Here is a 144,179-nt window from a genome sequence, read left to right on the forward strand (position 1 = left end):
AAAAATGATTAACACTTCTAGCTGAACACTTTAGATACTGCTTACTGCATAATCACTATGGAATTTTAATGTCTATAACATGCATTGGTATCCTTATTCTTCTTAGCTAATAGTTTTGGTTGTTTCCGAGTTGCTTAAATTAATTTCTAGATGTTTTTGACTTAGTTTAAACTCTGGGATGTAGAGAATTTGAATCCTTATTATTTTGGAATCATTACTCTTTCTAAGTTGTAATCGGTGGCGAGAAGATGAAATGATTTGCAACACTTAATATGTAGGATTTATATCCCAAAGAATATGTCTCACATGAATGATATGAGTCCCACATGAAGGGTATATGTCCCATATGATAAGGATATGAATGGTTGTATGAGTTAACTAAAGGGTTAGCTTATTTAATTTGAGAAATTAATGATGAAAGTTTGAAGAGATTCCTATACATAAATTAGTCACTTTTATGGGGAGTAGCTGAAAGGGGCATGCTAATATTAAGCTAAACTAAGAAAAGAGAGTTAAGAAAGAAAGAAGAAGCTAAGCCTATAAGCTGTAACTATATGGGGACTTCTCATAAGCTCTAGCTATATATGATGTTAGTTGCAAAGAAAGGTAGGAAGAAAGAATTGTCCTCTCTTTGTCTCTGCTTCTTTAATCATCAGGAGATCCCATAGATCTAGCGAAGGAAGGAAAGAGAAGAAGGAAAAGTAGGAGAAACAATTTCTTTGAATTTTTTGGGTGTTCTTTTCAAACAGTTTGATATGGCTAATTCCGGTATGTAAAGTTTATGATTTTATGATTTATTTATTTTCCACATAAGAGTAAATTGATGTGAAGTTAATGATAATTAAATATCCTAAAAATAATAGCATCTCAAACTTTTCTTATATGTGGTATCAAAGCCTGGTTAAAATTATTATGTTCTTCCTTTCATGTTTAAATTTGACAAGAGGGATCGATTGGTAATTTGAAATGAAATCTGAGATGAATGTGAAATATAGCATGGATAAGCTGGTTTGCTTTTGAAAAAAAAAAAAAAAAGTTGATTGCAGTTTTGGTTATGGAGTTTTTTCTTATTTTATTATTAAAATAAAATAAAATATTAAATAATACTTTATTTGAGAAAAAAATTCTCAATATTAAATAATACTTTATTAAAATATTAAATAATACTTTATTATCATGCGTCAGAAAACTGGAGGCTGCGAGATTTGAACGTAGAGGCCAAATCTCGCAGGATGGTCCTGCGAGATTTGCATGGGCGTGTTCAGCCAAGATGAGGGTTGCATGGGAGTACTGTGTGGACTCTAGAGTGTATTCCCATTCTTTGCGTTTTCCAGCATTCCTGGTGAATGGAAAATTGCATATTTGCAGACTGAACACAGAATTTTAATTCAACTAGCATTTGAAGGTTTAACTCATGAATCAGAAAGCAAAATGACCAAAACAATTTAAATCAGGTTTAGCTCTTCTCAGCAACTCCCATATTGATCTTAAATCAAACAAGGCATAGTAAATATTATTTTTGCTTTCTGAAAAGTTTAACAAAGTTTTCTGTAAAAAATTATTAAAAAAAATTAAAATTATTGATAAAATAAAAGTAGTTATGCATTCATAATCTTAGATTCAGTCACAAAAAAAAAAAAAAAAAAAACAAATTCTCAATTTTTTGGAGAAAATATTTCTTTTAAACGAAAAACTTGTAGTGTTCAAATAAAAACTTCTCCCCAAAAAATTAAGAAATCAATCCTCTAGTTTTTAGAGTTTCTGCTAGATTATGGGAAAAAAAATTTCAAAGTTTTTTATGTTTTCCAAATTTATTTCTCAAGTTTATTCCACCAAGAATTTTGTACCCCCACCAGCATCAATGCTAGTCGCTGCCTCCTCTGCCATCGTCACCAACCTTCACCACTGTCACCAACATCATCACAATCAGTACTGCTGCAACCACCACTCACTAGAAAACAGAGAGAGAAAGGGAGACTGTGGATGTACAAGACTGAAGGGGACAAAAAACAATTTATAAAATACTGTATTATGGGAGCCAGAGGGAGCCCGAAGACGCTGATGGAGGAGGAATAGAGAGCCATTGCAGAGAAAGGTTTCTACTTGTCATTGTTCCTCTGCATTCTCCGAGGCAGATCGACGATCAAAGCTCCTGAAATGTTTTTAATTCATGAAATTAATCCCAGACGAAGCTTGACAACGAGATCAATAGCTGTCAGACCATCATCGTCCTCGCCCTCAACAATGCCACCATGTCCGCCATTATCGGCCATCAATACTCCCTTGCCGTCATAAAAAACATGCTTAGCCTCCATGTCCTCCTCGACTACTTCGACGGCTCCAAACTCCACGCCATCAACAATAGCAGCACCCTTATCTCGGCTCTATAGAACACGCCCATGCAACCCTCATCTCGGCTCTATGGAACACGTGCAAATCTCGCAGGACCATCCTACGAGATTTGGCCTTTACATTTAATTGTTGCAGCCTCCAGTTTTGTGACACGTGTTAAATCTCGCAGCACCAAGCTGCGAGAGCATCAGATTGGAAATTTTTTTCCCAAATAGAGTATTATTTAATATTTTATTTTATTTTAATAATAAAACAGGAAAAAACTCTTTGGTTCTGTACCATGAAATTTTGATTTTGTGAATTCAAGGTTGATTAGTGAGGGTGCCAGTTTTTTTTTTCGAATGTATAGGCTGTCATATTTTTTTTGAATATACAGGCTGCTAGTTTTTTAATGTATAGGCTGCTAGTTTTTTTTTTTTAATATACGGGCTGCCATTTTTTTAATACATGGGCTGCCAGATTTTACATAAAATAAAATATTAATCCAAGTAAAATTATCATTGTGAGAAATTAATTATCTGCTTTAAACTTAGATTAATTTTGCTGAGTATGGAGTCAATCAATGTTTATATTATGGTTAGTTTGTTGTCATCAAAGTGATCTTGTTAAGAAAAATCATAAACATTGTATTGAGATATAATCTTGCAAAAATTATTAAAAAATAATTATTTGAATATTATGGCTGGCCCAAAGGTGCACTAACTTTCAAATAATCATTGATTTAATCAGGATAATTGAAGAATGATAGTGAGGTTGGGATGCTTGCCTAAAGGTGACAGACCAATCAAACTTTGTAAAGGTTATCAATTATGCTTGGATTAATGAAAATTACTAGTAAATATAAGGGTTAGTATATTGCATAAGTTGATCCAAAAATTGAACGTAATTTACCAATGAAAAGTTTAAATTCAAAGCATTGATGTAGTGAGCATTTTGTGTTATTGCAGTGTCTGTTCCTGTTTCATTGCATTCGCTGGTTTCTTTTGTTCTAATCTTCAACGAGACGAGTTTCTCTGACTGGAATGAGCAAATTCAGTTTCACCTTGGTGTTCTGGATCTAGACTTAGCTCTGCGAATGGATAAACCAGCTGCTATTACTGAAAACAGCAGTTCGGAACATCGAGCTTTGTATAGGTCATGGGAAAGGTCGAACAGATTAAGTATAATGTTTATGTGAATGTGTATTAGCAAATAATATTAAATCAAAACTCCCTCAACTAGACAACACAAAGGAATATCTCAAGGCAGTGGATGATAGATTTTGTTCAGTTGATAAGTCCCTTGCAGGAAGGTTGATGGCTGAACTAACCACAATGAAATTTGATGGTAGCAAAGGAATGAATGAATGTGTCCTAAAAATGACTAATCTGGCTATTAGACTTAATACTCTAGGAATGAATGTTAATGAAAGCTTCCTTGTTTAATTTATTTTGAACTCTTTGCCTCCTCAGTACGGGCCTTTTCAAATTCACTATAATACAATTAAAGAAAAATGAAATGTGAATGAATTGACTAGCATGCTAGTTCAAGAAGAGGCAAGACTCAAACAACAAGGACAACATTCAATAAATGTCATGACTCGCGTAGCTGGAAGTAAAGGAAAGAAAACAAAGGAAGGTTTAAAGAGAGATTCATTGAAGGTGGCAAGTACTTCTTATGGTGGTGAGGCTCGTAGGAAGGAACATTATGGTTCCAAGTGTTACTTTTGTCGTGGCTATGGGCATTTAAATAAAAGTTGTCTGAAACGTAAAGCATGGTTCGAAAGAAAAGGTAAGCTTTTAGCTTATGTATGTTTCGAATCAAATATGACACAAGTTCCTTCTAACACTTAGTGGATCGACTCTGATTCTACTATTTATGTTTCTAATTCGATGCAGGGATACCATACGATCCAGAGCGTAAAGGAAAATGAACACATGATAGTCTCGGGGAATGGAAATCAAGTGCCTGTTATGGATATTGGAACTGTTCGGTTGTATCTTGAATCAGGTCATTGTTTAGACCTGTTTGATACTTTGTATGTTCCAAATATTTTTAGGAACTTAATTTCCATGTCCAGATTAGATAATGATATTTATGGTTTGTATTTTGAACATAAAGGTTTCCGTCTTATGAAAGGTGACTTATGTGTTGGCTCTGATATTTTGTACGAGGGGTTGTATAAATTTAATCTTAATGAAAAATTTGCTGAAACACTCCTCATTCTGCATCATAATATTGGAACTAAGTGTAGTAGAATAAATGGAAAATTTTCTTTCTTATGGCATGAAAGACTGGGTCACATATCCAGAGAAAGGATAGAGAGATTAGTAAAGGATAGGGTTTTATCGAACCTTGATTTTACTGATTTTGATGTGTGTGTTGATTGTATTAAAAGAAAGCAAACTAAACATACAAAGAAAGGAGCCACAAAAAGTAAGAATCTACTGGAAGTTGTTCATACTGATGTATGTGGACCTTTTGACTCACCATCTTTAGGTAGAGAAAAGTATTTTATCACCTTTATTGATGATTTTTCATGGTATGGTTATATCTATTTGTTGCATGAAAAGTCTCAGGCAATAGATGATTTAAAGACATTTGTTGTTGAAGTGGAGCAACAATTAGATAGGAAAGTGAAAATCGTTAGATCTGACAGAGGTGGTGAGTATTATGATAGGTATGATGACATAAAACAATGTCCATGACCATTTGCAAAATTCCTAGAACAACATGGTATTTGTGCTCAATACACAATACCTGGTGCGACTCAACAGAATGGTGTGGCTGAAAGGCAGAATCGTACTCTTATAGAAATAGTTAGGAGTATGTTGAGTAATTCCTCAGTACCCATTTCATTATGGATGGAAGCCCTTAAAACAGTAGTGTATGTACTAAATCAAGTTCCTAGTAAGGCAGTTCAAAAAACTCCTTTTGAACTGTGGACGGGAAGGAAACCGAGTTTTAGGTATTTTCATGTTTGGGGTTGTCCAGCGGAGATTAAAGTCTATAATCCAAATGAAAGGAAATTGGATTCAAGGACTGTGAGTGGGTAGTTTATTGGATACCTAAAAAAATATAAAGGGTATAGGTTTTACTGTCCTAATCATAGTATGAAAATAGTTGAATCCGGTAATGTAAAGTTTCTTGAAAATTGTGAAATTAGTGGGAGTGATATATCATGAAATATGGTCAGTAAAGAAATTCAAATTCCTATACCGATATCTAGACCTTTAAGAAACATTGTTGTTCCTTTAGTTGTTGAAATGCATGATAACATTGAACAACAATATAATGATGTATCACTTCGTAATGAAAATGTCACCATCGAGCCAATTGCAGAACAATCACATGAAATAGTATTAAGGAGATCACAAAGAGTAAGGAAACTATTTATTTCTGATGATTATTTGGTATATTTGCAAGAGGCTGCCTATGATTTAGGAACTAGTAAGGATCCGGTTACGTTTTCACAAGCCATTGAAAGTGATGATTCTGAAAAGTGGATCAATGCCATAAATGATGAGTTGAAATCTATGGAATAGAATAAAGTATGGGACATCGTTGATTTGCCTGAAGGGTTTAAAACAGTTGGGTGTAAATGGGTCTTTAAGACCAAACACGACTGTAATGGCAACATTGAACGATATAAAGATAGACTTGTAGCAAAGGGTTTCACTTAAAGGGAAGGTATTGATTATAAAGAGACGTTCTCTCTTGTGTCTAAAAAGGATTCTCTAAGAATCAAAATGGCTTTGGTGGCTCATTTTGATTTAGAGTTGCACCAAATGGATGTGAAAACTGCTTTTCTAAATGGGAATTTAGATGAATAGGTATATATGGATCTTCCTGAATGACTAATGATTAAAGGAAATGAGCACATGGTTTGCAAATTAAAGAAATCAATATATGGACTTAAACAAGCTTTCAGACAATGGTATTTTAAGTTTCATGATACCATCACGACCTTTGGATTTAAGGAAAACACCGTTGATCAGTGTATATACCTAAAGGTCAGTGGAAGCAAGTTTATCTTTTTGATTCTATATGTTGATGATATTTTACTTGCCAGTAATGATCTTGGCTTATTGAATGATACCAAGGGATTTCTTTCTATGAACTTTGAAATGAAAGATATGGGTGAGGCAACTTATGTGATTGGAATTGAAATATTCCGGGACAGATCACTTGGACTGTTAGGGTTGTCTCAGAAATGATATATCAATAAAGTTCTAGAAAGATTTCATATGGCTGATTGTAAACCAACTCCTGCTCCTATTTGTAAAGGGGACAAGTTCAATGCAAAGGATTGTCCACAAAATGAATTAGAAAAGAAAAGTATGGAAAATATTCTTTTTGCATCTATTGTTGGGAGTTTGATGTATGTGTAGACTTGTACGAGACCAGATATAAGCTTTGCCGTTGGGATGCTCAGGAGATACCAAAGTAATCCCATATTGGAGCATTGGAAAGCTGCAAAGAAAGTTTTGAGATACTTGAAAAGAACCAGACAATGTGTGCTCACGTATAGGAGAACAAATCAGTTGGAGGAGGTTGGCTACTTTGACTCAAATTTTGCTGGATGCATTGATAGTCGAAAGTCAATGTATGATTATTTGTTCCTGTTAGATGGATGAGCAATATCATGGAAGAGCGCCAAACAGACTATCATAGAAACATCTACTATGGAAGCTGAATTTGTGGCGTGATTTGAGGCCACAATTCAGGCTTTGTGGTTGCGGAACTTTATTTCAGGACTTGGAATTATCGACGGTGTGACAACCCGAATAAAAATGGAATTTAAATAATAAAGAGGAAGAGAAATGGAAACAGTAACAGAACGAGGAAGTCGACTTCGTCGACGACATTGTACTTTGGAAGGAATAATCGAGGGGAAACATCAGGGCTTCGTCGACGAATGCAGGGGATTCGTCGACGAATACAGGGGAATCGTCGATGAAAAAATACCGAGAGAGGTTTGAGTCGATTGAATTTCATCGACGAGGACTGAATTTCGTCGACGAATTTATTGAAGGATTCGTTGACGAATGACGTGGCTCGTCGACGAATCCAGTTCTATAAATATGAAAAATCCGAATTTTTAACTTCATTGTTAAGTAAATTTTTTTTTCTCTCTCTCTCCTTCGGTTCTCTCTCTCTCTCTCTTCGATTTTGGGCCGGATTTACACCGGTTCGACGTTCTGAAGTCACCACGATGCTCTTGAGGAAGTTCTCTCAAAATCTGCCAGAGCGGATCGTTGGTGAAAGCAAGTTGGAAATCATCCCTAAGTTAAGGTAAGACTTTTTAAGTCAAATTTGGTCTTATGGTAGTTATAAGAAATGATGAACACGTAGAAATACTGAAGTTTAATACTGAGAGTTTTTAGTTTCAGGGTAGACTAGGATATTTTAGCGGCTTTCTAAGTAGTCAGGTAAAGGAATAAACCAAAACACTTATCTTTCACTCAAATTGCTATTATTTATGAGCAAACTGTTTTCCTGAAAATATGTACGATATTGAATATTATGGAATTAATGCACATTTGGGAAAAAATACCATTATTACGTTGAAACATGTATATATGTATGAGATGCCAGAAATCATGATTTTCATAATACAATGTATAGTTTTAGACAATAAATGTGTGACATGAATATTATTTTACGTGGAGAAATATTATGATACGAATGCAGTATGATATGAGAAATTATGAAAGTATACAGTACATTATAATTATGATAAATGCATGATAAAATGATTATTTTCAGAACAACGTATTTATTTATAACATGTTCGGCACGAGACCGTAATTATGTTATGTTTGGCACGAGGCCGTGATGATGATATGTTCGGCACGAGGCCATAATTATGTTATGTTCGGCACGAGGCCGTAATTACGATATGTTCGGCACGAGGCCGTAATGATGTTATATATATATGATCATGTATTATATGTTATCAGAATCCGGATGTTAGTTTAGTTCAGTTAAGGGGCTCAATACCGTAGCTAATAAACCAGATGTTCATGATCAGATTAGTGCTAACCACCCCACGAGGGGGTGGGAGAGAGATAGTCGATGTGGCTTTCAGTAGAGTGTGGACGTCCACCTGGCAGTCCAGACCAGGGTGTGGTGGGCCCATCGTACTTACAGACATATTTGACTCGGCAGTGGTCGGCCAGCTATTGTCGGGTCCCGCCTTCGGGCTGCACAACCCGTCATGGGGCATAATACATGACACCAGTTAGCTATTCATTCTGAGTATATTTTTCAGTATTATTAGTATAACAGATGTTTACATACGATATGATTTATCAGCAATTATGAAAGTATATGATTATTCAATATATTATGATAAATGTCTACAGATATATGAAATGTACTGTATATGTATAATTATGTTAAATATTCATGTTACCACGCAGCTATATTTAGTTTATTTTCCCGTACTGAGAAGTGTCTCACCTCCGAACATTAAATGATTTTCAAGAAATCCAGAGAGACCGACGGGTTAGTGCTGCCGTTGAGTAATTGGAGCTTGTCTACTAGAAGGGTAAGCGTTGAACTAGGATCAGGAGATTTTTGTTATATGATCCTAGTGCTATTTTGACTTTTTGGAGGTTATATATAGTAACAGTATTTTGATGATATAGTAAACTCTAGTATTATGTTTTATGGTTGGATTTTCGAGATTTTATGTTTGCTGCTGCTTAGGTTTCTGCTGTGATTGACAGGTGTCCCCGTTACCCACGGGTTCGGGTTGACTTTTTCATTTAATTTGTTACATTATATAATGAGAATTTGAGGTCGTTACAATTTGGTATTAGAGCCTAGGATACTAGGTTCTGTAGACTCTAGAGTGCAGTAGTAATAATACTAGAGTATAGGATAAAGGGATTTGAGGTCTTGTTTTGTAGTCTAGATGCAGGACTTCCGTGATGGTTTGTGTGATTTTCCTGGGGTGACGATTTCAGGAAAGTCATTGTAAACTATCGTCAGGTTGGGTATCTAGGTTGCAGGATTGAACCATAAATTAAGATCAGGAGAGACGAGTTAATTAGGAGAATGTACTATATGAGTTGAGTGATATGTATAGTGAAGGGGTTCTGAGTTAAGTTATTTGTTTTTAGGATGGACCTTGGTGGCAATAGTGCCCACGCTAGTGGGAGTGAGGGTGCTGGACCCCCAGACGCTGCAGGTAGTGATTCAGGTGCTGTCTTACGCAGCATGGCACAACAGGTTATGATAGAAATTGTCAGGAGTTCGAAGGAACGGGGTGGTCCATCGGCAGGCCATGGTAGCTCAATTGAGAAGTTTATTAAGATGAGTCTTTCGACTTTCTCAGGAGGGACAAATCTTGCAGTCCCTGAAAATTGGGTGCAGGAGATAGAGAAAGTGTTTGTGGTACTACAATGTTTAGAGGAGCAGAAGGTACTGTTTGCCATTTACAGACTGACTGGAGAGGCCGAGAGATGGTGGTTAGCAGTGAGACTTTTAGAGCAGCAGAGGACTATACCTATGGAGATGACGTGGGAGCGGTTTAAGGAAATATTCTTCGACAGGTATTTTCCAGCCTCTTCTAGGGAGACTAAGATTGAAGAGTTCCTGAATTTGAAGCAGCGACAGCTATCAGTGCAGCAGTACGTGGTGAGATTCATCGAGCTATCTCGCTTCGCCCCGTACATCATTTCAGATGAGGTGAAGAAGGTACGACAGTTTGAAAGAGGCCTGAGGAGAGAAATTCACAAGCAGGTATTGATATTAAAGTTACAGGATTTCGCCGAGCTGGTTGACCGAGCCACTATAGTAGAAATTGGCGATCGGTTGGAAGTTGAGGAACAAAGACAGAAGAAGAGATTCGCACCTTCTAGTTCCCAGTAGGGAGTTGGCCGTGCTACGTGGAAGAGAGGTGTCTATTACAGAGACCAGAGACAGGAGATCGAGAATCACGATTTCCAGTGTGTACAACCATCTCCAGCTTGCCCATCTTGCGGGAAGAGACACTTAGGGGAGTGTCGTGCTGGGCGAGGTGTCCGCTACAGGTGCGGGGAGCCAAGACATATGATGAGGGAGTGCCCGACACAGATAGGTGCTGCTCCTACTTCTAGACCTGCACGAGGAGGTTACCAGGCGCCATGAGGAGGCCAGCAGAGGAATATGGCCCCATCCAGGATTTTTGCTTTGACGCCGGGCAATGTTGAGGCGGCTGGTGATGTGGTGACAGGTACGGTTAATGTGTTTTCATTTAAAGTTATTGCACTTTTTGATTCTTGTGTCACACATTCGTTTGTGTCCTTGGGGTGTGCTAAATTATGTAGGGCGGAAACGCAATCATTTGATATTAGGTTATTAGTGGCGACACCGACTAGATCAGCAGTGAGATGTAGTAGGATGCTCCGTGATTGCCCAATTGATGTTCAGGGGAGAATTTTATCTGCTAATTTAGTGGTGCTGGATATGAACGAGTTGATATCATCTTTGGCATGGATTGGCTAGTAGTTAATTCTGCTATTATAGACTGTCGTGCAAGAGAAGGGATATTCAGACCTTCAGGGAAACCAGAATTCAGATTTACAGGGTCACAAGTGCAATCATTACCTCAGATGGTCTCAGCTGTTCAGGCGAGGAGACTGCTTCAAAATGGTTGTTTGGGATTCGTGGCCTTTGTGAAGGAAATGTCAGAAAATGAATTGAAACTTATCAATACACCTGTGGTGAAAGTATTTACAAATGTGTTCCCAGATGAATTACCAGGTTTGCCACCTGATCGTGAGGTAGATTTTCCTATTGATCTACTTCGAGGTACAACGCCAATTTCTAAAGCACCATACCGAATGGCGCCCGCAGAGTTGATAGAATTGAAAGATCAATTGTAGGATTTTCTTGATAAGGGCTTTATACGACCTAGTGCATCGCCGTGGGGAGCTCTAGTACTGTTTGTAAAGAAGAAGGACGGGTCTATGAGGACGTGCATAGATTATAGAGAGATTAATAAAGTGATAATCAAGAACAAGTATCCTCTACCCCATATCGACGACTTATTCGATCAGCTCCAGGGTACATGGGTGTATTCCAAGATCGATTTAAGGTCAGGCTACCATCAGGTAAAGGTGAGAGTAGAAGATGTATCGAAGACGGCTTTTAGGATCAAGTATGGGCATTACGAGTTTCTTGTTATGCCATTTGGTTTGAAAAATGCTCCTGCGATATTTATGGATTTGATGAATAGGATTTTTGATCCATACTTAGATCAGATGTAATGGTCTATTCGAGGAGCTATGAGGAGCACGAGATGCATCTGAGGGGGGTTTTGCAGATGCTTAGGGAGAAGAAGTTGTATGCAAAATTCAGTAAATGTGACTTCTGGCTTGAGAAAGTTGTGTTTCTGGGGCATGTTATCTCAGGAGACGGAATTTCTGTAGATCCCAATAAGATAGAGGCGGTGGTGAAATGGGCTAGACCGAGGAACGTCCAGGAGATTAGGAGTTTCTTGGGGTTAGCAAGATATTACCGTCGTTTTGTCGAGGGATTCTCAGCTTTATAAGGGCCTCTGACACGACTGACTAGGAAAAATGCTAGATTTGAATGGGACAACAGCTGTGAGCAGAGTTTTTAGGAGCTGGAGCAGAGGTTGGTCACAGCGCCTGTATTGATCATCCCGTCTTGGGGTGAGGGTTATACCATCTACAGTGATGCGTCCTTGAAGGGACTTGACTATGTGTTGATGCAGTATGGCAGGGTAGTGGCGTATTCGTCTAGACAGTTGAAAGAGTACGAAAAGAACTACCCTACCCACGATCTTGAGTTGGCTGCAGTGGTACACGCGTTGAAAATTTGGAGGCATTACCTGTACGGTGAGTAGTGCGAGATTTTCTTTGACCACAAGTGCTTAAAGTATTTCTTCACCTAGAAAGAATTGAATATGAGACAGAGGAGGTGGTTAGAGCTGATTAAGGATTTTGACTGTACTATCAGTTACCACCCAGGAAAAGCAAATGTGGTAGCTGATGCACTGAGTAGGAAGTCTGGGGTATCAGCGTTGGCAATTATGGAGATTCAGCGCCCGATCATGATGGATCTAGAAAGACTCGACATTGAATTGATAGAGAGTAATACTCTAGTATCGCCAGCCTAGTGGTACTGTAACGACCTCAAAAAAAATATAACATAATAAATAAAATGGTCAACCCGAACCCGTGGGTAACGGGGACACCTGTTAATTACAGCGGAAACCTAAGCAGCAGCAATCATAAAATTGAAACCATCCATTCATCAAGCATAATAACAGAGTTTACTACACATCATAAAACTGTATTTTTATACATCCCCATAAACATCAAAATAACTCTAGGGTCAAATACAAAATAATTCTGATCCTAGTACAAAATCTTACCCTCCTAATGGGGTAATATCCCTAACTTAACGACGGCCACGATCTGCCGGTCACTCAGGGTCTCCTGAAAAATATATTTAGTTTGGGGGTGAGACACTTCTCAGTAAGGGAAAATAAACTAAATACAATTGTGTGGTAATATGAATATTTAATATATTTATATATATATACAGTACATTTCATAAATCGAAAAACATTCATCATATCATACTGAATAATCATACATTTTCATATTTGCTAATAACTCACAACGTGCATAAAACATCTGCTATAACTGTAATATTAAAAATATACCCAGGATGAATAGCTAGTTAATGTCATGTATTATCCCTCATGACGGGTTGTGTAGCCTGAAAGCGGGACCCGACAATGGTTGGCCGACCACTGCAGAGTCAAATATGTCTGTAAGTACGATTGGCCCGCCGCACTCTGGTCCGGACTGCCAGGTGGATGTCTACAACTCTACACTAAAAGTCACACTGACTATCCATCACCCACCTTCTCATGGGGTGGTTAACACAAGTCTGAACATAAATATCTAATCTATAACTAGCTACGGTACCGAGCTCCTAAAACTGAACTAAACTAATATCCGAGTTCCGATAACATATAGTGTATGATAATATAGCATCTTTCATAATCACGGCCTTGTGCTGAACATTTCATAAATATGGCCTTGCGCTGAAATCATACGTACATACGGCCTTGCACCAATACGACCTTGCGCTGAAATCATACATACACATGGCCTTGCGCCGGTATCATACATATATACGTCATTCTGAAAATAATCATTTAATCATATATTTGTCAGAATCATAATGTACTGTATACTTTCATAACTTCTCAAATCATACTGTATGCATATCATTATCATATCATAATATTTTTCCACGTAAAATAATATTCATGCCACACATTTGCTGCATAAAACTCCTGCATTGTATTCTAAAATCATAGTTTTTGGCATCTCATACATATATATACATTTCACATAATAACAGTATTTTTCTCAAACGTACATTTCCTTCGTAATATACAGATAAAATATATGCTTTTCCTGAACATAATTTTTCTCATAAATAACAATAATTTGCAAGAAAGTAACTGTTTTAGTTTATTCTCTTACCTAACTACTAAGAAAAGCCCCTATAAACTCTAATCTCACACCCATCGGGTTTCCTGATCAATACCCTGAAATTGAAAACTTTTAGTATTAAATTTCAGTATTTCTACGTGTACATCACTTCCTATAACTGTCATAAGACCAAATTTGACTTAAAAAACCTTACCTCAACTTAGGTATGATTTCTAACTTGCTTTTACCAACGATCCGCTCCGGCAGATTTGGAGAGAACTTACCCAAGAGCGTTGTGGTGACTTCGGATTGTCGATCCGGCGTAAAACTGGCTCAAAATTGATGAGAGAGAGAGAGAACCGAAAAGGAGAGAGAGAGAGAGAGAGAGAGAGAGAGAGAGAGAGGTTTTCTTAGTTGTGAAGTAAAGAAAATCTGGATTTTTCTATTTATAGAACTGGATTCATTGACGAATCCTTCAATAATTTCGTCGACAAAATTCAGTCCTCATCGACGAAATTCAGTCGGTTCAAACTCTCCCGGTATTTCTTCGTCGACAAAATTCAATCTTCGTCAACGAATTCTCTTAAGCCTTCATCGACGAATCCTTGATGACTCCCTTTTGTTTTTCCTTCCAAAATGCGATGTCGTCGACGAAGTTGACTTCCTCCTTCTATTACCATTTCCATTTCCCCTCCTCTTATTATTTAAATTCCATTATTATTTGGGTTGTTACATTCTCCCCTCCTTTTAAAATTTCGTCCTTAAAATTTACTATTCACATAATTCATTATCCCTTAAGGCAAAATGGTGTACTTACTTTATTACTTACCCTCACTTATGGCGGAGGAATACCGTGGTTACAACTCAAGTTCTAGGAGATTACACATACCAAAATACCTCGTACTACTAAACATTACATGTACCTGTAAAACAAAACTACATATTTACTCACATTTTCTAATTACATCTAAATTTCCTGAAATAATTGTGGATATTTCTGTTTGATCTGCTCCTCGAGCTCCCAAGAAGTCTCTTCTATTGCATGATTCCTAAATTAAACTTTTACCAGAGGAATCTTCTTACTACGTAGTTCTTGTTCTCTCATATCCAGAATCTGCACTAGTATCTCCTCATAGATTAGTGAATCATTGAGTTCTAACTCATCATAGCTAATAATATGAGAAGGGTCTGAGACGTATTTCCTCAACATAGATATACGTGAAATACGTCATGTATTCTGGATAGTGTGGGTGGCAAAGCTATTATGTAGGCCACTGGCCCCACATTCTCTAAAATCTCAAATGGACCGATAAACCTAGAGTTAAGCTTACCCTTCCTACCAAACCTCATAACTCCTTTTAAAGGAGCTATCTTCAAAAATACGTGATCACCCACGTCAAACTCTAAATTCCTACTGCGATGGTCGGCATAACTCTTTTGTCGGCTTTGAGTTACACTGATTCTTTCCCTAATGAGTTGTACCTTATCGTACGCCTGCTGTACCAGCTCTGACCCCATAACTTTCCGTTCACCTATCTCGTCCCAATATAAAGGAGATCGACATCTCCTATCATACAGTGCCTCAAATGGTGCCATGCCAATACTGGACTGGTAACTGTTATTATACGCGAACTCTACCAGTGACATGAATTGAGTCCAGCTACCTCCAAGATCTAATATACAAGCACGGAGCATATCTTCTAGTGTCTGTATCGTCCTATCAGTCTGTCCATCTAACTGAGGGTGCAATGCCGTACTAAACGATAACTGAGACCCCAGAGCCTCCTGCAAGCTCCTCCAAAATCATGACGTGAATCGCGGATCTCGATATGATACAATATATACAGGCACCCCATGAGAACGAACTATCTCCTGAACGTAAATCTCTACTAATCGGCTGAGGGAATAGCTAATCTTGATAGGGAGAAAATTGGCAGACTTAGTTAAACGATCTACTATCACCCAAATAGCATTCTGACCATGCGATGTCGACGGAAGCCCTGAAACAAATTCCATGGATATATGATCCCACTTCCACTCTAGGATAAATAGTGGCTGCAACTGACCCGATGCTCTCTGGTGCTCAGCTTTTATCTGCTGGCACGTCAAGTACTGGGCTACATACTCAGCAATCTCCCTCTTCATTCCACTCCACCAGTAGAACTCTCGCGGATCCCTATACATTTTTGTACTGCCGGAACATATAATCTAGAACGGAATCGTAAAGCTCCATCATCTAAAATGTAGAATTCCTCTCCCTGACCACTCTGCACTCTGTCCATCACCTCTACCAATTCTGGATCTTCTTTCTGGGCAGCTTTAATTCTTTCCTATAGCGTAGGCTATACCACGAGACTGGCGATACATACTGGAGTATTACTCTCTATCAATTCAATGTCGAGTCTCTCCAAATCCATCATTATCGGATGCTGGATCTCCATAGCTGCCAATGAAGATACCCCAGACTTCCTACTTAAAGCATCAGCTACCACGTTTGCTTTCCCTGGGTGGTAACTAATAGTATAGTCAAAATCTTTAATCAACTCTAACCACTTTCTCTGTCTCATATTCAATTACTTCTGGGTGAAGAAATATTTTAAACTCTTGTGGTCGGAGAAAATCTCGCACTGCTCACCGTACAGATAATGCCTCCAAATTTTCAATGTGTGTACCACTGCAGCCAACTCAAGATCGTGGGTAGGGTAGTTCTTTTCATATTCTTTCAACTATCTAGACGCATATGCCACTACCTTGCCATGATGCATCAACACACAGTCAAGTCCCTTCAAGGTCACATCACTGTAGATAGTATAACCCTTACCCCCATACGGGATGATCAATACCGACGCTGTGACTAGCCTTTGCTTCAGCTCCTGAAAACTCTACTCACAACTGTCGTCCCATTCAAATATAGCATTCTTTTTCGTCAGTCGTGTCAAAGGTCCTGACAAAGCTGAGAACCCCTCGACAAAACGACGATAATAACCAGCTAACCCCAAGAAACTCCTAATCTCCTGGATGTTCCTCAGTCTAGCCCAGTTCACCACCGCCTCAATCTTACTGGGATCTACAAAAATTCCGTCTCCTGAGATAACGTGCCCCAAAGCACAACTTTCTCGAGTCAGAAGTCACATTTGCTGAACTTGGCATACAACTTCTTCTCTCTGAGCATTTGCAAACCTGCCTCAAATGTATCTCATGCTCCTCATAGCTCCTCGAATAGACCAGTACATCATCAATAAAAACAACCACGAACTGATCTAAATATGGATGAAAGATCCTATTCATCAAATCCATAAATATCGCAGGAGCATTCGTCAGTCCAAATGGCATAACGAGGAACTCGTAATGCCCATACCTGGTTCTGAAAGCCGTCATCGATACATCCTCTGCTTTCACCTTTACCTGATGGTAACCTGATCTGACATCGATCTTGGAATATACTCGTGTACCCTGGAGCTGATCGAACAAATCATCGATACGGGGTAAAGGATACTTGTTCTTGATGGTCACTTTATTAATCTCTCTATAATCTATGCACATCCTCATAGACTCGTCATTCTTCTTTACAAACAGCACTAGAGCTCCCCACAGCGATACACTAGGTCGTATGAAGCCCTTATCTAGCAAATCCTGCAACTGGTATTTCAGTTCTACCAATTCTGTTGGCGCTATTCGGTACAGTGCTTTAGAAATAGGCGTTGTACCTGGAAGTAGATCAATGGAAAAATCTACTTCACGATCAGGCAGCAAACCAAGTAATTCATCTGGAAACACATTTGTAAATTCTTTCACCACAGACGTATTAATAAGCTTTAATTCATTTTTTGACATTTCCTTAACAAAAGCCACGAATCCCAGACAGCAATTCTGGAGCAGTCTCCTTGCCTGAACAACTGAGATCATCTAAGGTAAAGATTGCACTCGTGACCCTGTAAATCTAAATTCTGGTTTTCCTAGAGGTCTGAATATCACCTCCCTTGCACGACAGTTTATAATAGGGCAATTAGCTGCTAGTCAATCCATGCCAAAGATAATGTCAAACCCGTGCATGTCCAGCACCACCAAATCAGTAGATAAAATTCTCCTCTGAACATTAACTGGACAACCACGAAGCATCCTACTACATCTCACTGCTGAACCGGTCGGTGTTGCTACTAACAGTTTAACATCTAATGATTGCGTTTTCACCCCATATAATTTAACACATCCCAATGATACAAACGAGTGTATGGCACTAGATTTAAAAAGTGTAGTAACTTTAAATGAAAATATACTAACAGTACCTGTCACCACGTCGCTGGCCTCCTTAGCATCGCCCAGCGTTAAAGCGAAAACCCTAGTTGGGGCCACATTCCTCTACTGGCCTCCACGTGGTGCCTGGTAACCTCCTCGTGCAGGTCTAGGAGCAAGAGCGGCTCCAATCTGTGTCGGACACTCCCTCATCATATGTCCTGGTTCCCCGCACCTGTAGTAGACACCTCGCCCGGCACGACACTCTCTTGGGTGCCTTTTCCCACAAGTCAGGCAAACTGGAGATGGTTGTACACCCTGGAAACCGCGATTCCCGGTCTCCTGTCTCTGGTCTCTATAATAGTCACCTCTTTTCCACGAGCCACATCCAACCCCCTACTGGGAACCAGAAGGTATGGATCTCTTCTTCTGCCTCTGCTCCTCAGCCTCCAATCGCTCACCAATTTCCGCTATAGTGGCTCAGTCCACTAGCTCAGCAAAATCTTGCAACTTCAATATCGATACCTGCTTGTAAATTTCCCTCCTCAGACCTCTCTCAAACTGTCGTACCTTCTTCACTTCATTTGGAATGATGTACGGGGCGAAGCGAGATAGCTCGATGAACCTCGCCGCGTACTGCTATACTGACAGTTGTCCCTGCTTCAAATTCAGGAACTCCTCAATCTTAGCCTCCCTGGAAGAAGCTGGAAAATACTGTCGAAGAATATTTCTTTAAATCGTTCCCATGTCATTTCCACAGGTATAGTCCTCTGCTGCTCTAAAAGTCTCACTGCTGACCACTATCTCTCGGCCTCCCCAGTCAGTCTATAGGTGGCAAACAACACCTTCTGCTCCTTTGAACACTGCAGTACTGCAAATATTTTCTCTATCTCCTGCACCCAGTTTTCAGCAACTGCAGGACCTGTCCCCTCTAAGAAAGCCGGAGGACTCATCTTAATAAACTTCTCGATAGAACTACTGTGGCCTGCCGAAGGACCACTCAATTCCTTCGAACTTCTGGAAATTTTTTCCATAACCTGTTGTGCCACGCTGCATAAAATGGCATCTGAATCACTACCCGTAGCGCCTGAGGGTCCAGCACCCTCACTCCCATTAGCGTGGGCACTATTGCCACCAAGGTCCATCCTGAAAAATATGTAACTCAACTCAAAACCCCTTCACTACACATATCACTCAACTCATATAGTACATTCTCCTAATTAACTCGTCACTCTTGATCTCAATTCAAGGTTCAATCCTGCAACCTAGATACCTAACCCGACGATAGTTTACAATGAATTTCCTGAAATCGTCACCTCAGGAAAATCACACAAACCACGACGAAAATCCTGCATCTAGACTACAAAACTAGACCTCAAATCCCCTTATCCTATACTCTGGTACTATTATTGCTGCACTCTAGAGTCTACAGAACCTAGTATCCTAGTCTCTGATACCAAATGTAACGAAATCAAATAAAATATAACATAATAAATAAAATGGTCAACCCAAACCCATGGGTAACGAGGACACCTGTCAATCACAGTGAAAACCTAAGCAGCAGCAATCATGAAATTGAAACCATCCATTCATCAAGCATAATACCAGAGTTTACTACACATAATAAAACTGTAGTTTTATACATTCCCATAAACATCAAAATAACTCTAGGGTCAAACATAAAATAATTCCGACCCTAGTACAAAATTTTACCCTCCTAACGGGGTAATATCCCTAACTTAACGGCGGCCACGATCCGCCGGTCACTCAGGGTCTCATGAAAAATATATTTAGTTCTGGGGTAAGACACTTCTCAGTAAGGGAAAATAAACTAAATACAGTTGTGTGACAACATGAACATTTAATGCATTTATACATATACAGTACATTTCATAAATCGGAAAACATTCATCATATCATACTGAATAATCATACATTTTCATATTTGCTAATAACTCATAACGTGCATAAAACATCTGCTATAACTGTAATACTAAAAATATACCCAGGATGAATAGCTAGCTAATGTCATGTATTACCCCCCATGACGGGTTGTGTAACTCGAAGGCGGGATCCGACAATGGCTGGCCGACCACTGCCGAGTCAAATATGTCTATAAGTACGATGGGCCCGCCACACTCTAGTTTGGACTGCCAAGTGGACGTCTATAACTCTACACTGAAAGTCACACCGACTATCCATCTCCCACCCCCTCATGGGGTGGTTAGCACAAGTCTGAACATAGATATCTGATCTATAACTAGCTACGGTACCGAGCTTCTGAAACTGAACTAAACTAACATCCAGATTCTGATAACATATAGTACATGATAATATAGCATCTTTCATAATCACGGCCGGGGTGGTTAGCACAAGTCTGAACATAGATATCTGATCTATAACTAGCTACGGTACCGAGCTCCTGAAACTGAACTAAACTAACATTCGGGTTCTGATAACATATAGTACATGATAATATAGCATCTTTTATAATCACGACCTTGTGCCGAACATTTCATAAATATGGCCTTGCGCCGAAATAATACATAAAAAATACGGCCTTGCGCCATAATCATACATACATACGACCTTGCGCCGAAATCATACATACACACGGCCTTGCGCCGGTATCATACATATATACGTCATTTTGAAAATAATCATTTAATCATATATTTGTCAGAATCATAATGTATTGTATACTTTCATAACTTCTCAAATCATACTGCATTCGTATCATTATCATATCATAATATTTTTTCACGTAAAATAATATTCATGCCACACATTTGTTGTATAAAACTCATGCATTGTATTCTAAAATCATAGTTTCTGGCATCTCATACATATATATATATTTCACATAATAACAGTATTTTTCTCAAATGTACATTTCCTTCGTAATATACAAATAAAATATATGTTTTTCCTGAACATAACTTTTCTCATAAATAACAATAATTTGCAAGAAAGTAATTGTTTTAGTTTATTCCCTTACCTGGCTACTAAGAAAAGTCCCTATAAACTCTAATCTCACCCCGTAGGGTTTCCTGATCAATACCCTGAAACTGAAAACTTTCAATATTAAATTTCAGTATTTCTATGTGTACATCACTTCCTATAACTGTCATAAGACCAACTTTGGCTTAAAAAACCTTACCTCAACTTAGGGATGATTTCCAACTTACTTTCACCAACGATCCGCTCTGGCATATTTGGAGAGAACTTCCCCAGGAGCATCGTGGTGACTTCAGATTGTCGATCTGGAGTAAAAACTGGCCCAAAATTGATGAGAGAGAGAGAGAACCGAAGAGGAGAGAGAGAGAGAGAGAGAGAGAGAGAGAGAGAGGTTTGCTTAGTTGTGAAGTAAAGAAAATCCAAAATTTTCTATTTATAGAGCTGGATTCGTCGACGAGCCACATCATTCATCGACGAATCCTTCAATAATTTTGTCGACGAAATTCAGTCCTCGTCGACGAAATTCAGCTGGTTCAAACTCTCTCGGTATTTCTTCGTCGACGAAATTCAGTCTTCGTTGACGAATTTTCTTAAGCCTTTGTCAATGAATCCCCTGTATTCATCGACGAATCCCTGATGACTCCCTTTAGTTTTTCCTTTCAAAATGCGATGTCATTGACGAAGTTGACTTCCTCCTTCTATTACCGTTTCCATTTCCCCTCCTCTTATTATTTAAATTCCATTATTATTCGGGTTGTTACAGGTACAGTCTTCTCTGCAGGAAAGAATTAAAGTCGCCCAGAAAGAAGATCCAGAATTGATAGAGGTAATGGACAAAGTGCAGAGTGGTCAGAGAGATGAATTCTGCATTTCAGATGATGGAGCTTTGCGGCTCCGTTCTAGACTGTGTGTTCCTGGTGATGCTGACATTAGAAGGACTATTTTAGATGAGACTCACAGATATTTGTATAGAGTTCATCCCGGCAGTACGAAAATGTATAGGGATCTGCGAGAGTTTTACTGGTGGAGTGGAATGAAGAGGGAGATTGCCGAGTATGTAGCCCAGTGCTTGACGTGCCGGCAGGTAAAGCTGAGCACTAGAGGCCGGCAGGCTAGTTGCAGCCGCTATTTATCCTAGAGTGGAAGTGGGATCATATATCCATAGATTTCGTTTCAGGGCTACCTTCAACATCGCATGGCCGGAATGCGATTTGAGTGATAGTAGATCGGTTGACTAAGTCTGCCCATTTTCTCCCTATCAAGATCAGCTATTGCCTCAGGCGTTTAGTAGAGATTTACGTTTAGGAGATAGTTCGTTCTCATGGGGTGCCTGTATCTATTGTGTCAGATTGAGACCCGCAATTCATATCACGATTTTGGAGGAGCTTGCAGGAGGCTCTGGGGTCTCAGTTATTGTTTAGCACGACATTCCATCCTCAGTCAGAAGGACAGACTGAGAGGACGATATAGATACTAGAGGATATGCTCCGTGCATATGTTTTAGATTTTGGGGGTAGCTGGACTCAGTTTATGCCACTGGTAGAGTTTGCGTATAATAACAGTTACCAGTCCAGTATTGGCATGACACCGTTTGAGGCACTATACGGTAGGAGATGTCGATCTCCTTTGTATTAAGATGAGATAGGTGAGCGTCGAGTTGTGGGACCAGAGATGGTACAGCAAGCGTATGATAAGGTTCGGCTCATCAGGGAAAGAATCAGTGCAGCTCAGAGCTGACAGAAAAGTTATGCCGATAATCGCCGCAAGAAGTTGGAATTCGATGTTGGTGATCATGTGTTTTTGAAGATAGTTTCGTTTAAAAGAGTTATGAGGTTTGGTAAGAAGGGTAAACTTAACCCTAGATTTATCGGTCCGTTTGATATTTTAGAGAAAGTGGGATCGGTGGCCTGTAGGCTAGCATTGCCACCTACACTATTCAGGATGCACGACGTATTCCATGTATCTATGTTGAGGAAATACGTCCCAGATCCTTCTCATATTATCAGTTATGGTGAGATAAAGCTCAGTGATTCTTTAGTTTATGAGGAGGTACCGGTGCAGATTCTAGATAGAAGGGAATAGGAATTGCATAGTAAGAAGATTCCTCTAGTAAAAGTTCTATGGAGGAATCATGCGATAGAAGAGGCTTCTTAGGAGCTCGAGGAGTAGATTAGACAGAAATATCCGCAATTATTCCAAGAAGTTTAAATGTAATTAGGAAATGTAAGTAAATATGTAGTTTTCTTTTGCAGGTACATGCAATACTTTAGTTAGTATGTGGTATTTTAGTTTTGGGGGAAATTCTTTTGGTCTATGTAATCTCCTAGAACTTGAGTTGTGACCACGGTATTCCTCTACTATAAGTGAGGGTAAGTAATGAAATAAGTAGACCAGTTTGCCTAAGGGATGATAAATTATGTGAATAGTAAGTTTCGAGGACGAAATTTTATAAGGAGGGGAGAATGTGACAACCCGAATAAAAATGGAATTTAAATAATAAAGAGGAAGAGAAATGAAAACAGTAATAGAAGGAGGAAGTCGACTTTGTCGACGAATGCAGGGGATTCGTCAACGAGGGTTTAGAAAATTCATCGATGAATACAAGGGAATCGTCGATGAAGAAATATCAAGAGAGGTTTGAGCCGACTGAATTTCGTTGACCAATTTATTGAAGGATTCGTAGACGAATGAGGTGGCTCGTCGACGAATCCAGTTCTATAAATATGAAAATCCGAATTTTTAAGTTCATTGTTAAGCAAGCTTCTCTCTCTCTCTCTCTCTCTCTCTCTCTCCTCTTCGGTTCTCTCTCTTTCTCTCTCTCTCTCTTCAATTTTGGGCTGGATTTACGCCGGTTCGACGTTCTGAAGTCACCACGACGCTCCTGGGGAAGTTCTCTCCAAATCTATCAGAGCGGATCGTTGGTGAAAGCAATTTGGAAATCATCCCTAAGTTGAGGTAAGACTTTTTAAGCCAAATTTGGTCTTATGGTAGTTATAAGAAATGATGTACACGTAAAAATACTGAAATTTAATACTGAGAGTTTTCAGTTTCAGGGTATTGATCAGGAAATCTAACAGGGGGTAGATCAGGATATTTTAAGGGCTTTCTCAGTAGTCAAGTAAGGGAATAAACTAAAGCAATTATCTTTCACTCAAATTGCTATTATTTATGAGCAAACTATTTTCCTAAAAATATGTATGATATTGAATATTATGGAATTAATGCACATTTGGGGGAAAATATCGTTATTACGTTGAAATATGTATATATGTATGAGATGCCAGAAATCATGATTTTCATAATACAATGTATAGTTTTAGATAGTAAATGTGTGGCATGAATATTATTTTACGTGGAGAAATATTATGATACGAATGCAGTATGATATGAGAAGTTATGAAAGTATACAGTACATTATAATTATGATAAATGCATGATAAAATGATTATTTTCAGAACAACGTATTTATGTATGACATGTTTGGCACGAGGCCGTAATTATGTTATGTTCGGCACGAGGCCGTGATGATGATATGTTCGGCACGAGGCCGTAATTATGTTATGTTCAGCATGAGATCATAATTATGATATGTTCGGCACGAGGCCGTAATGATGTTATATATATATGATCATGTATTATATGTTATCAGAACCCGGATATTAGTTTAGTTCAGTTAAGGGGCTTGGTATCGTAGCTTATAGATCAGATGTTCATGATTAGATTAGTGCTAACCACCCCACGAGGGGGTGGGAGATGGATAGTCGATGTGGCTTTCAGTAGAGTGTGGACGTCCACCTGACAGTCTGGACCAGGGTGTGGTGGGCTCATCGTACTTAACAGACATATTTGACTCGGCAATGGTCGGCCAGCCATTGTCGGGTCCCGCCTTTGGGCTGCACAACCCAATCATGGGGGGTAATACATGACACTAGCTAACTATTCATCTTGGGTATGTTTTCAGTATTATTAGCATAACAAATGTTTACATACGATATGATTTATCAACAATTATGAAAGTATATGATTATTCAGTATATTATGATAAATGTCTACAGATATATGAAATGAACTGTATATGTATAATTACGTTAAATATTCATGTTACCACACAATTGTATTTAGTTTATTTTCCATTACTGAGAAGTGTCTCACCCTCGAACATTAAATGATTTTCAGGAAATCCAGAGAGACCGGCGGGTCAGGGCCGCCGTTGAGTGATTGGAGCTTCCCTACTAGAAGGGTAAGTTTTGAATTAGGTTCGAGAGATTTTTGTTATATGATCCTAGTGTTATTTTGACTTTTTGGAGGTTGTATATAGTAACAATATTTTGATGATATAGTAAACTCTGGTATTATGTTTATGGTTGGGTGTTCGAGATTTTATGCTTATTGCTGCTTAGGTTTCCACTGTGATTGACAGGTGTCCCCGTTACCCACGGGTTTGGGTTGACTTTTTCATTTATTTTGTTACATTATATAATGAGAATTTGAGGTCATTACAGATAGTATAGCCAAGTCGTTGAGAATTTATTGTGATAATTCCGCAGCAGTTTTTTTCTCCAAAAAAGATAAATACTCTAATGGCGCTAAGCATATGCAGCTCAAGTATTTGGCCGTTAAGGAGGAAGTTCAGAAATAGACAGTGCTTATAGAATATATAAGAACTGAGCTCATGATAGCAGATCCTTTAACGAATATTGATATCAATAAAAGTGTTTCTGAACATTATTTCTGTTTACCATCATTTACATAATTATGGAAGATGGATTACTGTTAAATAGAAATGGCCTTTGACAAAGACATTACAGGGACAGTATGGTAACTTCCTATTATGGATCATAATTAAGTAGTTTATTAGTATTGTAGTACATGAAAGGGAAGATGTCGCTCTAATGATATTTACTGCCATGACTCGTGCTAATCGATTGCTTAATTATAATGTTATGTTAATCTCATTGAAAAGTATAACTAAGCTAATGTTTTGTGCACATTATGATTATTTTTTAATCCATATTAATATCATTCATATTGGTCAAGTGGGAGAATGTAGGATTTATATCTCAAAGGATATGTCCCACATGAATGATATGGGTCCCACATGAAGGGTATATGTCCCATATGATAAGGATATGAATGGTTGTATGGGTTAACTAAATGGTTAGTTTATTTAATTTGAGAAATTAATGGTGGAAGTTTGAAGAGATTCCTATACATAAATTAGCCACTTTTATGGGGAGTAGCTGAAAGGGGCATACTAACATTAAGCTAAACTAAGAAAAGAGAGCTAAGAAAGAGAGAATAAGTTAAGCCTATAAGCTGTAACTATATAGGGACTTCTCATAAGCTCTAACTATATATGATGTTAGCTGCAAAGAAAGGTAGGAAGAAAAAAATTGTCCTCTCTCTGTCTCTACTTCTTCAATCATTAGGAGATTCCATAGATTTGGTGGAAGAAGGAAAAAGAAGGAGGAAAAGTGGGAGAAACAATTTCTTCAGATTCTTCGAGTGTTCTTCTCGAACAGCTTGATATTACTGATTCTGGTATGTAAAGTTTATGATTTTTATGATTTATTTATTTTCCACATAAGGGTAAATCGATGTGAAGTTCATGATAATTAAAGATCCTAAAAATAATAGCATCTCAAACTTTCTCAAACTTTTCTTATATGATAATGTGAGGTAAGTAGAGTCCACCACCAATTTGTGGACCCCATAACAAAAAAATGATAAGGAAAAGAGAAGAGAAGATTGAAGAAGGGGATGAATGGTGTAAATTTGGTAAAAAAAAGGGTGACAGTTGTTATTACTCCAATACCGCACAATATTACTATAGTACCGCACAATACTACTACAGTATCGTCCAAGAAGCCATTAATCATATCAATCCATGTCCTGATTTGAGTTTTGTCCAACTGCTCGTACCAATGCAATGGAGCCCCACTTCAACTATTTTGGAAGGATTGGCTGAGAGGCCTATCGTTTGGACTATATGCGCTGGAATTAGTGTAATTCCAAGAGGAGGGTGAATTGGGTATTTAAAATTTTCTGCCTAGGTTCAATTCAAATCAGCAATTAGTATTGTACAACCTAAGGTCTTTCTATGCAATTCCTAAACCCAATACAATATAACTAAGCAGATATTGAAATCAAATACAACAGACTTAGTATTTCTCAATCATTCAAAATATTTAACACATGCATACATTAATAATAAATTTACACAGATGCATACATGTGCAGGTTTTTAAGTGCGGAAAATAAAATAGTGCAAGGAAAGAGAGAACGACACACGATATGTTATTGGAATTTGGCCAATACTGCCTACATCCTCGCCTCAAGCTCACAAGTAAGAGGATTTACTAAGTTGCTCACTTGCGGGTGGAGAGACACCGATTACAACACCCTTTTTTTACTGGGTAAGGGAAACCCTAGGTCAGATTAACATAGCTGACCCCAACCTTTACAACACCTTGTAGGGCGGTGCACCTAGTTCTCTTAATCGGGTCTGAACCAGTCGAGTGCTCTCCTAACCAAGTCTGAGCAATTCTGAACTCTTCACAAGGCGAGAGTCTCCCTCTTCCGACCACACGTCGAGAATACAACAAATAATAATTTTTGTACAAATGAAATGCTTCTATACTAAGCAAATGATGTACAATAATAAGCTCGAAATGCACTCACGTATAATAGGATTTTAAGCTTAATAGAATATATATATATATATGATAACTCTCAAATATGTATATGTACATATATATATATATATATATATATATGTGTGTGTGTGTGTGTGTGTGTGTGTGTGTGTGTGTGTAGTGACTTGAAGAATAAAATTATTTAAATAATAAGAGGGAGAGAAATAGAAATAGAAACAGAAACAGAAGGAGGCTGTAGACTTCGTCGATGAATACAGGGTTTCGTCGACAAGAAAATACCGAGTGAGATTTTTGGCTGCTCTGAATTTAGTTGACGAATACAGGGTTTTGTCGACGAATTTAATGAAAGACTCGTCGACGAGGTAATGTGTCTCGTTGACGAATCTGACCCTATAAATAGCTAAAAATTCGATTTTTATTCACTTTTAACACTTCTCTCTCTCTCTCTTCTACGTCTCTCTCTCACTTCTCTCTTCGTTTCTGGGCCTGTTTCTCACCGGATCAAAGATTTGAGGTTACCACGACCCTCCTGGCAAAGTTTTCTACGAGTCTACCGGAGCGGATCGTTAGGGAAATGAAGTTGGAAATCATCCCTACGTTGAGGTAAGGTTTTTAAGTCAAATTTGATCTTATGGTAGTTATAAGAAATGATGTACATGTTGAAATATTGAAGTTTAGTACTTTGAGTTTTCAGTTTCAGGGTATTGGTCAGGAAATCCTACGGGGGTTAGGCCAGAATATTTTAGGGGCTTTCCAGTAGTCAGGTAAGGGAAATATGCTATGCTAGGTATTTTTAAAATATTATACAGTTTATTAAATGATGAAAATTATGTATTAAAGTATCGTGTGGCTTGTGAATATGAATATAGTACGAATATATGTTTTACGATATTTCAATATTATGATTTTTCGATATTTCAGTGCCATGATTTTATGAATCTCAGTACCATGATTATATGAATATCAGTATTATGATTATGCAGTTTCAGTGTTACGATTATACAGTTCTCAGAATTACAGTACAGTTTATGTAACATCATGGTTATTACAGTTATTTCAGAATCATGGTAAATCAGATATATATATATATATATATATATATATATATATATATATACAGAGATATACTATATGATATCAGACCCTGTTGGACTATGCAGTTACAGAGCACGGTATCGTTGTTACAGATATTATGTTACGTTGTGAGTGCAACCACCTATTTAGATAATACGTGGTAGTAAGTCGATCACCTAGGCCTTTGACGAGAACAGACTCCCCATCCAGATATGGGTTGAGGTGGGCAGATCAACCGATGGAGTATAGTGATTTATTCCTGATTGGCCAGTTAGGGTAAATCCCACCTATGAGCCGCATAACCCTGTCATGAGGGGGTAAGTTATGACACACAGATATCCACAGGGAACATTTTCAGTTACTATTACGTATATACATATATATGGAAACAGGGAATAACTTATGTATGCTAGAAGTACTTTTAATAATAACCTACAACACTGTTATGTTAAGCAACATGGAAAGGGTGGTGCATTTTATTAATTGTATTGTACTTACGTATCCAGTTATACATGATTTTATGGAAACAGATTTTCATAGTATAGTAACTCATTTGCCACACACTAGTAATAACATATTTCGTCTTACTGAGCGTTGACTCATCCCAGTATTGAATTATTTTTCAGGTGATCCAAGTAGGCGAGCAGATCAGGTTCGTAGATAGAGGGGCTCTAGTAGTGCCTTGTCAGTAGAGAGTGAGTATATTTTTGGGAATGTTTTTGTATACCCTAACATTGTTGAGGGCATTTTGGGAAACAGTGATATGTGTACATTTTGGGAAACATGTAGTACTCTGGTATTGGTTTTTGTATTGTGTATATATTTACATATGGATATGTTTATTCAGTTTCTACTTCTTGCTGCTTAGGTTAATGATTGGGTTTACCCCCAGTATGGTATCAGAGTATGTATAATATCATAATATTAAAAAAAAATCAGTTTATTAAATAGGTCGTTACAGTGTGTGTGTGTGTGAGAGAGAGAGAGAGAGAGAAAGAGAGAGAGAGAGAGAGAGAGAGAGAGAGAGAGAGAGTATAATGAAATGATCTTTGAATCAAGATATATTATAATCACTAAGCGGATTTACAAAGATTTTGAGAACCCAAATAATATCTCAAAAAAACATTTTTAAAATCTGAAGTATAAGAGATATTTGGGATTTAAAAATAAGATATGATTTTGTAACTCTTTAGAAATCTAGAAATAAAAAATAAAAACTAGTATTTGCAACAACAAAAAATCTTTATTCTCTACTTTTCATAATACACATATTTTAAAAAGTTTTAAATAACTTGAAAATTTTATAATTCTTTTAAAAATAAAAAATAAAAAATAATTTATTTTTCAAAATAAAAAATAAAAAATGATAACTATTTTTTCACGACTGAAAAAAAAACCCTTAATTTTTACTTGTGGAAAGTACATTTTAAATTATAAAAATATTCTTAGAGTGGTTAAAATAGAATGTCACATTGATTTGGTCTTTTAAATTCATTAATGTTGAGAAACTTAAGTCTAAAATTGATTGAGAATTTTACTGATATTTTAACTTAAATAACTGAAAATACAAAAAAAGACATGTTAGAAAAATATTAAAATGAGAAATAATAATTACTTAACTTTTCTTGCACTATGTGAAAGTTGAAATTGAAAATATGTTTGGAAAATGGATGATTTTTCTAATTTAAAAAAAATTAAAATATTATAGGTTATTTCATTCTAAATTTTTTAAAAATTTTAGGTAATTTTAAATTTAAGTTATAATTTTTTATTATTTTATTAAAAAAATTATATACATGATTATTTAATTTAGCAATTAATAAAGCCAAACTGGCCCTTGCTGTTGAAACCCTGGACTCTTGCGCCTTTTCTGACATTTCTTCTCCGATCATCTGCCCCATTCCAATTCGATATGAACCACAGGTAATAATCATTTGTCATTATGCGATCGCATTAGTTTTTGGTGCACCACACGCCGTGGTAACTTCCCTGCAATTGTTTTTTTTTTTTTTCTTCTAGAATTTGTAGATTTTCCTATCTCCCCATGTGAATTATTTTTTATTTATTTATTTTTTGTCATTTAGAGCTATCGGAGAAGCTTAATTGCTCAATCGTTTCGAAATCTTCTCGCCTTTCCTTTGCTGATTGATGGGGTATGATTCTTCGACTCTAAATGTACTTCGCGTTTGCAAATCTGTTTTGTATTTTCTTCTGTTGCTAATTTAAGCTGTTTCAAATTTTTCTATTTTTTTAGATAAAAATTATCTGTTTTTTCTTTCCCCTGTTTCGTGAATAATTAAATGTTCAATTATTTTCGAAGGAGCCAACAGAAAAATATAGTTGGAAATGTTGTTTTTTTTGTCCCACATTGGTAGAATACTTCCACCTTAGTATAAAAGGTGGTTTTGAATTTTTTATATTATTTGTCCCACATTGGAGAGAAGTGTTTTTTAGACTTAAGGTTGAAGCTATATAAAAAGCTCAACTCTTCATTTGTAAAACACACCTCAAAATTGTACTTTGTCAAGAAGTAGTGGATTCATCATCGGCGCTCGAGGACGTAGGTAATTCTATACCAAACCTTGTAAATTTCTTGTCTTATTCTTTTTATTGCTTTATTATTAGTTTCTACATTACTTTAATTTCTTTTATATTCAATAGCAATAGTTGTAGTATTGGTGTTTGGCACAAGTGGGGTGCCCCGCACAACAATTTGTATCAGAGCTAGGTTGAATAGTGTTGATACGGAGGTGTTCCTCTGTTAGGATCCTTGATTCCACGTTTGATGCCTAAGAAAGACCTTGTCTAAGCGAGTGCTCAGAGACCATTGCGGCTTAGTCGCTCCCTGGGGGTCGGCCTGGTCAAAGTGGAATTTCATAGCATAAAATAGAGTAGACACAGTTGGTACGTACTATTCATCCTAGGCCTTTTGTTTTGTTGGTTGCTATTGAATATATAGAAGATGGCAGAAACTAGTGCAGCAGTAGAAGAAACTCTATCCACACGAACTCCAACCCCTTCGGCTTCAACATCATCATCGAAGACGATAGCTAATGCTCGGTTTGAGGTGGAGAAATTTGATGGTACCAATAATTTTGGTATGTGGCAATGTGAGGTGATGGACATCTTGTATCAACAAGAACTAGATATTGCTTTGGATGATAAACCGGTAGATATGGGTGACAGAGATTGGGAAAAGATCAATCATCAGGCATGTGGTACGATTCGTCTGTGTCTCGCAAAAAATCAGAAATATTGTGTTATGAGGGAGACATCTGCAAAGAAATTGTGGAAGACATTGGAAGATACATTTATGACCAAGAGTCTAGAAAATCGGCTCTATTTGAAAAAGAAATTGTTTTACTTCCAATATCAACCAGGTATTTCGATTAATGACCACATAAATCCTTTCAATAAAATTTTGGCCGATTTGTTAAATTTGGATGAAAAGGTGAAAGATGAGGATAAAACCATATTGTTACTGAATTCTCTCCCTAATGAGTATGAACATTTGACCACCACTTTATTGTATGGGAAAGATAAAGTTACTTATGATGCTGTTTGTACTGCATTGATTAGTACTGAATGCAGAAAGAAGGATCAGAGGGTCCACAAGGAAACAGCAGAAGCACTAACAATAAGGGGACGTTCTCAGAGTCATATACCTGGAAGGAAGAGTAAATCTCATGGGAGGAGTAAATCTCGTGAGAGACCTGCTAAAGATAAATGCGCCTTTTGTCGTGAGAGAGGGCATTGGAAGAAAGATTGCCCTAAATTACAGCAGAAAAATAATGGCAAAGCACATTCTAATGCCAATATAGCCAATGATGATGGAAGTGAGTCAGATTTTTCTCTTGTTGGAACATCTTCGTCACATTATATTGGTGAGTGAATTTTGGATTCTGGTTGTTCCTATCACATGTGTCCCAATAGGGAATGGTTTTCTAATTTTAAAGAATTAGATGGTGGGGTTGTTTTTATGGGAAATGATAATACTTGTAAAACAACTGGAATAGGATCAATACAGTTGAAATGTCAAGATGGAACTATTAATATCTTGACTGATGTTAGGTATGTTCCAAGCCTAAAGAAGAATCTGATTTCATTGAGTGCCTTAGAATCTAAAGGGTTCACTATCACTTTGAAAGATGGAACCTTAAAGATTAAATCAGGTGCACTGGTGGTGATGAAAGGAATAAGGAAAAATAACTTGTATTATTTACAAGGTAGTACAGTTATTGGCTCAGCAGCTGTTGTTTTTGAGAAAGATGCAGGTTTAGATACAACCGATTTATGGCATATGCGATTAGCACATGCAGGAGAAAAATCTTTGCAATAATTAGCTAAGCGAGGTTTGTTAAAAGGTGCAAAGGTGTGCAAACTTGAATTTTGTGAGCATTGCATTCTAGGAAAACAAACTAGAGTGAAATTTGGCACAGCAATCCCCCAGACTGAAGGTATTTTAGACTACATCCATACAGATGTATGGGGGCCCACAAAAATGGCTTTGTTGGGTGGTATGCATTATTTTGTCACTTTTGTTGATGATTTTTCTAGAAGAGTTTGGGTGTATTCTATGAAGCATAAAAATGAAGTGTGTCATATTTTTCTTAAGTGGAAAAAATTAGTTGAAACTCAAACTGGCAAAAAGATTAAACGGCTCAGATCAGATAATGGTGGTGAATACACAAGTGACCCGTTTATGAAGATATGTCAGGATGAAGGTATTGCTCGACACTTCACAGTTCGAAATACACCACAGCAGAATGGGGTGGTAGAGCGTATGAATCGGACTTTGCTGGAGAAAGTTCGATGTATGTTGTCTAATGCTGGGTTAGACAAAAGGTTTTGGGCCGAGGCTGTTAAATATGCGTGTCATCTCATCAATCGTCTACCATCATCTGCAATAGGGGGAAAAACACCCTATGAAGTATGGTCTAGAAAGCCTGCTAGTGATTATGATTCTTTACATGTATTTGGTACTATGGCTTATTATCATGTTAAAGAATCTAAGTTAGACCCAAGAGCCAAGAAAGTAATATTCTTGGGGATAAGTGCAGGAGTCAAAGGATACCGTCTTTGGTGTCTAGAGACGAAAAAAATGATTTTAAGTAGAGATGTAACTTTTGATGAACTTGCGATGATGAAGAAAACAATACGCAAGGAGTCACGAGTTGAAGAGAAGACCATTGGTACTCAACAACAGGTGGAGGTTGAGACAATTTTGGGAAACCCAGTGAGAAATGAGACTACACAAGGTAACTCTCCAGTTACGGTGGGGAATAGTGTACAAGAAGAGGAGATTTCAATTCGAGAATCTTCACAGCAACAAGAATCAATTGTTTCTCAAAGGCCAAGACGAGAAATTCGAAAACCTGCTCAGTATACTGATATGGTGGCCTATGCACTTCCAGTTGTGGATGATAATGTTCCTTACACTTTCAAAGAAGCAATAAGGAACTCTGAATCAGACAAGTGGAAAAAAGCAATGGATGAAGAAATGCAGTCTCTTCATCAGAATCAGACTTGGGAGCTAGCCCAACTGCCTAAGGGTAAGAAAGCAATTGGTTGTAAATGGGTTTATGTAAAGAAAGAAGGATTTCCAGATGCAAATAATGTTCGCTTCAAAGCTAGATTGGTAGCTAAGGGCTACGCACAGAAGGAAGGCATTGATCATAATAAGGTATTTTCTCCAGTTGTTAAACATTCTTCCATTTGAATTTTGTTGGCTTTGGTAGTACAATTTGATCTTGAACTAGTTCAACTCGATGTAAAAACTGTATTTTTACATGGTGATTTGGAAGAGGAAATCTATATGACTCAGCCAGATGGATTTCAGGTTGCTGGAAAAGAAAATTGGGTATGTAAACTGGGTAAATCGTTGTATGGTTTAAAACAGTCTCCAAGACAGTGGTACAAACGATTTCATCAGTTTATAATGGGTCAGAAGTACATAAGAAATAAACATGATCATTGTGTTTATTTTCACAGACTACAAAATAGATCTTTTACATATTTACTCTTGTATGTTGATGATATGTTGTTAGCTTCAAAGAATAGGGAAGAAATCAACAAATTGAAAAGTCAGTTAAATCAAGAGTTTGAGATGAAAGATCTTAGTGAAGCAAAGAAGAGACTTGGCATGGAGATTCGCAGAGACAGAATGAGAGGAAGAGTTAATTTGTCTCATAAACAGTATTTGAAGAAGGTAGTACAGAGTTTTGGCATATCTGAGCAGTCAAAACCAGTAAGCACTCCTCTTGCTCCTCATTTCAAACTTAGTACTGCTTTATCTCCTAAATCAGATAAGGAACATAAGTATATGTCACAGGTTCCTTATGCAAGTGCTGTTGGTAGTCTAATGTATGCAATGGTTTGTACTAGACCTGATATTTCACAAGCTGTTAGTATGGTGAGCAGGTATATGCATGATCCGGGTAAAGGACATTGGCAAGTTGTGAAATGGATTTTGAGATATATTATGAATACGATTGATATTGGTATAGTATTTGAGAAAAATAATACTATTGAACAACGTGTTGTTGGATATGTGGATTCGGATTTTGCAGGTGATTTGGATAAACGTCGATCAACTACTGGATATATTTTTACATTTGCAAATGGTCCAGTGAGTTGGAGGTCTACCTTACAGTCTACCATTGCCTTGTGTACAACAGAAGCAGAGTACATGGCAGCTTCAGAGGCTGTTAAGGAAACTATTTGGTCGCAGGGTTTACTTGAAAATTTGGGAGTTGTACAGAAGCACATTGTCGTGTTCTGTGATAGTCAAAGTGCTATTCATTTGGCAAAGAACCAAGTCTACCATGCACGAACGAAGCATATCGACGTTTGGTTTCATTTTATGCGGGATATTATTGATGGAGGCAAGATACTTCTTCAGAAGATTGTTACAATTGAAAATCCCGCAGATATGTTGACCAAGATTGTGACAACAATCAAGTTCAAACATTGTTTGGACTTAATCAATATCCTACAAATCTGAGTATTTTTGGAAGGCGCAGATGATGTGGAACTCCAAAAAATGTTGATGATTGAAAATTTTGTTGAATTTATCGTCAAGGTGGAGATTTGTTGTTTTTTTGTCCCACATTGGTAGAATACTTCCACCTTAGTATAAAAGGTGGTTTTGAATTTTTTATATTATTTGTCCCACATTGGAGAGAAGTGTTTTTTAGACTTAAGGTTGAAGCTATATAAAAAGCTCAACTCTTCATTTGTAAAACACACCTCAAAGTTGTACTTTGTCAAGAAGTAGTGGATTCATCATCGGCGCCCGAGGACGTAGGTAATTCTATACCGAACCTCGTAAATTTCTTATCTTATTTTTTTTATTGCTTTATTATTAGTTTCTGCATTGCTTTAATTTCTTTTATATTCAATAGCAATAGTTGTAGTATTGGTGTTTGGCACAAGTGGGGTGCCCGGCACAACAGGAAATTCTTGAAGATATATTTCATATGTCAAGGCTTAAGTTGTCAAATTCCCACGCATCACATTTTTCATTGGGCATATATGTTTGGAAATTCACATCCTTTACTGACAGTGATTTAATCAGATATTACACGCAACCAAATTTGGCATATTGTACTGTATAGTTTCAAGCAACGCCACAGTACAAGAACTATTCGTTCACAACAACTATTTATTTAGTTTGAGTTGGTTATTTTTACTAAGAACTCATTTCCTATTGATCCATGCTTCCCTTCTGTTTGGGAGAGATCTTAGATTTGAATTTGTGTGGATTTAATAAAAATATAATATAAAATTATATTAAATTTTGTATAAACGCATCCAAATCCAAATTGAAGGCTCGAAATCCATGCTTCCATACTCAGCGTTAGACTACTTTACCTCCAACATGTGTTTGTTAACTAGTTAATTAAGCAATAGCTTGTTATGATTTGACATCTTTAGTTTAGTTAGCAAACACACACACATACACTGGTGCATACAATTATTTATTTATTTATTTTGAGTGAATCTTCTCCATTTTGTAGGGATAAAGACTTAAAAGTCACAATTTCGATATTTTATTACCATTTTATTACAGTAACAGTAGAGGGAACAACACGAGACAAACGCCAAGCACAAAAATCGTAACAGCTGATAGTAGCAAGTATGACTCTACTTGATAACACACATCATATGGGTTCCCAATTGATATGACCATCCTCAGATCCTAGATGAGCCCTTAGGGTGATGCATAACAATCTGGTCATAAGCACCAAGCGTGAGAAAGTCATCCAGTTCTGGTGCTGTGCACTGCATGGTGAAAATCCTGCAAGCCTCTTTATACATTCCCTTCTTAAACCTCTCTTTACCAACCTCTTTCTCAATCCGAACCATCTCCTCCTCCACCACTCTCCCAAACAGCTCCAACCCCACCCTCACCCCAAGCCCATCCCCGTCCAGTTCTGCCCCATACTTCAGCCACTGCCAGTTCTGAACCCTGCTTATCTCAGCTGTTGCTGCATCCTCCATGAGGTTGTACAAAGGCACTGACCCGGTTCCAGTTAACCAGGCTGCCAGGTATTGGATCCCAACTCGGGTATTTAGCCGGAGACCTTCCATGGTTCGAACCCCTCTTGGTCGCTGCAGGAGGTCTTCTTGAGTTAAGTTAGCTGCGTCATCCCGCCTCACGGTTTGGATTTGGTTAGGAGCTTCGCCCATGGTGGCCATGAAGACTTCGGTGATTGCTGGGATCAGACCCGGATGCGCTGCCCATGTCCCATCGTGCCCTGCCTTCACCTCCCTCAGCTTGTCCTTCCTCACCAGCTCTAGTGCTGCTTCATTTGCTGCTGGATCATCTCTGATTGGAATCTGAGCTGCCTGCAGTTCAAGAGTAATGGTAGAAATTTAGTTATTCCAAGCATGTTAGCTAAGTTACCTAGGTAAAATTGGTAGAATTGAACTTCAAAGTTTGTGTTCTTTGTTCTGACTGTAAAAAGTAAACAAACGCCACGAGATAAAAGAAGACGAGGTGGAAATTAAACTTCATTATGCCAAGTATATGAGCATTTACTGTCTAGATAGGTAGCACCAATCTGTTCATATGGTTATTTCAAACTTTCATCCTCAAAGCTGTGTAGAATTTGACAAAACTCAATCTAGCTTTTGAACTAATTGTAGAAAAAAAAAAGTAAACAAAACCTACAATACAAAAGTAGGAAGAAATAGGCACATACCATGCCACCCATGGCATGCACACCGCGTCGATGGCAGGTTCGGATGAGGAGGTCTGAGTAACTCCGCATGAAGTGTTGGGTCATGCCAACCTGAACCCTGTCTGGCAGCAGGCGATCAGGATGAGCCTGGAAAGTCTTCACATAGCTGAAAATGTAATCCCATCTCCCACAGTTTAACCCTACAGAATGATCCCTCAGCTCGTATAGGATTTCATCCATTTGGAAAACAGCCGGAAGTGTTTCAATCAGAACAGTAGCCCTGATGCTTCCTTTCTCTATACCAGCCTTCTTCTCTGCCCTCTCAAACACAGAGTTCCATATTCTGGCCTCCCTGAAATTTATAATAACATAAAGTTTTGAATACTAAGTGATCATGATATTTTCCCTGATATGAATAGATTTTTCATTGTTAAGTGGCTAAGCAGGGTCATAAGTAGATATATAAAAATTATAGGCTGAGGTTTTATTCCCTTTTTAAGGTGGATGAGGGTGGGGTAAAAGGGGTTGCAGGGTAATATTTTTTAGGAAGAAAGGGGAGGAAAACAATTTCATGTAAATAAAAATAACAAAAGGGGGTTAAGTACAAATTTTTTAAAAAAATTTATGGGACAATCATCATCTCTGTCACCGCCTCCTCTGATTATGCTGTCAATGCTCTTTTTAATTTCTATATGTTCATATGGATATGTGCATGCATATATTTACACATTCACCCACATCTATACATCTATTTACATGAAGTTCATTCTTTTACAAAATAGTGAAAATACGTTAATTAGTGCATTAATATTAGAGAATTTATTTTATTCTAGTTATATGTATATTGGCAAGGTTTCTATTTGGAGAAAATATTTCTCAAACACAGTTCACATTCAACTTAGTTGGGGCACCCACCTCTACTAGAATCAATAAAAAAAGGGAAAAAGAAGGATCCTATTCCTCTATGCCCTTACTTTTCTGTCGGAAAAAATTCAGTTTGGCAATTATTTGTACAATTTTTTTTCATGCATCAAAGACATATTTATGTCTGTACTGACACAAAGTATTAGGCTATTGAATATACAATCCCTAATTTTCCTTACAAATCTAATACAAATATTTCTTCAAAAAGAAATTATATTACTACCTTGTTTGGGAGATCAGAAATTGGCCTTAGATTTGGATTTGCATGATTTAAACAAATTGCATTACAAAATCGTGTCAAACTTTGTTCAAACCTACACAAATTCAAATACAAAACCCGACTTCCATGCTCCCAAACACAGCTTAAGTGTTCATGTATGTATGTGTGTGTGATAAATAAGATTTGGGGGTTGGGACAGCTCATTAATCAGTACCTTGAATGCTCCATTTTAGGGAGATAGAAGAAAGGCCCAGACCCAGCACCCTGAGTTCTGCGGAATGCTGCATGGTTGTGGTAAAAATAAAGCCCAAAATCCACGAGGCAACCACTTGCAGGCTCACCATCGATGAGGATGTGGGCCTCAGGTAGGTGCCAGCCCCTGGGCCGGACGAAGAGCTTGGCTGTCTGGTCATTGAGCTTGTACACCCTTTTTCTTGCTTCATCATGGAAGCTTATGGTGCCATCCACAGCATCCTTCAGGTTCACTTGCCCACTCATCAGGTTTTCCCAGTTTGGTGACAGCGCATCTTCAAAGTCGGCCTATAAATGATATTACAACCACAAAACTTTCAGGTATTGTCTATTTTTCATTGGCATAGTAGGAATTTTTAATTTTCTCAAATTTGAAAAAAAAAAGTAATCATATTACTATTTTACTATTATATCCCTTTAGTTAGTAAATGTAATGAACAGCCATAGGGGCATTTTAGGAATTTTGAAAATGAGAACTGGATGTAATCACTAAAAAAGGAATACCTTTATAGTTTGCCGATATTGGTAACCATAATTTTAGGTAATTTACCATAATTGCTTGTCATTTTCGTGGATGTTTAATTTAATCACCATTGTGATCTGGGAGGGATCATGGAAGAATTCTGTTTGACTTGAAGGTTATTTGTTTAAGATTTCAGTGACAAAGTTACGCTTACCTTTGTTTGGAAGCTTCAAGTTTGGATTATGAATTTGAGTTTGTGTGAATTTGAAAACCTGTATTGAGTTTCTTCCGAATTGCTCAAAATCCATAATCTCAATACAACCTTCTAAAGCCACGAGGATTTATTTATTTTTGATGAAAGTAATAGATGAATATTGAACAAACAAACTACCATTCCTTACCATGAAAACTTTGGCTCCAGAGTTGAGCGCATTAATGATCATCTTCCTTTCCACCGGACCGGTAATCTCCACCCTCCGGTCAGCCACAGCCGGCGGCACCGGTGCACACACCCACTCCCCTTCCCTCACATACTTTGTTGCTGGATCAAACCCGGGCGCTGCTCCCTGATTGTACCTCCTCTTTGCCTCTCTTCGACAATCCATTGCGTACTTGACATGGTTCCAGAACTCCCGGTGCAACTCTGCCACGAACCCTAAAGCATCCTTTGTGAGGATCCTCGCAAACTCCTCATCGTATCGACCCCGAATGTCAACTCCATTGGGAGCGTCGTAGACGGAGGGGAAGTTAGTCTTTGGCAGTCGCATCATCTTCTTTCTTTATTTCTTGTTCTGTGCTTGGTTGAGTCGGTGAATGCAAGTATTTGCATATGATTGCTGTGTGTTGTATTAATATTAGGAGGAGTGGGGGAAAGGTGGAGGTGGAAATGGATAGGTACTAAGGAGAGAGTTATCCTTAGGAGTCTATATATAGAGAGTGCATGGCATTTTCTGCCTGAGATGATGAACTTTGGGTGGCATAATTGATGGGCTTCTTACGTAATTGGTGCATCCCCCCCCCCCCCCGCCCCTCTCTCTCTCTCTCTCTCTCTCTCTCTCTCTCTCTCTCTCTCTCTCTCTCTCTCTCTCTCTCTCTGTTTTTTTAAAAGTTTGTGTCCATGTTTTTGCCTCGAGAGAAGGTGCAGTCTGTTAGGATATGGTGAGGGCCTATGTAAGCCATGTTGACATGAGTTGGTGTATTTATTTTTTTATTTATTTTTAATCATTTTAGGCCTTTTGATGTCACTCTTATATTAAAGTCCCCTCTCTTTTTCTCTCTTTGGATTTCAAAGATAATCGATCATAACATTTGAATACTAAACGGTTCTTTGGTAGACATTCAAATGTTAGAATATGAAAATTTTCATGCTATACATTTGGAGGTTTAATCTTTGTTGAAGAGTGAGAAGGCTCAAAGGGATACAGAATAAGACATGAGCTATATTCCGTTCTCTTCTCCTGATTGTTGTGTAGTTTTACCCAACCCTGCACATTCAAGTTAAGACACTTGATGAGAAAATACAATATTAGTAGCCGGAAAGTAAAATTTAATTTATATTAAGGCAGTGTTTGGAAGTATTGAGGGGTTGGATTTGAATTTACATTGATTTGAAAGAAATTCACTTCAATTTGATATTACGTTTGTCTAAATTTGCTTAATTTTAATTTAGTATTTGAATCTTATACTCTCAAATACCGAGTAAAAGTTTCTTTAAGAAAGCAATGACAATACTAAACTTTGTTGTTAAAATAAAATTTATATTGAACTTTATTTTCCTTTCAAATGTATTGAAATGTGTTCTTCATGCAAAGAGATCATAGTTCTATACCTAGAAGTTTGACAATTTCTTTTTAATTTTACTGCCCTATTTTCCCCATTGCGATTATTTAACCTCCCTTATACCTTCTTCAAAACAAACATAGCTATCAAATTACAATTAGGGCTAAAGTAAATCTTGCAATGGCGGGCTTGAATGGATTTGAGTATGATAGTTATCTCGCCTTGTATTCGAATTGGCAATTATAAATAATATGCAAGTCGTTCAAAAGGCCAAAATGCCCTTAATAAAGAGAGAGAGAGAGAGAGAGCAGTTTAGTCCATTTATTACTTTCCTCCTTTAGTCTTATTTCGCACTTATTACATCAAATATAAGCCAAGGGTGCTTAACCTACTTTAGCTTGACAAAATTATCAAAATAATTTAAAAAAAATTAAAAAAAAATCAAAAGGAAGTTTCTATGATTTTGGTTGGGCTGGGCAGTTCTAATGAAGTTCTGTACAGAGCACAGAGCAGTGATGCAGGCTGGGCCTGTGAGCCATCCAGGTCAATCTGTTTATTTCAGGCTTGGCCCAACCCTCTAATGGACTATTGTGTTCATGGTCCAACATCATTTCAAATCAGAACTAACATTAGCCAAACCCAATGTTTGGCCCATTCCCATATTTAAAGTGAAAAAAATAAAATAAAATCATATTCTATTTTCTGTCTTGTTTCACAGATTCTGAGTTCCAAGTTCACAAGTGTGCTAATAATCAGAGCATCATTTTGAAGTGATAACCTAAACACAGTTGTGGGCATTGGATCAAAGAAAAATTTACGTGCAATGGAAGCACTCTGTAAATTTACAGCGTACTAATTTTATTGTCCCCCCTTGAATCTTTTGCCCCTGCATTTTGTGCCAGGAAGACCCACATTGTTTGACAGATAAGTCTCTCTTCTTTAAAAAATGTATTCGTATTAGAGAGTACCCATATAAAAACAAAATGATCGATACTAACGCTGTGTTTGGAAGCATAAATTTCAGGTTTTAAATTTGGATTTAGATAAATTTGGATGAATTTTAATATAATTTTATATTACATGATTTATATTTAGAGATGAGCATTTAGTCGGTTCGGTTAACTAACTGAATTAATCAAGATTTTTTGACTAAAAAATCTCAGTAACCGAATTGACTGAAATTTCATATTTAACCGAACTCAAAACCAACTGAACTAATTTTCGGTTAAATCAGTTAACCGTTTTAATATTTTAATATATATAAAATATAAATCAAAAATCGAAAAATCGAAATCCAACAAACTGAACAGAATAAATTGTTAATCAAACCGAATCGACAAAATTTACTCGGTTAATTCAGTTTTAATTGAATTATGCTCATCCTTATTTATATCTTCTCTAAATTCAATATAAATTTAAATTTAATGTCTCATCAAATATAAAGTAAAAGAAAGAAATATCAATTTTCTATAAATATTTTGCGAAAAGTTAGAAGTTTGGTGTTAATACATTGGGAATATTAACAAATGAATGCTCTTCATACAAATCATAATTTTTACTCTTTCATATATTTGCAACTTTGAAATGAAAAATATTATGCATGTCCTTTGGGACTATTTCAAGGCCTTGTAGGTCTCAAGATATTATAAGTTAGATTTGACTTTGCTTCTCTAACATGAAATTATAAGATTTGGATATCCAGGAATAGCAAAGTTGTAGGTCTGGTGAAATTGAATGTTGAAAGGAGTAAAGGAGTTCTTTTGGGAATCTAGGTGAAGCAAAAGCAGCAGGGCTTTGATATGTGGATTTCAATTCATATTGTTGTTGCATCTAACATGACAATAGAGTTATGGGGACCGAAAACAAGGAATGCCGCGACTTGGAGAAAAGCTTTGAAAGCTTATAATCGAATCAAGGTTAAAACGATTTGATTCATTCAAGCGAAGAAAGACGTAAATCACCCTCATGTGTTCTTGATTGAAAATATACTCTCCACTATCCAAAGAGATTGTCATTGACAACTCCATCACGTGCTTAAGTAAGTGAATTGAGTAGTAAATGATTAGGCAAATTCCAAACTTCTCAATAAGCGCAAACAGATAAACGGGGATTCTCCTATGATCTTCTTAAAGGATATTGTGTTAGTCATGCAATAGGGGTTCTTCATCTCCAAGGCTAATATTTTCTTTTAGCTAGTTTGTTTTTTGATTTATTTTTATTATACTTAAATTATGCCGATCACTAAAAAAATATTTGAAAGTAAAATATGAGAAAAATAGAAGAAAAAAAAAATTCACTTTACTGTGCCGCATCGTAGTGAGACATCATTGTGTAACAATTATTGTTAGTATACTTAAGCTACCTGACCTCCATCTACATAGACAGAAGGAAAAAAGAGATAGCGTGAGAGAATGTGATACAGCATGACACATTAAGTATTCAACTGAATTTAATTAACTTACATTGAAAATTTGTTACAAATGAAAATCAGAAATAAAAAATTGAAAATAAAAACTAATAATTTGTTCATTCAAAATTTTAAAACTCAAAAAAATTTAAACTTAATTGAATGTGTGTTTATTATAAACTAAAAATTGTAGAAAAATGTCAAAGAATTAAACTATAAAATTCTATAAAAATCAATTGCAATTATTCACTTAATTTTTGTATTATCACACTCAATTTTCAATAAACCAAGAACAATCTTTTACATGTATCTTAATTTTTTTTCATTTTAATTTATAACAAAAGACACTAAACTTTCACGAGGTTTCAAAAATCTCATAAACCTGTCATGAGATTTTAAAAATTTTATAAACTTCCTTTTACAGTTAATTTTTTGGGACATTTATGCCCCTCAAAAAGTGTATATTTTTACCAAATATAAAAGAAGTTTATGTCTTTTTAACAAATTTCATAGGATTTTAAAAAATCTTAGGGAAAGTCTTCAAAATTTTCAAAACATTAGGTGATTTTTTTTTTGTCAAAGTTTAGAAAAAGCAAGTGCCTTTTTACATTGTAATTTATAAAGTCAATTTTGAATATTAAAACATTATAACAACATATTACAAAACAACTACAAATTATTGAAGTGCAAAAGATATTGACCTTGGGGACAAAAATATTGGGATGTTTCCTGAGATTTTAAAAATTTTAAAACTTTTCTTAAGTTTTAAAAATCCTAAGGATCTTTCTTGAAATTTTTCAAAAAAATCAAACCTCCCCTTATATTTCGTAATCTTTTGAGAGGAGATTTATGTGTTTTTAACAAATCTCTGGAAAAATTTGTGATATTTTTTAATTTCAGAGGAGGTTAATGAAAATTTTGATATGTGAACTTAGTGTTTTTATCTATTATTAAATTTAGTTTTTTAAACTTTATCCCTACAAATTAAAACTGGTAATAAAAAAAATACTAGTACTACATATAAGTAAAGGTATATATCATTTTTTTTTAATTTTAAATTTTTATCATAATAATTAAAAATTAACAATAAAAACATAATTAACCATTTTAAAATAATTTATAATTAATTCTTTTTATTACATTTGTTATCATAAAAAAATAATAATAAAAACTATATCAAACAACCTTTTTAGATATAGAAGGAAGTTTCACGGGAAAGCGGTGAACTCTTCGGCCGTTGACGGATTGCAATGATTTGCCAGCTGCCACCGAAACACGTGATCAGCACGTGCATCCAGGACCAATATATATGCACGATTGCTTTTACATCTTCCTTCGTATCCTCAAAACGCGTGATCGAAGTTTCAAGGCGATTCTCCCTACTGTCTGGCGAGATCTCCGTTCGTCGATCTTTCCTTCTACCGCCGGCGATCGCTTGTCTACTCGTTGGTAAGGCCTTTTGCTTCTGCAATTCTTGCCGAAGCAGATAACGAAATCTTTCTACAGTTCCGTTCGAGTTCCCTATTTGTTGTCCAGTTTTTTTCTATTTTGTTCTTAATCGGTTCTGGTACGTGATCTCTGTATATCTAGGGTTTCAAATTGAATTTTATGTACTGGTATATTTTTGTTTTTCAAATCCTAAAAAAAAAAACGAAGATCGGGTGGAATTGTTGATTTCTAGGGTTAGAGTTTGTTCGGATTTGTTGATTAAGAAGTGTTGTTGTTGTTGTTGTTGTTGACTGCATGGCGGCAGGGCGATGTGATGTGTTGAGGAGGGGGGATGATTGTAAGAATTACTTAAAAAAGGAGCATGGTTATTATGGGGCCCGCGATCGTGGTTTTAGATTAGGTCGAGGCGGCCGTGACCAATTTATTGAATATAGGTCTGATGATACTGTTGCTTATGAATTAGGGCTTAGGGATTCTGAGGTTTCTAGGGTCGAGAATGAGCAGTCAAGTCGAGATAAGAAAAGGAAGTTCTCTCCAATTGTGTGGGACGGAGACAAGACGGAAGTGAGGGTTTCATCAAAGAATAGAATCATCACCCCGAGTTATAGTCAATCACAGAATGTTTCCTCTGATTCCAGAGTTCGACTTTATCCTGTTGCAGAAAACAAGCTTCGGGGATTGCAAATTTCACCAGTTGAATCTCCTGTGCCTCATGGGTCTGCGTGTAGTGCAGCTTTGGGGACCGGAGTTGGTTCTTCATCTCTGGTGTCTCAGGAGAGGTGTGGGGATAAAGAGCAAGTGGAAGAAGAGTGTGTGCGGGTGCACAACATCTCAACCTCACGATGGGCATCTGAGAATGATTCTCCAAGGGATTTGTATCTTTCCAATGAAGAAGATATGCCCAAAAGGCAAGGAATGGTCTCTCATATGGGTTCTTCGAGTCCAGAGTGTGGAGAGTTTCTGAGAGAGGACTCAAAGGGAGATAGAAGTAGATCATCAGAGTCTGATGAATGTTCTGAATTTGCATCAGACAAGAATGATTTTATGGAGATTGACAAGGAGCATGATGAAAATGCTGGCATTGACAATTTTTATTCCAGTTCTGATGATGACGACGACTACTATGGTGACAATGATGATGATGCAGAACCTGTAGGTCCAATGCAAGGAAGCATAAACATGCTACAGAGCTGTAGAAGTGTGTTTGAATATGAGAGATTAAATAAAATAAATGAAGGCACTTATGGTGTTGTGTATAAAGCCCGGGATAAGAAGACTGGGGAGACCATGGCTTTGAAGAAAGTTAAGATGGGGAGAGCTAGTGGAAGAGAAGGTTTTCCTATGTCATCTTTGAGGGAAATCAATATTCTTCTATCTTTTGATCACCCTTCAATTGTGGGTGTTAAAGAGGTGGTTACAGATGAATCTGATGGTGTTTTTATGGTGATGGACTACATGGAACATGATCTCAAGGGGGTGATGGAGAAGATGAAGCAGCCTTTTAGTACAAGCGAAGTTAAATGCTTGATGTTACAGCTGTTGGAAGGCGTTAAGTATCTTCATGACAATTGGGTGATTCATAGGGATTTAAAGACATCCAATATTCTTTTGAATAACAAGGGTGAATTGAAAATCTGTGACTTTGGTTTGTCTCGCCAGTATGGTAGCCCGCTGAAACCATATACTCCTTTGGTGGTTACATTGTGGTATAGGTGAGTTCCATTCTCCCTACATTTTCTGTTGTCTTCTCTTCTTTTTTCCATTGATTTTGTGCATTAACTACATAAAATTCTCTCCTTCCCCATTTTGTGATTTTCCTTTGCCTATGTCAAACTTATGGCTTTGGTTTATTTTTATTTATTTATTTATTTATTTAAAATTTTGGTTCATATTTATTTATTTATTATTTATTTTTGGTGTTGTGATTACATTGTTAAGTAATAGCATTCTAAGCCATTTAAGTTGACATGACTTCAGGTATCCTTTGGCTCGTGTATGAATGTTTTAATCTTGCTGAAAACATGATAAACTGGATGCAGTGCTGGCAAGACAATATTTGAATCTTCTGGAAGTTGCAATTGTTTTTAGCAAACTGTACGATTCAAGTATTATTTATGCCTGTTAGTAAATGCTAACAAGCACATTCATTAGTACCTTGATCTGATAGAAGTTTGTTCAAACCTTGGTCTCGCTTGTAGTCCAAGTTTTCTCCCACGTGTAGTACCAAGTGTAGAGAGAGATGTTATATGACATGTTATGTGTGAATTCCTTGCACAATATTTTTATTATTATTTTTTAAAAAATTTTTTGATAGGAAATTCCGTAGGTATTGTTGAACTTAATGATTGTACTCATTTGTTGTTTACTTTTCTGTATATTGTGGCACTACCCAGTGCATGGTTGGCAGAACTACTTTTCTTAATGGCCAGACTTGTTAGCACATTGTTTCTCTCTTGAAATTAGCATCATTGAGTTGTTTATAATTACTGTATTTAACTCTCTGTTTGCCATTGTTGTTGTTAGGAGGGCAGTTGTTGGGCAAAAGGTTTCATTGGCTGTGTTTTCTGTTATTTTATTTTGCTGGACTTAAAATTTGTGACAATTGGCTTTTAGTTGTCCCATTTCTCATATTTTCTAGTTGTACCATTTTGTTAATTTTGCACATAATCATGTTTGATCTCTTTGCCATGTATACATGGTGGTCTGATTGTTTAATAATTCATTGGTCTTGTCATGTCCTCTACATTCTTTGGTTTAAATTATTAACAATTGAAGTTCATTTTAATTAGGTTTCTCTACATTTTATTGGATCAATACTGTATTACTTGCTAAGCGTTATTGTGTGCATGCGCGCTTCAGGGCACCTGAACTATTGCTGGGGGAAAAACAATATTCAACGGCAATTGACATGTGGTCGGTGGGTTGCATAATGGCTGAATTATTATTGAAGGAGCCATTATTCAAGGGTGAAACTGAAGTTGATCAGCTTCGTAAGGTAGTTATTGTTTTCCTGTTGAGCTTGTTTGGATAACTGGTTCTTCAGTCTTTTCAAGAATGCATTTTCCTCCAAACAATTGCAGATTTACAGAACTCTTGGCTCACCAAATGAGGCAATATGGCCAGGCTTTTATGAACTCCCTGGTGCCAAAGCTAATTTTTTCAATCAACCGTAAGTATACCATTTATTTATCTGTTATTTATTTTTTAAATGGAATAAAAAGCAACTGTTTTTTTCCCAATGATATTGGTTCTGGGTCAACATGTGGGGCTTTAGTTGATTATCTCAGAATGCTGTGCGTAACATGCTTAGTAATCATGGCTTTATGTATTTTCAGGTATAATATGTTGCGTAAGGTATTTCCTGCTGCATCTTTCACAGGATCTCCAGTTCTCTCTGATTCAGGATTTGACTTGTTGAGCAAACTCCTAACATATGACCCTGATAAGGTAAAATTCTACATTGAACTGTGAATTATGATTTTGCATCAACTAAGAGCTTCTCGTTTAATTTTTTTTAATTTCTGATGAAAAATTATTTCTTATGCAGCGAATAACAGCTGAAGCTGCTCTTAATCATATCTGGTTCCATGAGGTCCCTCTTCCCAAGTCTAAAGATTTCATGCCTACTTTTCCTGTACAACATGCTCAAGACAGGTATCTTGACCACGTAAATATGAAATACTGACAGCCTGGAAAATTTAGAGCAATGATCTCTACTTGCCATACTTCTCTTCAACATTTTGTTTGCTCAATTATTAGGCCTTCACAAAGATCAGTGAAGAGCCCGGATCCTTTATTGAAGACAGGCAGAGGAAGGAGCTGTGGCGAGGGTTTCTAGGCAGTGATAATTTCCTTGGTTAAGAAAGAGACATTATGATCTTGGGGTTCTGGTTTTTTTTACTACTTTTGACAGTATATCAAGAACAGAGGTGAGACATTGTTTGTGTGCAAAGTTGCAAAACCATCTGTGAGATATTAATGTTGTTCCTTGGCAGGCACATAAATGGTGTGCTTGCACAGATCATTGTCCAGTTGGCGAGGTTGATTTGCTGGCTATGTCAATATGTAATTTTTATCGATCATAACAGTCTTTTGCTCTTCTTGCTGCAAGGTGGGGGTATTATGATATGACAATTTGATCTCTTTTTTTTTTTTTGGCCCTTAAGGGTTTTCACCTTTAAATCTGTTCCAGATGAAACTCTGTAAATCTGTGTAAATTTGTCCCATTTCAATTCCAAATGTTGTTTTTAGGCTCTTGCACATAATGTATCTGTATTTCTCTTTCAGTTATTCATGAACTTCTTTTAATTTGCATATTTGAACTTTGTTTGCGAGAGACCACTGGTATAAGGTGAAGCAAGGGACACTGTTTGCCTTTATGGCCAAAGGAAGGAAAAGGTTACGTGTTGTAAGGTATTTTTTTTTTTTTGCTGGTCTTATGTTTGCGTGAATGTGAGCATCGCAGTTTCCCTCATGTGAGACATCTTATGGTTCAAAAATGATGTAGAATTTATTTTATTTCTTCTTAAACTCTTTGGTGCTTTTAAAATGATGTGTATCTTTTGCATTATCTAACAAGCACGCATATATATATTTTGGGATGTAATGGGAAGAAAGCTAGCAAATTTAGACATTTCTATTGGCATTATGTGTTATGGAGAAGGATTTTATCACTTCTATATTGGTGGAATGGTGCGATCTCCTGAATAATTCATTTGGGTTTGCAACTTGCGTGGAGCAAATTTTCAATTTAAGTTCTCTTTTGTCATTTTTCCGTTATGTGGTCAATGTGATTGTTTGTTTGATACTTGAGATATGGCTTGTCTTGTTTTCTTCTATATTGGTGTAAACAACCAGTCTAATGAACTTTAGTCTCATTAACTTCTGTTTTATCTTTTTTGTTGGGTAGAAAAAGGATATGTTCTAGAGAAATGAAACTTGCTGTTTTCTTGTTTTTGGTTCAAGATTGTGCGGTGTAAAGAGTAGTGTGCAACTTCTTAATACATAATTTATTCTGTACAGCCACCTATTTTGACTGTTAAGGGCCTACTCGTACAACCATTATGCATTTATGACATATCATTTCTTGTTCTCGTATTTATATATTTTTTATTCATCTCACCATCGTCTAGACACTTGTGCTTACCGTATGAAGTTAAAAAGTTTCAGATTTTCAATCTCTGTGGGTAACAATGGGTTATCAACGCCACATCTAATAGAAATTGGCAAGCACTCAACTGGTATGTCAGTGCTCAGAAGGTTTTCCTCCCTCTTATTTGGTTGTTGTTTAAACCTTGATAATTTATTTGCATTTTCAGTTTAATATCTTATCACAATTTAAGATTTGTTTCCAACACTGAATAACTGTATATGCCATCCCGAATCCTATTTCAAATGGCAATCATAGAGTAAGATTTTTTTTTTTCTTTTTTTTTGGTATTTTTTATCGGTAGACTAAGAAAGTGAAGGCTATTGTCTGATGCACTGGGGACTTAGTAGTATGTTTTATCCCGGTTTTGTCTGGATGATGTTGAACACCACCTATAATATCTCTATTGGTTTGGCCCTTGGGACAAACTTCTCAGCTGGTGGTTTCAAGAAAAAATGGAACATTGTAGCATCATCCCATGCATGCTTCTTCAGTGGTCCGTTCTATCTTGAAGCTCCCTCCCTATTTAAGAATTCTACCAACCCCTGATTTCTCTAACGGCTCAATTTTTCTTGGACTTGCGTACTTCTGATGAGCATGAGGTGGAAGAAAGAAAACGATGTTGAATGGATCGGGGACGATGCACAGGATAAAAGCTGCTGCTTCATCCATCAGTGTAATAATTTTTGTACGAAAGTTGGAAATTTGTAAATGTTAGGTGTAATCAATCTGCCGCCTTTGTTATTTACATGGATTGCAATGTAGATGTTTATTACAGTGGTTGCAGGCGGCAGAATGTTGAAACTTTGTTCAGTTGTGAGTCGTCTTCTATTAATTGTCATTTACGTGGAGTTTAAAATGGGATGGATTTTGATCATGAAGTCTAGGGAATTTGAAAAGGAATGATATTTGCATGAAGCTCTTATAGTTCGATTACACCCATCATTTGTGTACTCGTGAAACTGGTTGGTTCCCCCCCCCCCTTTTGAGTCATTAGTCTTTAGTTCGATTTTTATTTTTTAAATTGGAAACTAGGTTAATTCGGTTTGGTCATTGATTTTACATGATATAGTACTTTTGGAGTCATCTAAATTAATGAATTTTTATAATGTTTTGGGTATATTTTAGTCTTTTCTTCTGAATTTTAAAGAAATTTAAGTTCTTATGATGTGTTTTAAAAAATTTATCGAATTATTATATTTTTCAGAATTTTATTATTTTAAAATAATTTTTAGAATCTTTTGATGATATTTTAACTTTTGTGCTTTTTATGGATTTTAAAATTTTGGAGTTTTTTATGAACATTTTTTGATTTTATGTATCTTATTGAATTTCCTGACTATTTAATTTTTAGATTTTTATGATATTTAGGATATTTTAAAATTTATGATTTTTTTTGTGTGATTTGTTTATGGAATATTAACATTTTATACCAATTTTAAATTTTTTTTGACATTTTTATGGAATTTTTGGGAACTTCTAATGTTCATAGAATTTTTTTAAATTTCTTGTAAAATTGAGGAATTTGGGATTTCTTTTTGAATGTCTATAATAATATTATTGTAGGCATTAACTCATCTTATGGTATGAAAATTTATTTATCTTAAATGTTTGGTATTTTACCTTCAAAATATTAGGATGTTTTGCTCACAAATTGATACAATATCCACAATTTTACATAATATAAGAATTGCTTTTTTTTTTTTTTATAAATTTGTTGTCAATCAAAAGACACATTTTTTTTATCCACAATGTGATTTATACTATTCATATTTTTACTTATAATACATTACTTTCCTATGCATGTTGGCATTCATACATTATAGTTTGTAAGCACTGGTGCGATTTATTTTTTGGTTCTTTGTTAAAGGAAATTTTATAAAATAGATTGGAATGTGAATAGTGTGATTACAGGATCCATTAATAAATTTACTCTTTATGGGGAGTAGATTCTTTTATTTGAAGTTCTCTTTTATACCCAAGAAAAAGAAAAGGTAGGAAACATAAACTCATGATTGAGTTTTTTAATATTTTGGGTTTTCAATTTTTATTTCTATTATTAATTTTTTCAAATGAATAACTCCATTTGAAAGGACTGGATTATGTTTCAAAAAAATGATCAAGCGGTCCTACTACATTGGACAGCTGGTTTCAGTAATTTTGATTGTTTTACAAGTTCAAAAAATGTTAAAAAACTATCTGCAACGAAAATAAAGAATACAATGTGAGTTGGGTTTCTCTTATCATCACTTTAATTTCAATGGTTGGGTTGCACAACATTCTTGGCAAATGTATATAGTACAACCTATTATAGAACGTGACCTCGTGATGAAACGAAGTAATGTGGGACAGTTTTATTAGATAAAGTAGTGTGGTCCTACATTACTTTACCCAATCAAACTTTGTCTGCACTTTTTAAATAGTTCATCACGGGTGACATTGTGCTTGGGTGTCTGCTTCTTCCCTCTGTTCTGTCCACTCAACAACTAAACAGAGATGGCATGGTAAGTCATCGCGGAGAACACCAACCAAGCAATAGAACTACGTCTTTGTTGGCAACAGCGCCACCTGCTCCGGTTCCATGGCCACCAGCACCGCCTGCAGCCATTCCTACGCTGAACAGTGGAGAGGGATAGCAACACTGGCAAAAATCTCCTTCTTCGGTGTGTTCTAGTGTAGGGGTGACAGTAGAGAGCAGGCGCCCATGATTGCTCCTCAAATATTGAATCCTTGATGGTAGCAAAAACAAGTTCCAACCTGTTTAGAAGTCGAAAAAAATTTTTAAGGAAAGGAAAATATGAAGGTTCATCACGTTTGTAGGTTACACTTTTCAAGAGGTTTCAAATTTTGGAACAATATTCATGAAAACAAATACAGCTTGCATTTCTCACTCAATTGTCATTGGCATCAATTCATAATGGAATGAACAAGGCAAAAAATTTTAGGAAGCAACAACAAACATTTACAAAAATTTTATCATTGGTTTCTAACAATGAAAATGGCTCAACCTATTCTTAGCATTATTGCTCAGTGTGACAAGTAAATGTTTTTGGTATAATTGATCTCAAGTCATTCTATAGTCCACAGAAGTGTGTACAAGCTGGTTACCCCTCAACATTAATATTACAATGATACAAACCTACTGAAGATTGCAGACATATGAAGCCAAATCGTACTGCAAAAATCATAACTCCACAGCTGATGCTGACACTCTCGCCCTCAACAAAAAATAGGGTGGAGGGAGGTTTTTGCATTTTTTGTTCTCGTTTATTCACCTATAATTGAATATGTCAATTTGTGGTGAAACTTATAGTCTTCCCCAGTACAAAAAGAACCAGTGAGAGCTCCACAAAAAAAATTGTGTTAATGAGTGCTCGATCGACCGTCCATCCGAAAATGGTAGCTCCGCGAGGGTTTGACTGCAAATACATAACTGCAGAGAAAACCTGAATTCAGAAAATGGATTATAAACATGGAAGCGAAAAATAAAAAAGTAATTATGCAGTTTGAAATAGAAACGGTGGTCTGTGTTCTTCATGACTTGCATGGCTATTGAAAAAGATAAACAAAAGGAAATTTGTTGTAATGAGTGTTAGGTAAAAGCCAATCAATTAAGTATACATTTTAAATTTTTTACATATTATATTTAGTTAATAAAAACAAGCTAATTATTCATGTCATCCAAATGCATTCTCTATCACACGAATAAGATTTTAAACATAGGTTGAGAAGATAAATTTATGAGGAAATTAAGAACATGAGACTTACACTTGTTGGGTTTTGTGGAGCCTAGTTGTGTTCGATTTGGATGATGACCCGACCTTTATTTAATGAGAGATTTCTAAGGCTTAGTCCATGGAGCGAAGGATATAAAATCGTCGTTATGATGATTAGCGTTGATCAACCGTCACACTTCGCAAGAGAGCGAGAGAGTATTGTACCGCCGCACTCTCTGTATTGTCTTCTTGATAATAGTGAAATCTCTGCAACTTCGTGGACGTAAGCAAAATTGCCGAACCACATAAATATTGTCTTGTGTTGATTTTTTTTTCTTCGACGTGTATTCTTTCTCTATTTTATTTCTCACGGGTTTCAGGAATTTGTTGTTAATTCCCAACAACTGGTATCAGAGTCAGTTTTAGGTTCGAGTGGGAGCAATGGCAGAGGAAGCAGGAAAGACGTCTAGAATAGAAAAGTTCGACAGCACAGACTTTGGATTCTAGAGGATGCAAATCAAGGATTATCTCTATGGGAAGAAGCTGCATCTGCCACTTCTAGGAGAGAAACCTGCGACTATGAAGGACAAGGAATGGACTCTCCTTGATAAACAGGTACTGGGAGTTATCAAATTAACTCTGTCTAGGTCTGTTACACACAACGTTGTAAATGAGAAGACCACAGCAGATCTGATGAAGGCTTTTTCTGGTATGTATGAAAAACCGTCAGCAAATAACAAGGTACATCTGATAAAAAACTGTTTAATTTGAAGATGACTAAGAATGCATCAATAGCACAACATCTGAATGAGTTTAACACTATCACAAATCAATTGTCGTCTATATAAATTGATTTTGATGATGAGATTTGTGCATTGATAGTTTTGGCTTCTTTGCCGAACAGTTGGGAGGCAATGAGGATGGTTGTAAGCAACTCCACAAGAAAAGAAAAACTAAAGTATAATGACATACGAGATTTAGTTTTAGCTGAGGAGATTCGCAGAAGAGATGCAGGTGAAACCTGAAGATCTAGTTCTGCAGATCGGGGCAGAGGTAATAACCGAAATTCATATCAAAGTAGATCAAAATCTAGAAATTCTAATCGAAATAGAAGTAAATCTAGATCTGGCCAAAAAGGCCAATGCTGAAACTATGGGAAAACAGGTCACTTTAGAAGGCAATGCAAAAGTCTTAAGAAGAAAAATGAGGATGATTCAGCTAATGCTGTAACAGAAGAGGTACAGGATGCATTACTTCTTGCAGTAGACAATCCACTTGATGATTGAGTTTTGGATTCAGGAGTTTCGTTTCATATCACTTCACACCACGAAATCATACAGAACTATGTTGCAGGTGATTTTGGCAAGGTGTATTTGGCTGATGGTACAACCTTGGATGTTGTGGGTGTGGGAAACGTCCAGATGTCGTTGCCCAATAGGTCTGTTTGGTTACTGGAGAAGGTACGACATATTCCTGACCTGAGAAGTAATCTGATTTCTGTCGAACAACTTGATGATGAAGGGCATGCAATGTTGTTTGCTAGTGGTACTTGAAAGGTTACAAAGGGAGCCAGACTATTGGCTCATGGAAAGAAGTTTGGTACTCTATACATAACCTCAAATCCAAGAGACATAATTGCAGTTGCTGAAGCAAGTACGGATACAAGCTTATGGCACCACAGACTTGGTCATATGAGTGAGAAAGGAATGAAGATGCTGCTGTTAAAAGAGAAACAACCAAAATTGAAGTCCGTTGATTTTGACTTGTGTAAAAGCTGCATCTTAGGAAAGCAAAAAAGGGCGAGTTTCTTGAAAACTGGCAGGACACCGAAGGTTGAAAAATTGAAGTTAGTGCACACTGATTTGTGGGGGACTTCTCCCGTTGCATCCCTTGGAGGTTCAAGGTACTATGTTACTTTCATTGATGACTCAACCAGAAAGGTATGAGTTTATTTTCTAAAAAATAAATCTGATGTATTTGAAACTTTTAAGAAGTGGAAGGTTATGGTTGAGACAAAGACAGGTTTGAAAGTAAAATTTTTGAGGTCAGACAATAGAGGAGAGTACATAGATGTAGGGTTCAGAGAGTATCGTACTGCACATGGAATCAGAATGGAGAAGACCATTCCTAGGACACCACAGCAAAATGATGTGGCTGAGCGCATGAACAGAACTCTCAATGAGCATGCTAGGAGTATGAGCTTGCATGCTGGATTACCAAAAACTTTTTGGGCTGATGCTGTTAGTACTACAACTTACCTGATAAACCGAGGACCTTCAGTTTCCATGGAGTTCAAACTTCCTGAAGAGGTTTGGAGTCATAAAGAGATAAAGTTTTCTTAATTAAAAGTTTTTGGTTTTGTTTCTTATGTTCATATTGATTCTGATGCTCGTAATAAACTTGATGCAAAGTCTAAAATATGTTATTTCATTGGCTATAGTGATGAGAAATTTGGCTATCGGTTTTGGGATGAACAAAACAGGAAAATCATCAGAAGTAGAAATGTGATATTTAATGAATAGGTTATGTATAAGGATGGGTCAACTGTAGTGTCAGATGTCCCAGAGATAGATTAGAAGAAATCTGAGTTTATTAACTTAGATGAGTTGACTGAAAGTACTGTCTAGGAAAGGGGTGAAGAAGATAAGGAGAATGTAGAATCACAGGTAAATCAAAGTACACCTATAGTTGCGGTCCGTAGATCTTCTAGGACCATTAGACCTCCACAACGTTATTCACCTGCTCTAAATTATCTCCTGTTGACTAATGGGGGTGAGTTAAAGCGTTATGATGAAGCCTTGTAGGATGAAGATTCAAGCAAGTGGGAGTTAACCATGAAGGATGACATGGATTCCTTGTTGGGGAATCAGACATGGGAACTGACTGAATTGTCAGTAGGGACGAACGCTTTGCACAACAAGTGGGTATACAAAATAAAGAATGAGCATGATGGTAGCAGGCATTACAAGGCCAATTAGTTGTAAAAGGATTCCAACAGAAGGAGGGCATTGACTTTATAGAATTATTTTCTCCAGTTGTGAAGATGTCAACAATTAGACTGGCACTGAGAATGGTGGCTGCAGAAAACCTACATCTTGAGCAGTCAGATGTGAAGACGACATTCCTTCATGGTGACTTGGAGAAAGACATTTACATGATTCAGCCTGAAGGGTTCACTGTCCAGGGACAAGAGAATCTAGTATGTAAACTGAGAAAGAGCTTGTATGGCTTAAAACAAGCTCCAAGACAGTGGTACAAGAAATTTGACAGCTTTATCCATAGAATTGGGTTCAAGAGATGTGAAACTGATCACTGTTGCTATGTTAAGTTATTGGAAATTCTTACATCATTCTATTGTTGTATGTAGATGACATGCTCATTGTAGGGTCCAACATTGAGGAGATTAACAATCTGAAGAAGCAATAGTCAAAACAGTTTGCAATGAAGGATTTGGGAGCTACAAAGTAAATTAACAATCTAAGAAGCAATTGTCAAAACAGTTTGCAATGAAGGATTTGGGAGCTGCAAAGAAAATCCTTGGAATAAGAATCATTAGATGGGCCAAGCTAATGGTACATTGAATCTTTCACAGTCAGAGTATGTGAAGAAAATTCTCAATAGGTTCAACATGAATGAAGTTAAACTAGTGAGCACACCCTTGGGTAGTCATTTCAAACTAAGCAAAGAATAGTCACCAAAGACAGAAGAAGAAAGGATCATATAAGCAAGGTGCCCTATGCCTTAGCTATTGGCAGCTTAATGTATGTTATAGTGTGTACAAGGCTAGACATTGCACATGCAGTGAGAGTTGTGAGCAGATTCATAAGTAGGCCAGGAAAGTAGCATTGGGAGGCAGTCAAGTGGATTCTGAGATATCTGAGGGATTCACCAGATACATGTCTTTGCTTCACAAGTGCAAGTTTGAAACTGCAAGGTTATGTAGACGCTGATTTTGCTGGTGATAATGATAGTAGAAAGAGTACTACTGGGTTTGTATTTACTCTGGGTGGTACAGCTATATCTTGGGCTTTAAATCTACAAAAGTTTGTTACTTTATCTACTACAAAAGCTGATTATGTCGTAGCATTTGAAGCTGGAAAGGAGATGATTTGGTTACATAGTTTCTTAGACGAATTGGGTAAGCAGCAGAAGATGGGCATTCTACACAGTGACAGTCAGAGTGCAATTTTTCTTACTAAAAATTCAGCTTTTCAGTCAAAGTCGAAGCAAATACAGATAAAATATCACTTTATCCGTTACCTTGTTGAAGTTAAGTTGATAATACTTGAGAAGATTTGTGGATCTAAGAACTCGGCAAACACGTTGACTAAGGGTGTCACAATTGAGAAGCTGAAGCTATGTGCAGCTTCAATTGGTCTTCTAGCTTGAGGACAGGAGGATGCGTTGCAGGGATGAAGGATTGTTCCTTTGGAGGATTGCAATTGATATTGGTGATTGAACTAGTCTCCAAGTGGGAGATTTGTTGGGCTTTGTGGAGCCTAATTGCATTCGATCTGGATGATGACCCGACCTTTCTTTAATGAGAGATTTCTATCCTAAGACTTAGTCCATGGAGCGAGTATATAAAATCGCCGTTATGGTGATTAGGGTTGATCAGCCGTCACACTTCGCAAGAAAGCGAGAGAGAGAGTATTGTATCACCGCACTCTTTGTATTTTCTTCCTGATAATAGTGAAATCCCTACAATTCCGTGGACGTAGGCAAAATTGCCAAACCACGTAAATATGGTCTTGTGCATATGATTGATTTTTTTCTTTGGTGTGCATTCTTTCTCTATTTTCTTTCTCACAGGTTTCGGGAATTTGTTGTTAATTCCCAACAACACTTTGAAATGCTTAAATTCTTAAATGCCTCAAGCCATATGATTAAGAAATGGAAATTGATAATCCAAACAGACTAGCCTATGTTATGTTTGAGTTATAGAATGACTAGTCTCAAATTAGTTGCATAAAGATGGTAAAGACCAATGTAGAAGTGCTTGTTAGAGAAAAATTGCATTGGGTGTGACCTTGCTAAAAATATCTTTTATACCTTATTGATTTAATTTAGGGATATTATTTAGCAGAAAGGTCTATCACATGTTAATGTAAGAGAATAGGTTCTTCCACATTCAATTTATTTAGATCATCATGGATAATGGGAGTCCTAATTTCATCGAAAGAACTAGATGGTGTTCTAACTTAAGTTAATTAGAAGATTTTTAATGGAAACGTTAAGGAGATTAATGTTGCTGCATCCATTACGGAATTTGAATAAACCTATGGTCACCCATGAAAGGGGCAAAGTGCAATTAAGAGGATAAGAGAGATGAAATGCATAAGATGCACAACGAAGGAAAAAATTAGAATAAAGGAAATAGTTAAACCCTAATTAGAACTAGGGTTCTAGGAACTGAAGAGGGTGCCACCTACTCTCTTTCCAAGGATTTTATTGATGATATAAATCTTTTTACTCATCTGTCACTCTTGCCTTCCTAAATGGGCACAAATTCACAATGAGTTAGAAAATGTTTCCCCAACTCATCCTGTATTGCCACTTTGTTGTTAATGATGAGCTTGGCACAATAATTCACTATCTTAAAAAAGTGCATTGAGGGAGTTATGTGTCAATAAAATTGATTGACCAACTCATGAAAAAACTTCGAACTCATAAACAAAATTTTAAAGGGGTAAATTTTTATTTTTTATTTTTGAAAAACATGTTCAACCAAACTCATAATAAATTAACATACTAATTTTAAAAAAAAAAAAATGTGACCAATTAATACAATCAGAATTCTATCAAAATATTGCAAATCCAACAATTTTCAAATTTAAACTTCTTTCATTAAAAATTTTTATGCCTTTTGAATGAGTCCCTTATAATATTAAATTTCCTAAACTATCTCAGAACGGTTACAGTTAATAACACTGGAGCATGGACAAACAAAAAGTTATAGTGAAGTGATATAGTAGTACTGAATATTCAAGTAAAATTATGCATAGAAAGTGATGAGAACTGACACAAAAATCCAGGGTGATTCCTGGACCCCACAGCTGCTTGCAATTACCATGGAGGAACAGGCTGAAACAGGTCTTGCAAACAGGAAAGAGTAGTGAAAATGCATCATCACACAAACCTATTAATTAAAAAGGAATTTTAATAAATTATCTATATAAGCAGAAACGTTGGGCAGTCAAGGAACTTTTTTCATATGAGCGTACTGCAATGTAGGCATTGGGATAAACAAGTCGTGTGTGCGCATGAGAGAGAGAGAGAGAGAGAGTTAAGCACCAGTAGCAGACAGATAGAGAAATAAGTTAGATTGGTAATATGCTACAAAGACCAATCAATACAGGAGGATCAATATGATTAGGGGTGGAACTGTTGGGAGGGAAAGAAAAAAGCAAAATTGGGGTTTGGTGAGAAAAAGGATATCATCTTGCAGTCAACCCTTAACTAATGCTCTGCAAAGTTCGTTTGAGTTCACGACCCGTGGGCCTTCTACCTCCACGCGGTGCTCCATCAGGCTTTTGCTCATAGCAGAAAATTTCCCACTGCTGCCCCCCATAGGTGTCTGGGCCGCGTCTCAGTTCCATATTTTAAAAAAAAAAGAGTTCATAATTTCATATTAAATAAGACTAGCTACACTATATGGATTAGAATGTTAGGCAACTAAGAAACAACATATCCGAAAAGTAAGAGTTGTCAAAACGAGAATACGAATAGTTAGAAGATAAATTGAGGAATGAACATATTCATGGTAAGTTAGGCATAACTCCTATAGAAAAAAAGATGAGGGAGGGACAGCTCAAATGATTTGGGCATCTGAAATGTAGGTCAGATAATGGGCAGGAGTGAGCTAGTTATTGTGAGGGACAGTAGAAAAGATAAGTATAAACCTAAAATAACTTGGAATGAGTTGGTGAATAAAGAGTTAATAGCCCTGAATTTGTCATAGGAAATTACCCATGATCGTGTAAATTGGCAAAAAAAGATTCATGTAGCCTAATCCACCTAGTGAGACTTAAGGCTTGGTTTGTTGTTGTTATACTTTTGCCAGGTTGGTTACTAGAAGAAAATTCATCTGAAATTTTGCATAACATTGAACATTCCACTATGATTTTCATTTAATTGATCTTGATATATACCACCTATGGTGAACTTACTCAATTAAGCCTTAGCCAACTATTTAGAATGAATTAATTGGATGTCATAGTCAAATAAACCTATCTAAACAAGACTCTTCTCTCGATCTTGAGCTGCAACTAAAATATAAAAGAAAAAGAACATATCTCAAAAAAGACCAAGAAATGTAAAAAATCAAGATATACTAACCAAATGCTTGTCTCTTATGATATGACGACATATTAGAAGCCAATTGTGTATTTGTTGGCATTGGCACAAACTCGATAGACTCCAAATCACTTTCAGAGTAGCTCATAGATAATGGGCCCACAGGAAAAGTGGGATCGGAGTTTCCTTCATTACTTGAAGGTCCCAATTGAGAAGCATTGTTTGGATTGCATGTAACTGAAGCATGCCATCTGCTAGCAACTGATGCAAGGCCCTGAGCTCTATGTGAAATCTTTGCAGCTGCATGCAGGCAAAGAATTATCCCAACAAGCTCAACAATTGAGCACACCTGCAATAGAAAAAATAAAACAATAAGAGCAAGCATATAGTGTTCAGCTCAAGCAAGCTCAGACAGTATCAAACAAAAGAAAAGTAAGGAATTTTTAATTGAGCATATTCATCTATCTGCTATTTGGAAAAGTCATAGTAATAAAAGAGTACATTCTTTACACTGGATGGTTATAACCATTTGTCTTTGGACTATTTTCTAAGAAAGAGGTTTTGTGAGCCAGCATATTCTATAATAAATTCAATGTGTAGAAACCTAGAGCCCAATAAGTCATCATCCAAAGGATGATAATATTGCTAAGCAGGGCTTTGAAATTTTTAACAACTTCCTTTTCTAAGTAAAAAAAAAAAAAAAAGGTGGACAAAAATTACATACTCCAAATAAATGGACATCCTTGTTGAAAGAAACTCATGACTCAAATAAACGCCCACACAAACATATGGTTCTGCACTGACAGTGATTTCATAATTGAACAATAACTTGCCTTCTAAGGAAATAAGTAATTTAAAGAACAGCACATTTCAAATAGGTGAACTTTACATTGCTATTAACATAGTCATCCCTAATGGAAAGATATTCATGACTCATGTAAATATCAACACAGATACAAATGGTTCATAACTTACTGCAAAATTTCCACCATTGATGAAATTGATTATTCCATGATTCCCAGTGATCTGCACTAAAGCTAGAAATTGACTAGCTGTCACTACCAAGAACTCCAAAAGAAGATATATTCGAAACCTGTGACTTATTTTAGATAAATAATGTGTAAGGCGAATGTGCTCCTCAATATATATATAAACATCCATATCCCTTTCTAAAAGCCTCCCATAGTTCTCAAAGTGTATCACTTGCAAGTTGCATACCAAATTGAACAATGCACTGCCCGATAGATAAATTATTGTTGAGTAAGTCCATGATACGAGCGAAGCAACCAAAATCGCAACAGACTGCCACCATGAATCGTGATGCAAATATATTACCTGAACTACCTCACATGCAGTCTTCACAATAAAGCAGGGTAACACCCAAAGTGCCAACAAACGGAAGAAATCCTGAACAGACAAAATTTCCAAATCAAAAACTTCCCTAACTTTTTAGGTATAGAAAATTAAACACACAAATAATGTCTTTGATGATAACATATTGTTAAATTACGAAAGTAATAAAATGATATTTAAAAGCTCCTTATTCATACATGACATGAAAGCATGTCCAAGTGCAGGATTGGTCTCAAATGCAGATACCATGTTATCCTTTCCTTCAACTTGCATCCAAAATTGCTACATTTAAATTACATTATTCTGGTATACCATAACATACATATATAAATACATAATGTCCACTTTTTGAATCACTTTTTACCCTTGTTTTCAGTCACTGCTAAAAGGTTCATATCTACTGGCATGCTTTGTGTGGTACAATTCCTAAGCAACAAAGATCATATAAGATTTTTTTTTTTTTTCTAATCATTTGGTCGTCTATGTTAGGTGCCTTAGTTTGTGATCTTGTGGTGGGTTTATGATCGAGTAGAGAACAAGGATCGTCCTTGTGTTTTCTACCTATGATAGTAAGTTTGTAGGATACTTTGAGGGATCCTAGGCCTCCTTAGATTGGTTTAATTCGAGGAAAACCACGACTCCAAGTCAACTCCAGGTTAAGAGTAATAATCATGTGATATTTTTATTCATGGTCTCAAGCTATTAAATAGTCGAACGACTCTTGATGAAATATGCAATAACCTATTCTTAGGGAAAGGAAAATTACGCTTGCATAATTCTAGCACAAATTTATTGAAAGGAAATAACATTGATTTTAATTCATCAATCACTCCCGTCCCATGATGCTTGGTCCCTAACAACTCTTCCCTCCTTAAAAATTTCCTTGTCCTCGAGGAAAAAGCATGTCTTCAATTCTGCCAGATTCTCCCATGTGTTCGCAGCAGGAGAGAGATTTTGCCAATGAACAAGAACCTCAGCTTCTCCCCCTTTCTTGCGAGTTTCCAAAATGGCTTGAGGAAGTGGGTGGGGTGTAGATTCAGCTGCTAATTTGGGTAGAGTAGGAGAGATTTCCTCTTGATTTCCAATCCTCCTTTTTAGGAGAGAATCATAGAAAACTGGATGTAATTTAGATTCTGGGAGTAACTCCAATTTATATGCCACAGTGCCAATCTTGGATAGGATTTTAAATGGACCAAAAAATTTGAGAGTAAGCTTGAGATTTTTCCATTGAGCCAAGGAAAGCTGGCGATGTGGGCGCAATTTTAGGTAGAAAATTCGCCCACTTGGAAATTCCTCTCCGTGCACTTCTCATCATAATATTTCCTCATTCTATCCTTTCAAGTAGAAATTTGTCAACGGACTCCACGCGCGAGGTGCCATGAACATAGGCAAGTAAAGTGGGAGGCTTGCGCCCATAAAAAATTTCAAAGGGTGTCGTCTTGGTGGAAGAGTGAATGCTCGTATTGTAACAATATTCCGCCCACGCAAGCCAAACCACCCACTCTTTGGGCTTAGAACTCGTGAAACATTGTAAGTACATCTCCAATGTCTTGTTGACCACCTTGGTTTGACCATCGGTTGGTGGGTAATAAGCTGAGCTAAAATTGAATTTAATTCCATGTAAAGGAATAAATTCTTCCAAAAAGAACTTGTGAACACCAGGTCACGATCACACACAATAGACTCGGACATGCCATGAAGCATGAATATGTGGGAAAAAAATGTTTTGGCAACGGTGGTGGTCATGTAAGGGTGTTTAATGAGAATAAAATGGCTATATTTGGATAATCGGTCAACTACCACAAAAATGGTAGAATTACCTCGATATGTTGGCAAGTCATCCACAAAATCCATGGAGATATCCGTTCACACATGACGCAGAATTGGAAGAGGGCTGAGTAGACCGGCGGGTTTAATTTGGTCCACCTTATTTTTTGACAAACATCACACCCTCGGATAAATTTCCGTCCATCCCCCTTCATGCCCTTCCAATAAAAAATTGATTTGATTCTGTGGAGAGATTTTTGGAGCCCTTCATGTGTGTTGGAATGGAATTCCTTGATTATAAGAATAATCAATTCGGATGTGGGCAAGAGGTAAATCTGATCCTTAAAGAAAATATCAGAGCAGTCCCATGCCCATGCTGCAACTCAGCCATCTCCCACACCAGCTGGGTACACCTCATGTGATGCTAATTCATGGAATTTACACAATAGCCTCATCCACAGCTGAGGTGTCTTTGTATCATTTTGTAATTACTCAATTTGTTTTAACTTCTTGATAGAATATTCTTTGGTTGTTGCATTCTGTTTTCCTTTTCCCTGTATAAATAACCAAGCCCGTGTACAGTTTAAATACACAGAAAATTAATACAATTTTCAGAGCCTTTTGCAGCAGCTTTGCTTTTTCCTTTTCTCTGTTTTTCACTGATCCCACATTCTCCCATTTCTCCAATTCCCACCTTCCCTGCTGAATTATCACCAAATCTACCTTCACCTTCCACAGTTTCTCCTCCCCTCCTTCGCAGATCCACTCGTGCCAGAACAGCTCCTCATTATTTACATGACTTTCATTGCCAACAGGCCAGCTTCATTTCATCCAACCAACCATTGGACATGGCAGCCCCTCACCCAGGTATTTCTTTCCCTCTGTCTTCTTCCATTTCTTATGCACGATTATCACCTTCTTTTGCTTTATTTTCTTCTTCCATTTCTTCACAACAAGACCCTCAATCTTTCACTCAAGCTGCCAAGGACCCTGACTGGTGCAAAGCAATGGAAGCTGAAATCGCAGCCTTAGAACTCAACAACACCTGGGTTCTCACAGATTTGCCTCTTGGAAAATCTCCAATTGATTGTAAATATGTATATAAAAGCAAATACAACTCTGATGGTACTCTTGAAAGGAAGAAAGCACGCTTAGTTGCTCGAGGTTTTACTCAGTAAGAGGGTGTGGACTATCATGAAACCTTCTCTCCCGTTGCCAAAATTGTTACAGTTCGCACTCTGCTTGCCTTGGCTGCCATTAAAGGATGGCATTTGCAGCAATTTGACGTTAACAATGCCTTCATTCATGTTGACTTACATGAAGAAATATATATGAAGAAGCCCCCGGGATACACTAAAGGTCACCCAGGCCAGGTTTGCCGACTCCTCAAAAGTCTTTATGGCCTTAAACAGGCCTCCCGACAATGGTATGAAAAATTTTCTCAATCTGTAATAAGTTTTGGTTTCCAACAATCCAAGGCTGATTATAGCCTTTTTACTTGTCTAACTACTACTGGTTTCACAGCTCTTCTTGTCTATGTCGATGACATAATCGTTGCTAGCAGCTCCCTTACCTCCATTTCCCTTCTCCGTAATTTTTTAAACAACCATTTCTGTATCAAAGATCTTGGTCCCCTACGGTATTTCTTTGGCATTGAAGTGGCTCGATCCCCCAAAGGAATTTTTCTCTGCCAACGCAAATACACATTGGATATTTTAGCTGACACTGGACATCTTGCTTCCAAACCCCTTAAACTTCCAATGGATCAGAACCAAAAATTATCCAAACCCTTTGGCCTTCCCTTGTCCAATCCCACTCCTTATCGCCAACTCATTGGTCGTTTGCTTTACCTTACCATCACCAGACCTGACATTAGCTATCCAATTCAAGTCCTCAGTCAATTTATGGATCGCCCTTCCACTACTCACCTTGCTGCAGCACACAAAGTGCTTCGCTACCTCAAGCAAGCACCTGGCCAAGGCATCCTCTTGTCTGCAGCTTCTTCTATTCAGCTCATTGGTTATTCTGATTCAGACTGGGCTTCTTGCCCAGACTCTCGCAGGTCCGTCACTGGTTTTTGTGTGTTTATGGGACACTCTCTCATCTCCTGGCGGTCGAAGAAACAAATTGTGGTTTCCCAATCCTCTGCTGAGGCTGAATACCGGGCCATGGCCTCCATCTCCACTGAACTCACATGGCTCCGACATTTATTGGCTGACCTTCCCATCTCTCACCCTCAACCAGCTGAGTTATTTTGTGACAATCAAGCTGCTTTACACATTGCTGTGAACCCAGTGTTTCACGAACGGACAAAACACATTGAAGTGGATTGTCATCTTATTCGGGACAATATTCAAGCTGGTACTCTCCGGACTGCTCACGTTTCTACTCGGTTGCAGGTTGCAGACATGTTTACTAAGTCTTTACCATCTCACTTACTCTACTTACATCTTTCCAAGTTGGGAGTAGCTGACATCTACTCTCCATCTTGCGGGGGGGTATCAGAGCAGTCCCATGCCCATGCTGCAACTCAGCCATCTCCCACACCAGCTGGGTACACCTCATGTGATGCTAATTCATGGAATTTACACAATAGCCTCATCCACAGCTGAGGTGTCTTTGTATCATTTTGTAATTACTCAATTTGTTTTAACTTCTTGTTAGAATATTCTTTGGTTGTTGCATTCTGTTTTCCTTTTCCCTGTATAAATAACCAAGCCCGTGTACAGTTTAAATACACAGAAAATTAATACAATTTTCAGAGCCTTTTGCAGCAGCTTTGCTTTTTCCTTTTCTCTGTTTTTACACCTTCTGCAGCAGCCTTATCTTCTTCTTTTCTTACAGAAAATCAATCCTCCTTTGAATAGCCATGGTCCCAATGCTTCCCCTTCCTTGCTGTTCTCCACCAAATCTGGCAAGTGAGGGTTAACCCAAAATTTTGGATTTTATGGGATCCACCCAATTAGGAATAAAAGAAGATATTGCTTATGCTTGAATTTCAAATTTTCAGGAAAGGGCAGCTGCGGCTGAATTTTCCTTGCCTTTTTGTAGTGAATTTGAAAATCAAATCCCAAGAGCCTCACCAACCATTTTTGTAGAGCAGCCGTAGTAATTGTTTGTCCCAACAAAAATCGCAAGCTTTTTTGGTCTGTCCAGATAATAAATTTGGCTCCTAAAAGATATGGACGCCATTTTTGGACCGCCTTAACCAAGGCCAACATTTCCTTCTCATATGTGGATAAGGCAAGATTTTTGCCATGTAGAGCTTAGCTAAAAAAAGCAATTGGTCGGTCTCCTTGCATGAGCACTACACCCAAACCCACGCCGGAGGCATCACATTCCACAATGAACGGTTGCAAAAAATTCAGGAGAGCCAATATGGGTCTGGATGTCATGGCCCTTTTTAATTCTTCAAAAGTTTGTTCCACCGTAGGGGTTCACCTAAAGGAATCCTTCTTGAGCATATGGGTCAATGGTTGTGCATGATGTCATAGCGGTGGATGAATTTTCGGTAATAACCAGTGAGGCCCAAAAAACCTCGCAAGCCCTTCAATGTAGTCGGCTTGGGCCATGTCAACGCGGAGGATATTTTTTTTCCAAATCCATTGCCACCCCACGATGAGAAATTAAATGCACCAAGTAGACAACTTCCTCGCCCAAATTGACATTTTTCACGCATGACAAAAAATTGGTTAGCTTACAAAATGTGTAGCACACGCCGCACATGTAATACCATGACTTGCTAAAAATAAGGATATCATCAAAAAATACCAAAACGAATTTATGAAGAAATGGATTGAATACCTCATTCATCACGCTTTGAAAAGTGGCGGGTGCATTAAGGCAAAATGGCTTGACCAAAAATTCATAATGCCTTGGTGTGTGCGAAAAACCGTTTTCCCGATATCTCTGGGGTGCATACGAATTTGATGGTATCCCGACCGTAAATCGAACTTTGTAAAAAATCGTGCCCCATGTAATTCATCCAATAACTCATTGATGATGGGCATCGAGAACTTATCGTTGATTGTAATGTTGTTGAGTGCCCGATAATCAACACATAGTCGCCACAAGCCATTATGTTTTTTGACCAATAATTCAAAAGAGGAATAGGGACTCGTGCTATACCGCACCACACCGGATGATAAGAACCCCTTCACCTTTTTCTCAATTTCATTATTTTGGTAATGTGGATACCGATAAGGCTTGACTGAAATTGGATTGGCTCCATGTAGTAACGGAATCTTGTGATCTTGAGAGCGCTGTGGTGGCAAGCCCTGAACATCTTGGAAAATGGCCAAATATTGATTCAAAATGGTCACCAAATCCAGATTTAATTGACTAACTGAAACTCCTTGCTTCTCTCCCAAATTTAAGGAATTGAGTTGCAATAAAAAAGCTCTTTTTCCTTTCTGCAACTGCTCCCCCAATCATGATCACCCATGATTTTATTGCTAGGCCCCTTTATCCCACGCAACTCCACCATTTTTACCTCCCACCAAAACCGCATCCATAGCTCATTGAATTCCCAAATAATTGGACCCCAATCTTTTTAGTCATTGAGTTCCAAAAACAACATCACATCCTTCCATGGGTAAAAGGAAAAAATCCATAAGGGATTGAACCTTTTGCACTGAAATAGGGAGATTTTTACACAATCCTTCGCTCTTCATTTTATTTCCATCCACCACTTACACAAAAAAATTCTCCCTTTTTTGTGGGATAAATGTCCATTTTGGTGGCTAACTTCGAATTCAAAAAGTTATGGGTGCTATCGGAATCCATCAATATTGTAACCACGGTATCTCCAATTTTCCCAAAAAAGTGCATGGTCTGAGGTGCCGCATTTCCCAAAAAGCATGAAAACTAATTTCGGAAATCTCCTCTTCCTCTTCCTCCTCTACGGTAGTCTCATCCAACAACTCATCAATGGAAGGAAAAATTCCTTCTATTAAAAATAACTTCTTGCAATGATGGCTCAGGGAAAATTTTTTCGTCACAATTGAAGCATAGTCCACACGTCCTCCTTTCTTGTAACTTGACCGGGCTCAACCTCTTGATGGTGGGGTTACGGGCTCGAGCAAGAGATGTCGAGGGTAAGGGTGGTTGTTCCGTGATTGATGGGGCCTTCCAAGGTTCCATGTACCCTCCCTTCCGTTGGTCGTACATACAAGACTCATAGAGCCATGCAAGACCGATAGCAGCGGACAAGGAAATTGGATTACATGCTTGCACGTCAACTCGTATTGCCTCCTTTAACTCGCTCACGAAGCACCCAACTTGTTGTTCTTCGGATAAGTTGCCAGCTCGATGTAACAAACGATCAAACTCCATTTGGTAATCATGGATGCTTACCATTTGTTTAAGCTTGGTGAGATCCCCAAAAAACTTTTGGTATCTCGAAGGCCCGTAACATAAATGCAACCCGTACTTGAAAACCTCTCAATTGACACCTTCTCGCCGATGTTTGAAACATTGATACCACAATTTGACATCACCATCCAAGTGGTAACCAGCTATAGGAAGTTTCTCTGCCTCTTCCATGCGTTGGAACTCGAAAAAATGCTCCACCTGACAAATCCACTCGGTTGGATCTTCCATGTCATCATAGCGTGGAAAGTCCAACTTCGTTATTTTGGGTGTGAGAGAGCCTCCTCTCAAGGGGCTACGACAGGGCCCACGAGAAGACTCGGCATTGTCATCATGTCCTCCACCTTGCCTAGAAAAACGAACAAACATGTTCTCCATATGCTTCAAGAGGCGCTCTTCATTAGCCCTCATGGCTTGTTGTAGTTCCTTTTGGCCCGCAGCCAATGAGCCAAGCTCATTCTCCACTTGCTCGAGGTGGTTGTCGGACATGCTTGGCTCTGATACTAAGTTGTTACGTGCCTTAGTTTGTGATCTCGTGGTGGGTTTATGAACAGGTATAGAACAAGGATCATCCTTGCATTTTCTACCTATGATGGTAAGTTTGTAGGATACTTCGAGGGATCCTAGGCCTCCTTAGATTGGTTTAATTCAAGGAAAACCACGACTCCAAGTCAACTCCAAGTTGAGAGTAATAATCATGTGATAATTTTATTCATGACTTCAAGCTATTAAATAGTCAAACGGCTCTTGATGGAATAGAACCTATTCTTAGGGAAAGAAAAATTACACTTGCATAATTCTAACACAAATTTATTAAAAGGAAATAACATTGACTGAAAAGAAATAACATTGATTTTAATTGATTGATGGTAAGCATCAGTCACTCTTATCCCATGATGTTTGGTCCCTGACAATCGACCATCTTTTATCCTATACTACTCTTACTGTAACTGCTCTTTCAGTACTTTGCATACTACAATTGTCTATGCCACTCCATTTGAAAAAAAAAAAAAATTGTAAAAAGTTCAAGGAAAAGAAACACAAGGGCATCCACTTTTTCTTTATTGGTTATCAAGAAAAATGAAATAAAAAAAATACAGCAGGTGTTTGTTTTACACCCATTAACATTTAACTGTTATTAAATTTCATTTATATAATTTTGGAGAAAATATAATGAAAAATCGGTTTCTTTCTTATTTCTTCTCCTTACCTTTTATATAACAGTAATTGCTTAACCAAAAGAGCTTACAATCATCCACTAAGGTCCTATTTGAGAACTCGGAAAAAACTAGAAAAAGGAAAAGAAAATATTAAGGAATCTACGTTTTTATAATTAGTTATTAAGGAAAAGTGAAAAAGAGAATAAAAATATCTCAAATCCATATAACTTTGATTTAACACATTTGTTGCTGCCAAAAATCGAATAGCTTTTATTGAACCATCCTTCGACCGTGACCACCTGAAAGGAGTCAAATATTAATGGCTTGGAGGACCCGGGGTGTACTCCAGGGGATCACTCCGATGCCTAAGTTAGGGAATGGGAGGTTTAGATTGCAACAGTAAATGAAGAATAAGTGACAATGAGATGCTTACCTCCTCCTATGATCCTTCTTTATAGTGGTGGAGGCAAACTCTCCCTCAGCTTAACATTTATGAGTGTGTCATTATTCTTAGGGGGTTATAGGCAACTTAAGGGAGGTTATGCAAGACATCAATAGTAGCTCTCTTGTAACTGTACAATTAAGCTTAGGGGGGTTATAAATAACTTAAGGGCGGTCACGCGAGGCATCAAATGTTGGTCTTATAACTGTCCAACCCTATGAGCGTTTCTATCAATTTTGGGTGTATCAGTTGCCCCCCTAACACTCTTGAATATTTGAAATAAATTTCTTTTATTTGAGAGTTGTAATTGAATCAGACCCCGAGATTTAGCTTAACTAGCTCGATCCGAGCCGACGAGCTTACTTTCGGGCTCACTTCGAGTCGACTTTTACATTACTCAGCTCAATCCAAGATGGCAAATATGCTCTAAAAAGTGTATTATGACCAGTCTGGCCTTATCAGAGCAGCGCTCGTTATATGGGACATTACAAGTGAGTCATGCTCACTCCTTTGTGTCCCATGAGTTGTGCTCATCAAGTGAGCAGGCCTTCAGGGCCTCATGAGTTGTACTCATCAGATAGGTCATTACGGGTGAGTTGTGCTCACTCCTCTATGCCTCATGAGTTGTGCTTATCAAGTGGGCAAATTTTTAGAGCCTCATAAGTTGTGCTCATCAGATGGACCATTACGGGTGAGTCGTGCCCACTACTTGTGCCTCATGAACTATACTCATCAGATGATCCATTATAGGTGAGTCATGCTCACACCTTTGTCGTCTCATGAGTTGTGCTCATCAAATGGCCAAGTCTTTAAGGTCTCATGAGTAATGCTCATTAGATGGGATTGGTCTAGGCATGTTGATCCATGCCGTTGGGATTCTCGTCATTGGGATTTGCGCCATTGGGGTTCGCATCACTTGGGTTTGCGTGCCGTGAATCTATAAGCTGCTTCCTTCCCTTCCTTGGCCGCTTCACCTAGGTCCTTAAGACTCTTCCTTTTCAAATCGGTCCGACTCCTTCTTGTGGCCATGGTCAAGGATAGAAAACCTCCAAAGGGTTCCCACAGACAGTACCAAGTGTTGCTGCCAAAAATTGAATAACTTTTATTGAACTGTCCTTCAATCGTGACCACCTGAAAGGAGTTAAATAATAACGGTTTGGAGGACCCAGGGTGTACTTTGGAGGATCACTTCGATGTCTAAGTTAGGGAATGAGAGGTTCACATTGTAACTGTAAATGAAGAGTAAGTGATATTGAGATGCTTACCTCCTCCGAGAATCCCTTTTTATAGTGATGGAGGCAAATCCTCTTTCAAATTGACATTTATGAGTGTGTCATTATGCATGGGGGGTTATAAGTAACTTAAGAGAGGTTATGCAAGACATCAATAGTAGCTCTCTTGTAACCGTACCATTAACCTTATGGGAGTTATAGGTAACTTAAGGGCGGTTATGTTAGATATCAAATATTGGTCTTATAACTGTCGAACCCTATAAGCATTTTTATCAATTTTGGGTGTATTGACATTATAAATATTTAGTGTTTTATAATTCTTAATTATATTTAAATAAGTTTTCATTTTTGATAGTATTTAATATTAAAAAAATAGTTTCTTCCTTCTTCTTTTTTATTTTTTTTTTTCTTCTTTATTTCCTTTCTTTTTCTTTTTTTTAGCCAAACAAAATTCCTCATTTTGAATTTATTTTGTCGAGAGAGAGAGAATTTTAACACAGGGCAAATTCTTGAGTGAGAGCAAAACATGCCCCGAGAAATTAAATGCAAGTCTAAGAAAGTCAATTTGGGTAAAGCGAAATTGGGTATTGCTGCTCATCTCACGAAAATAAAGCTAAAAAAATGCAAAACAAATGGAAACAAGAGAAAGCCCATCTGTATATTGCTCACAAGCATCCTCTCTACGCTGCCCTCGCGAAATTAGATCGACAAACGTAAAACAAACAAAAATAAGAGAAAACCCATGTGCGTGTTACTCACATGGATCTTCTGTACGTACTGCTCGCGAAACTGGGTCATGTGACCGTGGTCCCTGTCCACAAAGAGGAACTTGCGGATGCCATACTTGCGAAGATTGTGGGAAATGCTGAGAAGCGATATGGCAGCAACGAGAGCTTCGGAGATCAAAATCTGAAGGTCGAAGCGCTTTATCTGATACCTCTCGCAGTGAGAACAGTAGGAGAGCTCAATGACGAGCAGGGGCAGGGCAACAGCGAGGAGAAGAAAAGCAACCCATGAGAGGGCTTGGCTGAGAACAGAGTACTGGCAAAAGCCAAAGATGCGGAGGAAAGTTTCCAGGCGGTGAAGGGTTTGGCGGAGGTGGAGGGGTGTGTCCTTCTCGGTTAGGAGTGGAGTTTGTGCTGGTGGTTCCTCTATAGGTGGGAGGGAGGTAGCCATGGGAACATGAGAGAAGAAGAAGAAGAAGACGAAATGGTGATGGGAGAACTAGCTAACAGTCCAACTTTGTTGTCTACGTCTCTCTCTCTCTCTCTCTCTCTCTCTCAGTGAGTAGGCGCTTGGGCGGCGCCGCAAGCCGGTGTGAGAGTGACAATGGTTCGTTTGTGTTGTGGGTATTTCATATTTATTGATTGTCCCATTCAGAAAGTAAAGAAGTACTAAAAATTATACAGAAAATGTGTGCTGATAAATCTATCTAATATTCATTAAGATTCATTTTTAATAAATTTAAAATTTAGAAAATCGACCTACATGCAATTTCAAAATTATGCTTTCGCTGATTATATATATTTAATATGTATTTCTTAATATATTGATTAAACAAAATTACTATTTTAAATTTATCATACCTTATTTATTAGAAATGGTTAAGGTGGTTTAATCACAGAAAATAGTTTTTATTTTTAAATTTTTTTAAAAAAATAAAAATAGAGTAAGACTTGTACATTGTGATGATCCTCTCTCAACTCTTGTAAAGCAAGAATCTTTATGGCTGGGAGAACACCCCTTTTAGTTTTTTATAAAAGTGTTTAAAAAATGAGTTTTTTTTTCACAATATTTATATGAAATAAATGAACAACAATAACAAAAAATTGACACTATTTGTTTATGAAAATAGTTGTATTTTCTATTTTAAATTTTTTAAATAATTACAAAAAAGTTACTTTGTATTTCAATTTTTCAAATTTATGTAGAAAAATAAGAAAATAAATTTTTTTATTTTTATAAATTTTTAATTCTTATTTTTTGAAATTTGGATCTTACATTTCAATTTATGTGAATTATGTATTGAATTTCCTTCAAATTCACACAAATCTAAATTCGAGTCCCCAAACCATAATTGCATATACTACCTTATATAATTTTTGAAAAATTTAAAAATATATATATCTTTTTAAAATTCTTGTGAAATCTAGAAAAATAGAAAATAAAAACTAATTTATACATAAAAATAACTGTTAATCTTTTAACTTTTTAATATGAATGTTAAAAAACTAAAAATAAGCTTAAAAAATTTTTAATTCCTTTGAAAACAAGAAAAATAAAACGTAAAAAATATTTTGTACAGCTAAACGGGTCCTTAACTTCTCCAAAATCTCAATGTCCAAAAAGAAAAAATTGATGTACATGAATTAATAAAATGATTAAAATCTCTAATAAATAAAAAATATAAATGACAAAATATAGAAAAATTTTATGCTTGAAAAAGGGACAGCATCATGTCTAACGAGAAACAAGAAAGAAAAGAAAAGGAAAAGGAAGAAAAAGAAGACGTAAAAGTTGACTATAATGCTAGAAATTTTTAATTGAGAAAAATTTGTAACAAGAGTTCCTCTCATTTGGAATTGTCTAATATAATGTTGTCACTCTTTCTTAAAATTATTTCTTGCCGTCAAACTATTTATTCTACTGTTGTGTATCGATAACAATGTTAAGAATTAGTGTTATTGACTTTAAAAATAAAATAAGTTTAATTTAATCAATAAATTGATTCATTTGTTAATATTTATCAATATTAAGCGTATAAATGAGTCTAAGTCCATTTATGAGGCTTTCTTTAACTTGAGCTCACATAATTTTACTAAATTTATGTTCAGCTCAAGTTGTTTGGTTAACTTGATGATTTGATTTGAATATTATAATATTATCCACAAAACTATTAGAGTCAAATTCAAATTTTATAATATTACTTAAAATTGAATTTTGAGTCAAATAATGAGATCAATATTTTCAAATTAAATCAAGCTCAAATATCTTACTATCTCAAATAATCTCAACTCAAATACATCTTCAGTCGATATGACACCATTTTCTATTTTAATTGTTTCAAATAAAAAAATCTAATTATAAATTGATTAATTACTTCCAAAATAAATTTACTTCAATGTATTTATAACTTAATTCCACTTAATTCTACTTCAATTTAAATCCAACCCAAGTTAGTTGAGTAATTTGATGGGTCAAATTCTAGTTTTGTAATATCATTCATGAACATATCAAGTCCAGCAACTTCTATAATTTTATCATTTTTATATTATATAAGTGACTAAATGTGTATTTTAACATATACTTAATATTATTTTATAATCAAATCAAGTTTAATCAAATTAAACATAATTTTAAGAACTTACAGCCAATTCAAATTTAATAAAATTGATTTTTAAGTCAAATAATGAGTTCAAGATTTTTGAGTTAATTGAATTCGAATACCATCATTGACGGAACACCTTTTTTTGTTTATAATTTTTGTTTCAGATGACCAAAAGTCTAAACATAGATTCAATATAAAAACAGAGAATTGATATTGGAAGTAGGGCCAGTAGTTTTACCAACCATTTGAGGAACGATACATGCACTGTAGACAACCCTCTTCAGATTTGGAGGCTTGGAGTAACAGGGCAACACAACAAATTAGGCCTTGTTTGTTTCTCAGGAGCAGTAAGGGAGAAAATAAAATGTACTAGAAATGTGGTAATTACTTACATAATAGTTCTTTTTCCAAGAACAATTGAGGGCAAGAAAGGCAATGCAAGAAACACAAAACCCACCAGGAAAAAGATTTATGGAATTACCCCGTAAGAAATAAATGCAAGCAATTTTTAGAATCATAGAAATAATCGAGCACACTAATGAAAACTTAGCATCTAAATATGTAATATTCTCATTTCCTGGTTCCTACAAAATCCAGCACAGTAAGATGAGCACAGGAAAATGAAGCCGATGGAGACCCAAAGTACACATTTTACAAACAAAAAAAATGGGCATACGGCTCGACAGGCATGCGTTAAGGCGCATTGTGATATATGAAGCTCTGCCCATTATGTTTGACGTAATAATATACATTGATCATAGTCTTGCTGAAGCAGATAGAGCAATATTAACTAGTTCCCTCCTCAAGATCTTTCCAGCAGGAGACTTTGGTATAGAATTAACAAAAGCTACTCGTCGTATCTTCTTGTACGGTGCAACCTATTGCAAGAGAGGAGAAAGCAAATCAAAATTTGGATCTGATTTTAAAGATGAATTATGATTATTGGCATGGTGACATTGTCAGCAACTACAAATTTGTTACAGACAGAAATTATGAAGCATCATTCTTACTTATAGTTTAAAGGCCGATCCACTAATCCATCAACAACAAAGTCACATGTTCCTTTCCGTTTCTTTAAGGGAAAATTGCATCAAAATATTAAATATTACGCTAGAAGCACCTAGTGGGTCAACATCACCACATGGTATAACTAGAGTTAAGGAACCAAATAGTTCCAAAATGTAGGCATCTTTACAATATTTTTCAAAGTAGATATCAGTTTCTATTTTACTTGCTACTTGCATTTCTCCTCCCCCTCCCCAATGTATAAAAGGGTAGGACTTCTTGGGTACATAGCTATGCTTGGAACTTAGGGTATGTTTTCATAGGCTAGGCTTGGCTTGTTTGGTGAGTAAAGGATAGGACAGGGTAGAGGGAGGCTTCTAAGCCCCTGCACATGGGCGACAGCTGGCCAGTCCCAACCTCCCACACCCCCCCAACCAGCTAAACAAGTTAAAAGATGAAAACTATAATAATAATAATACTAATAATAAGGGCAGCCTGGTACAAAAAGCTCCAGCATATGCAGGGTCCAGGAAAGGGGCGGACCACGATAGATCTATAGTATGCAGCCTTACATTGCATTTTTGCAAGAGGCTGTTTTCACGCCTCGAACCTGTGACCTCCAGGTTATATACAGCGACAACCTTACCATTGCGCCTAAGGTCCCCTTCTAAGTTAAAAGATGCAAACTAAAAGCTAAAAAATGAAATTCAACCTATATATGACAGACCAACCAAACACAGGATATCCAATCCAGTCCAAAACTATTCAACAAAGTCAATTCCTAAATAAATCTTAGCCTACAAACTAAAAGCATCCTTGAAGTCTCATTCCCTCTATCCCATGCATGTGTTAATTCGATTAATTACCCCAAAAAAATCTGTTTTACTGAATCTGAACAAGCAACCAAAACCAGAAAAAGAGAAGGCTTTCTTTTTAGTACTTCAAAAAGTTTCAAGTACCAATACAACTGATGTAGCCTAAAGAGTCCAATTCTTAATCAGGCATCAAATACTGAGAACAAAACTTCAGCCTATGCAAATCCACTGAACCTAGCACAACTACTTCGGCTAGAGACACCTAATGAGGATTAGGATGGCCAATACACCCCAAATCTCCAGTGCAACAGTCAGTTTAAAGTTAAAATCTATTGCTTCATGTACTACATCCTGGTTTGTTATCGTATTGCTTGAGATGTTATCAACTATTCTGCAATGCATGAGCGCTAGTTATAGTGAGATAAGATGGATAAATAAATGATTTGAAAACATGAATTGGCATTGAAGGAACATACCTGTTTTGCAACAAAATCCGTAACTTCAGCCCCAGTAATGCTGCTTCCAGGTTTCCTCACTACAAAGGCCATGGGAATTTGCCCCGCTTCATCATCTGGATACCTGCTTTCACATAATGCAGGTGATGAAGGCTTAGATCCGGTGCACAACGAAGAGAAAAATCAATAAGCAAAACTCTAGATAAGGGTTAGTTCACTTAAGAACAGAAAAACAAACTTATTTGCCACATCAGTTGCTCAACCAAGTGACCTTAAATGCTGGAATTCATACTGCGACTATCACCATATATATTTACTTAGTCATAATATAGGAAAAAACAGAGTTCCAAACATCATCCTTTATTCTTACGGAGTAAACTCTTACCTAGAATACAGGATAACTCAAAGCAGCAAAGCCACATTAAGTGGGGCCAATTGCCCCCACTAAAATTTTATAAAATTGATGGTGGAGTATAGAACGATGTAAGGCTATGTAGAAGGCAATGGACTTTGATTTTGACCCCACTGACCAATATTTATGGGGTCAATGTGTGATACATATTAATGACTTTGCGACTTAAGTCTAAAAGAGAAAAATGCTTCATATATCACAAAACTTAGTGGGCATACTGTTGGCCCACACATGTGGTTGCAATAAATGATAAGAAAAAAAAACGCGAAGAACATGTTTGTAGGGGGTGAAAACATGTGGTTGCAATAAATGGTAAGAGAAGGAAAAAAAAAGTGAAGAAATAATAAATGGTAAGAGAAGGAAAAAAATGTGAAGAAATTCCATGTGAATCACATGTCTTTTTCCAGCACCAAATCCTCCATAAATAAGGATTTGCAGCTTGCAAAATAAATACTACGCTCCTCTCCCCCCTATAAAAGGGTTGTGTGTTGTAGAGGAAAGATGTTCAAGTGTAGTGGTGTAGTAAAGTGAGCTGTGTGTTGTGATTGAGAGGCAGAGAGGTTGAGCTGTGAGTTGAATTTGAGTGTGTTACTCCACTGCATTTTCTATTAATATAGTAAAACTCCCTCTCTCCCGTGGACGTAGGCCGAGTGTGGTTGAACCACGTAACTCCGGTGTTCTTTGTGATTGGTTGCTTGTGTTTGTGATCTGGATCATCCCCAATCCCTAAAAACTGATATCGGAGCAAGGTTTGGGGTTTCCGGCAAAGTTGCTCGAAATTTTAATTCGATCACACCATCGCGTAGATTGTGTCGAGATGATCACATCGGTGAAAACGGTGTAAAAATTGACCCCAAACGAAGCCACACGCGCCGCTGCAATTCAGTGTCATGTCAGCATTTACGGCATCATAACGGCTAGAGAATATTTCGTCTGTCAGGGAATATTCTATTTAGCATTAACAATGTCATAACGGCCATAGAATATTCTGTCAGTCGGGAAATATTCCGTTACTGAGTCAGCTCAGTCCAAAATAGTTTTTGGGCCGAATCAGCCCATTTTAGGCCCGTTTTTAACCGGGTCAGACCCATTCCTAGCTATTTTGACAGTTCCGGACGCACTGGTGCAATCGACTTTGTCAAAGTCAGTCTCCAAGTTGTTGTTTTATAATGGATAACAATTTACCCAAGTTTGGCGTGGAGAAATTTGACGGCCGAAATAATTTCAGTTTATGGCAAAGCACAGTCAAGGATATTTTGATTTAGTGTGACTTGATCAAGCCGCTAATCAGAAACAAGCTAGCTAATATCAAAGATGGTGCTTGGACAGAAATGGAAATGAAAACGGTTAGTACCATTCGTTTATGCTTGTCAAATGAAGTTAAATATTCTGTGTCAGATGAATCATTACTTGTTGAGCTATGAAAGAAAATAGAACAGAGATACATGTCAAAATCACTGACAAACAAGCTATTTCTGAAGAAAAAACTCTATCAACTACGAATGGAGGAAGGGGTCAATATTTTTTCTCACATAAATAACTACAACAAAATCATGACCCAGTTAATGAGTCTTGGTGTAAAAGTTGAAGAAGAAGATAAAACACTTCTTCTCCTAGCATATCTACTACTTTCTTATGATAGTCTTGTCACGACATTGCTTGTTGGGAAGGAAACCTTGAAATTAGAAAAAGTGATGGCTTCACTATAGGATACTGACATCCTGAGAAAGCCAATCATTAACTCCCAAGGGTGCGCCTTTGTCACACAAGATGAGAAACAAACCAGAGGTAGAAATCAAAATAAAAAATTTCCTCACAACCGTGGAAGATTGAGAAGCAGATGGTCCAAATCAAGAGCTCCAAGAAATTCCGACAACTCTTAGAGCGAAAGGCATATTGAGTGTTGGAATTGTGGCAAGACTGGAAACTACAGAAATCAATACTGATCCCAGAAGGAGCCAAAAAATAAGACTGAAGCAAATGTCACCTCTTCTTTAGGAGAAGGAGATGTAATGCTATGCTCTTTGGAAAGGAAGGGAGAGTCTTGGGTATTAGACTCTAGAGCCTCATTTCACGCGACAGGCAATAAAGAAATGCTTGACAGGTATATATCCGGTAACCTTGACAATGTTTATCTTGGCGATGACAAACCTTGTGAAATTGCAAGAAAAGGAGAAGCAAAAATAAATTTGACAGGTACCACTTAGAGTTTGACTGATGTTGGATATATCCCATATTTCAAGAAAAATTTAATCTCTATTGGATAACTTGCAAGTGAAGGTTACACTACAACCTTTTGTGGCGATAGTTAGAAAATTTCGAAAGGCGCAATGACATACTTGTGTAGTAAAAAAATAGGTACTCTTTATATGACCACAAATGCTTACATGTCAATTTCAGTTGCTGCAAGGAAAAAAGATTCAAACCTGTGGCACCAGAGACTCGGTCACATGAGTGAAAATGGCTTGAAAATCATGAACTCAAAGGGAAAGATACCAAGTCTCTAGTCAGCTAATATCGACAAATGCGAGAGCTGCATCCTCAGCATCAGAAAATAGTCAACTCTCAGACAAGTGGCAGAATCCTAGAGAAAGAAAAATTGGAGTTGGTGCACACCGGTGTTTGGGGACCGAGTCCAATCTCATCCATTGGCTAGAAATCCTATTTCATCACCTTCATTGACGACCATTCCAGGAATGTATGGGTTTATTTCTTGAGACATAAATCTAAAGTGTATGGTACTTTCAAGAAATGGAAGGCCATGGTGGAAAATGAAACAGGCTTGAAAATCAAAAAGTTAGAAATCATACAATGGTGGTGAATATGAAGACAAAGAATTTAAGAAGTTTTGCTACAAGCGTGGGATCAGACTTGAAAAAATCATGCCAGGTACACCCTAGCACAATGGCATAGTAGAACGAATGAATAGAACCTTGACAAAGAGAGCCAGAAGCATGCAATTACAAGCAAGTTTACAAAAGCAGTTTTGGGCAGAAGCGGTCAACACAACTGTTTATCTAATTAACCGAAGTCCATTAGTACCATTGCAGTTCCAGTTATCAGAGGAGGTATGGGACAAAAAAGAGGTAAAACTTTTACATTTAAAAGTTTTTGGTTATGTTGTTTATGTGCATATTAGTAATCAGGCTAGGGACAAGCTTGATACAAAATCTCAAAAATGCACTCATTGGATATGGTGAAGATGAGTTTGGTTACCGCATCTGGGATGAGCAAAACAAGAAAATAATCAAAAGTCGAGATGTTGTATTCAATGAAAAGGTTATATACAAAGACGCAACATCATCAAATAATCCCGCACAAAATAACCCCGATATTGTAGAGTTGGATGATATCACTGATAGCAACATGGCACAACAGACAATTGATAATTCCCAAACAGAGGAATCTATCATAGAGGTGCAATGAAGTACCACAGACCCCAACTCTGACCCTGACTTTGGTACTGAGGAGGTCTTCCCGATCTCATTTACTGAACAGGAGATATTTGGATTACTTGTTATTAACTGATGCAAGTGAACCAGAGTGCTATGATGAAGCATGTCAGGTAGATGAGGCTAGCAAATGGGAATTTTCCATGAAAGATGACACGAAATCTCTCACTGACAACAGGACTTGGGAGCTAGCTAGTTTACCCAAGGGAAAAGAAGCTCTTCAAAGCAAATGGGTGTACTGCATAAAAGAAGAGCATGATGGTTTGAGAAGATACAAAGCAAGACTCGTGGTCAAAGGCTTCCAACAGATAGAAGGCATTGACTACTCAAAAATCTTCTCACCAGTTGTGAAACACGAGACCATTTGGTCAGTTTTGAGCATTGTTGCAGCAGAGAATCTACACTTCGAGCAGTTTGATGTAAAATTTGCTTTCCTCCATGGTGATCTAGAGGAGGAGATCTACATGCATCAACCTAAAGGTTTGCAAAGAAAGGCAAAGAAAAAATTGTTTGCGGGTTGAAAAAGAGTTTGTATGATTTGAAACAGGCTCCAAGGCAGTAGTATAAGAAATTTGATGGTTTCATGCAAAAGAATGGCTTCTGCAAGTGCAACGCCAATCATTGTTGCTATTTCAAAAGGTATAAATCAAGTTACAAAACTTTTTTGCTTTATGTTGATGACATGCTAGTTGTAGGACCAGATATAGACGAGATCAAAAAATTAAAAAGTAGTTGTCCATTGAATTTGAGATGAAAGACTTGGGTCCAGCAAAGTAGATTCTTGGGATGAGAATCACTAGATGTATGCCATGGTTTGCACGAGACCAGATTTCGGTCATGCAGTGGGAACCGTTAGAAGATTCATGTCGAATCCAAGAAAAATCCATTGGGAAACGGCCAAATGGATATTAAGATATCTCCTAGGTACAATTAACAAATATTCATGCTTTGGAAAATATGATTTGACATTGCAGGGATATGTAGATGCAGACTTCGTCGGCGAGATAGATCACCGAAGAAGCACTACTGGATATGTCTTCACAGTAGGCACTACTACCGTTACTTGGGTATCACAAATATAGAAGATCGTTGCACTATCCACTACAGAGATAGAGTATGTAGCCATGACAAAAGCCAGCAAAGAGATGATTTGACTACAGGGTTTGTTGACAAAGTTGGGTTTCAAGCAAGCGAGGAGTGTTTTGCATAGTGACAGTCAAAGCATCATACACTTCGCAAAGAATTCAGCATTCCACTCAAAGACCAAGTACATTGGACTCCACTATCACTTCATTAGAACTCTTCTAGATGAAAGTGCGCTAGTAGTTGAGAAGATCCTTCGCAGCAAAAACCCGGCAGACATGTTGACAAAGACAATGACTATAGAGAAATTGGAGTGATACTTAGATTCAGTGGGTCTCCTAGATCCACTGAAACCATCCACAAGATGATCACTGCACGAGCACCCCAACAAGGGGGTGTGAACACTCCCGCAAGGGGGTGCGGTCACCCAGAGACTAAGGCAAGGACACAGTGTTGCAATAGAGCAACTGACACTTGGTTGCCCTCACATGTTTGGAGGGGGTGATTTGTTGGGCCACACATGTGGTTGCAATAAATGATAAGAAAAAAAAAACAACGTGAAGAACATATTTGGAGGGGGTGAACACATGTGGTTGCAATAAATGGTAAGAGAAGGAAAAAAAAATGTGAAGAAATTCCATGGAAATCACATGTTTTTTTTGGGCACCAAATCCTCCATAAATAAGGATTTGCAACTTGCAAAATAAATACTACGCTCCTCTCCCCCTTATAAAAGGGGTTGTGTGTTGTAGAGGAAAGATGTTCAAGTGTAGTGGTGTAGGCAAGTGAGTTGCGTGTTGTGATTGAGAGGCAGAGAGGTTGAGCTGTGAGTTGAGTTTGAGTGTGTTACTCCTCCACTGCATTTTCTATTGATATAGTGAAACTCCCTCTCTCCCATGGATGTAAGCCGAGATTGGCTGAACCACGCAACTCCAGTGTTCTTTGTGATTGATTGCTTGTGTTTATGATCCGGATCATCTTCAATCCCTAACACATACCCCAATCATCCAAGATGTTGATACATAATCTACTCAATACACTTTTCAAAAGAAGGTTAGTTACGTATACAATCTGGCATAGTCTGGCAATAAATTTGAGCCACCCATAGTGATATAGCATTTTGTGAGCTGTAAAATGTGAAGCTTAACAACAAAAAAGTTACAAAATAATAACACTATATGTTTATATTTAACTAGAACATAATTAAACAATAAAATATTTGTTTTAACTTTTAAAAAAAAATCTACTTTTTTGTCATCTTTTCACTCATTAAATTTATCATTGATATTTTATATTTATTCATTTCCCCTAGTGACAAAAGTTCCTGGCTCTGCAACTGGTACAAGGCGTCCATAAAAATGTCAAAGGAAATTATATAAAATATCTTTCCCTTCTTCCTCTTAAGTTGCATATGTAAAGTTTTGGGGCTTATCTAGGCAAGGAGAAATAGCAGCATTAATTGAGAGTAAAAAATGCATTACTAATAATATCCAATATTATTCCTTTTACATTACCATAAAACCAGAAATTTCATATTCACATGCAATTTTCTTCAACACAACCAGTGTAACCTCCATTGACCTCAATGTTCAACCAGAAATCATTCTTCCTTAATCTACACCAACATAACTTTATACTCTGCCCTTACATCCCCAAGTTGAATAAGCTTGTGTGCACTTTCCCTTCAATTTGCATATCCAAGAACAGATAAGCAAGAAGTAATCCAGCTCAATTTGGGGTCACCTTCGCTAATGTTTTTTTCCTTTTATTTCTCAAAAGAATTTATTTCTTTCCATTTGATGCATTCAATAACGAAAACACATTTCAAGCTCTTAAAAAATACCATATTTCCATCAAAAACACATAGGTTTCATGTTTAAAAGGAAATGGCCACTTTGAGAAAGTAATTAGGACATATATACAACTATACAAGTGGCTCCAGCATACAACAAATATAGCAACAAGGATCCTCTTCACACTTGGGAGAGGAGGTGGAAACATCTTCAGCAAAATATTGAACGTATTGACAAAGGGCAAGACGTAGTTCAGAAAAGATTTCAAAAAGCACTACAGGGGTATACTGAAAACAGTTGACTGAAAACCTAGTCAAACGATTCAAAAATACATTCTTATTTGTAACAGAGGGGTCTGGCACAAATTTGACCTGCTACATCAAAGGACACCTGGCACCCTCTCCTCCTCCCCCACCCCCCAGCAACAAAAAAAAAAATGCCTTTGGCAATCCACTTAGATACACATGCACATCATGCTGATACAGTTTTAGCCTATCATGCACATGCACACAAAAAATTATTAAAAATGACACCACAAATACATACGGAATGACAGCTGCATCAGCAATTTCAGGATTGGATTGAAGCAAATGCTCTAACTCAGCTGGAGGAACCTGCAATTTAGTACAGATTTTATGAGATGACAAAATTCAAATACATTAAAGGGTAGCCGCTACAGCTCACCCAATAGTCTGTGGTATAATAAACCAATTACCTGATATGCCTTATACTTTATCAATTCTTTTAACCTGTCAACAATGAATAAAAATCCATCAGAGTCAAAATAACAAAGATCACCGGTCTTTAACCAGCCCTCTGGATCCAATGTTGCAGCAGTTGCCTCATCATTTCCTACATAACCTGCATGTGCACCCATACTCCACCAATCAATAAGAAGCATCATAGTGAATTTAACATGGAAAATTTTGATATCCCAACCTATCAAAATCAGACATGAAATTACGTGCATGTTTTTTAACGTATTTTAAACAATGTACAAATTAATACCTAGAGTAAAAATATAGAGACATTGCTTCAGGGAGAAGATGCATAACAGTTGACAGGTGAGTTTTTGCATAATATTCTAAATCTTTCCTTTCCATTTGAGGGATAAATCCCTTAGCAATTATAAATCATCTTCTCATAATCTCATCCGCCACAGTTTTCATGGCAAGGAACAAAATGAATTCAAAAGAGAGTTTGGCCGAAAAAGACAAGTCAAGAAAATGTTCAGGGCATTAGATAGGGTGTAAGAATTTATACTATTATTTTGCTGTAAACAGGATCTTCAATTATCATGATCTTCACATATATATGTTATGTTTGATGCGAAAAATAAATAAAACCATAACGTAAACATACCGAGATCATTCATGGTGTATACAAACCGAGTAGAACGCTTCAAGAATTGTTTTTCTCACTTCACCCCAATCTCTTTTTCTATACTTCACCAGATTTTATGGGAGTATGGCCGATGAACAGAGAGCTAAGGCATAGAGAGGACAATTCCTATATTCCTTTCTTCCTTTCCCTTACAAATTATTCCCATACAGCTACTCCCTATAACAGTAGCTAATATACATATAGGAATCCCTTCAACTTCCAGTCATTAAATCTCACCTTATTTTCAAAGCTAATCCCTTTAGTTAATCCATAATTTGACCATTCATTACCCTGATCATATGGGACATATATCCTTTATATGGGACCCATGTCATTCATGTGGGACATATCCTTTGAGACATATCCAACATTCTCCCACTTGACCCATATGAATGACATTAATTTGGATTAACAATATAACCATAATATGCACATAATTAATAGCTTATTCATACTTTTAGTGAGATTACCATAATATCATAATTAAACAACTCACTAACACGAGTCATGGCGGTAAATATCATTAAAGCGACATCTTCCCTTCCATGTATTACAAAAGTTAGTAAATCATTTAACTATAATCCATAATAGGAAATAACCATAATGTCCCTGTAATGTACTTGTCAAAGACCATTCTTGTTAACAATAATCCATCTCCATAATTACGTAATTGATGATAAACAGGAATAATGTTCTAAAACACCGTTATAGATATCAATATACATGTTATATAACAAAACACAAAGATCAACAATCATACATCAGGGATTACAACAAAAACCCATGTGATCAGCATGTTCTTTAAATGTTTTTGGTGTCAACCCCTTAGTTAAAGGATCTGCTATCATGAGCTCAGTCCTTATGTTCTATAAGCACTGTCTGTTTCCGAACTTCCTTCTTAATGGCCAAATATTTGAGCTTCATGTGCTTAGCGCCATTAGAATATTGTCGTTTTTGGAGAAAAAGACTGCTACAAAATTATCACAATAAATTCTCAGCAGTCTGACTATACTGTCGACAATTTCGAGTCCCGAGATAAAGTTCCGCAACCACAAAGCATGAATTGTGGCCTCAAAGCATGCCACAAATTCAGCTTCCATAGTAGATGCTGCTATGATAGTCTGTTTGGCACTCTTCCATGATATTGCTCCTCCAGCTAATAGGAATAAATAACCAAAGGTTGACTTTCGACTATCAACACATCCAACAAAATCTAAGTCGGAGTAACCAATCACTTCCAATTGATCTGATCTTTGATATGTAAGCATATAGTGTCTCATTCCCTTCAAATACCTCAAAACCTTCTTTGCAGCTTTCCAATGCTCCATTCCAAGATTACTTTGGTATCTCCCGAGCATGCCAACTGCAAAACTAATATCCGGTCTCGTACAAGTTTGCATATACATCAAACTTCCAACAACAGATGCAGAAGGAATATTTTCCATACTTTTCTTTTCTAATTCATTCTGTGGACAATCCTTTGTACTAAACTTGTCCCCTCTACAAATGGGAGCAGGGGTTGCCTTACAGTCAGCCATTTGAAATCTTTCTAGAACTTTATTGATATATCCCTTCTAAGACAACCCTAAGAATCCATGTGATCTATCACAAAATATTTCAATTCCTATCACATAAGTTGTCTCACCCATATCTTTCATTTCAAAGTTCATAGAAAGAAATCTTTTGGTATCATTCAGTAAACCAAGATCATTACTGGAAAGCAAAATATCGTGAACATACAAAATCAAGAAGATAAACATGTCCCATTGACCTTTAAATATATACATCAATCAACGGTATTTTCCTTAAATCCAAAGGTCGTGATAGTCATTAAACTTAAAATATCATTGTCTGGAAGCTTGTTTAAGTCCATAAATTGACTTCTTTAATTTGCAAACTATATGCTCATTTCCTTTAATCATTAAACCTTCAGGAAGATCCATATACACCTCTTCGTCTAAATTCCCATTCAAAAAAGCAGTTTTCACATCCATTTGGTGTAACTCTAAATAAAATTGAGCCACCAAAGTCATTATGATTTTAAGAGTCCTTTTTCGATATAGGAGAGAACATCTCTTTGTAATCAACGCCTTCCTTTTGAGTGACACCCTTGGCTACAAGTCTAACTTTATATCGTTCAATATTACCATTACAGTCATGTTTGGTCTTAAAGACCCATTTACACCCAATTGTTTTAAAACCTTTAGGCAAATCAACGATGTCCTAGACTTTATTCTGTTCCATAGATTCCAACTCATCATTTATAGCATTGATCCACTTTTCAGAATCATTACTTTCAAAAGCTTGTGAAAAGGTAACCGGATCCTTACTAGTCCCTAAATCATATTCAGATTCTTACAGATATACCAAATAATCAACTGAAATAGATGATCTTCTTACTCTTTGAGATCTCCTTAATGCTATTTCTTGTGATTGTTCTGCAATTGGTTCAATGGTAACATTTTCATTACGAAGTGACAGATAACCAGATTGTTGTTCAATATTATCATACTGTTCAATAACTGGAGGAACAACAAATATTTCTTAAAGATCTAGATATCGAGATAGGAACCCGAATTTCTTTAATGACCACATAACGTGATATATCACTCCCACTAATTTCTCCATTCTCAAGGAACTTGGCATTACCGGTTTCAGCAATTCTCATACTATGGTTAGGACAGTAAAATCTATACCCTTTGGACCTTTCTGGGTAACTAATAAAGTACCCACTTACAATTCTAGAATCCAACTTCCTTTCGTGTGGATTATAGATTCTAACCTCTGCTGGACAACCCCAAACATGAAAGTGTCTTAAACTCGGTTTTCTTCCCGTCCACAATTCAAAAGGAGTTTTCTGAACTACCTTACTAGGAACCCGATTAAGCACATATACAGTTGTCTTAAGGGCCTCCATCCATAATGAAATGGGTACTGAGGAGTTACTTAACATACTCCTAACCATTTCCATAAGAGTACGATTACGCCTTTTAGCCACACCATTCTGCTGAGGCATATCAGGCATTGTGTATTGTATACAAATACCATACTTTTCTAGGAATTTAGCAAATGGTCCTGGATATTGTCTAATTCCATCATACCTACCATAATACTCATCACCTTTAGATTGAATGATTTTCACCTTTCTGTCTAATTGTCTCTCAACTTCAACAATATATGTTTTTAAAGCATCTATTGCTTGAGACTTTTCATGCAATAAATAGATATAACCATAACGTGAAAAATCATCAATAAAGGTGATAAAATACTTTTCTCCACCAAAATACGGTGAGTCAAAAGGTCCACATACATCAATATGAACAATCTCCAGAAGATTTCCACTTCTCGTGGCTCCTTTCTTTGTATGCGTGGTTTGCTTTCCTTTAATACAATCAACACATACATCGAAATCAGTAAAATCAAGGTTTGTAAGAATCCCATCTTTTACTAATCTCTCCATTCTCTCTCTGGATATATGACCCAATCTTTTATGCCACAAGAAAGAAAAATTTTCATTTACTCTGCTACGTTTAGTTCCAACATTATGATGCAGGGTGAGGAGTGTTTCAGAAAAATTTTCCTTAAGGTTAAATTTATACAACCCCTCAGAAAAAACACCAGAACCAACACACAAGCCACTTTTCATAAGACAACCTTTATGTTCAAAATACAAACGATAACCGTCATTATCAAGTCTTGACATGGAAATTAAATTCCTAGAAATAGTTGGAACATAAAAGGTATCAAACAGGTCTAAACAATGACCCGACTCTAAAAACAAACGGAAGGTTCCAACACCAACAACAGGTACTTGATTTCCATTCCCCAAGACTATAAAGTGCTCATTTTCTTTTACATTCTGGATCGTAAGGTATCCCTATATTGAATTTGAAACAGTAGAACAAGAGTCAATCCACCATATGTTAGAAGGAACTTGTGTCATGTTTGATTCGAAACATACATAAGCTAATAGCTTACCTTTCTTTTCGAACCAAGCTTTACGTTTTGGGCAACTTTTCTTTACATGCCCATAGCCACGACAGAAATAACACTTTGGTCCATTATGTTCCTTCTTGCAAGCCTCATTTCCATAAGAAGTACTCACTACCTTCAATGGATCTTTCTTTAAACCTTTCTTTAATTTCTTTCCTTTACTTCCAACTGCATGACTCATGACATTGATTGAATGTTGTCCTTATTGTTTAAGTCTCGCCTCTTCTTGAATTAACATGCTTGTCAATTCATTCACATTCCACGTTTCTTTAAGTGTTATAGTGAATCTGAAATGGCCCATACTGAGGAGGCAAAGAATTCAGAATAAACTAAACAAGAAAGCTCTCATCAACATTCATTCCCAAAGATTTAAGTCTAGCAGCTAGATTAGTCATATCAAGGACATTTTCGTTCATTCCTCAGCTACCATCAAACTTCATGGTGATAAGTTCAGCCATTAATCTCCCTGCAAGGGACTTGTCTGCAGAACGAAACCGATCTTCCACAACCTTAAGATATTTCTTTGCATTTTCAAGTTGAGGAAGTGTTGATTTAATATTATTTGCAATACACATTCGCATGAACATAATACTTAATCTGTTCGACCTTTCCCATGACCTATACAAAGCTCGCTACTCCGAACTGCTTGTTTTAATAACAGCAGTCGGTTTATCTATTCGCAGAGCTATGTCCAGATCCCAAACACCAAGGTGAAATTGAATCTATTCATTCCAGTCAGAGAAATTTGTCCCATTAAAGATCGGAACAAAAGAAGCTAGTGAATGTAGTGAAACAAGAACAAACACTACGATAAAATGATCACAACATTAATGCTTTGAGTAAAACATTACCATTAATAGATTGCGTTCAATTTTTGGATTAACTTATGCAATGTACTAACATTTACATTTACTGGTGATTTTCACCCACCCAGACATAACTGATAACCTTTTAAAGTTCGATTGGTCTGTCACCTTTGGGCATCCATCCCAATCTCACTTCCATTCTTTCAATTATACTGACTAATTCAATGATTACTTGAAAGTTAAAAGTTGGTGCACCTTTGGGTCAACCATAATAATTAAATAACCATTCTGTAATAATTTTTGCAAAATCATATTTCAATTCAATGTTTATAACTTTTCTTAGCAAGATCACTTTGGTGACAACATGCAAACCATAAAATAAACATTGATACTTTACTTAAAAAAATTGTCCAAGTTCATAGCAGATAACCAATTCCCCACTATAAGAATTTTACTTGCTTACCTTTTATGTAAAATTTGACAGCTCATGCATGCATAAATATAATTGATCTCCGGATACAAATGAGTCCAGAACATGCCATCATTATCAATTTACTATTATTAAACATGTGAGTGTTCTATTCTTAATCAAGCAATAAAATGGTTTGCATGCATTTCATTTAACAGCCACTTTAGTAACATTGTCCAAGGGAAAACCATCGACGGTTCAGGCTGCTTCAGACAAACCGTCAACGGTTTTTCTGAAGCTCAGAAAAACTGCTCTCGGTATTTCAATCCGTCAACGGTTTCAAAAAACTCAATAAATCCATCAAATATCACATAAATTTTCAGGAATCATATATCATATAAATTTTCTTTTCGATTCCAGAAAAATATCAAGAACACAAACTTTCATACAAAATATTAACGAGATCGTAATGGGTTAACGGAAACGATCTTTATCATAAAAGGAAGATCACGATAATTTCAACATGAGCTCTGATACCACATGTAAGAATTAATACTATTATTTTGCTGTAAACAGGATCTTCAATTATCATGATCTTCACATATAGATGTTACCTTTGATGCGGAAAATAAATAAAACCATAACGTAAACATACCGGGATCGTTCATAGTGTATTCAAACCGAGTAGAACGCTTCACGAATCGTTTCTCTCGCTTCACCCCGATCTCTTTTTCTACACTTCACCAAATTTTACGGGAGTATGGCTGATGAACAGAGAGCTAAGGAAGAGAGAGGACAATTCCTATATTCCTTTCTTCCTTTCCCTTACAAATTATTCCCATACAGCTACTCCCTATAACAATAGCTAATATACATATAGGAATCCCTTCAACTTCCAGCCATTAAAACTCACCGTATTTTCAAAGTTAATCCCTTTAGTTAATCCATAATTAGACCATTCATTACCCTTATCATATGGGACATATATCCTTTATGTGGGACCCATGTCATTCATGTGGGACATATCCAATATAGGAGACAGAAATCAGTGAATACAAGAAGCTAGAGTCCAACTTGCAACTTCAAGGAGCTACAAGCAAGATTGAGGTGACACGTGATCAATTGATGCGCACCAACTTACAACAAGCGGGCTGAAAACTAGAATAATGGGTAGCTTTTATGGGCTATAGATATTACAATCACAACAATAGTTGGAACATCCCTTTCCTAAGTGCAATAAAACTTAACAGTACCAGTTGTGCCATGTTTTGACCTAAGGCTGACCACACAAAAAAGAAAACAATGTTGAAAGTACATTTTTGCACAGTATGGTGAGAAAAAATAAACCATGTTGCATATTCATCACCTTTCATCGTCACTGGCCCTCGCAGCCATAGCTCTCCTTGTTGACCAGGAAGCAAGGCCTCTCCAGTGACAGGATCAACGATCTTAGCTTCCATATTCTCAGCTAATCTACCAACAGAACCATATCGTTTATACTCGTCGGGCCCTAGCATCCTTGTCCCTCCTGCAGCAGTCTCAGTCAAGCCATATCCCTAAGGCAAAGAACAAAAAAATAAATTAACATTGAAAAGCAAGCATAAGCTGTTGAATTGACATTTAATCACAATATCAAAAGCTCTTCTCTGTTTTTTACATGGCCAAGTACTAACAGCATGCATCAACAAAATCAGCAAGTATACATGCAATGATAAATAGTTCTTTTACCATAAAGTTTTGGATATATAAATATATAGGCTTCTATTGATTGTCAATAATAAGATACCATTAAAAAATGCAGCATACAATAGATTATCTAACAAAATGCCAAAAATAATTCACAAAAAATGAAGCATCGGATATTGCTAAAGAACTTTGATATGAAATATCTACGAGATGCTCACTTAATTTTGGTCCTTATGCAAGTGATTAGATCGTTAGATAGAACTATAGAATTTCACTATGTCAATCTAACGCATTAAAGAAAACATCAACGAAGTTTAATTATTATGATATGATGTTAATTCAGCTCCAATACCATATTCATATCAGCTAAAGAAAACTTAGGAGAATAGGTCGAAAAATTTAGAGCTTGTTTTGTTGTGGAAAAAAGTTGCTATCTTCCATTACAGATTTCCAAGTAATTACAAAAATAAATGCCACCCTATTTTCCAATTTTCCAAGATTTATATAGAAAATCTAGAAAATAGTAAAAAGATGTTTTCCAATTTTCCTATGCAAATTTTGAAAATTGGAAAACAAGGTGGATTTTTTGTAGTTCATTAGGAATAGTGAAAAAAAAAATGTTCTCCAGAAGTGAACAAAGCCTAAGCTATTCTCAAATAATAGGTTCTTGTGAGAGGAATTCAATACTTCTTGAATTCTTCTATTAATTATGTACATCCCAATCTTACATTATATAATACAATCAACTATTCTAAACAAGGAAATAATCCCCCTACAGAATAATATATAATCTTCTACATTTACCCACTTTCCTAATTTACTCATTATTCACAAAGATACTAAGGATTTTAACACTCCCCCTTAAGTTGGATCATAGATATTAATCATCTCCAACTTGCTAATGAGATCATCAAAGTTTTGTCATGCCAACCCTTTAGTTAAGATATCTGCAGTTTGTTCCTTGGTAAGTACATAACTTTTACCAAATAGTTCCTTCTTCAACTTTCTCTTTGATAAAATGTCTAATTTACTCATTATTCACAAAGATACTTGGGATTTTAACACTCTCCCTCAAGTTGGATCATAGATATTAATCATCTCCAACTTGCTAATGAGATCATCAAAGTTCTGTCATGCCAACCCTTTAGTAAAGATATCTGCAGTTTGTTCCTTGGTAGGTACATAACTTTTACAGATAGTTCCTTCTTCAACTTTCTCTTTAATAAAATGTTGGTCTACTTCCACATGTTTAGTTCTGTCATGTTGAATTGGATTGAGAAAGATACTGATTGGTTGTTTTGTTGTCTCAATAGAGTTTGATAGGAAAGTTCACCAGGACCTGTAGTTCTTCCAAGAGTTTCCATAACCATAGTCCTTCACATATTCCTTGAGCAACTGCTCTGAACTCAGCTTCGGCACTACGAGCCACTTGCTTCTTCAAGTTACCAAATTTCCCTAGAAGAATGTGCAATAACCAGTGGTGGACCTTCTATCTTCCACTGATCCTGCCCAATCTGCATCTATAAAGATCTCTACTTCCTTACTTTCACATTTCTTGAAGAAGAGTCCTTTGCCCAAGGAGCCCTTGAGATATCGAAAGATCTTGTACACAACATCTAAATGAGCTTCTTTTGGTGAATGCATGTGTTGGCCTACCACACTAACCGCAAATGCAATATCTGGTCTGGTATGTGATAAGTACATTAGCTTACCAACCAATCTCTGATACCTCTCATTTTCAACTGGTATTCCACAGTCTTCGACCCTCTTTACTGCTTCAATCAAGGTTTCACTAGGTTTGCATCCAAGCATGCTAGTTTCAATTAAGAGATCAGTAATATACTTTCGCTGAGAGACACTAATACCCTTTTTCGTTCTAGCAACTTCCATGCCCAAGAAGTACCGCATTTGTCCCAAGTCTTTAACTTCAAATTCAATAGCTAGAACTTTCTTCAATCTTTCCATCTCTACTATATCATCCCCAGTGAAGATTATATCATCAACATACACTATTAGAATTGTTCTCTTACCCCTTTCAAACTGTTGGAAGAACAGGGTGTGAACTGATTGCCCTTGTCGATATCTTTGGTTCTTTATTACTTTTGCAAATCTGTCGAACCATGCTCTGGGAGATTGCTTGAGTCCATACAAGGACTTCTTAAGTTTACACACTCTGTTTTTTTCACCTTTCTTATTGAAGTCTGGTGGTATTGTCATGTAGACTTCTTCTTCTAACTCGCCATTTAGAAATGCATTCTTAATATCAAGTTGTTGTAGTGGCCAATCTAAGTTGGCTGCCAAGGACAAGAGGACCCGAATTGTATTCAAGTTTGCCACCGGTGAAAATGCCTCCGTATAGTCAATATCACAAGTCTATGTAAATCCTTTTGCAACGAGTATGGCTTTATATCGTTCAATTGTCCCATCAGATTTATAACTCACTATGAAGACCCATTTACAACCAACTGGCTTCTTCCCTCTGGGCAAATTCATTACATCCCAAGTTCCACTTTTCTCCAAGGCCCACATTCCCTCCATGATAGCATCCCTCCATTTAGGTATTTCAAGAACTTCCTGAATATTCTTTGGAATTCTCATCCTATCAAGGTTAGAGGCAAAAGCACGATATCCTGTAGACAAGCTTTTATAAGACATGTATTTAGACCAGAGATATTGATTCCATGACCTGGTTTGTTTTCTAACTGCAATAGGTAAATTGATGTCATCAAGGATTATCAGAAGAGAGCTCATGACTATCTATTACCAGATCAGGATTGGGAGTGGACTCATGGTTGTTCAAAGCCATCACCGGTTCCAACGCTCTTGGTGCCTCAGGTATGAGATTCTCCCTGTTCTTTGTATTCGGTATTCTTGAATAAATAAGTATGTCTGTGTTGTTTTGCTTTCCTGCATCTCCCCCTGAGGTTAAGTGCTCTTTTGTGTTTGACAGGTCAGAAAGTGATGCAATGGGAGGCTCAGTAGATGGGTCAGGGAATGAAGCAATGGAAGACTCAATAGATGGCACAGATTCAATAGTAAAGAAGTCAAAGAACCGATCTTCACTCCATTTCTACCCCGAAAGAGAGGTCTTTGGGAAATAAGGAGTGGTTTTAAAGAATGTGACATCAAGGCTAACAAACATCCTTTTTGAGACAGGGTCATAGCATTTGTAACATTTCTGGGTAGGGGAGTAACCAATGAACACACATTTAACGGCATGAGGATCCATTTTATCCCAATGGTGAGCATGAACATGAACAAATGTAGTACAGCCAAAGATTTTCAGCAAAAAACTGGAGGGGAGTCGAGAGGTCAGAAAATGTTCCTGGAATTTCTGGAGAGGAGTGGCAAAGGAAAGTACTCGACTCAGCATTCGATTAATGAGACATGTAGCTGTTAAGATGACATCTCCCCAAAAATAGTTTTTCATGTTTGTAGTGAACATCAATGCCCAAGCTACTTCCAAGTATATATCTGTTTTTTCATTCAGCAACCCCATTTTGTTGAGGGGTATCCACACAAGAACTCTGATGAACAATCCCATTTTCTTGAAGATAAGTTCCCAGAATATCATTAAAATATTTCGTACCATTATCAGTAAGTAAAATTTGAATGTAAGTCTGGAATTGTGTTTGAATCATGGAATGAAAACTGACAAAAATGAAACAGACTTTAGTTGTCTTTCAACAAGTAAACCCAACAAAGACGAGTATGGTCATCAATAAAAGTAACAAACCATTTCGTATGGATGCAATTAAGGGATCTTAAGGGTCCCCACAAATCACTGTGAATCATAGTAAATGGGCGGAATCGTTTGTATATGGATGATGGGAAAAAAGCACGATGGTGTTGCAAGCTCACACTTCACATTGAAACTCGGAAGACATTTTATTTGAACAGATAGGCGGAAACAAACATTTTAAATATTGAAAATTTGGGTGACCCATCCTAGAATGCCATAACAAAGGTTCACTATCTCTAGAAATAGATGCAGAATCACAAATTGCAGTATTACATTGTTCACTCAAGCTTGCCTCCTCAAAGTAGTAGAGTCCCTCATACACCTTAGTAGTGCGAATCGTCTTCCCCGATGATAGGTCCTGAAAAATACAATGAGATGAAACAAATTTAGCAGAGCAATTGGAGTCTTTTGTCAACTAGCTGAAGGATAAGAAGTTGCAAGATAACTTGAGAACATGTAGGACGGATTTTAAAGTTACAAAGTCAGATATGCGAATACTTTCTTTACCGGCAACTGGTGAGAGAGAACCATCTGCAATTTTGACTCTCAGATTTCCAGCATATGGTGAATAGGATGAAAACAATTGATAAAAACCATTCATATGATCATATGCACCCGAGTCAATTATCCATGGTGATTTGTAACAGGATATATTATTTAAGGCTGACAAACAATTACCTCAGTGAGCCAGAGAACCAGTGGAAGACTGACCCGATGTTTGAATTGAGGAAATCATTTTATGCAGTTGATCCAACTGCTCAGGGCTAAATGCACTACTTGGAGTGGTATTATTGATTTTTTCGCCTTGTGATTTTTCAGTTGAGCGATCAGTGGTAGCTTGATATCCACGATTTTTTTGATATTGTCTCGACTCCCAATCTACAGGCTTTCCATGAATCTCCCAGCAAGTATCTTTTGAATGACCTGGCTTTCAATAGTGCTCGCACCATAATTTACCTTTTTGTGATCGTTGCCCGGATCCCTTCGGGCCTTTTGATATAAGGGCCAAGACGTCAAGCCCATTAGGATTTGCACTCAGATTTTGGACGAACAGGTCCAACCCAATACGATCTCCTTGGGGCCTCAGCATCACTCGTCTCCTGCTCTCCTCCCTCCTTACCTCTGCAAATACTTCTTGGGTTGAAGGCAAACGTCGCCAGTTGAGGATTTGTCTCCGCACATCGTCCAGATCTTGTTTGAGACCAGCCAAGACCTCGAAGACCCATTCGTTTTCGAGCCTCCTCCTGTATCGCGTGCTGTCACCGGAGCACGCCCATTCCTCTTCGATGCTCAAATCGAGCTCCTACCGGAGATGGGTCATCTCCATGAAATACTTCGTGACATCTCTATCACATTGCTTCATCTGCCACAACCGGGTTTTGATTTCGAAGATTTGCGAATAACTCTCGACATCAGAGTAGGTTTCACGAACGGCGTCCCAAACATCCTTCGTCGTAGGCAAGAACAAGTATATTTTTCCAATCGTCGGCTTCATTGAGTTGACGAACCAAGTCGTGACCATGGAGTTTTCGGACCTCCATGTTTGCAAGGCGACAGCATCGGTAGGGTCTAGTCTCCTCCGTTCGCCGATAACGTAACCCAGTTTCCCTTTTCCTTCAATCACCAATTTTATAGATTGAGCCCATTCACGGAAGTTTTTTCCGTTCAATTTCTCCACTGAGAGTGGAAAGGTTGTATTGTCCAACCCATTCAAACCCCCAGCAGATGTAGCCTCTGAATCCCCGTCAGGTTTTCCAGAAGAGGTTGACCCTCTGCTAGTGTTGCTGGCCATTGTTAGCTAAGGTTAAGAAACCCTAGCTCTGAAACCATGTAAGCGGAATTCAACACTTCTTGAATTCTTCTATTAATTATGTACATCCCAATCTTACATTATATAATACTATCAACTATTCTAAACAAGGAAATAATCCCCCTACAGAATAATATATAATCTTCTACATTTACCCACTTTCCTAATTTACTCACTGTCGCGGCGTCCCGGGAGCGCGTGTGCCCCGGGCGGCGAAATCAAAAATCATTTTAATATTTTCATGGAAAAACATGGAATATCGGAGTCGCCACTAACCTTTAGTGCGGTTAGAACACATGATTACTACCCCGTTAGGGGTAAAATCGGTCTACATTACCAGAGTTGGGGTCGGGAGTTCGGTTACGCGAGGGGAAGGTACGAGCACCCCCTACGCGCCCGTTCTTACGAACGGTACCTAATTAATTTTAAATTATCCCTAAGTTAATCTAATAAGTCTTTAAACTACTCCTTTTATGAATTAATAAACACATATGAAAAATGAATAAATAAATAAATATATACAAATATTCCCTCAGAGCTTAAGGTACGTGAAGCCCGAAGGCTCATACCCCCGCAATAAAATCATAGGGATAATAAAAATCAAAAATATTTAATAAAAAATAAAATAAAATAAAATAAAATAATAATAATCATTATAATAATGAACATAATAATAATAACAATAATAATAATAATAATAATAATAATAATAAATAACAATAGTAAAAATAATAATAATGGTACTAATAATAATAATGTTACCAAATAATCACAAAGATACCTTTTTTTTTTACATACGTAAATATATACAATAAGGGTAATAATAATACTTTTATTGGATAGCACTAACATTGATAATGCTTCTACCTACATTTATATATATATATATATATATATATATATATACATAAATACATATACACTAATGGTTATAATACTAGTAATGCCTTTGAATGGTAACACTAACAATAATAAATGTGAACACACAATCAAAGATCTACACAGGATATATAGAAACAAAATTATTAAACCTAAGGAAACAAACTTATAATCAGATTATGGAAACTAAGTAATCCTAAAATCAGTGGGTCATTGTACAAAGGTAAGCAAATAGTGAAGTTATGGAAATAATCTAAAGCTACTACTAATATATGAATATTCAATATAACCACTAACCGGAAAATTATCGAATTAAAGATTGGTGTAGAACCCTAAAAAAAAAAATAATATGCTACACATGCAATAAACACTAACCCTATATATGAACATTAATTATGACAAAAAACCCTAAATGATCCTAAACATATGGATATCAAAGAAAGACACCCTTAAGTAAATAATTACAATAGTTATTCTAACTACATATTAAACATGCAATAATTATATTAACAATTCAATTAAACTTTAAGTATCCAAACAAATTCCAACTATAAAAATTCCACAATAAAGAAAATTAATGTATATAAATAATACAATTAAAACAAACCACCAATATGGATATTAAATATTAAAATAACCAATAAAAACCATAGAAACATACATACCTGTATAGACACAAAAACAAAAAAACAAAAACAAAAACAACCCAAGACATTAGATATTAGAGCAAATAAAACAACAATAATATAATATATATAAAAACAAATAAATAAAAAAACATAAATAAAAAAAACCACACGTACATGTATGTGTGAAATTGTGTGTGTAAAAAGCGTGTCTTTTCTGGATGTGTGAATGTGTGTGTGTGTGTGTGTGGGAGGACTTACAAGGATAGGGGTGTGAGATCTTGTGGAGCTGCCGGAGGTCCTGGGGAGAGGGTGAAGACGGCCGGAGACGATGAGGTGCTCACGGTGGCTGGAGGCAGAGCAGATGATTCTCGGCAATGGTGGAGTTCGGCGTGGAGGGAGCGGCAGCAGCAGTTGCAGAAGAAGGTCGCCCGTGCTGCTCGATGGTTGTTGTGTTGTGGAGGTTGCGGACTGTATCGAGGCTCCTCTCAGCACAAACTCTGGCGACGGCGAGGATGGTGCGACGACTGCGATGAAAGGTGACAGCAATGGTGGTTGACGGGCAAGGACGGAGACGATGGGGACTTGCTGGAGAGAGCGTAGGGCGTTGTCGTGAGTTTCTGGGGATTGCTGCTGGTGCTGTGGGTGATGCCTGCGGTGATGGGAGTTGCAGGGGTCGTCGTGTTGCCGTGGCTGTGCAGCGGTGATGGTTGGAGCATGGAGGGCCTGGGTTGCTGGTAACCGCCGGAGTTGCAGAGAGCCGTGAGGCTCTGCCGGAGCGTGGCGGTGCTGGTGGGTGCAGGGGACTGGCAGTGTGCGAGAGAGAGAGAGGGAAGAAAGGTTAGGCTTTTTTTTTTTTGTTTTTCCGGCCTGCTCTGCCTTGGCCTCTTGCGCTGCGCCCGGCTGGAGTGTCTGCAGCGCCTCCCCCGGCTCCCTTCTTATAAAAATGATTTTGAAGAAACCCTAAAAACACTTCCTTTTTGGTTTATGGTATCTTTCTTTTTTTTTGGAAATAATATATACTGCTATTATGTAAATAAGGAAATAATAATAATAATAATAATAATAATAATAATAATAATAATAAATAAAATAATAATAATAATAGTAATAATAAAGGTAAAAATACTGATAATAATAATAATTAAAAATAATGTCAATAATAATGAAAATAATTAATAATAATAATAATAAACAATATAAATAAAAATAATAAAAATAAAAGTAATAATAATATTTAAAATAATAATAAATAAAATAATAGTAATAATAGTAATAAAAATACTAATAATAATGATAATAAAAATAATGTCAATAATAATGAAAATAATTAATAATAATAATAATAATAATAATAATAATAAACAAAAAATAAAAGTAATAATAATAATATTAATGAAAAATAATAATAATAATAATAGTAATAAATAAAATAATAGTAATAATAGTAATAAAAATACTAATAATAATGACAATAAAAATTAAAAATAATAATGAAAATAATGAATAATAATAATAATAAAATAGACGTAAAAAATAAAAATAAAAGTAATATTAATAATACTAATGAAAAATAATAATAATAATAAAGAAAATAATAATAATAATAATAATAATATTAGTGAAAATTAATAATAATAATAATAATAATAAATAATAATAATAATAATAAAATAACAATAATAATAATAATAATAGCGATACATATATTGGGCCTGGATAAAAATGGGGTGTCTACACTCACTATTCACAAAGATAGTTGGGATTTTAACAATTCTTCATTATATTTTAGTCACATGACTAGGCTATATAGCTTATGCGGTCAGGAGCATTAGTTAATATACTCAAAATCCTAATAAAGAGCATTGGGTAGCCTTAGAAAGAATTCATAAATATCTTAGAAAGAGCATCGTGATTCACTTTATTATAATGAATTCTCAAATGTGATTGAACTATTGAAGGCTACAGACTACAGTGATGCTAATTGGATGAGAGAGTCTAAATGCTAAATATAATATCTATCACAAGTTATGGTTTTACTCTAAGAGATGCAGCTATAGTATAAATCTCTAGAAGTACGGTGGACTCTGAATTAATTGCACTATACTATATATAATCTCTAGAAGTACTAAGGACTCTGAAATAATTGCACAAGATCCATGTACTAAAGCACAATGGTTAAGAAACTAAAAACGGTTAAGAAATTTAACTTCAGAAAACCTACAGCAGAAATTATATACAGATTATATCTCATTTGCAGGTGTGTAGTCATTTCTTAAGATCTAAGTGAAATTTAACTGATAGTCTTAGTGAAGGCTTGCCCAAAAAGGATGCATAAAACTAATCAAGCAGAACAACGTCAGCACACTAGGGAGTCAACCAGAACAGCACATACTCCGTGATTATAGATCCCACAAGGAAAGCCCAATGGATAGAAAGAACCAATACCAGCATGGTTCATAAGAAGAATTATTTTATCAAAAGTTCTCAAACTCAACAAGCCGTTTATATAATTTACATTTTTATTTTTATTTTCAAATTTTAAACATCATCTACATATGCCTTTTGAAGACATTCAAGAAACCTAACCACGGCATTGACATAAGATAATTAAATTCCTGAGAATTTGAATCTTGGGAATTTCTCTGCCAAACATGGTCAGATCGACATCACGACCCGGCTGTGGTGTTCACTTTGAGTCTTTGACCCTATGTCCCGGACACTCCTGATTTACAAACCAATGGCTTGCTGGTTTTTTAGTCGAGTCTTTTTGAATACTCCAAAGTGGAGCGAGTCCCATCTAATAGGGTCTAGTGTAATACGGCGAGATTGACTATTTGTAGTAATTTCATTAGACCAAAAAGGCCTGATTCAAAAACCACCCCTTAAAACACTTCAACTGTTTTGGATTTTTAAGAGTTTATATTTCAGGTCCGAATTTAAATTTGTCATTTTAATAAAATATATTAATCAAATTTTATAGAAATTTACGCACAAAATCACACTTTCAACTGAACAATAATTAGGTAAACCGAGTCTTTATTGCATCGTAAACTAAAAACAAGATTACCCTTCCCTCACCTGCACAATCTCCACCGTGGGGAACCGGGCGACGAACCTCTCTGCAACCTCCTTTCCCAACGGAGCACCGCCGCATCCCACTACCATAAGCGAACTGAGATCGTAGTTTTGGACCATATCCAACTTGGCCAAGGCCAGCACGAGCGGCGGCGACACCGGCATGTACGTCACCCGGTGGCTCTGCAAAGCCCTCAGCATCCTCTCAAAGTCAAATCTCTCCATCAGCACCGAAGTATCCCCCAGCGATACCGCCCTCAGCAGCATAAAGAACCCGAAGACGTGGAACAACGGCAGCGTGAACAGCGTCACATGATGCGGCGAATCCGCCGCCCTTTCCGTCCGGCTGTGGGAGAAACCAGCAGCCACGGCGATCACATTCCGGTGAGTCAGCAGAACCCCCTTCACTCGCCCTGTCGTGCCGGACGAGTATAAAATGACCGCAGGGTCGGACTGGTTTATCTTAGGGCTAAGATTAGGATTGCGGTCGTTCTCGCCGGACTTAATCATGGATTCGAACTCAGGGGAATCGAGGAGGATTGTGCCGAGGGGGAGGGAGGGGATCTTCGCGGCGGTGGCGCGTGTGGCGAACGCGACGGCGGGTTTGCAGAGGCGAACGAGGTGGGAGAGCTCGGACTCGGTGGAGAGGGGGTTCGCGGGGGAGACGACAACACCGATGGAGAGGAGAGAGAAGTAGAGGACGGGGATGTGGAGGGTGGAGGGGGCGACGACAAAGGCGGTGTCGCCAGCGGAGAGACCGGTGAGGGAGCGGAGGCCGGCGGCGAGGTTCGAAGCAAAGAGAAATAAGTCGGAGAAGGAGAGGGTAAGGCCGGAGGCGTCATCGACAATGGCGGTGGTGGTAGAGAGGGAAACGGGGCCGGAACGGATGAAGGAGAGGACGTATTCGGCGCCGGAAAGGGGGAGGTCAGGCGGCGGGAGGGGAACAGTGGGGCGGAGGCTGTGGAATATGCGGGTTTGGGGGCAGAACCCGCTGTTGGGGTCGATGTTGGGGTTGGAGGAGCTGGGATCCGCCATCGGAGGAGCTCTCGAGGTCTGGAGCTTCTGGTTCAGTCCCACTGTGCAAACGACAGATAGAACGAAGCGAGAAGGGAGAGTGGGCACTGCACTGCTTCACTCTGTGAATCAATTGGTGGGACATAAAAATCAAATCAAATAAAAACAAAATGGATTGAGAAAGAGCATTAATTTGGTTGTTGGGGATGAAGAGAGGGTTGCTGATGATGCGAGCTTCTCTTGAGAAATTAATAAACGTTTCTTCCAATCCAATTGGGTTTTCTTTTTGGGTACGACCCGGGTATCCGCCTACCGTCAATGACGTCCGTTTTATGGTCCGTCGCACTGGCCAGCGACTAATCCCACGCCTCGTGAATCCGGCCCTACATCACCACGAGAAGGGTAAATCAGGAGCCCAAGGGCTGAATCGAACCCGGGAAGCTCATTGCTGACCTCGTGAGAGGCACACCCGTAGTTCGCTCAACCACCTGAGCTACGCCCTGGGGGCTCCAATTGGGTTTTCTTGCTTTGACTCCGAATATTCATATTTTATCACGATGCAGCTAATTTTTTTTAAAAAAAAAAAAAAACAATTGCGGTAATCGAGTTTTGGCGAGTGGGTGAGGAAATCGTGTTGCTCTCTCTTCCACTCACTACGGCCGCCGGCAGTACGGACAAAAAAATTTGAGGTCTCTCGGGACTGCCACTGCGTCTCTTCCATTAATTAACAACGAGTTTTTTCTTATTTTATTATTAAATTAAAATAAAATATTAAATAATATTCTAGAAAAATTTCTCAAACTTATATTTACGTTAGATATTTAACTGGGCAGCGTTTCCCTCTCGTAACACATGTTAAGGTGACTAATCAAATCTCACAGGATTTATTTTCCCATTAAGCTGCCTTTTCTTTCCCATTTAAATCTCATATTTTCTTCCTACAAGATTTACCAGACATATATATTAAATTAAAAATATATTATATCTTATTAAAAAAGTAAAATATTTTAATTTAAAGTTAAAAACTCAAAATATGTTTTAATTTATAATTATAAAAAAATTATAAAATATTTTTCCAATGAAGGTTCATTTTTTCACAATTATTTATTTGAAAAAAAATTCAAAAAAATAAGTATTTTTTAAAATAAATATACTAAAAATACTTATAATAAATAAAATTATCTAGATAAGTATTTTTTGTAAAAAGTTATTTTCGTTAAAACCTAAATTATTTAAATCTTAAGAACGAGTTAATTTTTAAAAATATTTCTATTTACTTTATAAAATTTAAATATTTAGAATTATTTATTCATAATTATAAACTATTATCATAAAATTAGAGCATTAATTAAAAGAACTTGATATTTACAAATATTTTAAAAAAAATTAGAAGATATTAATAGATATTTACAAATCTAATTTTACTTAAAAATTAGTCCTTAGTTTTCTTAATCTTTCACTATTTAGTTAAATAAAATTTGAGTATTAATCAAAAAAACTTGATATTTATAAACATTTTAAAAAAAATTAGAAGATATTGATAGATATATAATTAAACAATATATATAAGAATGACTGCTGTGCGCAACTACTTACTCAGCTACGCGTATATTGGATCTCTAAGGAATCTCTAGTTAGATATATATGAGATTCTCAACTAAGCATTCATTAAACAGGGTAACTTGCATTTTATTTAATATTTATAAATTTTTTGCACTTTTTTTTAAAATCAAATGGACTTTTTTAGGTCTAATCTTGCTGGATTCAAATAAATTTTTTAAAAGTTGATTTATCAAATTTTATTGAAATTATTATTTCTAAAAATACTTGTCTTTCTTTTTTAAGGTAATAATATTTTTGTTTACATTTTTTTTATTAAATAGAGTTTGTTTTTTATGTTCAGACTTTGACATATCAAAAATAAATTTTATAAATGCAATTTTTAGTTTTGGTTAAATTTATTTTGTTTTATGAATGTTTTGTATTGTTTTAAAAATATAGGATATTTTTATTGCAAATTTATTAACTTTTATTATAGTACAAATATAGACCCAAATATCTATATATAATGCTAGTATATTTCATTTTTTATCCAAAAAAAATGTTTTTTCTTTAAATTCAGACATTAACTAGCTTCATTCCACAAGCTTGCCACTACTTAAATTGTATGGTACAAAATAGTTCTTTAAACTGAACCATCAACGATATTTTATATTGTTGCAGCCAAAAATTGAACAACCTTTACGATGCCTAATCACAACCACCTGAAAAGAGATAAATAAGCAAGGCTTGGAGGACCCGGGGTGTACTCCGGGGGATCGCTCTGATGCCTAAGTCAGGGATTGACTTGAGAGGTTTTTTATGCAACAGTAAAGTAGAGTTTATAATGAGATACCTTAACCTCTTCTCTGAATCCCCATTTATAGTGATGGAGTTTGACCAAGGGTGATGTGTCATTTATTAGCGAATTATGGCGCAAACGTAAATCACTCCAATTGTTATAACGTTGGCGTAGATTGCTCTAGTCATCATGGAGCTCGCGTCAATTGCTCTGCTTGAGCAGTTGACTTAGGTGGTAATTGCCCTCATCAATGTTGGGCTATAGTCTCCTTTGGATTTATGGTATGTGATATATTTGAGGTATATCATATATAAACAAGGTAATTAATTATTTTTCATATGTTAATATAATAATTATATTTATAAAAGGACAAGTTCGTTATGGCTTGTCCAACAAGTTTGTCAAACTTTAAATTTACAAGGCTTATTGTTAAAATCAAAAGAAAGACTGGAGTCTATGATGATGATGACATCGTTTCAATTTCTTCAAGGAAATCAAAATCCTCAAAGTCAAGAAAAATGAAAGCCCATTTGATCAAACTCATTAAATAGCTTGAAGAATCAGACGATTTAGATTCAGCTGATAGCATTGATTCAAATAGAACCGTCAATTTTGATCTCGGTTCAAACTTTTATCAATTGATTCAAGAGGATCCAAGATCCAGCTCTGCAAAGGAGAAGGCAAAGAAAAAGAAATAATTTCTTTGCTTTCAAAGTTAAAAACTGCGGCTACCGCTTCAAAGGCCTCGGCCATCTCCCAAGATTTGACAGGCCATCCTGTCCTCATTTAAAGCTTACTCAAGAAGTTTTGCAGCTGGCAACCATTTGGCCCAACTTGTATTTTGTGTCTATTTTACACATGTCCACCTTTTGGTCAGGGTTGTAATTTTCTGTTCACTTTAAGTAAAAGGTGGCGAATCTTCGCACAAATGCAGTCATCCATGTGCTGTCACCTTTACTTTTGTCTTTTATCTTTTATGTCGGATCGCTTGTCCTATAAGGATCCAAAGTTGAATTTAGTGGTCGATGGGGCCCAAAGAGCACCCACACTAATTCACCCGGATTCCAAAACCATTTGAAGTCCGAGCCCCCTTGCTTATAAATAAGAGTCTCTTATTTTGTAAATCCCCGCACCAATTCAGGGGTTTCTCTTAAGGTAAACCTAAGACGCCTTGAGCTCCACCTGAGTTCTCTCTTCTCCCTCCTTTCTGTCTTAGGAACTTCTGTCAAGGGTAATACAAGTAAGCTTTAAATAAAAAGTTTTTTCTTTCAATCTTTTGTATGATATAAGCATGCTCTATTCTCGCGGTCTATGACTGATCTTGAACATCGAAAATTTGTTTAAAATTCATCAAAGTCACTTCACAACAGATACCAGTAATCTACCAAGTCATAGTGCTGGCCTAAGGCTAACATCGGGTAAAACGAAGTTGTGATGAATGAAATCTTCAATGATTATACAAAATTCACTATTGTATACACAGACGACGTCCTTGTATACTCTGAATCAATAAGTCAACACTTCAAATATCTTAATATTTTCTTTAACAATGTCAAAAGAAATAGATTGGTTGTTTCTCAACCAAAAATCAAATTATTTCAAACCAATATTAAGCTTCTTGGTCATTAGATTTATCAAAATAAGATTACTCCAATACAAAGATCATTAGAATTTGCAGATAAATTCCAAAATTAAATTAGAAACAAAAATCAATTACAAAGATTTTTAGGATGTCTCAATTACGTGACGAACTTTATTCCAAATATTAGGACTTTGGCCAAGCCATTATTCAAAAGGCTTAGAAAAAACCCTCCTGTTTGGACAGACGAATGTACTCAAATTGTCATCAAGGTAAAAGCTCTAGTTAAAACCCTTCTATGTCTTAGTCTTCCAGACCCTAAAGCTTTCATGATTGTTTAAACTGACGCCTCTAATGTCGGATTTGGAGGAATTCTCAAACAGATAATTGATTCAAAAGAATCTTTAGTTAGATTTCATTTAGGAGCCTGGTCAAGACTTCAAATTAATTATTCAACTATTAAAAAGGAAATTTGATCCATTGTTTTGTGCATTCAAAAGTTCAAAGACAATTTATTTAATAAAGAATTCTTACTTAGAATTGATTGTGCAAGTGCCAAAAACATTATTGAAAAAGATGTCAATAATTTAGCTTCAAAACAAATATTTGCAAGATGGCAAGCAATTTTATCTGTGTTTGATTTTCAAATTGAATTTACCAAAGGAACTTCAAATTCTATCCCAGATTTCCTTACAAGAGATTCTTTTGGGGAGACAAAAATGTAATCCCAACAAAAAATCCAAGTTATACCAAAATTTGAACAAAATTGTGGAAGCTTGAAAAAATGTTGGGATTAATCCTGTAGAAGGATAAAATTCGTTTGAAATAAAAGAAATGGAAAGTAGTTCCTCCGAGTCTAAATACAATATAAAGCAATTGATAAATCATTCAAGCAATAAATCATAAATCATCAGATAATATTGTTTTGATCTTTGGGATGACTTATATTTCTGTAGGATGGGAAAGTGCTATTATGTTTGAAGAACTGGCCGAGCTAGGGCTTAAACAACCCAATATCGATCTAGAACGAATTTTGAATAATTCGTAAACAAAGATTTATGATGCAGAGGATCATCCTTTGGACGCAACTATAGAGCATACTTAAAAAGTAATTGAAATAAACAATAATTGAATTATTGAGAAACCTAAAAAGCTTACTTGATAAAAACTTCTTGTTAACTTTCTTTACATGACAGAAATTCCTAAGGACGAAGGATAGGAGAGGAGAGGGAGAAGAGATATTTGGGTGGAGCTCAAGGCATCTTAGATTCTTACTAAAGAATCCCCAAATTGGTGTGAGTTCCGATTGAAACTGAACTCCTTATTTATAGACTCAAGGGCTCGGACTTCAAACACTTTGAAATCCAGGGTGAGATAGTGCGAGTGCTCTTTGGGCCCCATTGTCCACTAAATCAACACGGAATTCTTACAAAACAGACGAGCCGATACAAAAAACAAAAGACTTTAAGAAAAGGTGACAGCACATGGACAGTTGCATTTGTGTGGAGACCCGCCACCTTTACTTAAAAAACTTAACAGAAAATAATAAAAATACAATCCTGACACCAAATAGTGAGCAGGCGCAAAAGTCTTTATATTTATTTTGAATAAAGGGACAGCTGGAGTAATTTTTTGATAAAGTGGCCGCTTCTTTTGACAAATGAGCAAAGTAGTCTATCTGCTTTTAATAATTCTGGCGAGAAGTCTTTTTCTAACAGTCTTCTTTGAGGAATCTTCCTCTTGATCTTTTTCAATAAACCTATACCAAGCATCAATATCTGATCCGAGGCAATCGAAATCAACGGCCTTGGGAGATACCTGATTTTCTGATGAATCAGAGTCGTTTGATTCCAATTGAGTAATCATCTCAAGTAATTTCTTTTTTGCAGAGGATTTTGACTTCCTTGATGATGATGATACTATTGACATAGTATCATCTTCTTTGTAAACCTTCTTCTTCTTGTCTCTTGATAATGGAGTTTCAGAAGTAAGAGACTAAGCTGACTGAGCTAACCAGGCCCTTACTTTTCCTTCTGTAATAGTGAATTTGTCTCACCATTTGACTTTGAAAATTCTTCGTAAGGTTCTGAAGTAAAGATAAGAACTTTCTTCTGGAAGAACAACAACATAGTCCCAGCAAGAAATCCACGTAATCATGAAGATTGAGCAGAAAAACAAAAGACTTGAAGCATCTTTTGAATAACCGGATGGGAACTTAAAATTCTTTTGAAATAATTCAAAATCCTTTTGAATGGCTTCTGGGAAAATTTCAGGGTCTGGTCCAAAGAAGTTGAACCAGGTAAAAAACCAATGAGGAAAACTTTTGATAATTTTTTGATCAAAATGGATAAACTAGGAATGAGTAAAATTCCTTACATACATGGTATAGAACCATGCTCTCATATAGTCTTGATAATTATATTTTTAAGGAACAAAAACTTCTTTAAATTTCTTTAGGACTCGAGGATAATGTCCCCATTGTGACGATTTGCTTATTTTCCATATTTTTTTTATAATAACAGAATCAATATCATAAATCCCAACTCAGCAGATCATAATCTATTTGGACCCGTGGGTACCAGGGATACATCATAACACATAACAGGAGCCTAAGCAGCAGGAAACAAACATTCATATACATCTCATTATACCATACATCACAATACCAGAGTAACTACAATCACTATACACATATATACGCAACACTCAACCCGAAAAGATGTCTTAAGGCTATTTCCAAAAAATCCAGACCCTATCAAAATACTTACCCCTCTGGAAGGGCAGATCTACTGTATTAGATCAGCGGGGCTTTACCCGCTCTCTTATCAGGGGATCTTGAAAAGTTTACAAAATTTAGGGGTAAGACACCTCTCAGTAAGGGAAATAAACTAATACCAATGTGTGGCAATATGAGTATTCCATGTTATACATATATCATACAGAACATATTCAGTAACTGTTTTGTCAAATATGGGAAAACATATATATCATCAAAACATGGCAGAACATACTGCATTTTCATAAACATATTTCATCTAATATAATAATAATAACACAAAAACATTTCTGGTAGGTTAGCTGGCTGTTGTCATGTATTACCCCCACATAACTAGGTTGTGTGGCTCGAAGGCGGGACCTGACAATGGTTGGCCAACCACTACCAAGTCAAAAGTACAGTCTATAAGTCTGATGGGTCTGCCAGACCTGGTCTGTACACTAGGGGCGCTCACACACTTCTTAAAAACCACATCGACCATCCAATCTCACACCGCTCCGTACAGCGGCGTTAACACAAATACCATGATCACGATGACCATGGACACATAGCAACAGTACCGTGCAAGTGCTAACCTAGACCAAGCCAACCAGGTTCTGATATCATATAACATATATTGAAACTGTGATATATGGATATCTCATATAATTAATTATTATATCAATCATATCATTTTGCATATATACGTATATCATGAAAATCATCGACCCGTACACCGGTATTACATATTTTATCAGCTCAACCCGTACGCCGGCAAATCATAGCATAGCTCGTACGCTGAAAAATCACATCCATAGCTCGGCTTATACGCCGAAAAATCATATCATAGTACAGCCCGTACACTGGCAAATCATATCCATAGCTTGGCCCGTATGCCGGCAAAATATATCCATAACTCAGCTCGTACGCTGGCAAAATATATCCATAGCTCAGGTCGTACGCTGGAAAATCATACACATAGCATGGCCTGTACGCCGATTTTCCATTATAAAATTTTTTATCATAATCACATTTCCAGAAAACAGTATTCTATAACAATTTCTACTCATGCCGCACTAATAGGTTTTCCGCATATTCAACATACCATCATTTTCAACAGTATTTTCTCAAATATAAATCAAATATATAAATATATTTACTTTCCTGAAATCAAATGCTATGTATACATACATTTTCTAAAAAAGAACTAGCTTAATTTATCCCCTTACCTGATTCCTGAAAAACCCCTAAGAAAATATGTTCCGCACCCGCAAGGTTCCCAAGTCAACACCCTGGAAACAACATTTCCCATAACTAAAGTTTAGTATTTCTACGCGTATAACAATTCCTTCAACTGTCAAAAATCCAAATACTGAGTAAAAAGTCTTACCCTGGATTTGGGATGATTTCCAACTCAACCCCACCGACGATCTGCTCCGGTAGATTTGCAGAGAACTTTCCTAGGAGCGTCGTGGTGGCTTTAGAATGTCGAACCGGCAAAAATTCGACCCAAAATCGAAGAGAGAAGGAGGAGGGACTGAATGGTAGGAGAGAGAAAAACTCTGCACAGGAAATTTTGGCCAAAAATGAACTTTAGGCCTATTTAAACTATGGCCTTCGTCGACGAACCACATCACCTCGTCGATGAGGTCAATACAAAATTCGTCGACGAACTCTCCCATTCGTCGACGAAATTCAGAAACCCCAAAATCATCCTCTCGATATTTTCTCATTGACGAGAATTGACGAGCCACGTCACCTCGTCAACGAGCTCCTATTATACCCTCGTCGATAAGTCCCCTGTATTCGTCGACGAGAAGCTGAAAAATTTCTCGGGATTTTACCTTTTCCAAAATGTAATGTCATCGACAAAGTCAACTGCCTCCTTCTGTTTTCGATTTCCATTCTCTTTCTTTTATTATTTAAATAACATTATTCTTCGGGTCATTACTTTCTCCCCTCCTTATAAAATTTCATCCTTGAAATTTACTATTCACATAATTCGTCATCCCTTAACAAAAAAAGGGTCTACTTATTTTATTACCTACCCTCACTTATGGTGGAAGAATACCGTGGTCACATTTCGAGTCCTGGGATGTAACACCCCAACCTGGGTCTGCCAGGGAGCACTGCATCTCTCCTCTTCCACTTGGACTAGACAACAAGGGGGCGGGCCTTATCGGACTAATGACTGGCCCCACAAACCAACACGTGTCCTTTTTAGTGTGTTTTGTCCTTACTCACACACTTCTTGAGAAAACTTCCCAAGTTGTCACCCATCCCAAGATTGCTCCAAGCCAAGCACACATAACTATGAAGTTTTTATAGGAAGGCTCCCGAAAAGAAAGGTACACCTTGTTGATATGGGTAGTAACATCTAGTCCTTTAAGCCTTTCATTCATGGGGTATCACATTCTCCCCCACTTATAGAATGCAACGTCCTCGTTGCGAACCCACATTTTTAAACCCAATACCGTGGTTACATTCCGAGTCCTGGAATGTAACGCCCTAACCTGGGTCTGCCAGGGAGTACTGCATCTCTCCTCCACCACCTGGACCAAACAATAGGGGACGGGCCTTATCGGACTAATGACTGGCCCCACGATCCAACATGTGTCCTTTTCAACGTGTTTTGTCCTCACTCACACACTTCCTGAGAAAACTTCTTAGGTGGTCACCCATCACAAGATTGCTCCAAGCCAAGCACGCTTAACTATGGAGTTCTTATGGCTCCCGAAAAGAAAGGTGCACTTTATTGATATGGGTAGTAACATCTAATCTTTTTAAGTCTTTTATCCATGGGGTATCACATTCTCCCCCACTTATAGAACGCAACGTCCTTGTTGCGAACCCACATTTCCAAACCCAGGCGATGTGAATCTCATCACACTTCCAACTGTGTGTTGGCTCTGATACCATCTGTAACGCCCCAACCTAGGTCTGTCAGGGAGTACTGCGTCTTTCCTCCTCCACCTAGACCAGACAAAAGGGGGGGCGGGCCTTATCGGACTAATGACTGGCCTCACAAACCAACACATGTCATTTTTAATGTGTTTTTGTCCTCACTCACACACTCCTTGAGAAAAATTTCTCAGGTGGTCACCCATCCCAAGATTGCTCCAAGCCAAGCACGCTTAACTATGAAGTTCTTATGGGAAGGCTCCCGAAAAGAAAGGTGCACCTTATTGATATGGGTAGTAACATCTAGTATTTTAAGCCTTTCATCCATGGGGTATCACGTGTGCAGTCTTCGTTAGCCGATCCACTATAACCCATATAGCATTCTACCCATGCATCGTCGCAGGTAAGCCCGTCACAAAATCCATCGAGACATGTTCCCATTTCCACTCAGGAACATCAAGTGGCTGAAGTGGTCCTACCGACCTCTGATGTTCTACTTTGATCCACTGACATGTCAGGCACTACTCTACAAAACGGGCGATCTTTCTGTTCATGTTGGACAACCCGAAAGATTTCCTCAAATCCCAGTACATTTTCGTACTACCAGGATGTACAGTGTAGAGTAAACAGTGTGCATCCTCCAGAATGACCCGTTTAATCATACTATCATTCGGTACACAAACCCTACCTCAAAATCTCAATATCCCATCACCAGAGACACTGAAATCATGCTTCAACCCCTTCTGAATTCCTTCCATAACCTCAACCAACTCAGGATCCTCTTTCTACGTCACACAGATCCTCTCCTAAAAATTTGGTTGTACCACCAAGTTAGCAAGAACAGCCTGATGGTTTCCTTCCACTACCTCCAAACTCAACCTCTCAAGGTCTATACAGATCTGATGCCGAATGTAGTGACCCAAAGAATAATAGTATTATAATAATAAAATAGGAGGATAATGGAAACAGGAAAAGAAGGAGACAATAGACTTCATCGACGAATGCTCCGCATTCGTCAACGACATTACATATTGGAGATAACAATTTCAAGAATTTCTAGGCCTCATCAACGAATACAAGGATTTTTCGATGAAGGTACAATAGGACCCCGTCGATGAGGATGAGCTTCGTCGACGAAGGTACAACAGAACCTCGTCAACGAGGATGAGCTTCGTCGATGAGAAAATACTGAGAGGGGTTTTAGTCCAATCTGAATTTCGTCGAAGAAGAAGTAAGGTTCGTTGACGAAATTACTGAAAGACTCGTTGACGAGATGACGTGTCTCGTCGACGAAGGAATAATGGAAAAATCAGATTTTTATTCAATTGCAGCGCCTCTCTCTTTCTCTCATACGGTCTCTCTCCCTTCTCTTTTCGATTTGGGCCTCGCCATTCGTCGGATTGACGATTCGAAGCCACCATGACGCTCCTGGCAAAGTTCTCTACAAGTCTGCCGGAGCGGATCGTTAGTGAAACGAAGTTGGATTTCATCCCAAATTTAAGGTAAGGTCTTTTAGTCCATTTTTGGCCTTCTGACAGTTATAGGAAATGATGTAGGCAAAGAAATACTGATATTTTGTTCTGACAAACGTTGTTTTCAAGGTGTTATGTAGGAGGCCCTGCAGGTGTTAGGCTAGTATACCATAGGGGCTTTTCAGTAGTCAGGTAAGGGAAATATGTTATGTTAGGCAATTTCACTATGTTCAGTATAAACTATATGTATTTAACAGATGATTATTCACAATAGAAGTTGTACAGTTTATCATTTATATGTAATATGTTTAAAAATCTTTGTGTGGCTTGAGAATATGAAAATAGTACGAAAATATGTTTTATAATTTTCAGTACCATAATTATACAAATTTTAGTACCATGATTATACGAATCTCAGTACCATGATTATACGATTTTCAGTACTATGATTATGCAGTTTTCAATGTTATGATTATACAGTTCTCAGTATCACGATGTATGAATTACAGTTACAATTTATTCAGTATCATGGTTATTATAATTATTTTATAATCATGGTAAATCATATAGTTGTATACAGAGATATATTATATAGTATCATACCCTGTTGGACCATACAGTTACAGAGCATTGTATTGTTGCTACAGATATTTATGTTATGAGTGCAACTACCTATTTAGATAATACGTGGTAGTAGGTTGATCACCCAGGCCCTTGACGTGGACAGGTTCCCCATCAGATATGAGTTGAGGTAGGCAGATCAAACCGATGGAGTATAGTGATTTACCCTGGTTGGCCAGCCAGTGTAGATCTCGCCTACGGACCGCACAATCCTGTCATGAGGGGTTAAATCATGACACACAGTTATCCACAGGGAAATATTTCAGTTACTATTACGTATATACAGCTTTACAAAAATAGGGAACATACTTATGTACACTAGAAGTATTTTGAATAGTAACCTACAATACTGTTATGTTAATCAACATGGAAAGGGTAGTGTATTTCATCACTTGTATTGTACTTACGTATCCAGTTATATATGATTATATAGAAACAAATTTTCATAATATTGTAGCTCATTTGCCACACACTAGTAATAGCATATTTCGTCTTACTGAGCGTTGGCTCACCCCAGTGTTGAATCATTTTTCGCGTGATCCAGGTAGGCGAGCAGACTAGGCTCGCAGATAAAGGGGCCACAGTATTTGTGACAACCCGAATAAAAATGGAATTTAAATAATAAAGAGGAAGGGAAATGAAAGTAGTAACAGAAGGAGGAATCATCAGGGCTTCTTCGACGAATACAGGGGATTCGTCGACGAGGGCTTAAGAGAATTTGTCGATGAAGACTGAATTTCGCCGACGAAGAAATACCAAGAGAGGTTTTGAGCTGACAGAATTTCATCGACGAGAACTGAATTTCATTGACGAAATTAATGAAGGATTCATCAACGAATGACGTGGCTCGTCAACGAATCCAGTTCTATAAATATAAAAAATATGATTTTTAACTTCTAAACTAAGTAAACTCTCTTCTCTCTCTCTCTCTTCCCTTCGACCCCCTCTCTCTCTATCCGAATCGACAATCCGAAGTCACCACGACGCTCCTGGAAAATTTCTCTCCAAATCTGCCAGAGCGAATCATTGGTGAAAGCAAGTTGGAAATCATCCCTGAGTTTAGGTAAGGCTTTTTAGGCCAAATTTGACCTGACAATAGTTATAAGAAATGCTGTACACGTAGAAATACTGAAGTTTATTACTGTGAGTTTTCATTTTCAGGGTCTTGATCAGGAAATCCTACAGGGTTTAGGCTAGGATATTTTAGGAGCTTTCTCAGTAGTCAGGTAAAGGAATAAACTAAAGTAATTACTTTTTATGCAAATTAATATTACTTATGAGCAAATTGACATCCTGAAAATATTTATGATATTTGAATATTATGGAATAAATGCGCGTTTGGGAAAAATACTACTATTGCGTTGAAACGTATATATATGTATGAGATGTCAGAAAATTATGATTTTAGAATTAGAAGTATGATTTTATACAACACATGTGTAGCATGAATATTATTTTATGTGAAATGTAATATGATATGAAAGATTTTATGAGCAAAGCATGTTTTCAGGTATTATGAAAAGATGTGTTATGTTACAATGATTTTGACGAATATATATGATAATTGATTTATTTTCAGAATGTATATACCTGAAATGATTTCGGCACGAGGTCGTATTTATGAAAATGATCGGCATGAGGCCGTTATTATATCATGTATTATATGTTATCAAAACCCGGATGTTAGTTTAGTTCAGTTTTAGGAGCTCGGTACCGTAGCTATATATAGATCAAATATCTACGTTCAGATTAGTGCTAACCATCCCACGAGGGGATGGGAGATAGATAGTTGATGTGGCTTTTAGTAGAGTGTGGACGTCCACCTGACAGTCCGGACTAGGGTGTGGCGGGCTCATCGTACTTACAAACATATTTGATTCGGTAGTGGTCGGCCAACCATTGTCGAGTCCCTCGTTCAGGCTGTACAACCCGTCATGGGGGGTAATACATGACATTAGTTAGCTATTCATCCTGAGTATGTTTTCAGTATTATCAATTATAACAGATGTTTTATGTACGTTATGATTTATTAATAAATACGAAAGTATATGAGAATTTAGTATGTTATGATGAATGTTTACCGATATATGAAATGTACTGTATATGTATAATTGCATTAAATGTTCTTGTTGCCACACAGCTGTATTTTGTTTATTTTCCCTTACAGAGATGCGTCTTCCCCCAACATTAATTAATTTTTGAGGAGACCTTGTGTGACTGGCGGGTCATGGCCACCGTGAGTCAGTAATATTACCCCGTTAGGAGGGTAAGATTTTGTACTAGGATCATAATTATTTTATGTTTGATCCTAGAGTTATTTTGATGTTTATGAGGATGTATATAAACACAGTTTTATGATGTTGTAGTAAACTCTGGTATTATATTTTATGGTTGGATGAATTGAGATTTTATGTTTACTGTCGTTTAAGTTTCCGCTATGATTGACAGGTGTCCCTTTTAGCCACGGGTTCAGGTTGCCTTTTCCATTTATTATGTTACATTTCATCTTAAGAAATTGAGGTTGTTACATTTGGTATCAGAGCCTAGGATTCTAGGTTCTGTAGACTATAGAGTGCAGCAGTAATAATACTAGAGTATAGGATAAGGGGATTTGAGGTCTAGTTTTGTAGTCTAGATGCAGGACTTCCATAGTGATTTTTGTGATTTTCCTGGGGTGACGATTTCAGGAAATTCATGTTAAACTATCGTTGGGTTAGATATCTAGGTTGTAGGATTGAACCTTGAATTGAGATCATGAGAGATGAATTAATTAGGAGAATATACTATATGAGTTGAGTGATATGTATAGCGAAGGAGGTTTTGAGTTAAGTTACATGTTTTTCCGGATGGACCTTGGTGGCAATAGTGCCCACGCCAGCGGGAGTGAAGGTGCTGGACCCTCAGGCATCGTGGGTAGTGATTCAGATGCTTTTTTACGCAACGGGGTACAACAGGTTATGGCAGAAATTGCCAGGAGTTCGAAGGAACAGGGTCGTCCGTCTGTAGGCCACGGTAGCTCGATTGAGAAGTTTATTAAGATGAGTCCTCCAGCTTTCTCAGGAGGGACAGATCCTGCAGTTGTTGAAAAATGGGTGTGAGAGATAGAAAAAATATTTACAGTGTTGCAGTGTTCAGGGGAGCAGAAGGTGTTGTTTGCCACCTATAGGCTGACTAGGGAGGCCGAGAGATGGTGGTCAGCAGTTAGACTTTTAGAGCAACAGAGGACTATACATGTGGAGATGACGTGGGAACAGTTAAAGAAATATTTTTCGATAGGTATTTTCCAGCCTCTTCTAGGGAGGCTAAGATTGAGGGGCTCTTGAATCTGAAGCAGGGACAACTATCGGTACAGCAGTACGCTGTGAGGTTTATTGAGCTATCTTGCTTCACCCCGTACATCATTCCAGATGAGGTGAAGAAGGTACGACAGTTTTAGAGAGGCCTGAGAAGAGAAATATACAAGTAGATATCGATTTTGAAGTTGTAGGATTTTGCTGAACTAGTGGATGGAGCCACTATAGCAGAAATTGGTGAGCGATTGGAGGCTGAGGAGCAGAGGCAGAAGAAAAGATCCATTCCTTCTGGTTCTCAGTAGGGGGTTGGACGTGGTTCATGGAAGAAAGGTGGCTATTATAGAGACCAGAGACAGGAGATTGGGAATCGCGGTTTCGAGGGTGTGCAGCTATCTCCAGCTTGCCCATTTTGTGGGACACCTAGGGGAATGTCGTGCCAGGCGAGGTGTCTGCTACACGTGCGGGGAGCTAAGACATATGATGAGGGAATGTCTGGCACAGATTGGTGCTACTCCTGCTCCTAGACCTGCACGAGGAGGTTACCAGGTGCCACAAGGAGGCCAGCAGAGGAATATGGCCCCAACTAGAGTTTTCGTTTTGACGCCGGGCGACGCTGAGGCGGTCGGTGACATGGTGACAGGTACTGTTAATGTGTTTTCATTTAAAGTTATTGTACTTTTTGATTCTGGTGCCACACACTCGTTTGTGTCCTTAGGGTGTGTTAAATTATGTAGGGCGGAAATGCAATCATTAGATGTTGAACTATTAGTGCAACATTGACCGAGTCAGCAGTGAGATGTAGTAGGATGCTCCATGGTTGTCTAATTGATATTTAGGGGAGAATTTTATCTGTTGATTTGGTGGTGCTAGATATGCACGGGTTTGATATCATCTTCGGCATGGATTGGCTAGCAGCTAATTCTATTATTATAGATTGTCGTGCAAGGGAAGTAATATTTAGACCTTCAGGGAAATTAGAATTTAGATTTACAGGGTCACGAGTGCAATCTTTATCTCAGATGGTCTCAGCTGTTCAGGCAAGGAGACTGCTCCAAAATGGCTGTTTAGGATTCGTGGCTTTTGTAAAGGAAATGCCAGAAAATGAATTAAAACTCATCAATACGCCTGTAGTGAAAGAATTTACCGACGTGTTCCTGAATGAATTACCAGGTTTGCTGCCTGATCGTGAAATAGATTTTCCCATTGATCTATTTCTAAAGTACCGTATAGAATGGCACCGACAAAGTTGGTAGAACTGAAAGATCAGTTGTAGGATTTGCTTGATAAGGGCTTCATACGACCTAGTGTATCACCGTGCAGAGCTCCAGTGCTGTTTGTAAAGAAGAAAGATGGGTCTATGAGGATGTGCATAGATTATAGAGAAATTAATAAGGTGACCATCAAGAACAAGTATCTCTACCCCGTATTGATGATTTGTTTGACCAGCTCCAGGGTACACGGGTGTATTCGAAGATTGATCTCAAGTCAGGCTACCATCAGGTAAAAGTGAGAGCGGAAGGTGTATCGAACGTGGCTTTTAGGACCAAATATAGGCATTATGAGTTTATGGTTATGCCATTTGGTACGACGAATGCTCTTGCGATATTTATGGATTTGCTGAATAAGATTTTTCATTCATATTTAGATCAGTTTGTGGTTGTTTTTATTGATGATGTACTGGTCTATTCGAGGATCTTTGAGGAGCACGAGATACATTTGAGGCGGGTTTTACAGATGCTTAGAGAGAAGAAGTTGTATGTCAAGTTCAACAAATGTGACTTTTGGCTTGAAAAAGTTGTGTTTTGGGGCATGTTATCTCAGGAAATGGAATTTCTGTAGATCCCAATAAGATTGAGGCGGTAGTGAATTCGGCTAGACCGATTAACGTCCAGGAGATTAGGAGTTTCTTGGGATTAGCTGGTTATTATCCTCGTTTTGTCGAGGGGTTCTTAGCTTTTTCAGGACCTTTGACACAACTGACGAAGAAAAATGCTAGATTTGAATGGGACGACAACTGTAAGCAGAGTTTTCAGGAGCTGAAGCAAAGGTTAGTCACAGTGTCGGTATTGATCATCCCGTCTAGGGGTGGGGGGTATGCTATTTACAGTGATGCATCCTTAAAGGGACTTGGCTGTGTATTGATGCAGCATGGCAGAGTGGTGGCGTATGGGTCTAGACAATTAAAAAAGTACGAAAAGAACTACCTTACCCATGATCTTGAATTAGCTACAGTGGTACACGCACTGAAAATTTGGAGGCATTACTTATACGACGAGCAGTGTGAGATTTTCTCTGACCACAAGAGTTTAAAATATTTCTTCACCTAAAAGGAATTGAATATGAGACAGAGAAGGTGGTTAGAGTTAATTAAGGATTTTGACTGTACGATCAGTTACCACCTAGGGAAAGCAAACGTGGTAGTTGATGCGTTGAGCAGGAAGACCGCGAGTCTAGTGTTAGCAGCTATGGAGATCCAACATCTGATTATTATGGATATGGAGAGACTCGGTCTAGAGTTGGTAGAGAGTAATACCCCAATATGTATCGCCAGCTTAGTGGTACAGCCTACTCTGCAGGAAAGAATTAAAACTGCCTAGAAGGAAGATCCAGAGTTAGCAGAGGTGATGGACAGGGTGCAGATTGGACAGGGAGAGGAATTCGACATTTCAGATGATGGAGCTTTACGGTTCCGTTCCAGGCTGTGTGCTCTTGCTGATACTGACATTAAGGGGACGATTTTAGATGAGGCTCACAGATCTTTGTATACGGTTCATCCCGGTAGTATGAAAATGTACAGTGATCTGCGAGAGTTCTATTGGTGGAGTGGAATGAAGAGGGAGATTGCTCAGTATATAGCCTAGTACTTGACGTGCCAGCAGATAAAAGCTGAGCACCAGAGGCTAGCAGGTCAGTTGCAGCCCTATTTATCCCATAGTGGAAGTGGGATCATATTTCCATGGACTTTGTTTTAGGGCTGCCATCGACATCGCTTGGTTATAATGCGATTTGGGTGATAGTAGATCGGTTGACTAAATCTGCCCATTTTCTCCCTATCAAGATCAGCTATTCCCTTAACCGATTAGCATAGATTTACGTCTAGGAGATAGTTCGTTCTCATGGGGTGCCTATATCTATTGGGTCAGATCGAGACCCACGATTCACGTCACAATTTTGGAGGAGCTTATAGGAGGCTCCGGGGTCTCAGTTATCGTTTAGCACAACATTCCATCCTCAGTCAGACAGATATACTGAGAGGACGATACAAATACTAGAAGATATGCTCCGTGCATGTGTACTAGACTTTGGGGGTAACTGGACTCAGTTCATGCCACTGGTAGAGTTCGCGTATAATAACAGTTACCAGTCTAGTATTGGCATGACACCGTTTGAGGCACTATACGGTAGGATATGTCGATCTCCTTTGTATTGGGATGAGATAGGTGAGCAGTGAGTTGTGGGTCTAAAGTTGGTACAGCAGGCGTACCATAAGGTTCAGCTCATCAAGGAAAGAATCAGTGCAGCTCAGAGCCGACAAAAGAGTTATACCGACCATCGCCACAGGAATTTGGAGTTTGATGTGGGTGGTCACGTATTTTTGAAGATAGTTCCGTTAAAAGGAGTTATGAGGTTTGGTAAGAAGGGTAAACTTAGCCCTAGGTTTATTGGTCCATTTAAGATTTTAGAGAAAGTGGGGCTAGTGGCTTACAGGCTAGTTTTGCCACCTACACTATCCAGGATACATGACGTATTTCATGTATCTATGTTGAGGAAATACGTCTCAGACCCTTCTCATATTATCAGTTATGGTGAGTTAGAGCTCAGTGATTCACTAGTTTATGAGGAGGTACCAGTACAGATTCTGGATAGAAAGGAATAGGAATCACGTAGTAAGAAGATTCCTCTAGTAAAAGTTCTATGGAGGAATCATGCGATAGAAGAGGCTTCTTAGGAGCTCGAGGAACAGATCAGACAGAAATATCCGCAACTATTCCCAGAAATTTAAATGTAATTTGAAATGTGAGTAAATATGTAATGTTTCTTGTACAGGTACATGTAATGTTATAGGTAGTATGAGATATTTAGTTTTGGAAGAATTTTTTTTAGTATATGTAATCTTTCATAACTTGAGATGTAACCACGGTAGTCCTCCGCCATAAATGAGGGCGAGTAATAAAATAAGTAGACCATTTTTCCTAAGGGATGATAAATTACATGAATAGTAAATTTCGATGACGAAATTTTATAAGGAGGGGAGGATGTGTCAACCCAAATAAAAATGGAATTTAAATAATAAAGAGGAAAGGAAATGAAAATAGTAATAGAAGGAGGAATAATCAGGGCTTCGTCGACGAACCAGTATTCGTTGACGAGGGCTTAAGAGAATTCGTCGACGAAAAAATATCGAGAGAGGTTTTGAGCCGACTGAATTTCGTCGATGAGGACTGAATTTTGTTGACGAAATTAATGAAGGATTCGCTGACGAATGACGTGGCTCGTTGATGAATCCAGTTCTATAAATACAAAAAAATTCGATTTTTAACTTCTAAACTAAGTAAACTCTCTTCTCTCTCTCTCTCCCCCCTTCGGCCCCCCCTCTCTCTCACTCATTGATTTTGGGCGAGATTTACGCCGGATCGACAATCCGAAGTCACCATGACGCTCCTGGGGAAGTTCTCTCCAAATTTGTCGGAGTGGATTATTGGTGAAAGCAAGTGGGAAATCATCCTTGAGTTGAGGTAAGAATTTTTAAGCCAAATTTGATCTGACAGTAGTTATAAGAAATGATGTACAAGTAGAAATACTGAAATTTAGTACAGTGAGTTTTCATTTTCAGGGTCTTAATCACGAAATCCTACAAGGGTTAGGCTAGGATATTTTAGGAGATTTCTCAGTAGTCAGGTAAGGGAATAAACTAAGCAGTTACTTTTTACGCAAATTAATATTACTTACGAGCAAATTGATTTCCTGAAAATATTTACGATATTTGAATATTATGGAATAAATGTGCGTTTGGGAAAAATACTGCTATTACGTTAAAACGTGTATATATGTATGAGATGTCAAAAAATTATGATTTTAGAATTAGAAATATGATTTTATACAGCACATGTGTGGCATGAATATTATTTTACGTGAAATGTAATATGATATGAAAGATTTTACGATTAAAGCATGTTTTCAGGTATTATGAAAATATGCGTTATGTTACGATGATTTTGACGAATATATATAATAATTGATTTATTTTCAGAATGTATATACCTGAAATGATTTCGACGTGAGGCCGTATTTATGTTTTCGGCACGAGGCCATATTTATATTTTCGGCACGAGACCGTATTTATAATTTTGGCCCGAGGTCATATTTATGCATGTTTTCAACACGAGGTCGTACTTATGATTTCAGCATGAGGCCGTATTTATCAAAATGATCGGCATGAGGCCATTATTATATCATGTATTATATGTTATCAGAATCCGGATGTTAGTTTAGTTTAGTTTCAAAGCTCGGTACGTAGCTATATGTAGATCAGATTTCTACGTTCAGATTAGTGCTAACCATCCCACGAGAGGATGGAAGATGGATAGTCGATGTGGCTTTTAGTAGAGTGTGGACGTCTACCTAGCAGTTCGGACTAGGATGTGGCGGGCTCATCATGCAAAAACCCAAAATATGAAAAATGGGTTTAAATATTAAAAGGGGCAAAATTGGAAAATTTTGGGTCAAGGGCTATAAAAGGAAATTTCTATTACTTCTTCATTAAGTAAACTCAATCCCATCTCTCTCTCTCTCTAAACTCTCTCTACTCTCTCATTCTCTTTAGAATTGTTCCCTGATCGTTGACGGAATCGAAGAACGGAAGCTACCACGAGGATCGTGGAAGGATTCTCTACAACTTCTACGGATTGAAATCTCGTTTCGGAGATTTTCGAGTTTCAGCGTAAAATCGAGGTAAGGCTCGATTTTTAATTCTGATCTAGTAGTTTTGTAGGTATCAGTCTTGTGAGTATATTCTGTACTATGATTTGTAGGTTTTGAAACTCGGTTCGCTATTTAGGGACCTTGGAGTTCGGGATTTGGTTACGGGGTTAAGGTAAGGGGAACTATGTTTATATTGGTTATTTTTTAAATTGGACTCGGTGGAACCGTAGTCCACGGTCCTGTGTGTGTTTTGGTTACTCATTTGGGGGGATCTAAGGGGAAAAACTATGGGTTTTTCATTATTACAACTTTGGGAAAAAGGGGGCGACTGGCTAAATCCTGTGTTTTGTTGAAAACCGAATATATGTGTGATTTATACTGTGATATTGGGATGACCGTGCCTTGACTTTGTTTAAACTGTATTTGTTTGGAAAACCATGATTTAGATTACTAAATGAGTGTGGTTTGTTTGGTTATATGAGCATGCATGTGTGTGTGATATGTTGAAGTGCCAGTAGGAACGCGGTTCCGAAATTGTTCCAGGTACTGAGGCTGGCTCTATATCCGAAAGCGCGTGTATCGCCAGCCACGTTGGCAAGAGTGGCCGGCTCTATATCCGAGGGCGTGAACCTATTCCGGCAGATCAGGCCGAAGGGTGTGGATCCACCAGTTAGTGCTGGTACGATGCCATGGGAGTCGAGGACTAGCCATGTGCCAGTGGAGCCGTGCTTCGAGGGTTGGCTACGGACCAACACCAGAATGCCGGATCGGCTTTGGGCCGATGGGTGTGACGACACCGGGTATTATGTGCGTGTATTGTTACAGGGCTGCGTATAAATGGTCACCGTGTGCGTGCGTGTGTGCACTGTGTAAATTAGTATTGGATTGCATTCAACTGCTTGTATATTGTGTCATGATAACACTCAAATGCCACACACCGATATAACCTGTGTTCTTCCTTACTGAGAGGTGTCTCACCCCTACTGTACGTACATTTTTACAGGTCCTTCGAGTAATCGGAACTAGCGTCCTGGTGTAGGGAGCATAGTGGCCGGTGTACTACGTTAGCACTTGGGTAAGTGCTAGGACTGTAGTTTTGTTGGGTTGCCATTTTGAGTTGTATTTGGGCACCCAGTTTGTACGTTTTGTTAGAGCCATGTTCTGCTCTTGTATAGACTTTGGTATGGTACTGCATATGTTGATATAGAATGACTTTTTTCCGCTGCGTATATGATTATGATTGGATGTGTTTAGGGTGTCTGGAAACCCCACGGGGTCGGACCCTCATCCAGTGTACTGTATCTGTGATGATTTATATGATACAGGGACAGGTTAGGTTACAATTTTCACTCCCGGGTCCCATTTCTGAGTTCGGGGCGTGACATATCATACTTGTAGACATATTTGATTCGGTAGTGATCGGCCAGCCATTGTCGGGTCCCGCCTTCGAGCTGCACAACCCATCATAGGGGGTAATACATGACATTATCGAACTATTCATCCTGGGTATGTTTTCAGTATTATCAGTTATAACAAGTGTTTTATGTACATTATGATTTATTAATAAATACGAAAGTATATGAGAATTTAGTATGTTATGATGAATGTTTTTCGATATTTGAAATGTACTGTATACGTATAATTGCATTAAATGTCATGTTATCACACTACTGTATTTAGTTTATTTTCCCTTACTGAGATGCGTCTCACCCCAAACATTAATTAATTTTTTAGGAGACCCTGTGTGACCAACGGGTCGTGGCCGCCGTGAGTCAATAATATTACCCCATTAGGAGGGTAAGATTTTGTACTAGGATCATAATTATTTTGTGTTTGATCCTAGAGTTATTTTGATGTTTATGAGGATGTATATAAACACAGTTTCATGATATTGTAGTAAACTCTAGTATTATACTTTATGGATGGATGAATTGAGATCTTATGTTTACTGTTGCTTAGGTTTCCGTTGTGATTGACAGGTGTCCCCGATACCCACGGGTTCGGGTTGACTTCTCCATTTATTATGTTACATTTCATCTTAAGAAATTTAGGTTGTTGCAGTACTACCCTTTCAGTAGAGAGTGAGTATATTTTTGGGAATGTTATTGTATAGCCCTCACCAGTTGAGGATATTTTGGGAATAGTGATATATGTATATTTTGAGGTTACATAAAAGCAATCTGGTATTGTATATAATTATATATGGAAATATTTATTTGATTTTCGCTTCTTGCTGCTTAGGTAAATGATTAGGTTTACCCCAGTATGGTATCAGAGCATGTTAAATGTTATGTTATAAAAAAAAAAAAACATGAAAATTAAGCAGGTCGTTACACTAAACCTCCACTGCTGAGACTGACGCATCAACAGACTTTCGACTCAGAGCATCAGCTACCACATTAGCCTTTCTTGGGTGATAGCTAATAATACAGTCATAGTCTTTAATCAACTCAAGCCATCTGCGCTGTCTCATGTTGAGCTCCTTTTGGGTGAAAAAATATTTAAGAATTTTATCGTCTGTAAAATTCTCACACCTTTCATCGTACAAGTAGTGCCTCCAAATTTTTAGTGCAAACACTACCGCTACTAATTCTAAATCATGCGTCGGGTAGTTCTTCTCGTATTCTTTGAGTTGATGAGAAGCGTAAGCAACTACTTTGCCCTGCTGCATTAGAACACAGTCAAGACCCTTTTTCGAAGCATCACTATAAATAAGAAAGCCACCATCACTGGACGGAAGAGTCAGAACTGGAGCAGTGATCAGTCACCATTTCAGCTCCTGGAAACTCAGCTCGCACTCATCTATCCAATCACACCTCACATTCTTCCCCATGAGTCTCAACAAAGGTCCTGCTAAACTGGAGAACCCTTCTACGAACCGATGGTAGTAACTTGCAAGACCCAGAAAACTTCTAACCTCCTGAACATTTTTCGGTCTCACCCAATCCCCTACTGCCTCAATCTTACGCAGGTCCACCGATACACCTTCTTTAGACACTACGTGCAACATAAATGCAATCTATTCCAGCTAGAACTCGCACTTCTTTAGCTTAGCATACAACCTTTTATCCCTAAGCATTTGCAATACCAACCTCAAATGAACTTCATGCTTCACAGCACTCCTATAATACACTAGGATATCATCGATAAATACCACGATGAACTGGTTTAGATATTCATGGAAGACCTTGTTCATCAAATCCATAAATGCTGCAGGTGCATTAGTCAAACCAAAAGGTATAACCATAAATTCAAAATTGTCATACCGGGTTCGAAATGCAGTTTTCAGGACGTTCTCCGCGTTCACCTTCATTTGGTGATACCTAGACCGTAGGTCAATGATGGAGAATATCTGCGTGCCCTAAAGCTGATCAAACAAATCATCGATCCTGAGTAGCGGATACTTGTTCTTTATCATCACCTTATTCAGTTCTCGGTAGTCGATGCACATCCTCATTGACCCATCCTTCTTCTTCACAAATAACATCGGCGCTCCCCAGGGAGAAACACTGGGTCGAATGTACCCCTTGTCTAGCAGCTCCCGAAGTTGTTCTGTAACGACCTTAAAATTCTTATCATTTTTTTTTTATATATACAATAAAAATTCCTACGCAAGTAGAAACACAAATCATAAAATTATTTATAAATAAACTATACAATACCAGAATTCAAAATATACAGACCATAAAAAAATATCCCTCCAGTGTCATCTATCTAAAAACATACATCACTCTGACAAAATCTCACCCTATAACTAGGGTGATCTGAGCTATACTCTATTCGCGAGCTTGATCTGCTCGCCTCACTGGCTCACCTGAAAAATGTTAGAGTAATGGGGTGAGTTGACGCTCAGTAAGCAGAAATATGCTATCACTAGTGTGTGGCAACTAAGTTAAGGATATTTTTAAAAATAATAGTTGAACTGCATGAAATAAATCATCTGTAAAACATATCTTTCTTTCACAATTTAAAACATATTGTATCGTTTGTTTTTCTACTTTTCATACTGGTAATATCATACTATATTGTAAAACTGTAAACATATATATAACTGTACTTTTATCCCTGGGACTCTGTATGTCACGATTTGACCCCTCATGACAGCGTTATACGGCCCGTAGGCGGGACTCTATCTGGTCGGCCCTCCAGATAAGTCATCATACTCTACACCACCTTAGCCTGGCCAAACTGCATCCTCTTCTAAGCTCGGGACTGGCTACTACCTCGTCAAACCGGCCTCCTCAACTCAGTGTACTGGGGAGCTGCATACTCTCCAAACACGGCTGACGGTACCCACATGCTATTTGAGATATGTGGTTGCACTCTATCTGTATCTAGCAACGGTACCGTACTCTTTAATTTGTATCTGTCTGTGTATCTTTCCTCAGGGATATGATACTATATACATATATACATATATACTCTTTTATTGTTTTCATCATGTTTTCAAAATTACCATAACTCTATTTTTCTGTACTGTAAATACTATATCTTTGTGTACTGTATCTATAGTATCTTGATGCTACCTCTGTATATCTATCTGTGTATTCTATATATATACTCTCTCTGTATGTTCTGTGTGTTATGGTAATAAGAAAACATGACATGCTACAACACTGTATATATATATATATATATATATATATATATACTGTTATGAGTATCTGTATACATGTATATGGATATATGTATATATATCTGTTTCATGAAACCATTCATATAAAAGCTGTATAAGCATGTACATTTCTCTGTGAATATAAATCTATATCTATATATTCTGGGTAAACCCATATACTGGAAAAACTATTGAAATTGTATGTACTGTCAATAACTGTGTATTCAGTATAGTATGATACATTACAAGACTATATAAATTCTTTATCTCATGAAAATCTACTCAGGCCACACAAGCATTTAACTCATATTCTGTATAAACTATATAATAAACTAATATGAATATATGTTTATAAATTCTCTAATAACTTTATAAAAATTTCTAGCATAGTATATTTCCCTTACCTCAACTTTGAAAAGCCCCTATAAAAATCTGGCTCTATACCTACAGGATTCCTAATCCAACATCCTAAAAACGCAATCCCCTAGAACAAAACATCAGTATTTCATTACTTACGTCATTTCTTATAACTACCATAAGGCCAAAAACTGGATAAAAGATCTTACCTTGAATTTGGGATGAAATCCAACTTCGTTTTCTCGACGATTAGCTCCGGCAAACTTGTAGAGAATTCCACCAGGAGCATCGTGGTAGCTTCAGATCATCAATCCGGTGACTGGTGGGGCCGAAAACGAAGAGAGAAGGGAGAGAGAGTCATAGAGAGAGAGAGAGAAGAGAGAGATTTCTTAGAAATGAAATAATTCCCGGATTCTCGTATATATAAAATAGGGGATTTTGTCGACGAGCCCGTTCTTCGTTGATGAGTCCTTCACAAATTTCGTTGATGAGACCCTGTATTCATCGACAAAATTCAGTCTGCCTCGGAACCCCTCTCGGTATTTTCTTGTCGACAAAGCCTTGTGTTCGTTGACGAAATCCTTGAAGCCTTTGTCGACGAAGTCTACGGCCTCCTTCTATTTCTGTATCTATTTTCTCTCCCTCTTATTATTAAAATGTTATTATTCTTCGGGTCACTACATGTTCTTTCAACTCTCTCAATTCGGCTGGAGTCATACAATACGGAGCTTTCGATATCAATGCCGTACCTAAAGCTAATTCTATGGCAAATTCCACTTCACGATCTGAAGGTAAACCTGACAAGTCCTCTAGAAACACGTCAGGGAACTCGTGCACTACAACAATCATCTCCAGTTTATTTTCTTCCGCTGGCATATTTTTCACAAACGCCAGATACCCTTGGCACCCCCTAAGGAGTAGCCTCCTAGTTTGCATAGCAGAAAGGATCCGTGGTGCAGTATGCACACATGACCCTAAAAACTGAAATTCTTGCTCTCCAGGTGGTCTGAACAACACCTCCCTTCTATGGCAGTCAATACTGGCATAACTGGATGACAACCAGTCCATCCCAAAGATGATATCAAAACCAAACATGTCATACACCACAAGGTCGACCGGTAGCATCCTCCCCTGTATTTAAACCGGGAAGTCACAGACTACACTGCTACACCCGACCGCAAACCCAGGCAGTGTAGCTACTACCAGTTCATAATCTAGCAATTGCACCTCTAATCCACATAGTTTAACAAATCCACGGGAAATAAAAGAACATGTTGTTCCAAAATCAAATAATACTTCAGCTTTATAAGAAAGCAAATAAATGATACCTGTGACAACATCGCCGGCGTTCTCAGCATCAGCTGGAGTCAAAGAATACACCTTAGCCTAGGTTGTACCCCCTTGCTGACCACCAAGTTGTGCCTAAGTATTTCCACTGTATGGTTGCTGCGAGACTCCACTGTTTCTCTGCACACGACAGTCTTTCATCTGATGCCCTTGCCTACCACACCGCATACAAGCCCCCGTAGACAACCAACACTGCCCATGGTGTTTCTTACCACACAAAGAGCAACATTGAACACGTGCGGTGTTCAGGGACATACCACCACTATTCTTTTTCCAATTACCCTGTCCTGCCCTAGACGAAGAATTAGGAGGTGCTGGCCTCTTCTTTGTGACCTGAACCTCTACGTCCTCTAGAAAACACTCTTCTGCTACCATGGCTTTGTTAACTAACGTAGCAAAGTCCTGCAATTGCAAGATCACCGTATGCTTACGGATCTCCTTCCTTAAAACCCTTTGGAACTTCCAGGCCTTCTTCGCTTCATCCAGTATCACGAATGGAGCGAATCGGGACAGCTCTTAGAATTTGGTAGCATACTGCTGCACTATCAACGACTCTTGCGTCAGGCTCATGAATTCCTCCATCTTCGCATTTCTAATCATGGCCGAAAAATACTGTTCAAAGAAGAGCTTTTTGAACCGGGCCCACGTCAATGCTACTGGTATCGGTCGGTGCTCTTCCATCTGCTTTACAGAAACCCACCATCTCTTAGCCTCCCCTACCAACTTGAACGTGGCGAAGGTGACTTTCAACCTCTTCGTGCAGTTCAAAACATATAGTATCTTCTCCATCTCCTAGATCCATTTCTCAGCACGGACTAGATCTGCATTGCCCAATAAAACCGAGGGCTTCAACCTAGTGAACTGCTCAATGGAGCAACCCAACTCAGTCGTAGGACAATCCTGCCCCCTATTCGTTCGCACTACCTCAGCCATAAGTTGCTGTGCGAAGTCACGCAACACACGGGTAGAGTCATTACTAGCCTCAGGGCCGGCACCCTCACTACTACTGCCTCCTACGTTGGCAGTAATATCCATGGATTTCATCCTAAAAAAAAAATTACGAGAATCCATTAGAAAGGTAATAACCTAAGAATCGATTGGTACTCAATTCCTTAACTTCATATCCCCAATATTGACATACTCCATTAATTTGACATCATCATTCTAACTCGAATTCCGCCCTTCTACTAGGAAACAAAATCGTCAATGGATTGCCGTGATTTTCTAAACCTTTCGACTGACCTAAAAAAACATAGAAGTCTATCAATGAATTCTGTATCCATATATATAAAGCAAAATTTAAGGTCTTATCCCTTGTTCTATACTCTAGTATATTCTAGGCTATAGAACTAGCAACTTCTAAGTCCTGAACACATCCCTAACCAGACAACATGCATCAAAACACACTTCTGACTGGTTAAGGGCTCTGATACCAACTATAACGACCCAACCCTTTATACGGACCAGCACCGTTAACCCAAATAAAAAATACCTGTACTTGTTCAAGATACATAGACAACCCGCCCTAAACAGGGATATACGGGTATAAACCATGTATAATTACAATGTAAATGTTGCGGAAAAACATAAACATTCATTGGGATTTCTGCTAGACTTATACCAGAGCTTACTATTACATCCTCAAGTACATAAATTCAGACATAAAATACATAACCTGTTATTACAACCCTCCAAAAAGGAACTTTATCTAAGTTTGATACATGATTTGAACGCTTACGTAAGCTAAACCAAAGACAAATGTAACGCCCCGACCCTCTACGTGGGCCCCGAGTTCTACTAATCAATTCATTTACTTAATAATCCACATTCTAATATCATTTAAGCAGAGGAAAATATAACTAAAATCTTTCAACAAATACAACACCAGAGTTTTCTACATCCATCTAGTTTCTAACATACATCATACATCCACCTGTATTCACATAAATACATATCTCCAAACATAATCCCCAAACATCAGTATGTTTCACAACCATCCATCACTCAGAAGACTTAAACATAATACATAAAATATTTACATTCCCAAAAACATCAAAATTATACCCTTTTCCTCAAAGGTGCTATAACAACTCGAGCTCTCTAAGCTCGATCTCGTGGAGGTCCTAAAAAAGATTAGGTCATATTCAGGTGAGACACATCTTAGTAAGGGAAGAAACAATATATTAAAACAGTGTGTGGCCAACATGAGATTATACAACACATAATATTTAACATTTGAAAATCGTTGAAATAATTTCTGAAATCATTTTTCTAATCCTATTTAAACACATACAAGATATTTTACCCACGAGATTACCTAAGGATAGAGGTGATTACCTGCCCATATAAGTAGCACCCCTATGCTCTTATATCTAGGCAACCCAAAGGTCACAGCTAAAACATACCAGGGCACTCACCTTACTCAGTAAGCCCTCAAGTGATAAATTGATCTCGTACTCACATAGTTCATACAAAAGTTTACCAGTGAAGGCTTCCAAGAATAGGGAAATCTACCCACCCATACAGGTAGTTCTGCCCTGGCACGTTATGTAGCCTACTGCTACACCTGATACAGGACACTCACCTTACTCAGCAAGCTCTCGGGCGAAGAGTTTGCCTCGCCCAAACGTAACATGTTCTACTAGCATAAATGCTAATAATACCATAATACATTCTTCTATTTGTCTTTATTCTGTAATTCATACCTATTCATGTTCTCAACTTTGACATTTCATAGCTTTCACTTTACATGGCTCTTTCCCATTTTGCATTGTTCACGTATTATATTTCATTTCCATTTTGTTCATTTCCATTTCATTTTCATTTTCTTTTCAATTCATAAAATACTCGACATCTTTTCAGCCGTGGTTGTTTAGTCTCGGTATCTTTTCAGCCATAGTTGTTCAGTATTGGCATCTTTTTAGCCGTGGTTGGTTAGTTTCGGCAATTTTTCAATCGTGGTTATTTCCATGATAGCGTTAACACTCACATGCAGCATATTTCATATATCATTTTCATACTCAATTCATTTCTTTTTATGTCTTGCATCTCGTATATATAACATAATTCCACACAAAATTCTATTTTACTCATGCCACATAATTTAGATGTAAAATTTATATATATGTATTCCCCATACAATAAGCCAACCTACATTTAACATTCATATACTAGGAAAAATACATTTAATTTCTTACATAATTATCCTAAAAATATTTTTCACTTCCATCAGTTCATTTTCGCATATACTTATCTAATAAATAGCCCTAAATTTGGAAAAATATAATTTAAATGGTTGGCATTTTAAACCCATACTGAAACATATACACGCTATAACACCATTTATTTTCTATTAAATTTATAAAAATCCTGATTTAATATATATTTTTCCCCTTACCTGATTTCTTGCACTACGCCAACAAAGATCCCACATAAATGCCCGCGGCGCTCACTTGGACCCTAATTCAGAAACCCTAATTCCATTAAATGATTCCTAAATAAAATACTATTTAAATATTTTCGAGGGTCTTAATTTTTAAATAAGTAGTTATACTCGCAAATATAACCAATTTTCTGAATTTTCCTAAATCTCACTCTCGCTTTGGAGTGGGGTCTAGAAAACCCCAATTGAAAGTTTACCTACGTCAAAATGACAACAATCGCGACTAGGACCACGTGGTAGTGCCCAATCGTCAATTTAACAGCAGATTTAACGAGAAATTGAGAAATTAGGAAAAATTTGTCTTACCCCAGGAATATTGCCTAAGCCGCTTTCACGACAAATCTGCTTCAGTAGAATTGTAGGCAGTGGAACCAGGAATCCAACGACACCTTTCGTTTCCTGATTCGCAGCAAATCCATCGAGAAATTGAGAGAGGGAGAGAGATGGAGACGGAAGAACCAGAGCACGCAAGAGAATTTCACTTGGGGGGGGGGGGGACGGCGTTGCCTCTTCAGAAAACAAACCTATCTCCTGAAGCTTGAGCTTTAGGAGAGTTATCCTATCTATATATATTACATATTATGATCATATATTATATTATATTAATATATATTAATATGGTATGTTTTATAATTTAATTAATGATTAACATTATTTAATTAATTACTTAATTTAGTTAATTATTTAATTTAATTTAATTTAATTTTAAATGTTAAAATTTATTTATTTATTTAATTCATCAATTTAATAATGTTTAACTAATTAATTGATTAATAATTTTAATTAATTAATTAATTATATTTATTATCTTATTTATTATTATTTTTTAATTATTTTAATCATTTTAATTTTTCGGGTCTTTACAACAATCCCCCAAGTCCCTCTAGCTACGAGGACCGACGACCTGATGGACCTGAAAACAAAGGTTGTATAATGGGGTGAAACACTTATCAGTAAGGAAGAAGGTGTTACAACAGTGTATGACTGCATGTATGCATATTTTCATAAAAACTCATACATATGGAACATTTCTTTATAATACTGTAACATATAGGATTTTTCTACACATTCAAGTATTTAAATCATGCATATGAATATTAGAACAACTACCAGCTTGGTATGACAAGTTTGCCTGTTCACCCCCGTGGCACGAGCTGTGCACTGATAACTCTAACAATGTCCTATTCATATAGACAATGCCGAGCATCTTCTATAGTCTGATAGCCTCCTGATTTATTTTTACTAGCAGTTTACTAACTCCACGCAGGTCGACTATCTTAAGCACCCACACTGATTCCTTATGTGTGGTTTCACTGTACTGCTAGCATCGGAACCGTGCTTATAATAGTTTAAAGTATTTTTCAACCCCATCACTGAAGTTTTTTTTAACTTCTTTTGGTAGCAAGTTGTGGTTCCAGTATCATATATGCAATTTATGACAAAACATAGTAACCCGTGCAATTCTAGTATTTTCACAAATTTAGATAATCACATCGGGTATAAATCGGCACACATCTTCTCTGTTTACCCTTTTTCACATATACAACTCGGTGTATAACCGACCCCTGTTTTTCACATTTTCAGTACAGTAAAGTGGAACTCCAGTTCCCATATCTCATATACATAGTATAGAAAATTCATACATTTCCATTTCAACACATATCACACGAATTTAATCCAAAAATCCGCTAAATGATAAAGAGTCCAGTAAACAACATTTAAATGAAAAAGTAAAGGATTTAAGCATCTGCTACTACAATATACATGCAAATACGTGATTTTCGTAAAATTTGGAGATCATACGCCAAAATCCTCGTTTTTACCACAAACCGTAAAATCATAAAAATTGGCATTTCTACTCGATAGAATTTAGCAAATAACCAGTTAAATCATACATATAAGCATAACCTAACTTTTTAGAAGTTTAGTTTTCCAAAAATGTTGTTGTAATCAAATTCCCCTTACCTTAAACCTGAAATGAAACTACATATGGAAATCGATCCAAACTGACAACCTGGGATCCTCAAAACCTAAAAACCACTGAACATAATCTTACAATAATTTCGACTACTATCCAAATATTCAATCAAAATTGAAATCAGATCCTCATCTCGAATTTTAGGAAAACCCAAATCCTCAAAACAACGATTCGATCCGCTAAAGTTGTAGAACTTCCTCCTCTAATCCCCGCAGGAACTTCAGTTTTTAGAAACAAACGTCGAACGATGAAGAATCTTATACAGAGAGAGAGGAATTTCGTTGGTTTAGAGAGAGAGAGAGCTTTGGGAGAAACTTAGCTTCTAAGCAACCAAAATGGATATTTATAGGCCCTTTGACCGAGTTAAACTAGTCGATGAGGCGACATCTTCGTCAACAAATCCACCATACAGCTCGTCGACAAAGCCATTCCTTCGTCGCCGAGCCCAATTCCGGATATTTCTCTGACCCGTTCAATATTTGCTCGTCGACGAGGCTCTGAATTTCATTGACGAGGCCTTGAAGGACTTCGTCGATGAACGTGACTCCTTCGTCGACGAACCCAGCTTATTACGGGTTTGGGTCTCTACAATATATATATAAATACTGAAAAACTTCCCTGTGGATAACTGTATGTCATGATTTAACCCCTCATGATAGGGTTGTGCAGCCCGTAGGCAGGATTTACCACTAATTGGCCTACTAGAATAAACCACTATACTCTGTTAGTCAGATCGACCCCCCTCAGCCCATATCTGATGGGGAGTTTGTCAACAACATAGGCACGATCGACTTATCTACCACGTGTTATCTGAATAGGTGGTTGCACTCTATACTGTATATAGCTACGGTACTGTGCTTAGTAATCTATAATGGTCTATCAGGGTTTGATACTATATAATACATCTGTATATACAACTATCTGTTTTACCATGATTCTATAATAACTATATTAATCATGATGCTGTGATAAACTGTATCCATATCAACTATATTTCTGAAATGAACTGTAAAACTGTATGTCATGGTACTGAAAACTATATAATCATGGTATTTCGAAAACACTATAAAACATATTTCCTGTCTGTACATTCTGTAAAACATAATCCTAAAAACATGTTTCTGTACTATATCCATATTCTCATGCCACATAGTAATTTAAAACATTTTAACGTATTTGATAAATTGTATAAATTGCTGCTGTGAAATAATAATCTGGTAAAAACATATAATTCATACTGAAATCATACTAGTATTGCCTAGCATAGCATATTTCCCTTACCTGATTTCTGCTAAAAAATATCTGTTAATACGGGTCCTACACCCGTAAGGTTCTTCACTCAACACCCTTAAAACCATATATCTCAGAACAAAATATCACTATTTCCTTACGTACTACATTTCCTACAACTGTTGAAAAGCCAAACTTTGACAAAACTACCTTACCCTGAATCTGGGATGAAATCCAACTTCGTCCCACCAATGATCCACTCTAGCAGACTTGGAGAAAACTTTTTCAGGAGCGTTGTGGTGGCCTTAGATCATCGATCTGGCGGCTAACGGGGCTAAAATCGAAGAGAGATGAGGGAGAGACCGTAGAGAGAGGAGAGAGAGAGTTTCTGTGAATTTTTCTGTGTAAAAATTCGAGTTTAACACTATTTATATTGCGAGATTCATCAACGAGCCACGTCATCTCGTTGACAAGGCTAAGAAGCAATTCGTCGACGAACTCTCCCCTTCGTCGATGAAATTCAGAATTGCCCAAAACATTCTCTCGGTATCTTCTCGTCAACGAAACATGTCCTCGTCGACGAGACCCTCTTGTAACCTCGTCGACGAGGCCATGAGAAAATTCCTTGGGTTATTACAAATCTCCCCTGAATTCCTATTGGATAGCCTCTGAGTACCCTCTGACACCTCATCACTGACCCTTACGGTGTAGCTACTAACAATTTTATATCTAATAACTGGGTCTCACTTCTAGATAATTTAACATAGATTGCAGAAACAAAGGAATAAGTAGCACTTGAATCAAATAAAATGATAACGAAATGTGATAAAACGGTAAAAATACCTGTCACCACATCCGTAACAGCCTCCGCATCACCCGACGTCAATGCGTAAACTCTCGCCTAGGCTACATTCCTCTACTAACCTCCACAAGGCGCCTGATATCCTCCCCGATAGGGCTTGGGAGCTGGGACCTGATCGGGTGGACCTGGGCATGCACGTGTCGTGTGGCCGAGTCTCCCACAATGGTAGCAAACATCTCTCCCTGCCCCGCATTCCCCCAAATGATGTCTTTTGCATGTCTAACATACCGGGAAAGTCTGCACACCCTGGTTCTCGCAAGGTCTTGTCGTTTGCCTCTGATCTCCTCTATCACGGCCTCCTCTCCATGGACCTTTTCTGAAGCCAACCTGAAAGCCCTGAGGCACCGACCTCTTCCTCTGACTCTGAGCTACTATACCTCTCTATATACCACTCTTGATAATCGCAACTTTATCTACGACATCTGCAAATGTCTGAGCCCTAAAACCAATCACCTGCTTAAACAAGTTCTATCTCAGACCCTCTTCAAACTTCCTTGCCTTTTTCTCTTCATCTGGTGCTAAATGTGGGGCAAATACAACTCAATAAATCAAGCTGCATACTGAGATACTCTCATCTGCCCCTATACTAGATGCATAAACTTTACTACCTTCGCGCTCCGAACGATAGCGAGGAAATATCGCTCGAAGAACAACTCCTTAAATCGATCCCATGTCACCGGCACTAGAATCTGTCTCTGCTCCTCAATTAGTCACGTTGACCTCCACCAGAGCTTCGCCTCCCCTATCAGTTTAAACGCCGCAAATACCACCTTTTGTTCATTTGTACATGGAAGGACAGCCAACGTCTCCTCAATGTCCTAGACCCAATTTTTAGCTATAACTGGGCCATCTCCTCCAGCGAAAGATGAAAGCTTCATCCGCGTAAACTGTTCGATCGTGCAGCTACGCTCCCCTGAGCTTCTGGCCATCTCAGCCATCACCTACTAGGTGACGCTGCGTAGTACGACATCGGTATCTCCTCCTCCCATGCTGGAAGGTCCTGGTTTATCTTCTTTAGCATTCGTACCACTGCTTCCTAGGTCCATCCTGAAAACAAAGAACACACTTTTAAAAAAAACCTTATCTCCTGTACAAACCTAATCTATTAACGACCTTCCCTGATCTTAATTCAAAATCTAATTCTACAACCTAGACACACGACCCGATAATAGTTTACTATGGTTTTCCTGAAATCGTCAACCCAAGAAAAACACAGATTCCACTAGAAAAATCTTGTACCTAGACTACAGAACAAACCTTAAATCATTTCTTATACTTTGGTATTGCTTCCGCTGCACTCTAAAGTTTACAAAACCTAACAACCTAGGCTCTGATACCAAATTGTAACGACCTGCTAAGATTTTTTTTTTTTTAAATATACCTATAAGCTAAAGTTTACACTACTCTGATACCTGCTAATTTAAATCTAACTACAGCCTAAGCAGCGAGATGTTGAATTCACATAAATCCAAAATCCACAATCACATATATACAATACAATATCAGAGTGCTAGATTATTCTCATATTACATATATATAACTGAATGAGGGCTGCACAAAAATACACTCCATCCTAAAAGACTCACCCTTCTAACAGGGTTGTACTGTAGCCCCTCTACCTGCGAGTCTGATCTGCTCGCCTAACTGGTTCACCTGAAAAATGTCAATTTACTAAAATGAGATGACGCTCAGTAAGACGAAATATGCTATTACTAGTGTGTGGCAAGTGAGTTACTTGCTTGTAAAATCTTATTTAGAAAAATACCATAAATAACAAAACTGAATAAAACCTGTATACCTGCTGCAATATAAATCATACCTATGTTGCTTAACATAAACTGATTTTCCTGAATATTTATTCATCATACTACTAATATCTATAGGTATGACTATTTCTTGAAAAAACTGATCATATACATATATAATAATTGAAAAGATTCCCTAGATAGATAATTGAAGGTCATGATTTAACCTCTCATGACATGGTTGTGCGGCCCGAAGGCGGGACCTAACATGGCTGGCCAACCAGGGTAAGTCAACTAAACTTTGACAATCAGATCGGCCCCCTTAACCCATATTTGATGGGGAGTCTGTCCACAATATAGGCATGATCGACTTTTGAATACCACATACAGTAGTGGTTGCACTCTCAAAACTGAATATAGCTACGGTACCGTGCTCTGCTAGTTGAATAAGGTCCATCAGGGTCTGATGCTATATGTAAATATTTGATATTTCTAAAAGACTGCTTTTACCATGATTTGTAATAACTAAAATAACCATAACATTATATAAACTGATCTGAACAAACCGTAATAACTGAATATCTAAGATATCTACATAACTGAATAACTGAAATATCTGATTAACTGTAGTAGCTGAATGTTATGATTATGAGGTTTGTATATCTTAGTATTATGAAATTACTGTAAAATACAAGTTGTTGTACGTATACTGTAAATCATGGTATTTTAAAAATTACTTAAACCCTGTGCTAATCTAGTATTAAATTTATGCCACACAACTAAATATCAATATTATCAAGTTTTGGAAACTCTATATATGGTCCGAATAATAATTTTCTAGAAACATATGATTTGTTCTAAAATCATAATAAAGTTTCCTAACATAACATATTTCCCTTACCTGATTCCTGCTAAAATCCCCTACTGTGACGAGTCTTATACCCGCAGGGTTCCCCACTCAACACCCTGAAAACAACATTTACCAGAACAAAATATCACTATTTCTTCGACTACTACATTTCCTACAACTGCTAGAAAGCCAAATATTGCATAAAAGATCTTACCCTGAATTTGGGATGAAATTCAACTTCGTCCCACCAATGATCCGCTCCGGCAAACTTGGAGAGAACTTTCCTAGGAGCGTCGCAGTGACCTCATATCGTCGATCCGACGACTAACGGAGCCAGAAATTGAAGAGAGAAGAGAAAGGAACCATAGAAGAGAGAGAGAGAGAGAGAAAGAAAGTTTCTGTTGAATTTTTTGTGTAAAAATCCGAGTTTAACACTATTTATACTTTGGGCTTCGTTGACGAGTCATGTCATCTCGTCCATGAAGTCTAGAAGAGGGATCGTCGACGAATACCTTTTCCTCGTCGACAAAATTCAGAACTCGGAAAAACAGTCTCTTGGTATCTTCTTGTTGACGAAACGTGCCCTCGTTGACGAGGTCCTCATGTACCCTCGTCGACGAATCTTCTATGTTCATCAACAAGAACCTGATTAAATTCCTTGGGTTATTACAATAACCATCATTATCTAACCTGGACACGGAAATTAAGTTCCTAGAAATATCTAGAACATACAAAGTATCAAACAAGTCTAAATAATGACCTGATTCAAGATACATCCGAACAATTTCAACACCTATAACAGGCACTTGATTTCTGTTCCCCAAGACTATCATGTGTTCATTTTCCTTTATGCTCTGGATCGTAAGGTTTCCGTGCATCGAATTGAAAACAAGAATAATAGAACCAGAGTCAATCCACCAAGTGTTAAAAGGAACTCGTGTCATGTTTGATTCGAAACATACATGAGCTAAAAGCTTACCTTTCTTTTCGAACCATGCTTTACATTTCGAGCACATTTCTTTAAATGCCCATAGCCACGACAAAAGTAACACTTGGGACCATAATGTTCCTTCATGCGAGCCTCACCACCATACGAAGTACTTGCCACCTTCAATGGATCCCTCTTTAAACCTTTCTTTGTTTTCCTTCCTTTACTTCCATTTGTGTGACTCAATGAAATTTATTGAATGTTGTCCCTGTTGTTTGAGTCTTGCCTCTTATTGAACTAACATGCTTGCCAATTCATTCACATTCCATTTTTCTTTAATGAAGTTATAGTGAAGTTGAAAAGGCCCAAACTGAGGAGGCAAAAAGTTCAAAATAAATTGAACAAGGAAGCTTTCATTAGCATTCATTCCCAAAGTATTAAGTCTAGCAGCCAGATTAGTCATTTATAGGACATGTTCATTCATTCCTTTGCTGCCATCAAATTTCATTGTGGTCAGTTCAGCCATCAACCTTCCTATAAGAGACTTATCAGCTAAACGAAATCTATCCTCCATTGCCTTAAGATATTCATTTGCGTAATCTAGTTGAGGGAGTGTTGATTTGATATTATTTGCTATACAAATTCGCATAAATGTCATACTTAATCTGTTCAACCTTTCCCATGACTTATACAAAGTTTGTTGTTCCGAACTACTGATTTCAGTAATAGCAGTCGATTTAACCCGCAGAGCTAAGTCCAGATCTAGAACACCAAGGTGAAATTGAATCTGCTCATTCCAGTTAGCGAAATTTGTCCCATTGAAGATCAGAATAGAAGAAGCCTATGAATGCAATGAAACAGGAACAGACACTACAATAACACAAAATGCTCACTACATTAATGCTTTGAGTTTAGAACATTTCATTAGTAAATTGCATTCAATCTTTGGATCAACTTATGCAATATACTAATCCTTACACTTATTGGTAATTTTCATTCATCAAGGCATAATTGATAACCTTTATAAAGTTTGATTGGTCAAACCCTTTGGGCAGGCATCCCAGTCTCACTATCATTCTTCAATTATCCTGATTAAATCAATGGTTATTTGAAAATTGGTGCACCTTTGGGCCAACCATAATATTCAAATAACCGTTCTGTTATTATTCTTTACCAGATTATATTTCAATCAACGTTTACGACTTTTCTTAGCAATATCACTTTGACATTGATTGATTCTTTATTCAAAAAAATTTATCCATAATTTACAGCAGAAAATGAAATC

The 144,179-nt window shown here is 37.3% G+C and overlaps 4 protein-coding genes across 6 annotated transcripts; 1 reads left to right on the forward strand and 3 right to left on the reverse strand.

Moving 5' to 3' along the window:
* Positions 1-36,733: 36,733 nt before the first annotated feature.
* LOC131159453 (malate synthase, glyoxysomal) lies at positions 36,734-40,666 on the reverse strand. The gene is made up of 4 exons (XM_058114379.1): positions 40,169-40,666; positions 39,267-39,592; positions 37,930-38,260; positions 36,734-37,573 (listed from the first exon to the last, which is right to left on the reverse strand). The coding sequence occupies exons 1-4, from the start codon at positions 40,535-40,537 to the stop codon at positions 36,917-36,919; spliced, it is 1,683 nt and encodes a 560-aa protein (XP_057970362.1). The 5' UTR covers positions 40,538-40,666; the 3' UTR covers positions 36,734-36,916.
* A 4,537-nt stretch (positions 40,667-45,203) lies between these two features.
* LOC131160999 (cyclin-dependent kinase G-2-like) lies at positions 45,204-49,664 on the forward strand. The gene is made up of 7 exons (XM_058116859.1): positions 45,204-45,402; positions 45,707-47,114; positions 48,262-48,397; positions 48,483-48,571; positions 48,738-48,849; positions 48,950-49,056; positions 49,162-49,664. Exons 1-7 carry the CDS (start codon positions 45,204-45,206, stop codon positions 49,238-49,240), a joined length of 2,130 nt encoding a protein of 709 aa, XP_057972842.1. The 3' UTR covers positions 49,241-49,664.
* Positions 49,665-53,490: 3,826 nt separating this feature from the next.
* LOC131159454 (uncharacterized) lies at positions 53,491-74,218 on the reverse strand. 3 transcript variants are annotated; one of them, XM_058114380.1, is made up of 4 exons: positions 73,647-74,218; positions 62,539-62,970; positions 61,606-61,912; positions 53,491-53,984 (listed from the first exon to the last, which is right to left on the reverse strand). In XM_058114380.1, the coding sequence occupies exons 1-4, from the start codon at positions 74,061-74,063 to the stop codon at positions 53,842-53,844; spliced, it is 1,299 nt and encodes a 432-aa protein (XP_057970363.1). In that variant the 5' UTR covers positions 74,064-74,218; the 3' UTR covers positions 53,491-53,841. The 3 variants fall into 3 exon arrangements, with proteins under 3 accessions (XP_057970363.1, XP_057970364.1, XP_057970365.1); XM_058114381.1 differs by having other exon boundaries at positions 53,491-53,997; XM_058114382.1 differs by having other exon boundaries at positions 62,899-62,970; positions 73,647-74,199.
* A 2,543-nt stretch (positions 74,219-76,761) lies between these two features.
* LOC131159455 (4-coumarate--CoA ligase-like 9) lies at positions 76,762-104,915 on the reverse strand. Its single transcript, XM_058114383.1, has 6 exons — positions 103,646-104,915; positions 93,188-93,377; positions 85,946-86,091; positions 85,777-85,844; positions 78,512-78,614; positions 76,762-77,093 (listed from the first exon to the last, which is right to left on the reverse strand). The coding sequence occupies exons 1-6, from the start codon at positions 104,675-104,677 to the stop codon at positions 76,971-76,973; spliced, it is 1,662 nt and encodes a 553-aa protein (XP_057970366.1). The 5' UTR covers positions 104,678-104,915; the 3' UTR covers positions 76,762-76,970.
* Positions 104,916-144,179: the final 39,264 nt, after the last annotated feature.

This window comes from Malania oleifera, chromosome 7 (assembly GCF_029873635.1).
Source record: "Malania oleifera isolate guangnan ecotype guangnan chromosome 7, ASM2987363v1, whole genome shotgun sequence".
NCBI lineage: Eukaryota > Viridiplantae > Streptophyta > Magnoliopsida > Santalales > Ximeniaceae > Malania > Malania oleifera.

What these genes read in the sequence shown, in the direction of transcription:
- LOC131159455 (XM_058114383.1), bottom strand. Translation starts at nt 104,677, where the DNA reads ATGGCGGATCCCAGCTCCTCCAACCCCAACATCGACCCCAACAGCGGG. An exon ending in GCTGATGCAGCTGTCATTCC is followed by an intron (nt 78,615 to 85,776) that starts GTATGTATTTGT and finishes ATGTGAAAGCAG; the next exon opens with GTATCCAGATGATGAAGCGG. An exon ending in CGGATTTTGTTGCAAAACAG is followed by an intron (nt 77,094 to 78,511) that starts GTATGTTCCTTC and finishes CTCTTGCAATAG; the next exon opens with GTTGCACCGTACAAGAAGAT.
- LOC131159454 (XM_058114380.1), bottom strand. Translation starts at nt 74,063, where the DNA reads ATGGCTACCTCCCTCCCACCTATAGAGGAACCACCAGCACAAACTCCA. An exon ending in AGTACGTACAGAAGATCCAT is followed by an intron (nt 62,971 to 73,646) that starts GTGAGTAACACG and finishes TTGTCTGTTCAG; the next exon opens with GATTTCTTCCGTTTGTTGGC. An exon ending in TCAATGGTGGAAATTTTGCA is followed by an intron (nt 61,913 to 62,538) that starts GTAAGTTATGAA and finishes TTTCTATTGCAG; the next exon opens with GTGTGCTCAATTGTTGAGCT.
- LOC131160999 (XM_058116859.1), top strand. Translation starts at nt 45,204, where the DNA reads ATGATTTGCCAGCTGCCACCGAAACACGTGATCAGCACGTGCATCCAG. An exon ending in TAACATATGACCCTGATAAG is followed by an intron (nt 48,850 to 48,949) that starts GTAAAATTCTAC and finishes TTTCTTATGCAG; the next exon opens with CGAATAACAGCTGAAGCTGC. An exon ending in GTACAACATGCTCAAGACAG is followed by an intron (nt 49,057 to 49,161) that starts GTATCTTGACCA and finishes CTCAATTATTAG; the next exon opens with GCCTTCACAAAGATCAGTGA.
- LOC131159453 (XM_058114379.1), bottom strand. Translation starts at nt 40,537, where the DNA reads ATGATGCGACTGCCAAAGACTAACTTCCCCTCCGTCTACGACGCTCCC. An exon ending in CCTAAAATGGAGCATTCAAG is followed by an intron (nt 38,261 to 39,266) that starts GTACTGATTAAT and finishes TATAAATTTCAG; the next exon opens with GGAGGCCAGAATATGGAACT. An exon ending in TGCATGCCATGGGTGGCATG is followed by an intron (nt 37,574 to 37,929) that starts GTATGTGCCTAT and finishes CTTGAACTGCAG; the next exon opens with GCAGCTCAGATTCCAATCAG.